This window comes from Carassius carassius, chromosome 26 (assembly GCF_963082965.1).
Source record: "Carassius carassius chromosome 26, fCarCar2.1, whole genome shotgun sequence".
Lineage (NCBI taxonomy): Eukaryota > Metazoa > Chordata > Actinopteri > Cypriniformes > Cyprinidae > Carassius > Carassius carassius.
In genome coordinates this window covers 6,048,425-6,192,603 of record NC_081780.1, presented here as the reverse complement: position 1 = coordinate 6,192,603, position 144,179 = coordinate 6,048,425, and the positions used below count along the sequence as shown (strand labels likewise).

At 37.2% G+C, this 144,179-nt stretch overlaps 4 protein-coding genes and 1 long non-coding RNA gene across 14 annotated transcripts; all 5 read right to left on the bottom strand.

Moving 5' to 3' along the window:
* Positions 1-44,310: 44,310 nt before the first annotated feature.
* Positions 44,311-49,448, bottom strand: LOC132106257 (uncharacterized). The gene is made up of 3 exons (XR_009424088.1): positions 49,337-49,448; positions 45,299-45,487; positions 44,311-45,190 (listed from the first exon to the last, which is right to left on the bottom strand). It is a non-coding gene; the product is annotated as an uncharacterized LOC132106257 (long non-coding RNA).
* A 5,272-nt stretch (positions 49,449-54,720) lies between these two features.
* On the bottom strand, positions 54,721-104,338 carry LOC132105639 (filamin-C-like). Of its 8 annotated transcripts, XM_059510916.1 has the most exons (49): positions 103,500-104,337; positions 84,382-84,630; positions 81,621-81,718; positions 79,786-79,936; positions 79,549-79,667; positions 78,853-78,930; positions 78,504-78,666; positions 78,218-78,418; positions 77,537-77,659; positions 76,119-76,256; positions 75,901-76,027; positions 75,575-75,711; positions 75,097-75,290; positions 74,893-75,006; positions 74,668-74,811; positions 74,274-74,397; positions 74,008-74,168; positions 73,839-73,929; positions 73,602-73,771; positions 73,368-73,485; positions 73,017-73,279; positions 71,283-71,880; positions 71,023-71,196; positions 70,070-70,232; positions 69,532-69,692; positions 69,136-69,303; positions 68,177-68,300; positions 67,900-68,056; positions 66,530-66,719; positions 66,379-66,402; positions 65,938-66,185; positions 65,112-65,204; positions 64,634-64,733; positions 64,371-64,511; positions 64,110-64,238; positions 63,832-64,005; positions 62,586-62,747; positions 61,843-62,046; positions 61,425-61,577; positions 61,213-61,335; positions 60,465-60,710; positions 59,089-59,358; positions 58,246-58,383; positions 58,035-58,150; positions 57,514-57,646; positions 56,652-56,828; positions 56,346-56,564; positions 55,772-55,978; positions 54,721-55,693 (listed from the first exon to the last, which is right to left on the bottom strand). In XM_059510916.1, the coding sequence occupies exons 1-49, from the start codon at positions 103,876-103,878 to the stop codon at positions 55,506-55,508; spliced, it is 8,322 nt and encodes a 2,773-aa protein (XP_059366899.1). In that variant the 5' UTR covers positions 103,879-104,337; the 3' UTR covers positions 54,721-55,505. The 8 variants fall into 8 exon arrangements, with proteins under 8 accessions (XP_059366899.1, XP_059366903.1, XP_059366900.1 ...); XM_059510920.1 differs by lacking the exon at positions 60,465-60,710 and having other exon boundaries at positions 103,500-104,338; XM_059510917.1 differs by lacking the exon at positions 65,112-65,204.
* A 2,692-nt stretch (positions 104,339-107,030) lies between these two features.
* On the bottom strand, positions 107,031-136,694 carry LOC132105632 (coiled-coil domain-containing protein 136-like). 3 transcript variants are annotated; one of them, XR_009423968.1, is made up of 10 exons: positions 136,537-136,694; positions 136,042-136,271; positions 121,812-122,141; positions 121,530-121,604; positions 119,862-120,173; positions 116,456-116,573; positions 115,126-115,399; positions 114,206-114,340; positions 111,758-111,822; positions 107,031-110,183 (listed from the first exon to the last, which is right to left on the bottom strand). XR_009423968.1 is itself a non-coding variant. In XM_059510902.1 (10 exons), exons 2-9 carry the CDS (start codon positions 136,094-136,096, stop codon positions 111,767-111,769), a joined length of 1,404 nt encoding a protein of 467 aa, XP_059366885.1. In that variant the 5' UTR covers positions 136,097-136,271; positions 136,537-136,694; the 3' UTR covers positions 107,031-110,183; positions 111,758-111,766. The 3 variants fall into 3 exon arrangements, 2 of the variants coding, with proteins under 2 accessions (XP_059366885.1, XP_059366886.1); XM_059510902.1 differs by having other exon boundaries at positions 111,758-111,871; XM_059510903.1 differs by lacking the exon at positions 136,537-136,694 and adding an exon at positions 136,367-136,517 and having other exon boundaries at positions 111,758-111,871.
* A 2,955-nt stretch (positions 136,695-139,649) lies between these two features.
* On the bottom strand, positions 139,650-142,030 carry LOC132106255 (H/ACA ribonucleoprotein complex non-core subunit NAF1-like). Its single transcript, XM_059511892.1, has 7 exons — positions 141,847-142,030; positions 141,591-141,684; positions 141,102-141,184; positions 140,761-140,921; positions 140,592-140,643; positions 140,330-140,420; positions 139,650-140,207 (listed from the first exon to the last, which is right to left on the bottom strand). The coding sequence occupies exons 1-7, from the start codon at positions 141,937-141,939 to the stop codon at positions 139,888-139,890; spliced, it is 894 nt and encodes a 297-aa protein (XP_059367875.1). The 5' UTR covers positions 141,940-142,030; the 3' UTR covers positions 139,650-139,887.
* A 122-nt stretch (positions 142,031-142,152) lies between these two features.
* On the bottom strand, positions 142,153-143,723 carry LOC132106256 (uncharacterized). Its single transcript, XM_059511893.1, has 2 exons — positions 143,565-143,723; positions 142,153-142,749 (listed from the first exon to the last, which is right to left on the bottom strand). Exons 1-2 carry the CDS (start codon positions 143,601-143,603, stop codon positions 142,168-142,170), a joined length of 621 nt encoding a protein of 206 aa, XP_059367876.1. The 5' UTR covers positions 143,604-143,723; the 3' UTR covers positions 142,153-142,167.
* Between the last annotated feature and the right edge of the window lie 456 nt (positions 143,724-144,179).

The window sequence follows — 144,179 nt, the reverse complement described above, 5'->3', positions numbered from 1 at the left end:
GGAGAGGAGCAACACATTTTATTTCAGTAAAAATCTGAACTCTGTTCCATTTGACAGCTTATTGACAAATGACAACAGCAGCAGCATAAATGAAGTCAGTAAATTCTAGAACAATGATAACTGACAAGTTTCTTTTTTACATGTGTTAGTAAAAACCAGAGGTGGAAAGTAACGAATTACATTTACTCGCGTTACTGTAATTGAGTAGCTTTTTTGTGTACTAATACTTTTTAAAGTAATTTTTTAAATCTGTAATTTTACTTTTACTTAAGTATATTTTGTTTGAAGTATTGTACTTCGCTACATTTTAAAACACATTAATTACTGAGTAAAAAAGAAAAAAAAAAATCGCTCCCTAGAAACTACGGCAGTAAATAATGTGCAGGAGGGCAAACTGGCGCTAAAATCACAAGAAAGATGCAGACGGTCAAAACAGGCGTTAGTGGTGCAGACACCGCTGAAAACGAAACCCCGTCATATTCTGTAGTTGAACTCGAAGGAAATGAAGTGAACCCTGGCCATATGTATGCTCTATTATGCAGTGTAAGCTGTACTTGCCTAGGAAGACCAAACTAGCAGCTTATAAAATCTCGACAAGACATCAACCCTTCGCAAGAATGTAGAGGTAAGCTAAATAATTGCATCGTTGCATTGGTGGTTAAAATGAAGCTTTGACATTTTAGCAAGAGGTTTTGCACAAATTAGCTAAAAAGACAGTGGTGAGGAGTGTGCTATTTTTGTTTTAATGATGTGCACGCGCATTTATAGTGCGTTCTTTCACTGTGTGATTCAGTCTCCTAAAATGCATTTAGCATGATCACAAAATTGAAGATATAGGGGCAAAAAATTCACATATTTATATAATTTCATCTATTAAATCAAAATCACACAAAGAATGCCATCTTTTCCTCCAAAAATCATCATGAATATATCCATACATATATATATCAGTTCAGTAGACAAGTTAATTAAGACACTTGCGTTTTAGACACCATATTGCCTTTTTTAGCTCTATTTCTACAACAGAAAATAATTCCAAACACAGCCACCAAACCACAGTTTTGCGTCTCTGAGCAACGTGACAGTGATTCGTTCCTGAATGAATCAACCGTTTAAATGATTCGGTTCAATCGCAATGACTCACTTATTAACAGTGACTTGCTGACACATACTGGCCATTTTAATTTCACATTTAAAGTATCTTTTGATTTTTTTAAATAATTAATTTCTTATCATTTCAAATGATTATTCAACATTTTATGTCGTGTATATCAAAACATTATTCATGCATTTGTAACTGCAGGTTAAATGCATTCTTGTCCTGCACTAAACAGTGTAATACATCTAAATGCCACTTCCAATGAATCTTCTTCATTTCCTCTGCATTAAAAGATGAGTTTGTTGATACTGATTTGCCTGGTAACAGCCCAAATGTTTTATTATTCTAAATTACTGATTCCTTTAATTAAAAACAACTAGTTTGAGATTAATAGACCTATCCCAGGGGTGTCAAACTCAGTTCCTGGAGGGCCGTAGCCCTGCAGAGTTTAGTTCTAACCCTGCTCCAGCACACATATCATGTAGTTTTCAAATAAACCTAAATGATTAGATTAGCTGGATCAGGTGTGTTTAATTAGGGTTATATCTAAAATGTGCAGGACTGTGGCCCTCCAGGAACTGAGTTTGACACCCCTTGGCCTGTCCCAATTTTGACTCCCTTCCACTGTTAAAATGTAACTAAGTAATTTTTACTCTGAGTAAATTTTAAATGAGCTACTTTTTACTTTTACTTGAGTACATTTTTAGACTGGTACTTTTACTTGTACTTAAGTAAAATTTCATTATTGTAATGGTACTTTTACTTGAGTAGAATATTTTTGTACTCTTTCCACCTCTGGTAAAAACTTTTTCAAAAGTTGGCTTTTTTACAGTGCAGTCAAAAAAGAAAAATCCAAAATGACTGACAAGCTTAACAATATATTTTAAAAAATTAATTCAACACTGAAATATAGTGATTAATATAGTTTAGATTAAATAAAGTTGGATTTGTTTGTATTGTACATTATTTGTTTTTAATTCTTGTTACGCCACAGATATGAGGTAAACAGAATTGCAATCCTCTATATGTCCTTTAGGCCTACATATAGTAGAACTGACCAAGTTTGCTTTGACTTTGATAATTTTACGCAGTATTTGTGTGTGCTGTTTATTTTTTATGGAGTATAATGCCAGTAGCTTGGCAACATCCTAACATGTTAACAACTATTGAAATCTTGTCCATAAGTGCTATCTGATGGCACACACATATCAATTAAAAACACAATTTTTATTGCCTAAATTTGTTATCTAGGATAGATCTGCTGCCTGTATTAGCCACTCACAATGCTGTCTTAGAATATAGCTGCCTATGTAGGCAGCTCACTAGGTTTTGAAGCTACTATGGTAAATCTTTAGTGTTAATGATGTGCAGTTTTTGTCAGACAGATTCCCGTTTCTGCCCACTCAGAATCAGAAGGATCTCTTCCTATATTTCTGTTCTTGTCAGAATGCTCCTGCTTTATAAATTCTCTATAAATTATTGAACATTGCATTCAAAAAGAGCTAGCATCAGAGTAAGGGCAGGTACCCTCACGAGCAGTCTTCATCTTTAAAAAAATATAAATGAAAGCTTCAAAGTGTCCACCCCTTTATTATCGGCTCTAGGAGCAGGGTGAACCTTCACAGATGGATTTCGGGTCAGGCCTCATTGTTCATGCAGACATAGAAGGCATGTCTGGCTCTCCTGCTGAGATACTGGCCTATTGAGGTGCTCTAGATGCTGTGGGGTCTCTTATCCAAGACCACATCTTGAACCCTGCAACAGGAGGGACTCATGCTGGGTGTGAAATAGTGCAGAGTGTCAGGGTCGTCCTCATACAATAATTATCAAAATTCTCCCTGATAGCAGCAGCTCAGGGATAAACATGATGATCTGTTTGAAGTACGACTGCAAGTTCTTTTAGGGGTATCATTTGAAGACCAAAACTTAAAGATATATGGATTGGGAGAGAGTGAGGGACAGACAGATGAATCAAATAGATGACCAGCCAGACAAGACAGAAAGATAGATGGATAGACAGACAGACAGACAGTTGGACAGAAAGACAACAGACAGACAGGCAGACAAAACAATACATAGATGGATCGATAAAGAGACGGAGAAACAGGCTAGAGCCCTGCACACACCTAAGGTTTAGGGCCTAGCCCAACCCTGGCCCGTGACACTCAAGCCCTAGCCCAGCCCTTGTCCGACACCTTATCAGAATTACCGGCCCGAGCCCGTCTTTTTTGCATTTTTTTGTTCGTTAAATATAATATTTTTTTTAAAGTAAAGACCAAAGGGGTCAGCAACAGTGAGCGTACTATATGTTTGATCAATTTAGCCTTCTCAAATCATCATGACTTGCCTAAAATAAAATCTATAGATGTAAAATAGTTCAAGCTTATAACAATGTTTAAATGTAAAACCTAGATAAATGTGTGCTATATCCAATTGTTTGTGCGGAGAGGCTTTGCAGGACATGGAGGTGCCAGCACGATCACTTGCATTTTTTTTTTCGGTACATAACTGCAAAAGTAACGGCAAAGGGTCTACTTTTATTTGTGTGCACTCACAATATAAACAAAACGTTGTGCTTTTATAAAATAAAGAAAACAAACAAGATGCACTTTCTACCATCTCGTCTTGAACAGGAGTACAAAAATGAACCGAAACTCAATGAATGCATGCCTCACAGACATGATATATATATATATCTATAGAAAGATTTCAATTACTACTTAACAAAATAAAACAAATCAAAAACAAAAACTCTTTCATTATAATCATAATCCATAAGATACACATCTCTCTAAAGGCTTGGCAACTTCATTCTTGCGACACAGACTCAGAAAACACTAGTTTATTAGTAAATAATTCAAACATCTCCTTACTATTACCCCTGTCACATATATGGTAATTACTTTTGCCAGTGCTTTGCAGGAAGCTTAAGCCTATTATGTGTATTTGAATGCAGAACTGTTCAGCTGCACTGACGGCACGCTACTGCTGCTGCGGGACACTAAACACTGTAGAGCCGCTCTTGACAGTCGCGGTAGCACGGTCTCGTGTTGTTTCCCACAGTGAGGCAATTTTTTTCATCTCTAATTAATGGATGTCTTAAATATAAAAATAAGGAGAAGCCTAAAACGGGCCCGTGAAAATTGTCCCAAAGCCCGGCTCAAGGGGCATAAAAAATCCGGGGCCCTTCGGGCCGGAGCTGAAATGCTGGACTCTAAAACAGGTAACTACAGATGGATAAAAAAATGTATGTTTTCTTGTTGTTTATCCATACAAATAAATAAACAACCAGAAAGACAGACAAAGAAAGAGACAGTCAGATGGACAAACAGACAGATGAATAGAGACACATGCCCATACGGATAGAGACAGATGGATAGACATATATATGGGCAGGAAATATGACATTACAAATTAGCTATTTGCTATTATTCAGAGCTGTAAGAAAGAACTAAAAAAAGCATATACTAGAGGTGTGTGTGTGTGTGTGTGTGAGAGAGAGAGAGAGAGAGAGAGAGAGAGAGAGTGCTCTGCTCGAGAAAAAATACAATGTTGTATACAAATACAATCCTTCTTTCTTTTTTCCACTTTGTCAGATGCAGTTTGGCTGCTATTGAGCCCATGTACAGTCACTGGCAGCCTTGCATATCGATCTCGGAGCGCAACAGCAACCAAAGGGTGCTTATTTAATCTAATCAGCCTGGTAAATATGGCATATCTGTGGCTGTGGATGCTTCCACTGTGCTGTTTTTCAGCATGAATAATGGAGCAGATTGGACCAGAGGAAAGCAAATATCTCAATGGAGCCAGTCTGTGTATATGTATGCACCAGCAAGTGATTGACTCCTATGGTGGTCCAGCGGGGCCAATTACAGCTGTGAATGTGAGAGGTTTTAGGAAGGCAGTGTTTGAGCTAAAGCCCTCAATCACTGTATCCTTTAAGAAACTGAAGCAAAGAGTTTAAATCACAAATGCATTGTACATACACAAATGCGAGAGAAAACTCTCCATTTTGTGTACAGTTGTTAGCTGGCCAAATTTTCATTACCTTTTCCGGATAAAAACATAAAAAAAATAAAATTTGATATGTAACTGCATACTTTACATTGAGGTGTGCCTACATATAGACAGTTTGCATATTGTTGCATTGTATGAGTTTATATATAACTGTAAAGACATTTCAGATTTCCCTCAATAAAATGTACATAATTAATTAATTAATATTAAGATTAATGAATACTAATGAATTAATAAAAATAATTAGAATATTAATAATAAGAAGAAGAATTAAATAAAAAATAGAATTAAAAAAAAGAATAAAAACTGCTATGCAACTTCTGTTGAGGGGAAGTTTGCTGCTGACTGTATTTAATTTCAATAAAAACTAAATAAAAACTATTCAGAAACAACAGTTAAACACATACACACTCTCAAAACTATACCACTGAACTGACCATCCAGTGGTGTGGATCTTTCAGCCATTATGTCATGGACTCCAGAAAGTGTACTGTACATTGTGCATGTTGGCTGTAATGCATCTGAATTTGCCTGACTCGTTACTGTACACCTGAGACACACACCAGTGCAGGATACACTCACAGCCGTAATTAAGTCTGGAGCTGTGAGAGAGAGTAACATGAGCAAGAGAGAGAGATGGAGAGAGAGGTCAAGGTTTCTAAACATAGTCCAGCGTGTCTATAAGAATGGTTGCTCATGCCCACAAGGGACACCGAGTTCTTAATGAGAGTGTGTGTGTGTGTGTGTGTGTGTGTGTGTGTGTGTGTGTGTGTGTGTGTGTGTGTGTGTGTGTGTGTGTGTGTGTGTGTGTGTTAGAGTGCTCTGCTCGAGAAAAAATACAATGTTGAATCCAAGGCTCTCAAACAGGCTTTTACAGGTCTTAGTATTATCAAAAGTATCACTAAGTTTCTCATCAAACCTAGTATTTTAGACCATTGAGATGTCACTGTGGGAAGTGATATTGAGTGCAACGGCAGAAATAGAAACGAATAAAAAGTCCTGTTGCTTATAATGGCTAGTTACGACAAAACCTCCAAAACTAGAAATGGCTTTAGGACACGGTGTAAGAGAGTTGTCATCAGTCAGACATTGATCAAACAATCTAGCACTGTAAACACGCTTCAGTAATGAGAAGCTCTAATGTGCATCCAGTTTCTACATCCCCGCAGCATTATTAGTTTCCATTTTTCAACAGAAACACGAGATAGGAGCCAACAAACAACCGCAGAGATGATTCATGAGGATATATCAAGTGTTTACTGACTCAGAAAAGCAGTTTTCACTTCTTCACAAAGTAATGAGCTGATCCTTAACTGTAATGAGCTTCACTTGATCACTATCATGACAGCGGATCTATAAATACTTGGTGGAATTGGAAAGCACGTGTTGGGGAGCACCTTCTTGGCCGTAATCAGATTGGAAGCCAATCATTGCAGTCTACAGGAATCTGCGCATGTCCTCCATGTTCAAATTATCCTCCAGTCAGAGAGTTTTTTTGTTTAGTTTTTTTAATCTTACAAGTTTGACAAAATGCTTTGGATAATAGTGTCTGCTAAATACACAAATACAATAAAGTTTAGCTTTTTTTCTTCTTCAAACTTCAAATAATGACATTCCAGATGTCAAGCTATTTCATAAGCAAACAAAGAAAGCAAGAAAGAAATCTAAACCAATAATTTAATTTAATAATTTAAAATAAGGCAAGCAAATAACTAAAACAAATCCCAATAAATAAATAGATTAACAAAAGCCAATAATTAAGCAAATAAATAAGCCAATAAATAAATAAAGATAAAAAAATAAAAATAAATAAATAAATAAATGAAATTGGAGCCAATTTAAAAAAGGTTATCATTTAACAAACAAATGCCAATAAATAAATGAAATCCAATAAATATGTCGGTACATAAGCTAAACCAATAAATAAACGAATAAGCCAATAAATAAATCATCCAGTAATTAAGCCAATGAATAAACAAAGAAACAAACAAATAAACAAATTAACTAATAATTTGAGAGGAAATATATGGGGAAAACCTATATGATTTCATTTAAATAAAATACATGGTATGGAGTCCATGTAGTTGAATACAATTAGTCTGCTACTGTCTTTCAGCATATGGTTTAAAATTGCATTGTTTATTAAATCAACTGCTGCAGTATAGCTCTTGTCCTTGTTTTTATACATCGACCAATCAAACGAGTCCATTTGTAATGCTGTCGAATAGCTGCATGCATGAACAGATCAAAAGTGAGAAGAATATAAAGTCATTTTATGACTGAAAAGCAAAGGAACATGATGCAAAGGACATCAGTAATCCGACACAGGAAAGATACAGGGATTGACAGAAAAAAAAGAAATGCAAGGGAAGAGAAAGAGAAGAGAGAGAATGAGTTATGAGACTCCAATTGCATTTGTTTTTTTTTTGTTTGGTTTTTTTTTTTTAGATAAATGAGTGAGTGGAATCAATGAGCAGAGCCCAAGGCCAAAGCAAATCAAACATAAATCCTGCTCACGCACATATGCAGCCAACATCTTAATGAGCATGAATTTCAAGAGAACTGACAGAGGAGGTTTAACATGAATCTGAATGGAGAGATGTAGTTTTTATCGGGGATTACAAGAGCAACACACCTAAAAGCCACTTGTGTCCGACATCTCTCTCTCTCTCTCTCTCTCTCTCTCTCTCTCTCTCTCTCTCAGTCAGTACAGTCATTTCAGTGTCATATTTCATCATTTTATTACATGTTTCATCATTCTGCTGTTTGCAGCAATGTGCTGTTTTCTTGTGTATATTCATCTATTATCCATGCAGTGATAATATGCCCTGGAAAACATGGTATTTACAAAAATAAAAATAAAAAATTGTTAAATTATGTAGCACATATGGAATCATTACTATATCTAGTATGGTAGTTACATGGCTATTTTAATGCTATACCTTGAAGTACCTTGGAGTATCATGGTATAACCATAGTACTATGTCCAAAAAACTATGGTATTAACAGGATATTTGGATGTACAGTATACCACTAAATGATTACCTTATGTACCGTACTATTTCCAAAAATACAAATAAATAAAATAAAATAAATTGAATTAAACTTCAATTAAAAAATGTTTTATGTATATATATAACATTATACAGTAATTTTGAAAGAAAGAAAGAAAGAAAGAAAGAAAGAAAGAAAGAAAGAAAGAAAGAAAGAAAGAAAAAGAAAACTTAACACAGCATTGAAAAATATTCTGGTTTTGGAGTAATACTGGTTTTGATATTTTATTTGATGTGTCTAAAATATTTATTGTAAATAAATAAATTATTATAAATAATAGTAATAAACAAGTCACATTAAATAAATTGTTTAAATAAAATGCATATAAATAAATAATAAAAATTAAAATTAAAACAAACAAAGAAATAATGCAAGCTTAAACAACATTGAACCATGCTGCAGGACTCACATTTTTGTGAGATTCCCTCCAGACCTCATGCTGTGACTGTGACTGTGTCCGGACTGGTCGGCTGAGTTGTATTTGATCAAGTTTTCAAAGTCTATTAAGTTAGAGCCGTGTTCCTGTCACTCATACACAGGCTCTCGTAACGTTAACTTCACCCCAAGGGCATACACACTGGTGTGGGGGCGCAATCTCCAAAACTACAACTCCCATGATCCCCAAAAGTCTTCCAATCGAACAATATAGCTTTGAGCTCTGCACTTAATACGCTCTTTGAACCTGTCATACAAGCTAATACTAATACAATGCAAAAATGTAAAAACATCCAAATGCTCAAACACTTATATTGAACCTGAAAATGAAAATTCAACCTGTCAACATATATTAGATTTATGCAAGCAAATTCATATGTTCAGCTTGTTTTTATGTGACCCAGTTGAGAAGCACTGACGTAAAGTATGTTTCATCATTATTGAAATCTGTGTGTTTGTGGCTAGAGAATAAGTCTCAGAATTAGTATTCACCGTCGGTTCTCTGCTAATGAAACAAACATTGAGTCTGATTCTCAAACTAACCAGACATTTTAGAAAATGTTTGAACTGCACGTCACATATCAGAGGATCTGAAAATTATTAAATGTGTTTTCCGCGTGTAGGTGAGTCGATATTATTTACTTTTCGCACAAAATCATCCTTCCACTTATCTGCAAATGTCTATCATTCTGTCATCTTTCTATTTCCTTTTCTTCCCTCTAACATTTTAGCTGTGTTCAGAATAAATTCTAGTGCTCTATGCTAAATATGCTGAATACTGACAACTGTTGAAAAAAATAATGCGAAAGAGAATGCACTGTGCAATAATAAACATTTCAAACAATAGTACGCTACATGACTGGCACATGACCTCATTATGTTGCATGTTTAAACCAGCAGAGAGGATCCAGCTAATATCTTATACTAAAAGGCAAAATAAGCATTTTTTTTTCATGCAGAAAGGTCTCTTGACAATCCAATCAGATAATGAGCCCAGATAGAGATGTTTATTAAGAAAATGTGTAGAAATTTTGTTATAATTATAAAAAATTTTAATTTACAAAATTACTGCCTGGAGTCAGTTAAATGTTTTTGAAAGAAGTTTCATGCTCACCAAGACTGCATTTATTTGATCAAAAATACAGTAAAAATAATAGTAATACTGTGAAATATTATTACCATTTAAAACAACTATTTTCTGTTTAAATATATTTCAAAATAGAATTTATTCCTGCACTGCAAAGCTGAATTTTCAGCATCATTACTCCAATCTTCAGTGTCACATGATCCTTCAGAAATCATTCTAATGTTTTGTTCAAGAAGCATTTCTTATCAATACTGAAAACAATTGTGATTGTGTGTGTGTGTGTGTGTGTGTGTGTGTGTGTGTGTGTGCGCGCGCCAATTTATCCTATTATCCTGTTCGAGTCTGTTAATGTTTAATTACATTATTTCAATAAATATATTGATGAATAAAAAAAATAAGAAAAAGGAAAAATACACTTTGTGTGGTTAATTATATTAAAACAGCCTTTAAAAAAAAAGTTTATATTCAATTTCTTGAAAAAAATCTGGCTTCCCGTCTTCTTAGAAATAAATAAATAAATTTAAAATATATATATTTCATTAACTTTACTATGAAAATGAGTATGTATTTTTCCATTTAATTTTTTGCTAAATAGCAAAATAGAAGATCAGTTAAAACCAATGTTCAACTTAATCAACCCACATTAAAAACAAATCTAAAACAATTATCATATTGCTGAGAGATAAATTTAAAGTTGAAATCTCTCTCTATAATTTACCCATTCATTAAAGCAAAATGACTCTTAATTGGGTTTCAAGCATTGCCGTTATTCACTCTATAGCCATTGTGATTCTCATCATTGGTGAGGGCAGAACAAACTTGATTTGATGTTGAGGATAGAAAACGCTGACTCACAGCTGTATGACCCCATCCGTGTCTTTAAAGTCTGAATATTTGCCCGTAGCCAAGTTATTTGCATAAATACATTTGATTTGATAAGACTCAAAACGAATACGTGAACCTAAATGGTGCTGCTTCACTTTTGGGTAAGTAGCTTAGCTGAACAGTGGCCAGAAAAGGCTTAAATGTCCTCATTGTGGTCTGAATTTGGCCTGCGGATCACTAATCGACTTCTGACTGCTTCTAAACTCGCCGATGAGTTTTGCACAGAAAGTGCCCTGATGTCCAATGTTTCATCAAAATAATCAAATTCAATGAGGGGCCAGATTTGGCATCTGGGCCACCAGTCGCAGAGCCGCCTGTAATTTCTTCCCAGCACATACTGCAGAAATAATAAGATAAGCATGCAAGCATGCAATTCCAAACAAAGCCTCTTTCTCTCGGTACTGACAGTTCATGATGTCTTCAGATTGTCCTTCCTCGCCATCTGGGGAAATTGTCTGGTTGTCTCTAAGCAGCTTATCGTCTGACCAGCACACACAAAAACACAGTCTGAGATCCCTGTCCTCTATCACCCGGGATGGCGTTCACACACACAAAAACATTGATCTTTCTGGACTTTATTGAACAACATCTCACAAGATTGGTATCCAAACATGATAATCAATAACCAGAAACCATAACAGTTCAATTGATATAATCCGCCGTAAAATAATAATAATAATTCCCCAAGTACCTTGTGGCGGTAAAGGTCACGGGGTTGTTAATTTAAAGTTAATGTAGCGTCTAAAGCCTGTATTCCCACGGGGAGTAAACACTTTCGACCTCTATGCCATTAAAATGGAGCTATGCGTGTGTAAATATACTAATCTGCCTCTTTTTTTACAGGCGATAATTACCGTCATTATATGGGAATGTGAAAGCTGTGATTGAGGGAGAACAGCAGCGCTCATTTGGGCAGCGGCATGTTTTCATAATTAAAGCTAAACATTTCCACAAGGCTGTTAAATGCGACGCGTTTCTATTGAGGGCTCTTCCTCCAAATGTCAGAGTCATTTTGAAGGCCATTATGATGTCATAATGGAGGATGGAGCTCCCATTGTTGGCGCGCTAAATAACATAAATAAAGACAAAGGAACCAAATCCACCACATTACGCCAAGGAAAATCCACATTCCCATTTGATGTTCCCTAGCTGACTGATTGGCATGCAGTTGATTGTTTTTATTGATTAGACTGACTAAAAACTAACTAATACCTGGCTTAGAAGTTTGGCAACATGTGAGGACAAAAGGTACTAAAATGTACCATTAATGTGTATTTTTAGAGATAAATAAGGTACAAAAGGTGTACCTTTTTCAAATGAACCACCACAGTGAGAGCTGTACCTGTTTTTTTCACTGAGAGTGTGTTGTATTGTATTGTGGGTTGTTATACTGTATTCTCATCAAACTGTGTTTTTGCTTTTTTTTTTTTTTTTTTTTTGCCACCATAGGGTACAGTATACTAGGTGGTTACCAACTACCTAGAAACTCACAGCAACTTTAATGACCAATTCAAAAACAAAAGCAAACGACTCACCTAATGACTCCAAATGAACCGAGACAGTCACACGATTCACATAACTATATCAAACTCACTTGTTAGCAGTTTGAATCAGACTTCCTGAGTTACTGAATCATTCAGAGTCATCATTCACATTTTTACAAAATATGGCACAAATCACAGGATAATCATCATATTGTAACAATTTTATACATGTACTTAAGACTTAAAATGGCATAGTCTTTATACTAAAACACAGCACACAGCTGGTAAAAACTGAATTAAGATGCTGCTGTATGTACTCAGTGAAGCGCTACTGAACAATCATTGTTAATAAAGCAATTCTGTAATTTGCACCAAATTCATTTAAGATGGTTGATTGCTCACTAGTCTTTTTTTCAAATGAATCTTTTCACTCCTGAGTCATAACTCCCGAGTTAAAGCCCTTTCAACTGCAAGCATTAAAAAAGACTTTGAATGGAAACAATCGATTACCAGACTGACAGAAGAAAATTGCACAAAATTTCAGACAATCCAAAAAACAAAGACGTGCATGTCACAGTACAGTCATGAACAAAGCAGCTGCATTCAACACACAAAATAAACAAGATGCAACAGCACAATACTTCTCCCAATGGAGAAAAAAATTATATTCATTCATTAAATGTGGAACATTCATTCATTCATTCATTCATTCAATGTGGTTCATTAATTAATTAATTCATTCTGCTGTGAATTTATTTATTCATTCATTCATTCATTCATTCATTTAATGTGGTTTATTCTTTCATTTATTCAATGTGGTACATTCATTCATTTTTTAAATTTTTGGCACACAAAAATCTCCTCCACTTATATACAGTATAATGGTATATTATAGGGCTGTAGCTATCGAATATTTTAGTAATCGAGTATTCTACCAAAAATTCCATCGATTAATTGAGTAATCGGATAAAATATGTTTTTGCTTAATTAAAGTGCAATATTAATTATGCAAGAGAAAATAAGACTCCTGGGTCTCTTAAAATGATCAACTAAGTTTCATTTTTTAGAATTTTTTTTTTTTTTTTTTTTAAATGCATAGAATGCAATTCATACATCAAAAATAAACATTTAATTATTACCCATTGTTTCTCTGTCTGTACTTGTACTGTGAACAATGACAATAAAGTTGACAGATGAATTAAGTGCCATTCAGTTGGGGTTTTAAATAAAGCATTTTCTGAGATGCACATTAAACATTAAACATAAACATTAATTTAATTATCTTTTAATTATTGAAAATTAACTTAACTTTTTGGTAAACAAAGGGGATTTACTATTAAAAATAAAACATGGAAGAAATGTTGTGTGATTAAACTTTAAAAAAAAAATATTTGACTTTTTTTTTTTAGTAGGCTATGTACATTCTGCTGAACAATAGTCTTTAACCATTCAACTTTTATTTTGACGGGTTGATGTACCTTTACAGCTCTGTTTATGTGATGTGACGCTTGTTTTACTCAAATCAAACGGTCAAATGATCATGAAGTGACTGTCAGAGCAGTTCTGGAGATGTTGTTCATGTGTTCACATCCTAATTTAGTGAGACAGCAGACGCTGAAATCACCGCGAGCGCCACGAGCGCTTCAGTGTGTGTAAATAAACGGAGACGCGCTTCTGCTCCATTCATTAACACAGACACACAGAACATGCAGGATTCATATTTAAATAGACTGTTCCGGCTTAATATTTACAGATATTAGTCCATATCGTGATTTGATGTAAGTGCAATGACCTATTTTTGATTAATTCATTCAAAATTTAGCAAATTCCGTGCCATTCCGCGTTGAACTGTAAAATCCGTTTTTATGACTGGATTCCGCGATTCCCTCCGCGTTTTCTGCATCGCGGAAATCATAGGGCCCTAGTTGTGGTATGCCAGCTCTATCTTGCAATGGACACACGCCACGACGTTCTCTTTATGTTTTCCCTCAAATCAAAACACTGCTGACTCCTTGCAGTATCAGGCCCTGTCCCAAATCGCGCACTTCATGTGGACTTTCGGTCTCGTGGACTTGAAATGCGCGTGCTCGCCGAGTCTACGAGTCCGTAGGCCGTCCCATTCAGCATTTTAACGCTCCGAAGTGTGCTCAGCAGCGCCCCCTTTGTACCCTTGAAGCGGTCTTCCGCGAAGCCCGCATAGAAGCAGGCTCCACGCACTTCAACTACCCAGGAATCCTTGCAAAAGACCAATCAGACAACAGATGGGAGGATATTTCGCTCACGGACTGTAAACATGGCTGAGAAGAGAATATTTAAGTGTAAAAGTATCAACGTTTTTTATGACATAGGCGTACATTTTACCAGTTGTTACTTACAGTTATACAAACATTATCGACCAGTTGATATCTCAAACATAATAATAGCGCGTTAAATAATACGATCGCATTATGATTCATTACATAAATAGAACCGAATGTCATGGCTTTATGAGTCATATAAACGTAGTATGAATATTGAAACCTATACATTTTTCTTAAACTCATTTTAATTTTGTGTTAAAATTTAACATTATGTATTATTATGTACAAATGTATTTATCATTTAAATAACCATGACATCTATTCTAATGCCCAGGTGGCATTTACAATTATAGAACTGTAAAAGCAGGCTGTGTATTTCACATGGACATATTATTTGGGAAATTAAAATTAATCCTGTTCTCTATGCTAAAGACTGTAATTTGTTTAATGATATTTGTGATATTTTTCTAATAAAGGGACTGATGAGATGACCTTTAAGTTTATTCAGCTTATTCAGCTCCGTATGGAGAGGGATAAGTCAACCAGACCTTCTTCCTGTTTCCGGCGTGACGATCGAGTCTGTCCCAAAATACCTCTCAATGCACCCTCGCGGACTCGCGCTAAGGGCCCTATAGGTCTGCACTACATGACGTCACCGAAGTGTGGACTCTGAGGAAGTCCACAAGTCCGGAGTGTGCCATTTGGGACAGGGCCTCAGACTCAGCGCTTGTGTCTCCTTCCGCTTTGTGAGTGACGTAAACGCGTTGTCACATTTAAAAAAATCATTGCGAAAGAACCTGACGTGAGATTTAAAATAAATTAAAAGAGGCTTCGAGGCAGAGGAATTTGCCTCGATCATTTTTTGTAATCCAGTTACTCGAGTTACTCCAGGAATTGTTTCAGCCCTAGTATAGGCTATTATAAAAAGGCCTGTAACTTAAGTACTCTGGTGCATGATGGGATATCCACAGGTTCTAACCTTCTTTCATGACAATCTGAGCCCCGGGTTGAGTCTATGCATGTCGTTTAATCAAAATCGCCAGCCACACAGGTTTTATTAAAGAAAATCAATTCCCAAACTCCTTTCTCCACTCCTTTGTGGAGACGTTTCCGCATCACTCCACTGCAGGGTTTGTTGGGAGACTGAGCGGGTGTGACGGAATCCGATTTAAGGGCCCACAGGACCGAAGTGGAACCTGAATTCCCGTCTGTCATCTTCCCTCTCCCTCATCTTAAAGAAGTAAACCTCATCCATAATTCAGCCCGACACACGCAATTATGTGACTGTAGTAATGTAATGAAAAATGAATTGCAGAGCCAGTCACTGTGATGGCGGTTTAATAATTCAAGCAAACTGGATTAAAAAAAAAGCCTCCTTTTCTCCAGTGTGACTGGTAATGGCAAAAGGAACCAAAGATAAAATTCAATAAGATTCTTTACTGTCCACCAAAGCGCTTTTATAGCAGTTCATGGGTATGGATTCTTCCCTGGGACGTTGTGCTAACTGCACTATTCATTGGGGGAATTGAAGCCTGTTGGTTTATCTCAGTCTCTTCGACCGTGGACTCACTAAGGGCTGCGTGCCTTTAAGAGAAATCACTACAGATAGACTCAGGTTTTCAAATGGAGTGTAGGGTGATAGCAGCAATACTGAGCAAACCTGACTGTCAAGTAATTCTAATTGGAAAGCTGGCAGTGTGTCAGCATCTGAAGGCTTAACACTTTACAGAGTTAGAACTGAGCTGAGGAACAAAGTGGAGAGAAGTAAAACTCAGAGGACTCAATGCTGGTCAGAGCAGAGAGAGAAGTCAGTGTTGGGAGTCTTAGAGGGAAACGCAAAGAGACAAAAAAAAAAAAAGCTCTACGATAGATTTTGGATAAAGCAGCAGCTTATCTGGTGCTTAATTTCTAGATTAGTCTAAAAAGTACAACAACAAAAAAACAGCAGACAGAGCAATAAGTCAAAATTATAAATTAGACTAAACAACACTTCCATAAAACAAAAGAACCAGACTGCAGTAGGACAGATCGGAGTTTAAAAAAGACAAACCAAACCAAAGAAAACAACAAAACAAAAAGTGTATTAGTAGTACTAGTAGTAGTAGTGTTGATCAAAAATAAATACAATAAAGTTATCAAAAAAAACACTTTACCAAAGTTGAAATAATTGATATGAAAAAAATCAAGTTTAAAACCCTATTTGACTTGCTTTCAGGAAAAAAAAAAAAAAAATATATATATATATATATATATATATATATATATATATATATATATATATCAGTAATTTCTACTGATAATAAATATATTGTATAAGGGTTTCAAATGTTATTTGGTTTCAATAATTTAAAAAAGGAGGGAGGCAGACCAAAGTGTTTCATAATCATTTCAAATACCACATATAGTCCATATATCATTACAAAGACACGCAGTGTACCTCGGTAAGAGGGTTGGTTATTACTAAAATGAGGGCAGTGTATCTGGCAGCAGCTGAAGGTTACTGTCAATTTGCGCGAACAGCAAGACTCTGCTCTCTCTCCACTTCGCATGAAGAAAATAATTCTAGAATGGTGGGCATCATTACTACTTTGATCAGATTCAACAAACCAGAGTGTTGATACAAAAAAAAATGGACTGAAGATGCTCTACTTCTCAGATGAAGACATGGTTCACACATGCTAAGTGAGAATAAAATGTCTTGATGAGACGATTCTTGATTATAATAAGTTAGAGGAGCATCTTATATATATATATATATATATATATATATATATATATATATATATATATATATATATATATATATATATATATATATATATATATATATATATATAAACAGGGATTGCACACAGTGTTAATTCCAAATACACAGCCACATATTCACACTGTAAACACCTTTCTCAACTATTGAAGTGACAAATAATTTACATTAGTAGTAGGCAATTTAGTAAAACACAGCTCATGACCTTTTACCTTCATAAGAGTGGACTAATAGTTCTAGTTTTAACCAGACTCACAAAGCGAAAAAAGCTCTCTGATGGATGTATCTCTCATGAGAAAGGAACAACTGTTTCCCCTGTAATGGGAGTTTCCTCTCTCTCCTCCCCACAGGCCCTGCGAAATTATGCCCGCTGAGAGAGTCGAGTAATTTGTTACTGCTCGAATAAAAAACACAGCTCTCAGAGAGGAGAATATGATGGTGGACAGGGGGAAAACATTGGGAAAAATATGAGTGCTGCGTTCCTGCGCAAAACACATCACAATGCCAGGGTGTTATGAGTGATTGCCAGAGCATTGCTATTAGGTTACTAAGACACTCTGAATATTTTGTAGCAGAATATTTGTTTGTCCCACAAATAGTGAGGGAGAAGTTATGGAACAAAGTTTAATACTTGAGATTTTGAGTTTGTTTGTTCAGATACATAACTCCATGTATGAACACTAATAATGGCAAACACCACTAATAATTGAGCTTTTAGGTGTACAAGAAGCCTAAGACTTACATTTTCATCTGGCATGTGGATTTCAAGCAGCCATAGCCTACAAAGAAGAAAAAAACTAAATGAGGGGAACTCTACTCATGCACTTGGATTAGGTTGATAGATAGCAACAAGATTAGGTCAGGCCTTATTAATGGCATACCTGGACAAGAGATTATTAACATGACAAAAACACCGGCATTTACTGTCACCCAATCATTCACTGCTACTGTGGAGGAAATGCACAATCTATCACGTACAACTAGAGTGGATATTCAACACAGTCAGCACTTTTACACCCTACTGCATCAGCGAGGGAGGAGGGAAGAGAGAGAATGAGAATGGGAAAGATAAGAGGAGACACAGGGCCTTAATCAATCATAGTGACAAATTCCTTCATTATGACACTATTTTGAATGACTGCGATTTCTGATTTTGTCTACTAATGTCAAGACAAGGGCATTTCTGTTCCACAGTAGTGAAAATATGAAACCTCAGTCATATTACCTTGGGGTACAAAACACCATTTATTTTGTGTCAACAAACGCTTTTACAAAAGTTGAAAGAATTTTTGTAGAATCTAAATATTTGAATAGTTTACAACCAATTCTAACTTTATCACTCACAATTGTAAGTTTAATCAGAGACTTTAGAACTCGCAACTGTGAGTATATCGCGCAATTCTGAGAGGTGTCTTTAGAATTATGAAATGTAAACACTCAACAGGGAGAAAAAAAAAAGTCAAAATTGTGAGAGGGAGAAAGAAAAAAAAAAATCGCAATTAGATTTTTTATTCAGTTGCATAAATGGGCTTCCAGAACAAAAAAAAAAAAAAAAAAAAAAAAAAAAAAAGTTTATTTCTTTCTTGCATACACAATAATCTTTTTTTATTCAGTAGGTTGGCTGGGTTGGGTTGGGTTGGGCTGGGCTGGAATGGAAAATAAATAATTTCTTTCATGCATAGGAACTACCAGGCCACATTTAGAGTAAAATGCCTCCTACATAGAATGAAAATACACAGCATATTCAAGAATAATCATTATGCTATGAATGTTATCAGAATGACACCACTTAACACAAATGTTCATGGGTCCGTAACACTCCCATCTGTCTCTTACCGCCAGTTTACCTGAAAGATTTGGCAGGCCCCTAGGTGGAGAATCAGATTATGGCCTCTCTCATCCCACCAAAGCCAAAGAAAAACAGGAGCACTGGTCTAATGTTAAATCGCCGCTGGCTCGGCATGAGATCTCCATTCATCTCTCATGTCCCAATGGCCTGGTGGTCTTTTGCCAGTGGGGGGTTAGGGGGCAGGACCCTGGTGTCTTTGAAGCCCCTTACTATGAGGTACAGCAAGCTGTGATGTCCACGATGAAGTCTATTAATGATTAATGATATGCCGGCCGCACAGAGACAACCACAGCTATTAAAATAAATAGCTTCAGGAAGCTTAAGATGATAAGTTGGAATGTAAAGTAGCATACTGAAGATCCGCCTACCCTCATGAAAAAGGGATATATCTTCAAAGGAAATGGATGTAAAGTGCAACTAAATATGCTAGATGTATGAAACGTGCGATACGATTATTGAATTCTGCCCAGCAGGTGTTATGCTATAGGAGGTGGTATGAATATCCATTACCAATGCAAAACTGTGATTTTGTCATTTAATGGCTAAATTGCAAAGCAAATTACTTTCAGGAGAAACACAGTAAGATCTTAAAACGTACATTTAATAACTCAACAAATTTCATGGTGACTTGAGTGTCCTAATTAATTATTAAGAACTGAACAAAAGTGAAAATAGCAAATAGAAAAAGAATCACACAAACAACGAAAAACTGAGTGAGAAAGCCCAGTGAATTGTGGCAGACATTTAAAATGAGGCCATAAAGTCTCTGCATATGGGTTTACGTTGTCTGATTTAAATTCGTATTTAAATTTCTTTTCTTTTTCTTTTTTTTGGGGGGGTCAAAGGCTTGTTAAACAATTTTTTTTCCTTTACACTTTCTTTATATTATCAGTTATTACAGAAAAAAATACAAAATAAAAGTACTGTTCCAGAACAATGCATTAAATAACATGTTGTGTAGCATTGTTTTATTATTAAAAAGACATTTAAAAAATATTTTTACATTAGCGTTGTGGGGGCCTGAAAAAGCGAACATTTAAAAACTGGTTTTAAAGTGTACGTTTTTGAAAACTATACCATAATTATCTTCATGTAAACTATAAAAACACAAATTTGGGGAAACTGTGAGACTGTGAAATGTCATGCACATGCGTATTACATTGTCACATAGTGTTTATTTACAAAGTGGCATCGCCAGCTACTGGCCTGGCATGCATAATACAGTGTTTTAAGTCATTTTCACAAATTATTTTGACAATTTGTCTCCTCCTTTTTCTCGTGTCTTTAACCATTCTCCTCTAAAATATAAAACGACATAATAACAATAATAATTCATTTTTGGGTGGACTATGCCTTTAAGATTTATCTAAATTATAGAAATGAGACAAAAACCTCATCTGCCAATGTTGTTGCATTTTGTCATTATTCAGACCCATATAATCTGCCTTTCTTATTATTGGTTGTGTTTTCTTTACCATACCGCTGTTAACTATCTAAATCTTTGAGTTGGCACTACATCCCTTGCCATCTCTGAGAAAACGCCTGTGGTAAATACAGATAAAGCCAGAAAGATGAACAGATGAAAGGGCACAGATAGAGAAGAACACCAGCAGTATTTACTGATCTCTTCTTAAGGTGGAATAGTAAGATGTGTGTTTGTCAGAAACTTAACTGTGGTTGTTTACCACCTTATGTGCCGCCAGAGCAGCATACCTGACTGAATAAAATAAAATGTGAAAAGAATGGCAAAAAAGCCATTGAGAGAGAGAAAAGCAGATGTTGAAATAAACTAAGAGCAGTGCTTCAGCAAAAGATGAACATCATCCTTTTACAATAATAAAAACGATGTATCTTTGCCCCTAGAAATCCATCACGACACATAATAATGTGAGAGGCACTCACATTCAAGGGTTTCAGAACCCATCAACATCTATTCAGAGCTGGATGAAATGCTCAATAACTCTGGTTCTATTGCAGATGTTGTCTGTGTATGGTGTTTGAAAGCCTTTTTGAAATATCTTCATGTCCATCGGGTGCAATAATTAGCAGTGTTCTCTATTGTTTGAACAAATCCCAAACTATAAAGTATGCCATTTGGCATGTAACCCATCACACACCGTTGTGCTACAGATATGAATGATACCTCAAATTGCAACTCAAGAAGAAGTGTACTTTTCTAAATCATTATACTTGCAATTTTCACCTTACAAAAGATACAAAGGTAGGGTAATAACTTTGACTTATGGTAGCACATATGAAGCCACGATTTGAACTAATCTGTCAAATATGTATATAAAGTACAGCATAAATAACATTAATATATAGAAATCTGACAACCATTGATTTTTTTATGACAAAGATCATCTTGTCCTTTTCTAAAAATCGGATTAAATAGCAACTGAATACAGAGAGCAGTTAAGCGCAGCTCCTCGACCGCCCTGTGCCTTCCCATCCCACCCCGCAGCGTAAAGAGACTGCACTAGCACTGCTTTGTCAGCCGTGACCTTGTTGTGCCAGTGATAAACGCCCAGGCGAATTGGGTCAGCTCCCCCTGAGAGAAGCCATCAGCGCTGCTGATCTGAGAAAATCGGCAGGTCGCCTCTTCTCTCTCTTTCCACCCGCAGAGGAGTGTCTGATGTGTTCTGATGCACCTCCTCCTCACCCCTTCAAGGTAAATGATGATGATGATGGTGGCGGGAGAGTGATGAAGGGTGCGCTCACTCTCCATCTCCGCCAGGCTGAGCAACACAGGATGAAAGATGATCAGAGTTGATTCCTCCAGCCGTCAAATTACGCACACGTCATTATAAATGGGGAGGGTGTTATTCGTTATGGTTGCCACGGAGACCTTCCCACCTCACAGGCTGTGAGTGTGTGTGAAGTAAAGTAGTGAAGTAGATGTGTGAAGCTGCACATTGCCTAGGACTGCACAAAATGGGCATCAGTGTAACACAAGGTGTCAAACTATTGGGATTAAATCTGCAGCATTTTGGCATTGTTTTAGAATGACGGATTTTCTAATAAACTGCATCATAGTCCGGCATGCATTAAATGTGTAACATAGCAAATGTGGGAATACTAACTCTTATCTATAAAATACTTTTAATTTTTTTTATTTTTTAAAGAATATATATACTAACTGAATATAATTCTGATTCTATGCTGTTTCTAGGTCACTTATCTAATCAAATTAGTACGTTTGTGACACTAATCATATGCACTTCTTGTTTATATTAATCAAATATATTATAACACATTATATTGTGTTATTATTCAGATTATGCGCCTTTTTAGGTCACTAATTATGCAAGTGTGTGACGCTGATCATACAATCATGTCTATGTTAATAAAATATATATTATAAAATACAAATTTAGATTTATATTTGATAGTTTTATTATATATATATATATATATATATATATATATATATATATATATATATATATATATATGTATGAAGAGTTCAGATGCAAAAGCCTCTAAATGCCATCTGAAATTTTCATCTAAAATTTTTATTTTTATCAAGCTCCTATGCTTAGGTTGAGACATTTTATTTTAATGGCAATGTGCAGGTCCTTTTCCAGGCTATTAAAGTGAAATAACTGAACATAAATATAGGAGCCTGATAAAAATCCTAATTTTAGATGAAAATTTAAGATGGCATTTAGAGGCTTTTGCATCTGAACTCTTCATATATATATATATATATATATATATATATATATATATTCTGCATTCACATTTACATTACTTCACATTACATTAATTCTGCATGTCACTAACCAAATTAACAGATTAACTCCTTGTATATTAATAAAATGTTACAATACATTTAACTTCTGCAGCATTTCTAGGTCAATAATCAAATTTTGGGAAACTGATAGGAACTTTTATATAGAAGAGAAGAGAAGAGAAGAGAAGAGAAGAGAAGAGAAGAGAAGAGAAGAGAAGAGAAGAGAAGAGAAGAGAAGAGAAGAGAATAATGCATTTCAAAGTCATAAAACACTATTTAGGATTAAACAGACACAGATGAATGGTCCAATAACCCAGCATCCAAAGCTCAATGTGTCTAATAATGTTTGAACATTTAAAAATGCATTTGATACCCATATCATCTCTCTCTCTCTGCACCTTGAGTTAATGGCAGTGGTGGAAATGCCAGACAGATGGTTCGAATCAGATGTGCAGTCCAAAACAACCCATAGAGGTTGCGAAAGCCAGTTCTTAATTTTACTCCCATACAGACAGCTATTTGGTCTGTAACACATTGTGTGATCAGTCATATGGATGATAAGAACTTTAAATGAACATTAAAAAGGCCCTGTTCCTTTCATTCGCTTAAAAGTATGCCCTAGAAGTGCATTGAAGTTACAACAAATGAATATAATCATCATAATCACTCTCTTTACTACCAAGGGACTGAACTCATACTCAAATAATGTTATTTTACAGGTTAAGCAAGTGAGATCTGCAAGTAGTAATTTTCAAACATGTTTCCCATGCCCTCCTCATTTCTGCTATTGATTAGTCAAACAGCCTTGCACCCAAACTCATGCCATCCGCTGCACATTTTAAGAGTAAAAAAAAAATTTTTGATTTCTTCAAAGGAAAACAACATTTCCCAACACATTTTATGTCTTTTGCTATCTAGATTCTGCCCTCAGAGACCTTAGAGGTTGAAATATCAAATAAACAGTGACCCCCAACAGAACCTCTCCCCTTCACTGACATCTTTTAACTGTTGCTCTCCTCTCCCCTTCTTCAACCTCTTGCAGCTGTGTTATCATTTCTTCTCCTGACTGCTAATAAAAAACAGATTTTCACCTTGCCGCAGGCTGCTGGAATATGATAGAATATCTGATGGTGCTCATATCAACGGCAGTGGGGTGTCATATAGAGCAGAATGCCGCCCACATAAGGATGACTGACCTTGCTACTCTCAGCCCTTGAGGGTAACAACTCTGAGCCAATGAGCGGCTTAATAGAAGTGTATGTGTGAAAAAAAATGTCAACAAATTCTGACTAATAACCAAAAAGTTTGAAAACAAAATGATGCATCTTGATGCAATCAAGAAAAAGAATAATATTCATGTGTTGAGTGGGAAGTTTTATTCAATCCAGTGCTTCAATTCTTTAGAACATGTTCACCAAACAGATTCATTCAGATTCTTTTACTGATTCAGATTCGTTTACAACAGCATGTTCACCCTCCTGCCCACCTTGAGGACTATGACCCCACAGCCACAAGATGAAGACAGGACAGTCAGCCAATGATGCCTTGAGCCGTAGAGGAGTCCCAAAGGCATGGTCCATTCGATATCAGTCTCCGAAGGTCTCAGAGTCCCAATCAATCACCATCCACCTACCATTACGAAGTCATTACAGTTGACTAACACCCACAGCACCAATAAGGTCAGATATGTCTTTCTCTAGAGGGAATTATAGCTCATACCTACCTCAAAGCAGATTATTGATGAAAGAGATTGCTCTGACGATCTGCCTACCAACTAGGAAAAAGTGCTGGGGAGCTCTTAAAAAGGCATGTGCTGGTAGATTCCCTGGGTAAGATGTTCATTGAGTTTTAGGCAATGAAAGAGAAATTAAGTCAGCGTGACTCTATTCCTGCTAGTTCTGATCTAAATGAACCGATCCCAGCTACTACATTACCTGCAGATTAATTCCATCATTCACTGAGTACAGGATGCAGAGCAGTCATTTAAACCTATTAGTGCTGCTCACCTGCCTCACCCTTACAACACTTTTGAACCAATGAGACCCAGGTATCCGACGTCTATGACCATCAACCTTCCAGGTGGCAGAGAGAGCACCTACCAAGCCCACCATTCCAGACTTCATCACAGGGGACCCTAGTGAGTTCACCAGGGTAAAGATTGTTCTAGAGAACCTTTTACCTCCTGATGCTACCAGCATCCCCCACTAACAAATACTGATTGATCATACAAGATAAACTCAAACTTGGTAGCCTATTCCTTTCTTAACTCACTGTTCGCTAGTCTTTCAGCAAACAGCTAAATCAGCTAAACAGACAAATCGCCACTGCTAGCATGCATGCCAAGTGTGCCCTTTGAAAGCCATGTAGTATCTCTAAAGGCCACCAGTAACAGGTCCTCCACAAGTTTGACATCTGGCAGTGAGCTAATAATGTGTCAAAAGCTGTCGTCACTTACCTCCAGTAGCCAGGTAAACTGAGCTGGAGTTGTGGCTCTCTCAGGACAAAACTGACCCCCTAGAATCTACATTAGGCATGGGCTGGCACTGCAAGCTGGGTTCAAACACAAACAATCACAGACAATACTTTGATGACGTGAAGCATCTCTCGGGTGCTGGCGAGTCAGTACAAACTTCTTCAGGGTCATACTTCCTGATACTACCTGAGCCAAGGTGGTTGTGTAGAAGCTCTGGGCAAACCACAGGGACTAGGACAATCCACAACTCCCCGCTGAGTTCCAGCAAGCATGGATATCTTAGGAAGATGAGCTGCAATATCTACCACAGGTCCCTATATACTACAACCCCTCCTATATGGATCATTCACATGTGCATTGGGATTCATTCATATCTTCATTGATGCCTCTGATAAAACATATGGTGCCATTGCTTACCTGCATTCAGAAGGCCACCAAGAGGAATTATACCTTGCTCTACTTTTAGCCTGATCGAGGGTGGTTTCATGAAACTAATAGTCCATACCCAGGTTCAAGCTCTGTGATGCTTTGACAGGAGCACAGTTGGCAAAGTTGCTTCCAACCAACCTCACTCTGAAGTTGGACAAGGTCTCCTGCTGTGACTAAATAATAATCTTCCACTGGCTCCTTTTTGAGTCCTGCCATTACTTGTAACAGCAGCCCTGTTTAAGCCTGGATTCTATTTGGCAGGAATTAACTTTTTTGAAAAAGAAACAGAGTCCCCTGTTCCAATATCTCACTGCCTTTGCTGTACACTTTGAAGTACTAACCTTTGATGCTTTCCTGATGGCACTGAGTAGGTTTGAGAGTCGATGTGGCCAGCTTGCATAACTATACTCTGAGCTCGGTTTCTCCATCTTGGGAGTTTCTGCTCCTTCAACCAACTCAGTGATGACCTGCAGCAGTTGTTAACTAGACAACAGATCAGTTTCCACTTTAATCCTAAGCACTTTGGAGGTGTATGAGAGAGGGGATTTCAGTCAATAAAAGCTGTCCTTCATTCAACTGGGCTTAGAACCAGTGCCCAAAGAAGTGTTTCAGAAAGTCCTGACTGATATCGAAGCCATCCTAAATTCTAAGCTAATGTTTTGGTGAAAGAAATAGAGATGAAGGCACTCACAGGAATTAGCCAAAAGATTATGGGCTGCTTTCATAAAGCAATACCTACCGGTAATGCAGATAAGAATCAAGTGGCAAAGACCATCACTTAACAGTATAAGTATTTCCAGCCCACTAAAGCAGTCAAATGCTTGACTAGAATCCAGTGGCTTCAGAAGGAAGACACTTTAGTGAACAAGAAAAAGGAAGTGTATGAAAGTGTATGAAAGGCTATAATAATCCACTTAAATAATTTGCTCAAAAATACTCATTTATTAATGAAACACTACAAATGTATATTTCTCAAAGATATACTACATAAGATTGTATAAGTACATAACACAGTGGATTTAAAGCCATGCAAATAAAAGGAACAATTTGCAAAATATCTTTAGCTTTTTTTTTTTTTTTTATCATGGCAACTTGGTTGCAAAAGCCTGCTTTTATTCCAAATTCATTGCAGAAAATCGATATTGTACTCACTGGAGAAGCCAAAGGCTGTAAACAGAACAGATGATTGAAAGCAAGACACAGATGGACCAACTAGCCAAATACAAGTAAGAGAATGGTAACACACTGTGCCAAACATCTCTTCTGCTCTCGTCTCTGCAGGCCTCATGTGTCTGAATGTGTGTGTGCTTGAGTTTGATTGGGGTGAGTTGAGCATCTCAGATACCCCAAAATCCCTGCAGCTCACCCCAGGCCAGCTGAATTGTGAAATATAATGGAAGCCTGCCAGCGGTCTGGTATAAACAGAAGGAGTGATGAGAGAAACACGAGCGTAAAAAAAAATGTGATGGCAGTCGTAGTAAAGTAACAAACAGAGGCTGAGAGTGCAGCCCTCAGAAACTCCCAGAGCTCAATACAGGCCTGCTTCTATCTGACTGCAGGGAGACAAAATCTCTACATACATTTCAGCAGTAACTAAGTGATGCACAAAATGATGGTAATAATTGTGGTGATGTAGTACATATACAGGTCTCTATGAGAAGAATTATGAGTGACAAGCCACCTCTTCCAAATCCCCAAGAGTAATTACAAAAAAAGTGATCCATAATTAAGAAAAAAACACTTAAGGACCTTCTGTTAAAAACAATGCGCCATTTTCAATAGTAAAATCTATAGGGTTCTATGTTTCAAGAAGCTAGATAGAGATTATTCCCACAATCGATATGTCCCAGTTGAGACTTCTTCTTCCCAAACCATAGCTGCTGAATCTTCAGTTTCATGGTAAAAGGAATCCAATTTTATAAATATGTTATGGATGTGAAAGTTTATGAATATGTTATGAATGCAAGTTTCCATTTGCAATTTTATATCGAATGTGATGCAATAAAAATGCTGTGTACAACTAAATAGTGACAAGAAATGTGTTTGTCTACATACAACGCTACCAATGTAGTCTCATTCACAAACAAAAAACTTCTCTTTTTAGAGAATGAAAAACCTGACCACCGTTCCTTCTAGGCAAGTGAATCAGAATCAGAGTTTAAAGTTGAAAGCAAAGTCATGCAAATCATTTAATCAAATCAAAAACATATCAATTACGGAAGCCCTACCTGTGGAGACAAACTTGTGGATAATAACAACCTGTGAATAACTCAAGCAATACAACTCTTTGTAATTCTTTCAGACAAATTTTCAGATCATCCTTGGCAAGAATTTCAGTTCTGGGGTGTCCTCTGGACCACTGACAGACTCGTGGGAGGGTAGTTTCTTCCCCTACCGTCATGCAAACATATTAAAGCATCTTTGCCCCTAAACAATGCCTGTGTCTATCCTCATGCTACCTTGTCTCAGAGTGCAGGCAGATGGTCATACGGCTTTGTAGAGGGCAATGCAAGGTAAAAGTCCACTTGATCAGTTCACCACGACTTACCTCTGAGAATCATGGATCACTGCAAAAAAAAACAAAAAAAAACAGACATGTTCCTAAGCAATGGACACCACAAGAAAAATTCATGTTCACAGGCATCTAGCTTGTATTTGCAGTATTTGGTGGTGGATTGATTAGAAAAACACACGTTTTATCTGTCAGGACCACAAAGCATTAAATCACAAACAAACTAAATTTAAAATTGAAAAATAAGTAAATCTCCCAGACAACAACATCCAACAAAAACAATGCTAAAATAAAAATAAAATAACAGTATAATATAAAATAAAACAATAAAAAAAACTATAATAATAATCTGAAAAGCTTTCAGCCAATAAATAATAAAACAAACAAACAAACAAAAGAAATCATAAAATGTACTAGCTATCAATCAATCATAAATAAATAAATCTGTAAGTGTCTAAATCTTACAGCCAAAAAATAATAAATCAAAAAACAAAAATTACAAAATCTCCTGGCCAACAGTAAGTAAAACTTATCAACCAACCAATCAATCGATCAAATAAATCTGTAAGTTGCTAAATTTTACATACAATAAATGAATAAAAAACTAAGTGAAATTCTCCCTGACAATAATAATATTAATAATACATTTTAAAAGACAATATAAATCGGAATTTATTAATTAATCAAAACCTTCCCACAGTGCAAGTATTTAGGGAAGTTATTTAAATTGAATGGAAACAGGCTGAATACTTTGTATAGAGTAATAAGGAACACAGGCATTATATGCTGAGATGCTGAAGATGGCGTATGTGTGTCTCAGTTAAATACAAACGTGTCGAGAAGCTGGCGATTAGGTGTGCAGAACCAACGTCACAGACACAGACACACAAACAGTGTGTTTCAGCATAATCGCTACCTCGGTGTCCCCTCATGAGTGAGGAAGATTAATTGCATAGTTAAAAGTCAGATCTGTTGACTGGGAATAATTAACCTTTTATATATGCAGGGTGAAAAAAAAAGATCCAAAAACACATTTTCCAGAGGAGTATTTAAAGACGTACCATCTGAATACATTTGCAAATGGATGACGGCTGTGCTTGAGAAAATCATTATCGAATTGCAACCATATTTTATTTTTGGTGGCCAACCGAGTGGATATTTCTATACCTTAATTCCTGACAACCGAGGCTTTAACCTTTGAGGAAAACAAATGGTACACATTTTGCAGTGCGAAATTACATCAGCCACTCTCTGAAAAACATGATGTGACTGTCATAACTGAGTGAAGGATGCGTCATCCAGCGGCTCATCTGGCATATGTGAGAAAAGTCTCAAAATGCCTCTCATTAGGTAAACGTACTTTACCAGACAGGAGATCAGTAAATAACATAAGCGTCGTTGTGATGTATATCTCCATCTCTGTCATATCGCTCTTGTAAATGACTGGAGAGGAGCATGTGCGAACATTACTCAAGCACCGGTGTCGCTCTGATGAATGCACTTTTATCAGCATGGGGCTTTCCAGACAAATGGTTTTTAAAACAAGTTGCAGCCCCCACAAATCCATCAGATGTCTAAACTGACCTCATGGTGAACCCTGGGTCCCATAAAGACCCATAATGGATCCAATCAAGACTGAAGTAGGGAGAGGTCTGCCATTCCCTGTCATATCTAACACCCTCTACCCTATCATACACACTGTATTTCTCCAAAGAGTTGTAATGAACGGGGACTGGAGCTTCAAAACAGACTATTGGTCTATGTAACTCACACCCTATATTCAACAAACTAAAATATTAATATACAAGAAAGAAAGAAAGAAAGAAAGAAAGCATTCTTCAAATAGATGAAATCCCAGTTTGGAACAACAGTAGTAAATGGCAGATTTTTATGTTTTTAGGTGCACTGTCTCTTTAAAATGACATAATACACATATTGGCTTTAGGAGGGCAAATAAATGAGGTATTTAATTTCACCATATTGTCATTCCTCTTCCTTTATCTCTCTCTCTTGATCTCTTTTTCCATAAATCTAACTCCCTCTCTCTCACACACACACACTCACTTTCTGTCTAATAACATTCGGGCTGTTAGATAAGATGAGGGGTTTGGAGGGACAGGAGAAATGAGAGCCAGCTGGAATTCTCATCGGAGCCTTAATCCATCTTACATCAGCTAGGGTTCAGTCTAAACACACACACACTGACACTGTGGCCAGTGGCCAACAGAATTACACAGTACTGTGTGACCCTCTGTGAAAGCACTCTGACCGTAGGTTCCTTCCATCCATTGCAACATCATATTCCATTATTCCAACTTTAAATGAGGTGAAAGTTCACCAAATTGGGGTGTCTGCTGCTGGGATTTTCTGGATTTTGTTTTAGAAACGGATGACCAAATTCCTAGAAATGTTGGTGCTGGTTTGGTGAAGTCACATCAGTTGGGCAAATACGTTCACCGAGACAAACACTCACAGAATACATAATGCTTCTATTTAATCAGCTGATATTTTTAGCATCCTACATAATCATCAGCTCAGCATAAATATCTATTCAAATGACAATCAGGTCTAATGACTTTTTGACCCTTTAAATCCCTCTTTGCCCATCACTGTTATTTGGATTTCATGAAAATCTTCAGCAGTTTCAGTAATGCTGAAGATGGTAGTGTACATAATATGCATGTGGCTAGAGCAAAAAATTATATTTTTATTCAAACACAGTTGTGATAAACCTGTGTGATTGCTGTCTCAACCAGGTTTAATATAGAAAACCCCCTTAGCTGTTATAAATTCACTGTAAACCACAGCTTCACAGGGCTTATTGCTTTTATAAAACAGTTATTCCATATGCGTAGTAAGGTTTCACAAATATAAAATATATGATATTAATTAAAAAAAAAGTTTTCTTCCACCAAACAATGTAGTTCCTAAAAAATCTGTTGTGGTTAAGACTAAATGGTTGCCAAGCAACACGCAAAGAAAGGTGTATGTTTGTAGAGTAATTTACAACAGCTTTGAACATGGCTCAGCCAATCAGAATCAAGGACCGGAACTATCCGTTTTATAATAATTATTATTTTGCCTATCACGTTTTTATTAAGTTTTAGTTTATTTCGTTTTAGTTATTTTAGTCAAAATAAACTGATCTAACTGAAACTCATCTAACTGAAATAAAATATTATTATTATTATTTCAGTTCAGATAATTCATTTTAATAACCCTCATGTTATCTTCCTCCATCACAAACACTTCTATACCAGACAGACACATTACCTTACCTTACTACAATACCAGAATATCACATGAAATAAAATTCAACCGAAGATAAGAGTCTTCACGAAATCTTTTGAAACAAAGTCCAAAGATTACCAAGACTTCACAAAATCCTGTCAAACAAGGTTAAAATGCCCTCAGCGCAACACTTTACAACATCTCTTGCGAGACTTGCGCTGCCATATCAGTCGAGATGCTGTCGCATATACGGTGTCATCCGCGCTGATGGCATGACAGCGGTGGCTTTGACCCGTTCTCTTCCTAACCTTCACTTCTAACCCCTCTCTCTTATGTAGCATGCTTTTTTCCCAGCACCTATCACCCTTTCATCTCCCTCACATCTTGAGATCACATGTTCAAATACGACCTTGCAGATAATGAGTGACATTTGGGGCTGTGAAGAGGACCGATTAAACAGACAAAGAGTACGTGTTCTAAAAATGCGCCTCTATCTTCAGCAGCCTCGGTGACGTTTGAGTAAAAGAGCAGGTTGACATATCACCTGTATCACTTTTTTGCTTTTCTATGTTTTTCTGCTATATATGCAAATGATTGTATCTAAAGACAAGACTTATTCAAAATGATCAAAGCATAGCTGGAAGCACATCAGAGTGCATAGCTAAATGTGTACATGTGTGGACTATAGAGTTGGTGACATCTTTGCTGGGGTTTGACAGCAGCTGTAGTTGGTTGAAGGTAAATGGAGGTAAAAGGAAAGACGTAATGGGGCATGCTGCACTGGATTCTGGCCCCTAAAGGCACACAGCTGCACAAAAAAATACATTATGGTACTGTCCAACAGACACCGAACCATGAGACTATGCCTGTATGTAGGCTTCATTTCATATTAGTGTGATTTTTGTAACCTTAGTTTACTGATTCCAATTGATACAGTGGTGTAACACAAAGTTCACATGAACTTTTGGAAGAAAACTGAAAGGAATTCATCCTCCACTGCTGATGTATAATTTGCACCTTTGCATGTCCTTGGTCACAGTTATGTATATTTAAGTATATTTCAGGGGGGTTCATGCAAATATAGAGATATAATTCATTTTTAGACCCACCACAAATAATTTCCCTTGTACTATTACAATAGCAATACCTACTTAATGTCATTGCATTACCAAAAAAGACTTGGCTTTAGCTACAAAATATTCGGTATTATTCATTAATTGAAGCTTCGTGTTCGCTTACTGAAACTTTATTTCGAGTAGATATTAGGCTGCAAAAAAAAAGAAGCTGTTGAATCAGTAGCTGCCCCAAAATAATGCAATAATATAGAAGTGAATCAGTCTATGTAGAAATTATGCTGCAAATAACAGCTGCTGAATACACAGTAGAATACTCTGACAGATTCAGTTCTATGTTAATGCATCATTTACATGGAAACATTTGACTGCAAAAAGCTGTTGAATTTTTAAAATGTGTTGAATCAGTAGCCATTTTGACAGATTCAGTTCCATGCTAATGCATCGCTATTTCAGTGTAGAAATTAGACTGCAAAAGCTGTTAAATCAGTGAAATGTGTTGGAATTGAATCTGTCAGAACAGCTACTGGTTCACATTAATGCATCATACATCATTTTTTTAAGAAGATATTAGGCTGCAAATAAAAGTAAAAGTAAAATGTAAGTAAAATGTTTTGGAACTGAATCTGTCAGAGCAGTTTCTGATTCATGTTAATGTAACATTAATGTAGTAATTAGACTTCATATAAAATCTGCTGAATCAGTACAATGTGTCGAATCAGTAGCTGCTCTGACAGATTCAGTGCCATTTTAATGAATCATTATTTCAATATAGACATGCAAAATAGCTGTTGAATCAGTAGCCATTCCGACAATATCAGTTCAATGTTAATGCATAATTTCAATTATATGATACAAAGAATCATTTATAATAGTCATTTTCTTGTGAATTAGACTAGACAGATTGATTGCATTATAAATCTGAGAGAAACTATAATGTTCGGATCAAGCAATCAAAGCAGCATCAGTTACACTAGGGAATCTTTGCGGAGACGCTCACCAAGTCTCTCAGAAATTACGCAAATTCTTCTGCTGTTCTGTGTTATCGTTGTATTTGTCAGTGGAACGGGGATGATCTAAATACTGTGTAATTTAGAGGAAGAGAGCAGGCTGTTTTTCACAGAACAGGCTAATTATGGGTAGAGGGTGCAATGCCAGGCCCTGCTGTCTATAACTCCCACTTGTTGCTTTTTTTGGTTGAGTGATGCCATGTAGACAATAGAAAGCATGGCTCCCACTGACAGCGTCCCCACAGCTGTGCCCACTATTACCATCACTAAATATCCAAAAGGAGAACAATGCGCTCAAAGATGAACACGCAGCACACATGCAAAAGCACACAATTATTAACTGTCATTCACATAAATGTCATTTCAGTGCTTGATTTGAAAGGAGTTGAACAAATCAACTTCAACTGAACAGCAGAACATGATAAAACATGGCTCTTTTTTTTACTGATTTAAATCCAAATGTAAACGTAACATATAAAAATATATATACATACATTCAGTACATACACACTATTATATATATATATATATATATATATTATATTATATATATTATTATTATTATTATTATTATACTATCACAAACATGATATTTTTATTAATATATTGAAAAATAAAAGAATTTCTTCAAACCACTGACAAACTTTTTTAATTAGGCATGAAGTATCACTTAAAAATGATTTATAAAATATATAACGTGTAAGTGAATCCAAGAGGTCACAGTTAGAGCTCAGAACGAAGCTGAAACACACAGTGTCAATTATGTACTTACAGAACCCCAGAAAGGCTCAATATGACTGTCGTCATGGTTACTGCTAGTATGAACTTGAAACAATGGGACGGTGACCTTGAGTGGGACGGCACGGTCACATTCACTCACATCTGAATGCTATACTTCTACCTCACGCAGTCCCTTTACACAAAACGCTCATATGCATGAAATCATCCCAGCCAAAACTGATTACACCACTGAGATTTTAATCAACACTTTCTGATTGAACTAAACCATGTTAAATGGCTTATGTAATTAAGGGCTTAACCTGCGGGCAATGAGACAGGGATTTCAAATTAGATACATAAGACAAGATATTTCACACACAAAAAAATATTTAAAGGTATCACCATGGTTTTGCACCGGCCAGATTAAGTCGTCGGATTTCCTTCCTCCAATTAAAATGTACTGAAACAATTGTTAGCGAACACTACAGCGCTGTGGCCAAACCTCCAACATCCACCGCTTCAGTTCACAAACCAGCATAGAGGATCAAAGATCAGCCCTCGCCCAAGGCAGTGGAAAATCTCAGTCTCATGAAAATGGAAATATGTAAATCCTGATTAGGAGAAATCGCAAGCCTCGCTGCTCCAGTCATATCAGCTGTGTTAAAATGCCAGGCGTTGGCTCGGGCCCAACACTGGATGTTGATTGGATGGAGGCATTTTGACACTGACCTCTGAACTCCAAAAGTGGAGAGGCTGAGAGCAACAGGCCCTTTTTCACATTTTATATGCTTTTTGTTGCAAGGGTAATAGTTTATCTTCAGCATAAGAAGCTTTAGCCTGGCTGCTGATACCAATATCTCACTATACACATTTTATGGAAAAGTGATTGAGAAACCACTTAAAAATAAGGGATTTCTACTGAAAGGATTTTGGAAGATCCAAAGTAAACGTGAGCCAAAACATTATTAGATTTCAATAAAATACTGTCTAAAATATTTTATCTATCTATCTATCTATCTATCTATCTATCTATCTATCTATCTATCTATCTATCTATCTATCTATCTATCTCACAAACAATTTTGTACATTTTTATATTTTGTTTTGAATAATAATTTCAGACATAAGCCATGCACAATGCATAGTAACATTTAAAAACGTAAAATGACACAAAAAATCAATAGTAAAAAAATGCTATTCACAAAAGTTGCTCACTCATTCTGTTTGTTTCTCAGCTCTGAATGTCCATTCTATTTGTGATGGCTTTTTACATGACTTGGAATAGAAATGATGATGAAATCACCACTTTCTTTTCCTCCTTCATTTATAATCAAAATCAACCTGTGATCTGGGAGGACAGGGTCTAGTTTAGGTCATTAAACTAAAAAGGTATTTTCTCAAAGCTAATAACAAAAAAACAGCATCTCATTCCCAGTTCCCTTTTGTTATGAATAAGAGCAAACTCCAGTGAAGGAAACCTCATGCCCCGGGCTGATCATAGTATCCAATTTGTACAACAATTTGGAGGACTCCCTTAAAGAGATTGTCTCAAGGCAGCAGTCGATGCAGCGCTTGGATGGGACGGGGCGGAAGACAGTTCGGGGAGGGAGTGAACGACACAGACGAGTGGAAAACCATTTATAAATGAAAAACAGCCCAAGGAGTCGCACGAGGATGACGGGTCATTAACAGACTCAATGGTACGAAACAAAGCATTTGCCCTTAAAGTGTTTACAAGTTATGTAGGCGAAAGCACTGGTTTCTCAACTCCCTTCCTCTTCATTATCGGTCTCTTAAAGGAACGTTTCAGAAACATCCTTTCGTTTGACCCTTCAGGAGTTTTGACCAATTACAGCAGCAACAGATGCAGCATTAGAGCCACAATTCTACACTTCAAAGGCTTTGGATGCGTCAAGATTCTGTATCTGCATTCCGTCCCTGACGACTGCTGTCTGGGCCTGGCATGTAACCATGGCAACCGAAACTGCTTCTAGACGTGGCATGTTCAGTTCTCAGATAGCTGCAAAGGCCAAACAATTCAATTTCCCCGCATTTTATTTCTGCTCTTTTAAAGGTTTGACTTCCTCGGAATGCTGTGAAACATGCTTCACAAAGGCCTGATAACTAAACTCAAACTTTTTGAGTCGTGTTCAGAGGTGAAAGACATTTTTATATAAATAATTCAGCCCAAAATGAAAACTGTTATCACTTACTCACCCTCCTTTCTTTTTTCCCCTTTATACAAATTTGCCAAAACATCTACTGCAAAATTATGTTTTCCTTGGCAAAAAAAAAAGCTATTGTTATTCTCTTCGACTATGTTGCTCCTAATCTTTATTTAGAATATAAAAATATAAAAAAGTAAAATGCAATAAAAATTATGAATAAAAAAAAAAACATTAAAATATGTTGATATCATAATCAATAATAATAAGTACTAGTAGTAGCAGTAGTAATTGTTGTTGAAGTAACAAACATTAAACAAACATATGTAATAAATGTGTATTAGAGGTTTTTTTATTCATAATACAACATAAGGAATACTAAAAATTGTTTAAAAAATGCAGAACAAATAAGCACAGCTATAATAATAATAATAATAATAATAACAACAACAACAACAACAACATTTGTTGTTTTTAAATTATAATAATAATAATAGTTCTGCATATTTAAGTTAGTCAAACAAATAATATAATATAACACATATAATATAAACACACACACACACACATATATATATATAAATGCATGCAATGAAAAATTATAAAGTATAAAAAACAAAATCTATACAGTATCTATCTATCTATCTATCTATCTATACGGTATCTATCTATCTATCTATCACACAAACAAGTTTTTGTAAATGTTGTTATTATGTTTAGTATAATCATTTCAGACATAAGCAATGTAAATTGCAGCTATGCTATTTTAAATGCACAATAACAATTAAAAACATAAAATAACAAAATCAAGCTTAAAACAATAATCTATATATATATATATATATATATATATTATTATTATTATTATTATTATTTATTTTATTTTTTTATCTAGATATTTCATTCTTCCTCACTCGTTCTGTTTGCGCCTTTATTCTAAATGTCCATTCTATTTAGATGACTTTTTACATGGCTTACAATAAAAAATAAAAAATAAACAGCTACAATAACCATCATGTTCATTTTCTGGCACCTTAATCATAAATATATTGTTTTCTTTCCTTTTTGCCACTACTTTTGATTTGGCAATAAAGTACTCTGAAAAAGCTAACTGGACCAAACCTGCAAAATCTTGACCCCTTGGACTGCTGAGGTTTGGTTAAACTCCACTATAGCGGGTGGAGAAACAGGAAGCATGTGTAATTGAGTAAGATTAACTACCTCCACCTAGGACGTGAAACTGTCCGTCTTTTCTCCTCCTCCTCTTCCTCTTCCTCTCTTCCCTCCTGTTCTGTTGTCCATCTCGTTTTGGTGAATGATTGAAGTGGAGAGCTTGGCTCAGAGAGAGCAGGGAGAAGTGTACTCTACATTCAGCCCTGATAAAAGAGCTTGTCAGGGGAAGTGCAAGTCCTGCGACTGAAGAGTCTGACCAGTTGACAGAAAGAGAAAGAGACAGAAAGAGCACGAGACAGCCTGACAGATGGACCATCAAGAGCCAAAGGCCTCCGTCAGGGCCTGTAGATGCCAATACTGTGAAAGAGGGGCGTAACTGCGTGTCCAACCCTACTAGCACGCTTAAAAGTGACCTTCAGACACCTGCTGCACCAAACGCATGCGCTCATGCATGTACGGACATTATATGCCCATTGAACTGTAAGCGGCCCCAACATCCTCAGCAGCAGCAGGAGGAGAGGCCGTTCACCACCCAAGGACGCGCACACAAACAACCAGCCATCCATTAACGGCCCGATGCTGCCCTCCATGAGTCAGTGTCACCCAGGAAAGGACGAGCAGACCTCCGTCTAATTACACAGCAACACTCATACCATTACTCCTCATAACCCTCCCGTAGAGAGGCTGCTGGGACAGAGAGCGGGATTGTGTGGTGGGGAAAAAGTCTGAAAAAATTGAGCAACTGCTATGACCTACAACTAATTTTAGTTTGGATATATGTGTATATTTAGGGCTGCTGATGAATATTTACAAAAGAAAATGTGTACTAAATGTGTACTGACAGCACACAGGTTGCTACAAATAAGCAAGAATTAAATCAATGACCGTGCTTAGTGAGCTTATTTTTACTAGTGTAAAAAACATGTGTAAATAATAACAAAATAAGTAATAATATTAACTGTAGACATAATAGTTGTAGTATTAGTCATAATATCTAATCAAAATAATAATTATATTAATTATATAAATAATGTTTTTTTCTTATTCTGGATATAAATTGCTCACGTGCAAAATAATTTTTAAACAAAAGAAAAATAGCTTTTAAAAAAAATTTTTTAAACGTAATATTTAAAATTTGCAACAATTAAATAATAAAGTGTAAAAAGCATGTGTATATAATAAAAATAATAGTAATAATAATAATAATACCAGCTCATATTTCAGTTTTCCCATTTAATAATTAACTAATGGCTTATGCCAGAAACAAAATCATTTAAAAATTAGCTTTTAAAAAACACAAATTACATATACATGCATATATTTATATTTACATATACGTATATAAACAAGGTTGCCCCAAATATGCAATTATTAAATGGAACATTTTCCCACAATTGAATAACTTGCTCTTACAAGAATACAAATCAGCTCATGTTTATTTTTTTCTTATTTAGTAATTCTCAATATAATTTTTTTTTATTCCCAAAATATATATAAAAAATAATGCACTTAATGCACCAATTTATTCAAAAAATATCATCTTTATGTTTGTTTGTTTGTTTGTTTGTTTGTTTATTAAGGCTTGCTTTTGGGGGATATTATGGGTGATCTTTCCAACTTGAGCTTCAATGATAATTAAATATGCCGGAAGCGATATATATATATATATATATATATATATATATATATATATATATATATAAATTGTTTGAATACCAACTTAAAACTTGACAGATTTCACTGAAATGTGTGTCGTAGGAAATCCCACCTGTCTCTAGTACAGTCCAAAACTCTGTAGACAGCCAAAAAGAATCTATGAGAAGCTCTGCCTGTCAATCATTTTGCACATTTGGTTGAAGAGAACAGAATGAAACCATTCTAATATCTAAATGAATACTGTGACAATTAATTGCAGGCGTTAAATTTGACAGCCCTGATTTCCAAAAGTGTGTGTGCAAGCTCCGAATTTTGGGACACATTTGGCACCATGGGACGGCCGGTCCAAAGCACTTAAAAAAATAGTCAGGTAATGGGGCAAACGTCCATCATGCACACCTGCAACATGCCTCATCAGCTACAGACTAGAGGAGAATTGGGGTTAAAATTCCAATTTGCTCCCGCAAGCCTGTCAATCCAACCTAACTAAAGCCCCTAGAGCCAACAGCGGTGAGATCATCAGTGATATCACTGGCTCCTACATCAGCACATGTACCAGGCAACCATCTGGCATTATGGGCAGAGGCTGGCTCTGGAGTTTGTTGGCGGTGAGGTTAGCGGGGAATGGTGAGTGTTTTTCCAGTGCCAGGCTCTGTGTCTGTGGCGTGTCCACTTGAGAACAGCATGGCAACATAACTATGGTGCCCATTTTGAGGAGTGTGATAGCAGCTCGCCATTAGAGAGAGAGGAGTGGATGCGATGCAATCAGATGCCATCTGTAGAAATAGGATAGATGTGAGCAAGGACAAGAGAGACAAAGAACAGGAGAGAAGCAAGGTACACACACAGAACAGGCTGGAGAGAGCAGTGACTGCTGGGTTTGGTCAGCTAAACCCATATGGCTAAATAATCATCTACTTCTAGTATTCATCTCAGTGGTATTACATCTGGGCAATGACATTTCATGAAATATATTCATGATGGCAAAGTGAAGTTATCAGCATCATTATTCCAGTCTTCAGTGTCACATGATCCTTCAGAAATCATTCTAATATGCTGATTTAGAGCTCAGAAACATTGATCAAGTCGGTTCACAATATTTTTGTTGCTGTGACATTACATTTTTAGGATACTTTGAACAAAGAATGCATTTATTAAAAAAAAAAAAAATTATAATCTTTATCATCATAATTATACATGTATTCACTATCGTTTGTGATTATTGTAGTGTTTTTCATTCATATTAATTATAATAATATTAATCAATGAATTCAATAATACAAAAAAAATCTTAAAAATCAGATGTGGATTATAATAATAAAATAAAATAAAACAAGTGTTTACTATCATTTTATAATTCTTTTTAATGTTTTAGTTTTTTCTTAATATTAATTATACATTAATTTAGTAATATAATACAATCTTAAATATTAGATGTGGATTATACTTAAAATAATAATGAATATTAAAATACAGAAAAAAACTACGCATTTAACTTATGTATTATAAAAATGACAGGCAGAAATTAAAATATATAAATATATATAAAAATTGAAATGGTAATTAAATCGAATTTAACATACTTGCATAATGTATATACAATATTAAACAGACTCTGGTAAAAACTAATTTACATATAAAATAATAATAGTTATACATTTGCGTTTATTATTTAATATTATAGATTATGTTTATATTTTTATTTAATAATTCTGAACATTAAATAATTATTAAACAAGAAAAATCTAAATATGATTATTATTGTTGTTATAAACTCGCTTTAACACTTGTAAGAACCATCAAGTTTTGATTTTATATTTTTATTTTAATAATATTATAGTTAATATATTTTTAATGAGGATTATTTTGAAAATCAGTTTGTAGACATGTTTTTTTTAACTACATTGTGCTTTTTACTACACTTAGGAACATGCGAATGCAATCATTAATAATGTAAATGCAGCATTAATTTATACATAATTTACATTGGCCATTAGCCATATTTTCACTACATTGGCACTGAACCAACACACAGAAATGGCAAAGAAATCACTGGAAAATGCATCAATAATGCAAATGATTATCAGATACACATGACGGACTGTCATGATGATAGAGTCCACTACATTATTCATTTCCACAGAATCAAATCTACACCTCAGTCACCTCTGATACTAGCAGGTGGAGTGTACTGAAGCCTCTTTGTATTATACAGTATGTAGAGCCACCTGAAGCCCAGTTTCATCAGTGTAGATGCCAGAAAATCAAACTCTGTCCTCCAAGTGGCTGTAATTGGCCATCTGAGGAGTTATTCTTTTTCCAAGCCACCAGTAATGAACTTTACAGGCTACTCTTAACCTGTAACCCCTCTCTCATCCCTACAGAAAAGAGCATCATGACATTGAGCCGATAGACAGACCATCAAACGATGAGATGAGACACCGAGAGAGAGGGTGAGTGAGAATGACATGTTTCTAATGTGATGTCAGTTGAGACTGGATTCTTCATTAGGCCAATTACGGGCCACTGGAGGGGGACAGCGCTGCGGTTTGGGACCAGGAGGTGGCGAGACCCTCACCTGATTAAACAGAGAAATGACTGAAGAATTACAGCAATTTACTCAGCCGAGACACAACCTGAGCAAGACGCTGGAGTAATTAACAATTACTGCAAATTCGCTGCTTAGCACAGAAGTTAATTAAAAACGCTATTCTACTCCAGAAGAAGTGACTGATGATTCAGATGGACCAACAGATACTGTACTTTACTCTGATCCTGCATCTGACGCCAGCATGCATGAGCTAAGAGCCTACAAAAAGCAATGACAGATGTACAGAGTCCAAAAATAAAAAGTCTTTTAAGAAAGACCAGATGCACAAAACCAATGGTTTTCAATCATTTGGGGGCCACAAACTACGGATAGTTTATTTCATTTTTTTATTATTTATATTATTTTAAATGTTTTCTTTGAATCAATTAAAGGGATACTCCACCCCAAAGGAAAATTTGTGTCATTAAACACTTACCCCCATGTCGTTCCTGACCCATAAAAGTCCAGAAAAGTAAGTCATATTTTCATTTGTTTAAATTAAAATAAAGATTAAATGTATGCATTTACCAGACGCTTTTATCCAAAGCGACTAACACTGCATTCAGGCTATCAATTTTTACCTATATTTATTTGCTTTTGTGTTACACAATTTCTTAACTTTTTCATGGAGTCAAACTTGCATTCCCTGCATTTAACAGACACTTAATTTTAAAATACAATACAAACACACACACACACACACATTTGTCTGTGCCTCAGCGTGCACAGTAGACTAGTATAGTTCCTCTGTCAGTTGTATGAGAAGAGAAAGGGGTTTTATTTCCCAGTTTAGCAGACTAGGTGTTTGTGTATGGTTATGAGGCTGTGGCTGGCGCTCCAGTCATTTGAATAATGCATGCTGGGTAGTTTATGCATAAAGGACAAACATTTTGAGGTGCTGTGCAGTGGCTGAGAAGCCTCACGGGGACAAAAAATACTGAAGCCTCTTACACTTACGGCAGGACTGGGAAATATATTGAATATGCACGGAAACTTAGCAATGAATCTGCAGCTGTTATAAAATGTAGCATTACTGTAAATATTGTTATGATTTCAGTATGCTTTGGGCAGACTATTATGGTTTGTAAACAGAGTGTCATTATGGCCGCTTGGGGTTAAAACGAGAAATGGCCATGAACCAGTTCTGTCCGTTTCAACGAATCGATTCAAAACACTGAATCAATCATTAATTTACAATGTCACTCAAATGTTCACGGACGGCATTTTTCATAGTTCTTGCATTAGCGTTCACAAACAGAATTATTTATTGTTTACATTTTTTCAGTGTCCTACTTCTCGTCAAAAATCATTACTAAAGTCTACAAGCACTATATAAGGCCACTATTTTACTACACAAATCTTACAGCAAAGGTAGATTCTTTATTTATGTTATGATCTCTGCAAAATAAATTGGAAATCATACCTGGGACCTGTTTCATAAAAAAGGTTTACCAAACAAGCCAGGTTTATTTCAACTGGTCTGACTTACTGTCAGTTGATTTGGCTCAAAATAAGTCAGACTAACTGAAATAAGCCTGGCTTTATTGGTAAACTTGTTTTATGGAACAGGCCCCAGTATCATGAAATAAGCCACAAACAAATTTAGTAATAAACAGACAACATCCATTTGGACTATTTGTGCATAGTGTTCACGTTTGGAGAATACTGATGGATTGATGTTTAGTTTGCATTTATTTAAAGGCATTTACATTTTAAGTTTCCAATGAATTATATTGTCATATCAGCATTCAAAATTAAAATATTATAAGTGAAGGCCAGAGTGCGCTGTGGGCCAGAGATATGATGTCATATGCGGATATGATGTCTCAAGCACCCATTTCCATTTATGGACAGAACCATGTTTAGAATTATTAGAAACATTATGACAGATGAAACATGGAGATAATAAATATAGTAGCAAAAATATTATGCCTTGCATAGAGCACACATAGGATAAAATAGAAATCACTAGGTTCTATACTACTTTTCACACTACATTGTGAGATGATATGAAGAGAAAAATAGGAAAAGTTGAAGTGTAATCTGTAAATCTATAGCACTTATACCAAGTTATCATGCTAAATGGCCAAGACAGGCACATGTTGTTCTTTGTTATTGTATATTATGATGGATTTATTAATTTTTTTTGGTAAGAAAGACGTTGTTATTACAGATGGGTGATTATGTACCTGTAAGATGTTTGTCATCAAATAAATGTAACACACAGGTAAGGACAGGTGTCAAATGTGCAGAATAATAACAAAATAATATTTATAGCTCCACCAGCAAAAGGGTGGGAAATGTTTGCAATGTGCAGACAGACACATGAATGGGGAGGTTTGCAGCATATCAGGCATGAGATAAAAGAGTGAATGAGTGTGGAAAATGTACGTTTTTTTATTTATTTTTGTAGCTTAATGAAAAGAAATCAACATGACTTGACGGAAATCATGCTTCATCTGTGAGTTATAAACTAAAGGCTTTTGGCTGCTTTTAAAAGGTACAGGCCCTTCATTACATCCCACCCCTACATCACGTTTCTCCATCAACAGAGAAAATAAAACTGCATTTGTCAAGCCATTTTATTGCATGCATGCACAGACACAAATAAAAGCACAGAATGGCCCTCACATTTTATGTTGCATGCATTACGACACACAATTCCAAGTATGAATAGATGAATGGGACACCACTGAGATGTACTGTATGGCGCAAAATGAAAAATACACACACACACAGTCCTGCCTGCACTACTGGCCCACTTCCCCCAAGGTTTCTACTTTTGTCCAGAACAACTGGGTTAGCAGATAAGAGACCGAAAAGTATAATAATGAGGGAGAGGGAGAGACAGTTAAAATATATCAGCAGAGGAAGACTGGTGTAAGTTTATTAGGAACAGACATTTGCATGTTTATGTTTAATTTCTTTCTGCAGAAAAGTGTGAAATCTACTCATGCATTTCATCTCTGAGGTGTGAACGCTTCAAAGTGACTGCCACTGATCTTATAAAAGAACAAAAAGAATAGAAGATGAGATATAAGAAAAAGGGAAAAAAAGTGATGCTTGGATCCTCTGGTCTGTTAATGGGTTGGACCGATACGTCATTCCTCCTGGATTAGAATTCCGGCTCTTATAAATAGGAGGAGTATTTTTATCCCTCGGTCTTCTCCTCCACCTCCTCTTTCCTTCCTACTCTGAATAGTATTAATTGCAAATCATCCGTTCAGCCTAATAATACACATAATAAAAGCAACAAATGCAAGAGCGTGAATGCCATCAGAAGCCATTTATGGTTTTGATGAAGGCTCTGCAATCTTATAGCTCACTGAGTTTAGAAAAAAAAACAGGTCTTGAAATCAAGTCAAGATGATCAGAGAGGGCAAAATGGCAGCAGAGAGATTGTTAGTGTGCTGGCTGCAGTGGTCTATTTAGCTGCTGCCCAGATGGTCTGAGGGAGGAAAAAAACTAAGCGTTAATCACCATCGCTAACCCGCATCATGAAAACGTGCTATCAGAAATATTTATGGCTAATTTTAAAAACTTTTTATCCTCAAACCTTTCATGTGATGCAATGAATCTATCAACTAATCTAAGGTGACGTGATCTTGTTGGAGAGGAAGGTTGGCAGTTCTTTCTTGGCATCTATGGTTCCATGAAGAAGCTTTAAAATGATAGTTCGCCCAAAATTACCATTCCGTCATCATTGTTAATTCCCCTTCGAGTTGTTCCAAACCTGTATGAATATCTGAAATTCAGTGGGGAACAGGGAACAAAATCTCTTATCATACAGGTAAATGACAGAATTTTCATTTTTGGGTAAACTATTCCTTGATAGACCCATTCACACAAATGACAATAACTATAACATTAATAATTAAGACTAAATGTAATAGAATAGCAGAGTCCACACCTAAACTGTAATGCTAACAGCACAGAGTTGGTTAGTTGGTTTTTTTTCCACCAACTAATGAACGATAAAAAAAATTGACAGCTAATCATAATCCATCCTGCTTTAAAGAGCACAATCGCACAAAACGCAGCAGACATCATAAATACACCGTTAGCTAATAATAATCAGAATGTTATCATGTGATAGTATCTAATATAGTTATTGTTATAGTTCATCGTGTGAATGGGCCTCAACACTTCAAACTCACTAACCATTTGTGGAACAGCTTCTGTTTTCTGTCTCAATCTGATCAATCAGATAAATATTACTGGTCTAACATAATTTATATGATTTTCACGTTCAATTATTGTTCACATAGTGTCTGCTGCCACCAAGTGGACAGATGACTCAAACATACACTCATCTACTAAAACGAGATATTCCATAAATACACAAACGTGCATTGTGTGCACATATATAAGGTCCTCTGTCTGTACGCCCAGAAACACATTTACACACAGAGAGCTCAATACATTGGCATGCTGTATCACAGCACCTTAATAATTTACCTCTCCTCCTGCTGCTGCCACAGAATTGCATTGCTCTCAGAGTATCAATTGAAACTCCTATTCATGATTCATGAGGGGAAAAAATTGAAGACAGTGTATTTTTTACATTAGCATGGATTAGGATTTAGCATGCTGGGGGTTCAACAGCACAGACCGTGAACATCACATGTACGTATTTTCATACATGGCTGCATGACACATATGAATTAATCAGTGTTGCCGAAGGGTGTTTATACTTGGAAGTGTGCTCGCTTTCAAATTTAGATGTGTGCTTAGTTGTAAGTGAAAAAGCAGGTGATGGAAATTTCCCATCATGCCCACAATCTGTCCTCTCCCCCAGTAAACTCAGCAGATTGCATTTTCTGATAAGACAACCAACCCCTTCCATTAAACAGCGTTGCCATGACGCCTGAGGAATAGTGAGGAAACACTCCAGCATCCACCTCGACACCTACCATCACCATAAGAAGCGTTGTCTTACGGCACACGAGGACTGAAATATTCGAACTGTTAATGGTTCCTGAAATCCGTCATGGTGCTTTCTGCTGTTATGAACACTTATGTTGGCTTGACAAATACTCAGGGTCAGCGGGGTTTCTAAAAGTGCAATGTCTTTCCTAACCAGTCAAACTTACACTTTTCCAGAAGCAGATGGTTAAAAATAAAACAACAAAAACTCTTTAAATGTCCTGTTTAAATGTTATAGTGGAGAATTCAAGCAACATCCAGAATGTTCATAAAATGAAATGCCAACTGTCAACGCTTTTAAGCAAAGCATCTTAAAACAGAAGCTGTGTCTCATTTCGAAGACGGCTGCCGACAAATTAAATGCAGCAAATTAGTTCAGATACTCAAATTTGATTGGCTGAGAAACAAGTCGTAACGATCCAAAAGCGCAGAGACTTTTCACTGTTTTCATATCAATTTCCATAGTCTTTTTTTTTTCGTTTAAAACAACTTTCGTGAACAATGATAACTTTAATCAATAAAACATTTGAGTTCAGAGTTGTTTTTGATACATTTGCCAACCATGGACTGTATTACTAGAGAGGTTCTTCAATGACTCAGTTGGCAACCAGTAAATGTCTGTATGAGTGAGTCAGTGAATCATTCACTCAAACAATTTATTCATAAATGATTCATTCTGAAACAAAACAAGTGACTGGTTGCATCTGAAATCCAAAACGTAGGCACTTCTGAATAAGAAGTGACAAGTGAAGTGACAACCTGACAAGTGACTGATTTGTTTAATTTATTTTCACATGCACAATGTTATTTCTGAATAGGAATCACCACAATCAGTAATTTCGAGTGAGGATGAACAATTTTTCCATACAGCTGGTTGATTTGACATTGACGTCTGTGTGACCTTTAAACAAAGAACATTTTTTAACTTCTTAACTTTAGCTAATGTGAGCCATATCTTTACTAAATATTAACTTATTGCTAATTATTATTGATCCATTTTCTAAAAAAAAAATAACACATTTACCTTTTTCCTCTTTTTAAATTTAAAACGACTCATAAAATCTGTCAACCTTTAAAACACACAGAAATGGCGTTTGTTCTGGTTGACTCTTCTCAGTTTGCGTCACAATCCACAGGAGATTAAGGCCACTTAATCAAACACTGTCAAAGGAAGGACAGTACGCCCCGCTATACCTCCATATACCTCCAGCCACAGGTGCAAGGTCATTTACGTTGCTAAGCGGTTTTCCCACACACACAACCAGGCGTTTAAATTCTCTCTCTTTCCATGCCTTAAAATGGCTTTTCCCCTTTCCCTGTCCTTTTTTTCTCTATAACGAGAAATCCGTTTGAACAACTCCACTGTGACTCGGTGTTAGAAATATGCAGCTTTAATTCTGAGCCCCAGAGCCTTTATTGCCATTTACATCCTCATTACAAATGACCAGGAATCCATTAGGTTCCTGTCATCCCCCGTATCTCATTAAGATGGGTTCTGTCTAGCCCACTCCTGGAGGCCCAGCCCAGGGACAAAAAGAAAGTAGAGATCAAGCACCTTTCAGGAGGATGTTCACATACTGATGAGGTGACGGGGTGCAGCCACTAGGCATCTCTCTATCTTTATTTGCAGAAAGAGAGTTCTTGGGATATATGGATAGTGCGGTGGCTGAGAGCATAAGATAAAATGCATATGAAGGGATCAGGTTGACCTGTGGGCCTAGAAGGGGCCAGTTACTTAAGTCAGTCTTTAACTCCCATAATGCTCTTTGAATATCATGCATGATTTCATAGATAACCTATTGAATTCAGCCTATTTGAACTCTTGCCTCTACAGAGAATAATCATACTGAGATTATAATTAAAGAGAGTAAAGGGCCCTCCGCAAGGAAGACACCTATTATAATAACTAAAACAGTTAAGTTTTGATAACTCTATGAGTATAGTGAAGTCTACACATAAGGTGTTTATTTTGTGATAATAAATGGCTGTGCATTATCCTAATTATTATATGGTTATATGGTGAATACACAATGGGTGCTTTTGAAAAACTGCTTCTTGAAGCTTCAAAACCTTTGCAAATAAATTTTTTCGAACCAGTGATTTGGAGTGTTTATCAAATTGTCACTTAATTCAGTATACAAAATCTCAATGGGTTTTAGGCTACATGTCCCCAAAATAATTTTTGTATAATATTTTAATTGTATTTTTTTATTCATGTTCGGCCCAAGTTTTCGTTGCTTATACACGATTCTGACCAGCAGACGGCACCAGCGTGAAAGCGTGAAAAATCATTTTGCGAATCAATTGGTTCAGTTGATACAAAGGTTCGAAAATTTTCATTTCCCCCAAAACTAGATCTATACCTGTAGCCTATATTATCTTAAAGGGATAGTTCACTTTCAAAATAAATTTTGATATGTTTTAGCTTACCTCAAGGGCATCCAAGATGTAAGTTTCTTTGTTTCCGCAGTATTTCCCATTTGGATATTTTAGGTCAAACCGTTCTTGTCTGTGACTCATATAATGGAGGTCTATGGTCACCACCTCAAAGAGCATGCACAGAGGAGTCTAAATTAAACAATTCCCCATCGTAAGTACACATTGATGACCTAAGACACGAAACGAGCGGTTTGTGTAAGAAAACGAACAGTATTTATATCATTTTTACCTCTTGTACACAACCATGTCCAAGTGATCTGAGGGCACGCGTGCTTCCTGTTGTGTGACTTGTGCGTGCGCTCTGGCTTAGTCTGTGCAAGCTCGGAAAGCGCCGGAAGTGATCTCTCGCGCGTGTATGTCACTCATTGTTTACACTTACTGTCTATGGTTTACACAGAGATTTCGTAAGTGTTACTTTTCACTGTTAAGATTTAAACATATTTATACGTACAGGAAATTGCAATGGAAGATGAATTCAATATATCAACAGACAACGTTGAATTTGACACAACCAGAATACACAGATCAAGTACTCAGAGCGATGGAGGAAGCATCCACTGCAGCAGTACGTCTTCAAGCCTCAGAGAGACAGAGATCTCTTCAAAATTGGTGGTGTTTTAAGTAGCAAGTGTTGTGAGATGCCAACAGAAGTGGAAAGCATACGTTGTCACGAATGGAACATAGCAAAGCCACAACTACAAGACGACGACGAGGACATTGACAGGATCGCATCACACACCTGCCTGACTGAAGATCCTGAGTTCCTTTCATAGGTCACTTCAATGCTGCGGTGACGTCACCGTATGGAAACACCTCTCGGTGGGACGAATGTCTGAAGCCCTATACCATCCCGCCAATCCTATTGGCCAAATAGCGCTTGGCACCGCCCTACGCATGCGTACGCATCGTATACCTGAGTGGCGCGCGCTATTTCGCTCAGATTTCATTTCCTTCAGGAAAGCGAATTATTTGTGCCCTAAGGAAACCATCTCGCATTCTCAGCGTTTTTTTCTTCGAGCAGTGTTCAACTCCTCTTCGGGACACGATGAGTCAACGAAAGGTAAGAGCCGTATAATGGGTTTATCACGGGGAGGCACTACATGTTCTCTCCGTAATAGCCTGCGGCTACAGTTCTGCGCTCTGGAGTGTATTTTCTATAGGTCGCCTCGCGTCTAACCCCCACCGTTATGCTTCTGCGGTCGCCGAGGCGCCGCACGAGGTGGTGGTTTGGGGCGATGTGTGTGGCTTGGACTATGAATACAGTGATGCGCTAGAGTTTTTTCCACTTTGCTCTCTCCCCACTCGAGTGTGTTAATCAGCAGATTTGCTTTTACAAACTATGTTTGTCCAAAGCGGCTTCGGACTCAGAGTAGGCTCTGGCCGGCACATGCGGTTCTCTCCCTCTGAGTGGACAGGAGAAACCCGCCTCCCCTTCCTCAGTGAGCTGTTGAATGTGGTTACCTGCGTGGTGGATAAACTATCCCCCCGTGAGCCGCTACCCTTCTTCATGGACCTCCACCAAGAGGTTTCGAGGTCCTGGAAGCAGCCTTAATCAGCACACGTCACGAACGCCGTGGGTTTCGCCACCATTGCTGACAACTCTCTAGCCAAACGGATCACGCCGAACTCGGCCGCGGCCTAAAGTCTCGTCGAAGGCGTGTCGAGTCGTGTCTAATCTCGGCAAATTTACTTCACTTTATGGCGGTTCTTAACGAGAAAGATATTACAACCGGAGGCTGTGAAAAAGCATCTCATTCCCTATTCAGGGAACCGTGGTTACATACGTAACCGAGATGTTTTCTCCGCTGTTGAGCGTTTTGCACATTGTGTTTAGTTTGCCACGTATAAACTGGAGACGACGTCCAATGCCAGAGGGACCCAATGACACGCTGTCAATAGAGTGAGTAATGTGTTGTATTTTTATTATATTCGCAACGATTATAGAAATTATTAAACAAATTAATTAATTACAATTACTGATCAAACGTTGCTGGCGGTTGGTAGCGTATCGTGTGGTAAACAGTAAACATTGAGGGGGGCGGATTTAAAAGCGCATTTAAGAAAAATCATTATAGCAATAAGATTGAATCGCCCTGATATAACAGTGAGTAAAGAGCCGATAATTACAACATTATGATAATCGTTACGGTGAGAAAGGAGAAGTGAATATATCTTTGAAACCGCTTTCAGATTTATTTGATATTTTTATTTATTTAAATTTTTATTTTATTTATTTATTTGAATTTTTTTTTTTTTTTTTTGGATGAACGATGAAGACAGCCAATCAAAATCCACCTGGATTTGCAAAACTGCATTGCACGATTGACGTTTGTGTTCAGGGTTCGAAATGACTTAGGACTCTTGGGGGGTCCCCTAAAATTTAATTATTAAAGGTTCTGAAGACTACCTTGCTAAACGATACACTGTAGGCAAAATTATATGGACCAGTGTTGAAGGTGGGATAATGGTCTTGGGCTGTTTTTCCCTTGCCCCGCTGCAAATACCTAGATACTTACATTGCCACCAACCCCTGCCATCCCACCCCTATAGGCACATAGACTAAAATGAAATTCTGAAAAATTAGCACTTCTTCTTGCTTTACTACTCCTTCCTCTTCTTCCTGAAAACAATTTCACCTGATGATTTGAGTAGCTCTTTTTGTAAAGTTCTAGGATGATTGGGGTAATTTTGTAGGGTAGGCCTAGTGCCTCTGCATAGAAAATAATAAACAAAGTACAAGCATATATAAATGCAATAGAACAAAAATACATGTGAAATAAAGCAGTGCTTTTGGTTTCTCAGGTAAATTAACTGCATTAAGTTACAGACATTGAATAATCAAATGTAAAATAACACTGCCTTCACTGTATACATTAAATATGGTTCATACAATTAAAGCTGCAGTCGGTAACTTTTGACGCTCTAGCGATTAATAAACAGAACTGCTTGCGTGTTGTGGAAGGACATTGTAGCCGGAGCTACTTCTCTCTGTTTATGTCTATGAAGAATCACAAAGGTACTGGGTTACTCCGCCGCGGTACCCCTGAAGCAATCTAAAATAGTCCGAATATAAACACTTATTATAGGTGTAAAAAAAAAAGTTATGGACTGCAGCTCTGATTGGTTGTTTCTTACCGCTCCCGGTAAAGAAACAACCAATCAGAGCTGCGGTCCATAACTTTTTTTGTGTTCAAAGTATACAAAATGTATATAATAAGCGAGTACACCATGAATCCATTTTCCAAACTGTGTTTTTAGCCTGTCCTGGATCACTAGGGTACACCTATAATAAGTGTTTATATTCGGACTATTTTAGATTGCTTCAGGGGTACCGCGGCGGAGTAACCCAGTACCTTTGTGATTCTTCATAGACATAAACAGAGAGAAGTAGCTCCGGCTACAATGTCCTTCCGCAACACGCAAGCAGTTCTGTTTATTAACCGCTAGAGCGTCAAAAGTTACAGACTGCAGCTTTAATACAGTTTACCTTTAGCTACAAAAATGTTTTTTCTCTTTCTCTTTTGTTTTTTGATTAACTTTGGTGACAAAAAGCTGCAGGTATATTGGGTTGCTGCCCCTTTAAGACGAATGCATGTATCTAATGACACGCATCTGTTTTCTTTCTCTGACTGCCTTTACGGGGAAACTCGTTGAAACGGACACTTTGACTTATTTTTTCGAGCACATCGTTATTTTTTTTTTTTTTCGTTCAAACACAAATTTATAAGAAAGACAAGGGAATTCGGTATTCACGAACTTCACGTGCTGTCTGCGACTGCCTGGACCTGCGCGCCGACAGACAGACTAGTCTACATAACCTACTGATACAGCAAAGACAACGTAGGCAGTTTTGACGCCAAAATAGGCTACAGCATATTTCGTTCTGTATTGACAGGGAGTTTTTTAAGCAGAATTTGATGAGAATTTGATGCAGTTGCAGATACCATAGAGAGTAAAAGAAACAATAGGCGGGAGGCGCCGAAAAGCGCGCTGTTTTTGCATCCCTGATATCTACAATTTCCCACAACAGCCATGTTATCACATAAGCACAATTTACCCTTGAAAAAAAGTCGGTGATCTTTCTTTTTCCTCTTTTTCTTTCCATGTGCAGGATTCCAAATTAAGAAAAATAATATTAGCTTCTTTACCAAGCTCTCATGTACATTCATGCTAAAATCACATTCACTTTAATCAACTCACAGACTTGAATTAAGTCCTGGTTATCTTTCGTAATCACTGACTGGACAAGTAGATTGTTAAGCTAGCTTTGAATAACTAGTCTAGCTGCTCGTTCTGCTGTTAGCTGGCAGATCATTTGGCTTCATACACATAAGTTACAGCTAGCAAGACACTTTGACAAACGTACTCTTCTAATCATTACACTGGGTATCTAGTTAATGCAACTCTTGATATAGGAACTCGAACTCCTAATATTTTACTATAAGCAATTATGGAGATAAACACAATCGAAGCACTTACAGGATTTTCATTCAGGATTTCACTCTTTGTGATGTCTCGTTTTGCCGTGTTCATCTAGTACGTGTCTGCGGGAGCACCACAACAACAATCTGTGATGCTGAACTCACATTTAGCTAATAGCTGCCCTGATTGCTGCCTCGCGCTAGGAAATAAATTAATTACTGTTATAAATACAAAACGTCACTAAAACCTATAATTTTCACAATAATTTTTAATGTTAAAATATATTTGTTGGGGACCCCCCAAAATCCAAAAATGAATTCTTATGCGGGGTCCCTATTGATTTATGGAGGGTCCGAGACCCCACCCCCCAGACCCCCCTCATTTCGAACCCTGTTTGTATTTAACGAGAGAATGACGCCCTGTGATGCGAGAAATACAAAAGGTATGATCTTTAAAGTATTAGGAAACACCTGGCCACAGGATACCAAGAATGGCCAATCAGAATCAGGTTTTCTAGAACCCTAGAACGTGCCATGGTTAAAGAAAAGCAATAGATCTTCCTCAACCAATTTGTCCAAAGAAAGCAGATGGTGGTTCTGCGAGCCTCTTCACCCTCCTCCTCCTCACTGCATCCGATTCCTGCACCTGTGGTCATCGATCACTATGAAAGCCCAAACCGAGCAATGTGGAACTCTATAGAACTGAAGTGAGTGACCGAAATATTCCAGCTTTTTCATATTTATTAGGACTCGGACATGATGATAGATGAGCAGAATATTGATGTCTGTAGCAAAATAGCACGCTTGTCTGAACCGATGGGTTCATATAACTGAGAATTTTAAATGACTTCCATTGATTTATCTGGGATAAATTGGGGTAGTACTGCTATTTTAAATGGCAATCAATGGTATAATTCAAACACTGACCTGAAGGACCTTTTCTCCTGGCCAATGCAGCTTCCATTGATTGAGTTTGTAACTAATACCTCATTAACTGCACCTGGTATTCACTAGTGAGAGAGCGCCCTCTAGTGGCTGCAAATGCAACAAACAAATGGCAAGAAAGCAAAACATGCATAAATATACTCATGTTTTTACATTTGTCGTGTTGGATGGCTAATAATTATTATTATTATGTATTTATGAAAAAATGTTGATATGATATGAAAAAAAGGCTTCAATAAACGTCACGTTAGCAATTAAAACTTTAATATGCCAGCACAGTTTTACCAAACAGTAGATTAAAATATCAAACAATTAGTGTTTCTCCATACATTTCTATTTTAAATTCATACATATAAAATCACTATAAAATGTTGCTCTTTAACATCCTCGCTGTAAAAACTGTGGGATTTCAAACATTCACATGCTGAACGGTTTTTGCTACACCGCTTGGTACAAAAAAAAAAACATCTAACCAATCACGCAACCCAGTCTGCAGGGGTGCTGGGCCACTCGGGACCGGTTTAGACCCAGTGTGAGTCTGAACCTGGTCCACTAGGACTTAAATATCAGGCTTTCTCCATTCAATCTAAACCCTTGATTAGGACTGGCTTCAAACCTAGTCCAGACTAAATCGTGTTATTTCAACAACAACAAAAAATAAGACCAGTTTTAGCATTAGATTTAAAACAAAACAAAAATTGATTAAATAATTCAGCTGTTAAATTATGTCTGTAAATGGTCCGGACAGTAACTTCACTGGTTACAAGATGGATGTGATTTAGCACGAAGCGTTTTCAAATGAGCATTTCACCATTCAAACATTCTCTAGTCTCACAACATCTAAAATAACAGAGTACAACACAAATAGCAGTGTGAAATGAGCACATAATGGACTTTGGATAAAGAGTATGCAGATATAGAAGAGGTTTTCTTGATTAATATGTCATGAAAAGGCATTGTCGGTGAATCCCGTCTCTTTCCCAGGACGATCAGTAGAGTCTTTGCATAGAGGAGAGGGGCTTAAGACAGTCTTTAAGGCACGGTGACGTGGAAAGGGCTTCCGGGCACCATTTCTTCACCCCATTTGACTATCAGGATGTAGTCGCCTTTCTCCTTCACTGTGTATGTGACATTGTACATTCTGTTGCCCATGTGTTTGACGTACACTTCCTCACAGGGAGTCTTTGGCCCGTGCACTCCTACCATCAACATATTTGTCCCTGACAAAACAAAATAAAAACTGTTTAGTCATCTGCATGGGTAAAATACAAAAACATGTCTTGTCCAGAAAGCTGTACCTGCTTTACTGCAGTCCACTGTGAAGGTGTTCTTCTGGCCAATGAAGGCTTTGGAGAGTCCGGCCCCCCTGGAGATCACCTTACTGGCGTCGGACGAGAACTTTGGCAGAGTAGAGAAAGATCCGGCCACTGAGGACGATTTCATGACCGTTTCCACCAGAACCGATGACGTTTCGTGTAGAGAGTGTCCTCCAGACAGACGTGTACCTGGAAGAGAGGATTTCCTCTTATTATTCTGCTTCTTTATGAAAGTTGAGTTAAGGTGGAAAGATGTTGGCTGTCATTTGTCTCGATATCAAGTCACACATTTTTATAGTTGCCACAAGCTTGTGTAGTTTCAAATTCACTCCCTCATGTTGTATGACAATCCTGCCTGATCATATGTATTTGTCCTGTTTTTTATCATAATTTTATATATATTAATAATATTGTGATTTTGTGTTTTGTTTTTTGGGTGGACTACAGATAAAGTCCCCTTTGGCTAACTGTGTGTTAGCCGTCTCTGTGTCTGTCCGAGCATATGTAAAGAGCAGAAAAGGCCTTGTGTAATGTACTGTAGTGTGTGCTGTCTCACCAGAGACTTTGGCTTTGAAGGGGCTGCCCACGATATGCTGCGGCCCTCCGTATTTAATGGAGATGAGGTAGCTACCGGGAGCCATGGGTGTGTAGGTGACCTTGTATCCTTCTGGACACTCCTGACAATCCATCTTCACCTTCGATGGGCCGTCGATGGTGACCGACAGAGCTCCTGAGCCAGCGTTACACGTGTTTACAATGAAATCTGAAGGTACACCTGTGACGGATGAGATGAAGACAGTTAGTTTCTGTGTGTTTGTGTTTTAACACTCCTGACTGGCTGCTCATTGGTGTTGTACTGTACCTGTAGTTCCTCCCTCCAGTCCGGCCCCAAAAGCCGTCACCATTCCTGGATCTCCTGCCTGGCCGGGTTCCCCTACACGGATCTTGAAGGGACTGCCAGGGATGTGACTCCCGTTAAAACGGACATCGATGGAGTGGACGCCGTTCTCCCGTGGAATAAACCGTATGGCGTGTTTATCTGCACAAAAACAGGCATGCAGTGTTGAATAAGTTCAAATGCACCCTCTATCTAATTAATATGCGTTTTTTAATTTTACTGTGATCATATAGTAGATTTGGGTTCTCCGATAAATATTAATATATAACCTAAAATAATGTGATAGATAGATAGATAGATAGATAGATAGATAGATAGATAGATAGATAAAAAATTCATATTAATATAAATAAGATTAATAAAATATATTATAATAAAATATATAATGACTACATATCAAGTTGGATAATATAAATTATAATAATATATAACGTAAAATAAATATATAACATAAATAGTAATTCAAAATAATTAAATATTCTAAATTGTTTAAAGTAATGTATTGCATAATGAATAATACATAAAACTAATTTATTTAAAAAATAATAATTTTGTATAAATATAAATATATTTAAAGAAAACATAAATAAAAAAATATAAAATTATGAAAATAGAATACAAGTGGTATAATACAAAAACATACTAAATAATACAGACTCGTGATTTTTTTTATTATATTTGAAAAATACTACACTATATAAAATAATATAAAAAAATAGAGTATAATTATTTTTTTTATAAAACTAGATATGAATATTAATAATAATACATATAAATCATACAGTTTATTACAGACAAATAATTCCCCATGTGACTATATGCTCACCATTGTCTAGCTCGGTGATGTAACACTCCTCCACTGCTCCAGATGGTGTGTGAACCTTAGCATCAATCGCCCCTCGTGCTCCGTTCAGCTGCACGGCAAACGAGGCTTCTTGATTCACCTTCAGACCCATCTCCTGCACACACAGACACAGCCACACAGACTTCGAGTTTGAACAGTTTATGAATATCATCTAATCTTCAGAAGTTTAAAACTGAATATGTAAAGATGTGCCTTTCTCACTAAGCATATTCACAATGGCCAACATCAAAATGCTCTGCTACTTCGTCATGCTCATTTGTCTTTCTTGGGAAACTCCTTCTTCACTCTTTATGAAGGGAACTGCAAATACACTTGTCTCGCCTCATGATAAGCTGTCCTGTGCTCTCCATCAAGTGCTCTTATAGGAGGTGTGTTGATAAAGGAGCTGCCATCCGCTCTGGAGAGTCCCTGAATCACCCCCGTCCCGCTGCTACAGAGAAGAACGACTCGTGCTTGAGTGTGTCTGATCTGGAATCACTCACCTGCAGACTGGTGACGGTAAGCAGGCGGCCGTCATCTGACACTGATGCAATAGGAACGATAAAAGGGCTGTCTGGGATATGCTCGTCGTTAAATTTGATTGAAACTTCATAGTCCCCTGAAATTAAATAAATGAGAAAAAGAAGACAGAGTGTAATTTAAAATTATTCAAGGGGAAATGTCACTACTAAAGCAAACACTAGCTTGTAGTACCAGGTTCCTGCACTACATAGGCCACCCCACAGGAACCATCCTTCCTGTCCTCAAAAGAAATTTCGGCTTTGCTGGGCCCCTCAACAGCTATGGACAAACCGCCAGCGCCGGCCTCACGGGTCCAGATACTGAACTCAGCTAAAAAACACATAAAAAATAATGTTTTAATGTTCACAATATCCCAGAACAAAATAAAGAGTCAGTCTTGGTGTACTATTTTATTGTATACTATTACAATATTTATTAGTAGCCTATTTTAAATTAGCTTTTATATTTCCATTTTTATTACATTTTTTATTTTTATTTAGCTTTATTGTTTTTATTTCAGTTGTAGTTTCTAGTGGTTTAATTTCAGTAGTTCATCCTATTTTTATTATACTGTAGTTAGCAGCCAAACAAGGTTATAATACATAACTAAAATTAAAACCATAAAAAAACATATTTAACAAAAAATTTATTTTTGTTAAATAAATTAGGTTCAATTTGTTTTCGTTTTCTTTGAACAAAATAAAAGTTAATTAAAATAAACTAAAATTTAAACTTATTTCAGCTAGGTCAGCAAGTCAAAATTTCACATTTTCATTTAGTTTAACATTTATTTTTGAAATACCTAAAACTGAAATAAAAATGCTTTAAAAATAGACTAATCAAAATGTCTAAAACTTTAAATAAATTAAAATGAAAACATAAAAGGTAAATATAAAAAACGATTTCAAAATATTCAAACCTATAATAGCATCTCGATACTACAATAACAATATTGCCAATTTTTTTTTACATTTTAAATACATATTTTTCCATCAACTATTTTACTAAACAAGAACACAGCTTCTTGTCTCTTACCTGGAACTCCAGCCACGCCTCTGTCCAAACCAGTGCCACCAGCCCGAACCTTATGGGCCCCTCCCTCTCCCAAGGGCCCCACAGTGAACTGGAAGGGGCTTCCGGGGACATGCTGTCCCCTGTATTTGACATTGACAGTGTGGGGGCCCATCTCCTGAGGCACAAAACGCACACTATAGGTGCTGTCCTCTCCCTCTATGATCTCAGCGTCCTCTGTGTTGCCGCTGGGACTCGTCACCTGTGCAGTCATTTCCTGTGTACCTGATTCACCTGAGAGAGAGGAAGGGATTAGAGAATGAAAACACGAATGAGACATTTCAAATAACATTTCAGGCATTTCATCTATAAAAGAGGATGTTTTGGCTGGGCTGCCCACAGAGTTGAAGGCTGCTCAGATTTTCCAGCTCAGTTCTCCTGTCATAAATGTCTGCAGTGGAAAGTATGAGCTCATTCCCGCCGAAAACCCCATAAAAACACACATACCATGACATCACACGCACATACACAGCAACACGAAAAGAAACTTGTAATAGCTGCAAAACTTAAAGGGATAACATTCTGGTATCAATAATTCAGTTCAAATCAAAATTTTTGGGCAAGATAATAGAAAAAAAAATGTAGTTCCTAAATTATCTCTTTAAAGGGTAAGTTCACCGAAAAATGAAAATCAGCCCATGTTTTACTCACCCTCAAGGCATCTTAAGGTGTATATGACTTTCTTCCTTGAGACGAATCCATGAATCCTTGCTCTTCCAAGCATTATAATGGCACTGGACGGGTGTTTGTTTTTTTCAAAAGTCTAAAATTAGTCAAATAAAGTGCATCCATCCATAATAAATCATGCCTAACATGGCTCAATGGGGTCAATAAAGGCCTCCTGTAGTAAATCTATGCATTTTTGTAAGAAAAATCTTAAATATATCCATATTGTATCTATATTCAAAACATTATAAGCACTTTTCTTTAACTTTCGCAAACTGTCGTACATGGAAGCGGTTTCGAAACAAAACGTTGGTCATGAATTAGTAGTACAAAATGAGGATTTGTGAAGAAAAATGTCAGAGGATTTGGATATAATCCAAGAAGAGACTGGTTTTCCTTTGTTAAGGTAAGAAAACGTTGCTTCCTTTGCTCCTGTAAACAAACTCATACTCAGATGCGCACACTTTATTTGACTACTTTTGGACTGATGAAAAAAAAAAACACGTACTGCCATTATAACGCTTGGAAGAGCAAGGACAATTTTTTATATAACTCCAATTGAATTTGTCCTAAAGAAGAAAGTCATATACACCTAAGATGCCTTGAGTAAAACATGGGCTAATTTTAATTTTTAGTTGAACTAACCCTTTAACCAGTGATTAACACACACACACCCTCTGATTGTCGGCCCTGGGCGCTGCTGAAGGTTCCCCGGCTCTCCCTGCCCCGGAATCCACCGAAAACGTCCCTAAAGGGGTCGCCCCCCACCTGGGTGCTCTCTTCCACCCGCACTTCCCGTTTGGTCTCGCCTGCACGGGTCTTGCTGATCTCGGTGCGTTCTGTTCGTGTGTAGGTGTGGCTGCTGCGGGTGAAGGTACGCGTGTGCCGCTCTTGGGCCGACACCATCTGAAACCAGTTCCCTACAGACGTGGAACCCGAAAGACAGAGGAAGAAGGAAAAAGAAGGAAGAAAGGAAGCCATGAAAAAGGAGAAACAGAAAATGCATGCTTACGAGCAGAATGGAAACAAAATTCTGTATTCTTTTTTTTTAAATCAAAACAACTTAAATTGTATACAGTTTCATACAGAACCAATCTGATTAAGGAGACAGGAAGTGACACGTGTGACAGTGGCAAACAGGTGGAAAAAGAAACAAGCTTTATGTCTGAATATGCCTATAGAAGTAATAGGCGAAAAATTAGTAGTACAGTATATCAACAATAGGCGAAAGTACCCTACTGTGGGCGAGATTCTTAAGGGCACATAAAAATTATCCCATGAGGCCACAGCAGAGTAGTTGTGAATACTACAGAATGCTTCTGTAGTTTGACAGTTCCAACATGGTGAATGTAGTAAATGCAGTATCTACTAGACAGCATGTGATTGTGTAAAGGCTGGACACCTCATTCATTCTCTCCTCACCTGGAATCTTGAGGTTGAGGTCGCAAGTGCTGCCCACCGAGGCAATAGAGGGTGCCTGCCTCTTTCTGGTGATGCTCTCCTTCATTCTTCCTTCGCCCAGAACCTTCACTGTAAATGGACTTCCTGTGAAACAACAAGATGCATTTAAAAGAGTCACCCACCTCAGAAGGAAAGCATGTTAAAAAAACTTCAGTTTGAGGGTTATGCTGTACCTGGCACATGTTGGTCTGCAAATTTGATATTGATGATGTAAGTTCCGGGTTCGGTTGGGCAGTAGGTCACTTTGCAGGTTCCATCTTCCACATCCGAACAATTAATGTCAACTTTGCTGGGCCCCTCAATGGACAGACCGAGACCTCCATAACCTGTAACATATTGACAAGAACCAATGGGTTTTATGATTAAATACAGTTTGCAAAAGAAGCATGACTGTTAAGTGAATCTAACCTTCATAAATCCCAATTTGTACACACATGCTAGTTTATGCATTCAGTGAGCATGACAAATTTTACACATCCAGTCAGATAACGCTAAACATTTGTGTCAAAAGTGCTTAAGGTGCACATAGTGTAGTAAGTCTACACCTTAAGTGCATTATGAAACCCACAAATGTCCTAAAATACCATTTACCTGCAGTTCTGGTGTCCACAATGAACTCAGCCACTTCAAAGGTGTGTCCTTCAATCAGTCCTTTCCCAAACACCTTCACCTTACTGGCGTCTCCTATCTCAGACTGGCCCACCATGATCTTGAATGGGCTGTTGGTCACGTGTTTTCCATTCTTCTTCACGCTGACCACATGCTCACCCACCTCTTTAGGAGTGAAGGATATTCCTGAAGGCAAAGAGCAATGGGAATGAGTTCTTTGTTCAGGTTTACCGAGTATTTTATGGTAGCACGGTCATATCCAACAAAAAAGATAGGCCTCAGGGTTTGGCTTTACATCAAAAGCCTTTTCTGAGCTTATAACTGGTTCTCTTTGAAATCCCAGGAAGGAGCTCTTAGTCTCAAATCGGGTTTTTTGAGGCAAACACTACAGGCGTGAACTCATCAGAGTTTGTTTGCTGACATCTTGTTATGAAAAACCACATAGGTTCATCTAGTTTCTAAAAGTGTTAACATTACACTTGCAGTCTCACTATCTTGTGGGAAAACGTACATAAATATTGGCGACTTCTCTTGTTTTCAGGGGTGTACACAAACTTCAATAAGTCCAACCTGAACTTCCTGTTGGAAATTCAAAATCTGGTGTCTTTAAAATATCTTGGTAACTGAATCTATTCACAAATAATATGATCTGGCTTATGAATATTCTGCTTTATCAGTTCAGTCGTGATGCAGGTAGGTGCTGGCAGGCTTGACGTGTGACTTACCGATGTGTCGGTTTGGCAGTCTCTTCAGCAGGCAGGGCTCCTCGTTGCCAGATGGGGCTCTGATGCTTGCGGTCAGGGAGCTAAGGTCTGTCTCTGTGATCTTCAGTGACACGTCTGTGGATGTGCCAACGTTCAGCTCAGACGTCCTCATGGAATCATCGCCTTCATCAAGAATAAGACAGAAAATAATTAAAAATAACCATTTATGTTATGTTATGTTATGTTATGTATTGTTAAGCTGAATTTTCAGCATCATTACCCTGACCTTCAGCGTGACATGATTCTACAGAAATTAATCTAATATGCTGATTTATAATCAATGTTAGAAACAGATGTGCTGCTTAATAATTTTTAAAACCTGTGATAATTTTTTCAGGATTATTTGATAAATAAAATAAAAAAACAGAGTGTATTAAAAATATATATTTTGTATTATCTTATATAAAATGCTATTCAAAATGTATTTTAAAAGAAATTAATACTTTTTATTCAGCAAGGATGTGTTAAATAGATTTTTCTTAAAGTGATAGAAAAGATTTTTTGTTATTTTTTTAAGTTTTTAATTTTTTTTAAAACCATTTTCAAATTGTTTGAAAAGATTTATATTTTGAATAAATGCTGTTCTTTTTTACTTTTTATTCATAAAAAAATAATAATAATAATAATATCACAGGTTCCAAAATAATAAGCAGCACAACAGTTTCAACACTGATAATAAATTAGTATATTAGAATGATTTCTGAAGGATCATGTGACACTGAAGCCTGGAGTAATGGCTGATGAAAATTCAGCTCTACATCACAGAAATATATTACATTTTAAAGTATATTAAACTAGGAAACCAGTATCAAAAATTGCATATATATATAACACATATGATCCAGTTATTAAAAATAAATCACATATAATCCAGTTATTAAAAATAAACATTTACTGTGCGGGTGCAACCCCAGTTCCGTTGTGGAGAGCAGTGTTGTGAGGGGCAAAGTGAGAGTGAGACTGAAGGAGGGGGGAAACAGCTGTTTCCTGTTTCTAAAAACTCTTAGGAAGTGGCTCCTACTTTTAGAAGCACTTTACATGTGGTTAAATTCTCCAGGTGTAAAGGCACACGCACACACATAAACACACACAGCATCTAATTTAGTGCTTCACAGACATTATGGAGAGACATAACTTTGCCCTCTCTTGTTCATCCTCTCTCTCTCTCTCTCTCTCATACCCATATTTGGGCACATATACCCCCTACCTGTGATCTTGGCTGTAAAGGGGCTTCCAGCGATGTGCTTGTCATCAAACTTGACGATTATATTATAGTCTCCTGGGGCCGTTGGCAGGTAGGACACAGTGCAAGTGCCATCTTTATTATCTTTACAGCTGATCTCTGCTTTAGAAGGGCCTTCCACTGCCAAAGACAGACCACCTTAGAGAAGATGAGAGAGCAATGTGGGAAGTCAGAAGTCTGGCAATGTGAGACTAATGCAGTGTGACTGTGAGGCTGCCAGGCTTGGTGTATTTGGGTATTACCTTCTCCAGCATCCTTTGTGACGATAGTGAAGGTGGCGGGTTTGTTGACCATGCCATGACTCAGACCAGGACCGTATGCATTCACATGCCCGCTGTTAATAGTATCCACATAGAACTGCAGCGGACTTCCTGTAAGTGAGATATTGAAAGAGTGAGATTTCATGTTAAAAGATGAACACAGAAATGATTTAACAGACCAAATATAGCACAATTATTACATCTCCAGATTTTAGAGCAGCAAACCTCTAATTGTTTTGATACCTGGTATGTGGTTGCCATCATATTTGATGTCCATCTCATGTAGGCCCTTCTCAGTGGGGGCATATTTGACCGTCACAGTCCCGTCCTTGTTATCAGTGATGTGTGGACGGGCAGTTTTACCAGAGGGCATGCGTACCTCACCTTAAAAAAAAAAAAACCATCTTTGCAAAATACTGAATTCCACAGGCCTTTGTGAAAAGATGCATGCTTCCTAGCACCTCTGATAATATTTTTTTCATATATTTTTTTATAAGTGTTAATACCTGTAATCTCCCCCTTTTGCACAGTAAATGGAATGACCAGATTGAATGGGCGGAGCATTGGCTCCATGGCATCCACTGCAGTGACTGGTTCCTCTGTGGCCTTAAAGAGAAAGCGATTTTAGCATCACTGCACTGCTAACTAAGTACAGTGAGAAGATCTAAGTGCATGCAAAGGGTTAATGGCTGGAAAACAAAAAAATAGAAAAGGGCATAGGCTGGTTGGGCAGAAGTAGATGAAAATTTCATAAAAGCAGCTACAAAGAACCTTGTGCAAAACAACAGCTTTACCATAGGAGATCAACAACCTTTTCATTAACTCTACGAATGCATGATCAGCCCACTAGCTGTTTAATAAGCAGTCAGTAGTAAAGAACATGGGAGCTTAAGCAAAGATGGAAGAAATGAAAAGGTGTAATGATAAAGGCGGAGGAGCAGAGAGCGTTTAGGATGTTATCTGATGACTAGGGGTGGTGTGTACCCAGTGAGGGGTGTAGCCCTGGTAGGGGGTGTAGGGCTGCTGTAACTGTAGTTTATCACATGGTTCCTCGATTATAGGGATGGTATCAGATGCCTGGAGAAGGAGGTGGTCACATGTTTAGGGCTTCACACGACACACGTTTACATGCAGCTAATTCAATTCGACCCACTAAAGTGGAATTGAATCGCTAAGTTTAACATAATCTCAATGAATGAGGCACAAACCTGTTTTTATTTGGGAGAATAACTGTTTTGTTAAAACACACCATGCACTGGTAGACATATTTGAATCTGTTTATGATCATTTGAATAAAACAATACAAATATAACAAACACTACTTTTCAAAAGTCTGGGGACACTCATTTTTTTTAAGAAATTTATATTTTGCACCAGCGAGGATGCATCAAATTGATCAAAAGTAACAATGAAGACATTTAAATTGTTACAAAAATGTTTTGCGTAAAATAAATTTGCTGTCATTTTGAACGTTTATTCATGAGGAGTCCTGAAAAATAAATATTGTTTTCTAAAAAAAAAAAAAACATTAGGCAGCAGAACTGTTTTTAACGTTGATAATAAGAAATATTTATTGAGAATCAAATCAGGATATTAGATTGATTTCTGAAGGATCGTGTGACTCTGAAGATGCTGAAAATTCAGCTTTGCATCACAGGAATAAATTATATTTTAAAATATATGAAAAATAGAAAACAGTTATTTTAAATTGTAATAATATTTCACAATATTACTGAAACTATATTTTTTAATTTAAATAAATGCAGGCTTGGTGAGCATAAGAGGCTTCTCTCAAAAAGAAAGTGCTCACCACCACATGGAAGGGGCTGTTGGGAATGTGCTCTCCTCCAAAGCGAATGGTTATGACATATTTCCCAGGCTCTGGAGCAGTATAATAGATATCAAATGTCCCGTCTGCGTTCTCCACCACATCCACGTCTAGCTCTGCCCCGTCTGGAGTTGACACTTTGCAGGTGACTTTACCCTTCCCAGCAGCCTTTGCATCCACAGTGATAACGGTCTCCTCGCCAATTTGAATAGTGGGTCCGAGCCCAGAGCCTGTTCATGACACAGCAATCACAATAAAGCTATTTTACTACACCATTCAGAGAGTTATAGTGTGAATTCATGGGTCACTTTTTGATGTTCACCATAATGAGAAAAAAGGCCTAAACTGATCCTACATAAAAAGACTTGCGAAATTCAATATAGGTGTAATATAATATAACTGATGTTTAAAAAAAAAACTCACCCAATCCATGTCCCCCAATTGACACTACAAATCAACAAAACAAGCTGTTAGAATTCATGAGCATAAGATGCTGTTTCAAAACATAAACTAGATTGCTAAGATAACACTTTAAAAAAGCAATATGTCGGATAGACTTGGACATACAACTGACCTGTTACAAGGCATTTGCTGGCATCTCCACTGGGCAGCGCATGTATGCGATAGGGTGAGTATGGGATCTCATCTCCACCATATTTGATTGTAATAGTGTAGCGTCCTGTCGTATCTGGGACGTAGGACACGGTGTATGTTCCATCTCTGTTATCTCGAATGTTGGCTTTCTTTGGTTTTCCTTCTGGGTCCTGTAAAATGATATGAGTTGTTAAACACTGTTCATGGGAATGTGTATGTGTCTATATATTCGTAGGCTCTTTTGAGCCTTCATATAAAAATCTTATTTCTCATTTGAATTAGTGCAGAAATAAATATATACAGTAGCAGGCACGTCTGACTGTTAGTCATGTAGTGGAAAACCACATGTAGGGATTAAACCTAAATCTAATGGCAGGTCAGTCCACAGAGACCACTGTAGGGCAACATTAAGGGTATCAAGTCCCCTTGACCAGTACAAAATGATCGAGTATGGCTGCTTTGGAGAAAGGTTCACTCTTACGTTCAAAAATGGCACTTTTGTGCAAGACAGATTATGTTTCTGGATGCTTTTGCATTTGTGCAATTTGGTTTTGGTTTGAGTGAAGTTTTCTCCCTTCCTTTTCAGAATGGAAAGTAGCATGATTATTTAAAAAAAAAATCAAGGATCACCCTCAAGAAACTACAATTCCTAAGTCTCTTCAGGCACTTCATTGTCAAAGGAATATGGTGTATATAAAACAAGAGGACACAAAGACAGACAGACAGACAGATAGATAGATAGATAGATAGATAGATAGACAGACAGACAGACAGACAGACAGACAGACAGACAGACAGACAGACAGACAGACAGACAGACAGATAGATAGATAGATAGATAGATAGATAGATAGATAGATAGATAGATAGATAGATAGATAGATAGATAGATAGGGAATAACTAAGGCAAAACTAGGAAACAATTAAGGAGAAAAGCAGCCAAAGGAGCAGGGAAACTGGGGTAGAGGGTACAGTAGCAAGGGGACAGTCCATGAGCACTTAAGGGCTCAAGGCTAATGGGAGGAACGCCAGACATGGTGAGTTGTAACAACAAGAGGAGGCCGAAAGGAGGGGCCGCCTTACACATCCTTTCCTAAGAATATGGAAGGGGATGGTGCCCTTTACAATGTGGTTTTCCCACACCCTCCTACCCCAGTCCTCCACAAACACAGAGGCCTCCTGCCTGCACCCATCCGGACCCTACAGCGACAGCAGGGAAGGGGTCAGAGGTCAGGGCAGAGGGAAGCGGAGGGGGGACAGTGGCCGTTAAAGCACATGTGATCATCAAGGGAAACCTCTGTCTTAAAACATGTCAAAAAACAGGCCTGAGCAATTGCTGTTGTCACTTACCAGTATCTGTACGGTGAGAAGCCCCTCGCCTGCATCACGGGCATCGATGGTGAACTCCACCGGCAGGCTGGCGGGAACACCGGAAGCGTTCAGTCCCGGACCGCTGGCACGAACTTTACTGGCATCATGAGCAGGCAACACCTTGATCTTAAACGGACTGAAAAAGGAGAAAGAGAATCACATACATCTCATTTCTAAAATCAGCTTTGAAGATTTGATCAGTCTATTCGCTTCATTAATATTAAGACTTTATTAATACTTAAAGCAGCCAGCTCACCTGCGTGGCACTTCTTGGTCTGCATATTTGACACACACAGTGTAAGGTCCATCTTTAGCAGGAGTGTAGGTCACCGTGTGTGTGCCATCACCGTTGTCTGTGATATTCACTGGCTCTGTCATCCCTAGAATATCAATACAGTTGATCTCTCTGCATGCCTGTCATCTACTCTAGACAACTGTAAAACACTGTTGATGAATGTGTCTGCAGGCTTCAGATTGACATGACTGAATGCAAATCCAGGACTTTCTCCAGCACCCACTGTCATTTTCAAGGTCATCACAACCTTACACATAAATGTGGAACTAAAGCTATGGTCCTCATGTCCAGTCATTTATAAACTAAGTTGCATTTTTTTATATACACAACTGTTAAAAAATGTGGGTTCATATTTTTGTGGAAACCTTGATACCTGTACATTTATTTTTTTCAGGATTCTTTTTTTTTTAAGAAATTTCAAAAGAACAGCATTTGAATTTGAAGTCTTTCATTACTTTATAAATGTTTTTACTAGAACTTATGACCAATTAAAAAAAAACATCTTGTGTACAATACTAAAAGTTTATTGGACAAAATACTGTACATGCCCCTCATTTGTAAAATTTATTAATTATTAAATAAAAAAAACTTGCAGTTGCATTTAACTACAACTACAAAGTTGTAGTTTAAAATTTATAGAATGTCTTAAAAATGGCAAAATTGAATCCTGAGAGGGGAACACTGCTAAATTATTTATGTTTTATAGATATTTTAATAGAATTTATATAGACAATTTATAGATATAAAGTATCAAAATGCATAGAAACCACTTCCTCATGTTCGCTAAACACATACATGCATTCATACGTCAGTCTTCCCAGTATTCTAGTGTTTACATTTGTAAAAGATTGCAGAGATTCTAGATTGCATTTATACATGTCAAGGAATATGTCCAAACTCTCTGTGCAATCTATTTTTACCTGTGGGTCCATACAGAAGCACCTCTAGCAGGGCGAGTCCAGCTTTGCTGCAGTCCATGGTGAAGGTTTGAGGAACGTGGGCTCTTACTCCGCTTCCCAAACCAGGACCAGAACACTTCACCTTACTTGGATCCACTAGCTCCCTCACAGGCACCCTGAATGGGCTACCTTAAAAACCCACAGAAATTGTACAGTTACCATCTTTTTTCTTCAGAAAATTTTAAAACAGACCCTGAGGTATGAAATATTCAAGCATTAAATCAAACTGTCATAAAACGCCTTACCACTCTCATATACTCAAACTGCTGAAATTCAATGTCAATGCATAATTAGCTTGTGGAGTTCAATTAGAAACAAACCACGGAATGATTTGGACAGAAGGAAATTGCATCATACCTGGGATAGGCAGACCTCCGAAAGTAATGTTGACGTCATATTCTCCAGGAGTGAAAGGAATATACTCCACGCTACAGCTGCCATCTTTGTTATCTTTACAAGACATCTTAGCTTCTGATGGACCCTCGATGGCCAATCCAAGACCACCTGTGCCAGCACCCCTGAAAGAGAGGAAAATACAGACATGGAAGAAAATCTAAAAATAGTTATGTAATTACAGTATATCCAGCCCTGTTCACATCCAGTCCAAAGCATGCAAACAGCAAAGTTTAAACCAGTAAACCAGATTTTTTTTTTTACACCAGAACTATTCATTTAGGGGTTACTGCTTAATTTTCATCACTCCCAGTGAATGGCATTGAATAGTTGGTGAGTGTTTTTTTTTTTCATGCAAGCTATTTAAAAAGCATCTGTGATTGCATGAAACAATGGCTCATAGATAGTACTTCAGACTTATTGTGTTTGACTCGATGTTTCAAAATGAGCCCATTCCAGAACATGTTCATATTCAACAACAGGTTTTCGTAGAAATATGTACCTGGTCTCCACAGTGAAGCGGTTGGGTTTGTTGACCAGACCCTCTTCCAGACCAGGACCATAGGCACGTACACGGCTGGGATCACAACCTTCGGTTACCGCCACCCTAAACGGGCTCTTAGGCACAGGTACATCATCATACAGCACCTCTATCAGATGCACACCTGCACAAAGACAAAAATAACAGCACTCTTTCACCTTTAAATATGATGCTGGAAAGTACTTTCTCATTCTGGCAAGCTCCAATCTGATTGGCTGACTTTAATGGTGCCTCATTGCATCTTATCCTGTCTGAGAACTGTCTTTTTTGATAGAAAGAGTCTGTGTGGCTATACAGAGAGGGACTGTTTTTTTTTTCTCTCTCTCTCTCAGTCTCAATCGATAGTTGTGATGGAATATTATCAAGGCATCATGGGAAAACAGACATCAGCAGTTTCTGCTCAAAACACAATGAACAATGAATGAATTTCCATCTCGCAACACTGACCTCCACACGGAACAATCAATACAGCAGCCGTGCTCAGAATAAAAGACAGCTCTGAGTATATGTGTGTGTGTCCCATGATTCACAGGGAGGAAAGGGAGGTTCAGTTCAGAAGAAATACCAACATGGCCTGTTAAATTAATGAAGACTAGGGTTGGAAGCACAGGCCGGCTTCAGTCAGGATGAAGCAAGAAAATGACAGACTTTACACAAACTATATAAGCTTTAGTTATTGCTTGTCAAACCAATGTGCATGGATAACTTTTTTTCTGACAGAGAGAAAGAAAGTTTTTATTTAGTTTTTATTGATAATTTGATTATTGTAATATAGTAATTTTTGATTCATTAAAATTTTCATTTAATTTAATCACTAATAATGTTCTTAAAATTTGTGCATGATTCATCTAAATGAAAAATCAGTTCAGCAAACAAAAATATAAAAAAAAAATTCTATGTACTGGATATCTTACCATCCTCAAATGCTGTATACTCCACTCTATAAGTGCCATCTCCTTTGTCAGTGATGTACGAATCAGTTTTGGCACCTGATGGGTTAACAATACGAACTTTGACGTGGTTTCCACCCATCTTGCTGTGAACCCGAGTGTCAATGACAAAATGTGTAGTGACCTCTCGAAGCACCCCTGTCAAAATACAGGGGTTTTGAAGCACATTGCTAGACACAATGGTACTAAACACAAGCACATTTAGATGGGCCATTTTACTGTACCTCTGGGTTCCACTCCTGGACCGTAGACCTTGATTCCACTTGTATCGAGAGCAGGATCCACCTGAACCCTCGCAGGGAACTTCGGCACTGCATGTCCTCCATATTTAATCGTGATGGTGTACATTCCATGGAAAGGAGGGATGTAGGTGATAGAATATGTTCCATCACTGTTATTCTGGACATGAACCTCAGCCTGCGCTCCTGAATCTGAAATAATCTCAATGGTCAACTCCGCCTCGCCTGCTTTAGAGCAGTCCACTGTGAACGAAGCCGCTTCATTGACCTTTCCTCTCTCCAGCCCTGGTCCGCTAGCTGTGACCTTGCTGGGGTCAAAGACAGACTGCACCATGGCTTTGAAGGGAGAACCAGGGATGTGAGCATCAGCAAAAAGGATGTTGATGGAATACTCTCCAGGCTCAGTGGGCAGATAGGATACCGAGCAAGATCCATCTCCATTGTCCTGGCACTCAATCTTGGCTTCACATGGACCCTCCACAGTCAGCCCGAGACCCCCTGTACCTGCACCTTTGGTGTCGATGGCAAATGGAGCGGGTTTACCCACAATACCTCCCTTTAGGCCAGGGCCATAGGCTCGTACCTTGAAGTAAAAGTTAGACAAAACTGTTGTCAAGATTGTGTTTCAATAACATATTAAAACAGAATTCTTATCAGAAATAATCAAAAAAGTCATTCAACCTGAAAAAGAACCAGTTAATATAATACTTTAATGTAATTAAATTATACATGTGGTACATGTGATAAGCAGAATAATAGATTCCAGAACTCTAGAGTATTAAAAATTAATGCACATCTAAGGTGAAATGGCCACTCTGGGTATGCACTGGATTTTCAAAAATTCAACAGTCCAACGTGCTTTAAGAGTACTAGAGGACAGTCCAATATTTTTCAAAGCTGAACAGCCTTCATCATCTGTATCCATTTATGGTCAGAGATCTGTATCTGTTTCGATATTGTACAGACCAACCATCTAATGATTCTCAGTGAGACATCGGCCCAGTGACAGAGTATGGTGCAGTCATTCCACATGTGGATGAAGTACCTTGTTTGGCACACCTTTTCACCTTTCCCTGACAGATTAATTAAGCACAGCTGTTCTGTAATAATTTCCCACAATGGCTAAATGGCCTTTTGTGTTTGTTTTAGGCTTCTTCACTGATATACAAAATAGAGCATCTGGCTCAAGGAGAAGAAAAACCCTCACTGGAACAATCCAGTCCTGTAGATAACAGGCAACAAACAAAAATTAAATTAAATTAAATGGGTTGTCTTTGTAACCAGCATTCCTGAAGTAAACCTCTACAAACAGAAAATTTCCTTGCACTGAGGATCAAGAAATGTTGTTCTACAAAATCTGGTTGTAGTTAAATTTAAACATTCTGACTTCAGTTAGTGGTTCATAAACTCTCTGAAGGTCTTTCTGATTTGTGAGGTAAGAATTGCACGGTACAGTCCAATTTCTCTGGTTACTCCTAAAATGCATTCCATGTTTCTCCTCTTATGGAGAGTTTTATCTAATTCCGGCCAGCTCATAGTATATTTGTAGCCATAAGTTTAAGGAAGTGTCCATGAATGACTTGAAATGTCAAGTTTGTATCTCTAATGAGATAATTTGGGTAACAAATGTTACCAATTAAAAGGATTTGCAGAAATCATGAAAATTCAGACAATGACGAGTAAACAAATGAATCGCATTCTCCTATTTGTGACTCCTACCTTTGAGGGATCTGGAGGCATCTCTCCCTCTACCGTGAAAGGACTTCCAGGCACAGGGTTTCCATCATAGTTGATGTCCACTTTGTAGGGCCCCTCTTCCGGGGGAATGTATTTAACAGTGTACACCTCATTGGATGTTCCAGATTCAACCTTGCACGGGATTGGCCGGCGAGAAGGTGATGTAATCTTGACGTCCACCTTTCCTTGACCTCCCGCACCACGTGTGTTAATGGTAAACTCCTCATCTTTCCCTACATCGACTTCTAAACAGATAAGCACAAAAAATATGTACAATTAATACAGTCAATATAGCTAGAATTACATTTCACACATAAGCTGCTGTGGACTTACTGTTGTTGAGTCCTTGAACTTTGACCTTGTTGAGATCCAAAGGAGGAGCAACAGTGATGGTAAAAGGGCTTTTGGGGATGGGGTCACCACCATGGCACACAGATATGCTCATGTTACCCTGGTTCACAAAACAAACAGGATAGAGCAAGATAGAATTTATAATATTATAATTATATAATATAACCACTTGGTGTCCATTTACATGAACAGCAACCCAGTGTTGGAGTGCCTCACCTGCTGTAACGCAGTGTAACGCACAGTGAAAGAATAGTCATGGTTATCGATGATCTCAAAGTCACTGACGGCTTCTCCTTTCCCAGCTGTGGTAAAGTGAACCTCAGGTGTTGCCTTGCCTGCTCCTTTAGTGTAGATCGTGAAGTGGGTCGGCTTGCCCACTTCCACACCTGTGGCAAAGACACATTAAATGAAGTTGAGATAAGCTATCTTTACCTAATATTTAATCAAACTGACCTGTCTTGTTGAGTCCGGGACCCTCTGCTTTCACTTTATTGGCATCATGGGATGGATCAACTTTGATACGGAAGGGGCTGATTGGAATTTCCTGTTAATTCGTTACAAAATGCATTTATAGATCTCAAATTGCATTGAGAATAATTTGGTATTATTGACTGAGACTCACTTGATCAGCAAATAGCACCATGATGGTGTACCGTCCTGCTCCAGGGGGCGTATACTTCACTGTGAATGTGTCATTGTCATTTTTAATGATATCAAAATCAATATCTGCTTCGGCAGGTCCCACCACGCCAGGAGCACATTTAATCCCAATGCTGACATCTCCTAAGGAGAACAGAACAGATGGGAGAAGAAGAAAATAATTTGTGATCAAATTCTGTCAAATGTGACCATAATAAGTATTACGGAAGCAATGATGTTGGCTCTGACCTTGTCCGGCCTCACTGCAATCCACAGTAAAGTATGTGGGTTCACTGGCCTTCAAGCCAGTCTTCTCTACTCCAGGTCCATGAACCTTCACGTTCTCTGGATGACTGCCTTCTCCAATGGCCACCTGAGAAATGTAGAAAGACCAGAGTACTGTAAAACTAGAAATTTAAAGCTTCTGGAGGACAGTGGTTCTTGTAAAATTATGATCCAATATGGAATCTATGATCACGTAAATGGGAAAGTTTGAAATCTAACACTGGAAAAATTTAGTCATGGACTTTCATTGAAAGACTGAACTTGTTGGAGATCCAGTTTATGAAAGTTCTTGACAAACAGCAACATAAAAATGTCATCAGCTGGCTGAAGTCTGCCTATGTTGACAGTGAGCTCTCACCCTGAATGGACTGTTGGGAACGTTGACCTCTCCCCAGGTGATGACGATAGTGTGTTTGATGGGCTTGGTGGGTATGTAGATGCAGAAATATCTGCTGTCACCATTATCTGTGATCTGGATGTTGATTGGGAAGCCTTCTGAGTCCTTGAATAAAAGATAGACAAAAACATTTTTTCTACCAATAAAGTGAGGCACGAGGCATCTGGGACATGAATGAAAATTAACCTGAGCGTAAATCTGTAGATGTCCTCTTCCAGCTCCACGGGCGTCAATTGTAAATTCAGCAGGTTTGTTTACAATGCACCCGGTTGGTTCTAGCCCAGGGCCGTAGCACTTAATCTGCAGAAAAGCATGAATTAGTTTAGTTACGGCTGTCATTTAATATTCCCAAGTAATGTGCAATCTTTACTGCCAATTGTCAGGACAGACCTTTTCAGGAAAGACGTCATTGGCTGCAGGGAGGATGTGGGCCATGAATGGGCTGTCTTTGATATCTTCATCATCACAGATGACATGGACCGCATAGTCACCAGGCTCAGTGGGCCAGTACAAAACATCACAAGATCCATCTCCCTTATCATCACACTCTATCTTAGCCTGTGAGGGGCCTTCAATGGAGAAACCTGTGCATGGAAAGTGTTTTAACAATTTCTCTGGCATCTTATCACACCATAAACCAGGGGTTGATAGCTCTAGCCCTCGAGGTTCACTTTTCTCCAGAACTTAGCTCCAACCTTGATCAAACTCACCTGCCTGTACTTTCTAGTAAGCTTGTTCAGGCGTGTTTGATTCGAGTTGGAGCTAAACTCTGCAGGAAAGTGGACCTTGAGCACCAGAGTTGAGAAGATCTGCATAAACACCAGATCCCTGAGTACAGTGGCTGAAAAATGTAAAAGAAGATACTTACCCAGAGTTCCAACCTCAGTGCCAATGGCCTCGACCACAAAGTCAGCTGATTTGCCAACCATGCCTGTCTCCAAGCCTGGACCCCAAGCCCTCACCTTCTGAGGGCCTGCATCTTCACTTATGACCACCTCAAATGGGCTACACACATATACACATTTTGATCAGAAGAGAGATGGATGTTCATGATAATCAGCAGATTATCTTTCTGAAAAAACATTTCCATATCCTGTATATTCCTTTTAATATGGTCAACAGATTTGAATATTTTTTGGAAGCAGGAATGGGACTTCACCACAGTAAACTGGTGGAGGATTAAAAGCATCCTACCTGCGGGGAATGGCGTGGCCACCCCAAGTAATGGTGATAATGTATTTTCCAGTGAAAATGGGGTAGTAATCACATTCATACACACCGTCACCCAGCTCTTGCACCTTCACAGGCTCATCGCCACCTCCTGCAAACGTAAAAATTTAATTCAGCTAACTAACTTTATGATGCAAAGTTGACAACAATCGTTGTTGCAGTCAAGGCAGTTGCATACATACTTGGCCCTTTGACTTGAACACGCAGTTCTCCACTGCCTGCTCCCTTCGTGTACACCTTAAAGTCGGCCACCTCCTTCACACGCACACCCTTGGGCTGCAGGCCGCGCCCGATGGCCCGACAGGCATTGGGGTTGCTTGCTAAAAAGAGGAAAGAGTAGTTATTCTTGATCTCACAAGGTAATAAGTACAAAAGCGGAAGAAAAGTTTAATGAAACATACACACATGAATGGAGATGAAGTTGTCAATATTAGTTATGCATATGGATCCAGCCAAAGGTATGAGCAATGAAGAACAAGAAAAACAAAAAAGAATGTTTCCTTTAAAAGCCTATGACAAAGCAATTAGCAATCTCAAAAAGACCCTAAATTCTTTTTAATATGTGGCTTACTGTTAAGGTTTGGTGCTTAACACAAAGTTCATTGATGAGCTTTTTTAGAGCAATAAAATGGCTATTAAAACAATCTGGCTCAGTCCTGAGTGCTTTTTTCAGAACTGATCAAACAATTTCTTCTTCCAGTATCATCTTCTTTAAGTGCTGGATAAAAAGGCAGACTAAAGTCTACAAAGTAATGTTAATTGAATAATTAATGAGTTAAAGTTACTTAATTATATACTTTGGTTAGGAAAATAATGTTAAGACAGATAATTAAAGCATTCCCATTCTCTGAGTTAGTATTCATAGAGCGACACGGCCAAATCAAGCAACTGCCAAGTTGATGACGATGATCACGATGACAATGTTGGGATGTGGATGATTATCTCTAAAGTGAAGATGACTATATTACACACCCAGACGTCACAGATGTCAGTTCAGGTTAAAGTAAATAGTTTAAACAAGGGCTGTTATATTAACACATTAAATACAAAATAAAATAAAATAAAATCAGTTGATTGATTAACATCTTTAGCCCTAATTTAAACCAATTTGTTACTATTGTTAATTTATTTCATAACTTTTCTTTAAATAATGAATAATTATAGCATTGGGTTAAATTTGTTAAATTCTGAATTACTATTACTAAATTATAAATATTAGCAGAATCCAATCAAAAGTGGTCCCGGTGTGCCGAGCGTCTGTTACGTGATCGTCCAGTATCACCACTGAATGGTGGCTCTTTTTCTGCATCGGTTAAAACAAGACCAGCAGCAGCATTCGCAACACTTGTCTAATCTTCTTCTTACTTTCATTCACACTCTCACTTTTACTCACACTCACTTTCATCCCATCACTTCCTGTATCTAATTAAGCTTCCTGTTGATTTTAGCTGCCCCAGAGGGCAAAGCGCCAGCGCATGCCAACGAGTCAGAGGTGGCGTGCCCGAGAGAGGACACAGGGTGAGGGGAGGAGAGGAGACAGGAGGGAGGGGACCAAGCTTGAGCAGGCATTTGCCACGCCCCCCGGGTGGCCCATACTAACTTGGTCGCCTGGGTTTGGGTGGTGTTGGGGGAGGCATTTTCTTGGCCTTTTCTGAGGGCGGCGTGCGTAAAGACTGAGGGATTATGTGAACCGGGGAGCCGATCTGCCGGCCACTCGGAGGAGCTAGAACAACACACACAGGCGAAAGAGGAGAGAGGAAACACAATAAAGCGTTTCGTCATCATCAGGAGGGTAGTGGACCCCTGGAGCAGTGAGCAAATGGAGCTCAAAACCAAACAACCTGGTCTTAGTCAAGGCCAAAGAAAGCAGGTCTCTCTGGGACTTGTCCAGTACTAGCATGCTGTCAATCAATCAACTTTGAACTCATTACAAGGGGGAAATAAGCTCTTTAGGTGCCACAACTGAAAAGACCAGCATACTAAAACATGTGCTCTTCAACAGTAAGCCAATCAGATTCATCAGAAAAAGCCTAAGCTTTAGTCTAAGCTGGTCTTTTCAGCAGGTGCATAACACATTTAAGAAAGAATGTGGCATGCTTTTAATGCAGCAAAAAACAACAAGTCGAAGGCTCAGGCAAAAAAAGAAAAGCACATGTTGTTTTCTTGGTGCATTAACAGCTTTGGTGTTAAACAATAATGTGATCATAAAGTAGACTCTGCAGGACGTCTAACTTATTTTTTTCTAGGAATTAAGATCACAAAGTGAAGAAATGGGTCTCACCCTCTGAGATGTGGACAGTGAAAGGGCTTCTGGGTATCTGCTGGCCAGCGAATGTCACATATATAGTGTGAGGGCCCTCCAAAATGGGGCCGTATGTGCAGCGGAAAACACTGTCCCCCTTGTTTTCCAGAATGATCTCCACTGTGTCTCTGCAGCCCTGAGAGTCTACAATGATCACACCGACATCGCCTGCTCCTGCACCTGAGGAGTCACAAATACATGAGTTACAAATACATTTAACTAATTCTGAGTTTCACAGCAAGCAGCATCATTTCACTGTCATTACCTGCTGTGTAGATGTCAAAATATGTGGGTTTACTGGCCACATTGCCCACCGGTTCCAAACCTGGCCCACGGGCCTGGACCTTGTTTGGATCACCCAGTGCTTTAGACACATTTACTAGGAAAGGGCTTCTTTCAATGTCCTGTCCAGCAAACAACACCTTCACCTGAAGGAAGAAAGAAATATCCCTCAGATACAATGACTCTATTTCATCTGTCACGTATAAAGCTCAGTTTTTGTTAAACATTACAAAGCTGCTGTCTGCCATCAACTCCTACAAAGAATTCATAGATCCTGAAAATATGACAGCAAAATGACAACAGACACCACTGTGCATTGCTTAATATTATACCTTATGCAGGCCCTCCACTTTCGGGACATAGACCACAGAGTAACTCCTGTTCCTGTCATTCTTGGGAATTACCCTGGCCTGTGAAAAAATACATTTTAGTAAGACATTCACCAGTTAGTTGTTAAAACTGCTTTTTTATTATTATTGTGTATCCCTGCACTCCTATTAATAAGGAACCTTATCTTCGTTCAATAAAAAAACTGAATTGTGTTACTATTAAATCACATTACAACAATGAGCATTTAATTTTTTATAATTACATTTTTATTTTACTTTTTAATTTAATTTTCCATTTTAAACACTATGATTTAAAAAAATAATGAAATAATCAACACATTTAAATATATGTTAATTTTAATGAATGTATTTTGAATGAATGTATTTTATTCTATATTTTACTTAGTGAATATTTAGACAGGTATGGATTTAAACTGAAATAATGAGAATAAAATCATTAATTATTATTATTATTTTAATAAACTTAACCAAACCGGAATTATTATTATTATTATTATTCATATTTTTTCGTAATTGATTGTGTGTGTGTGTGTGTTGTTTTTTTGTTTTGTTTTTCTTGAATAAAAGAAAATCTAAATCTTGCCAATACCACCAGGAACCTGCATGGTTTATAAATAGCCCTGGCTGAGAGATTCTGGATTGTTTTGAGATTAAAAAAAGTTTGATATAAAAGATGACCTCTTCTGTGTGGCCTTCTGGATCCTCGACGTACACCAACACCTCTCCAAGCCCGGCCTCCACGGTCTCCACCACAAACTCAGCTGGCCTCAACACAACATTACCTCTGGGCTCAATCCCTATAGAGAGATGTAAAAATACAGAGGATCAAGTCGAGGAAGAGTAGGCTAAATGTTCTCATCTCCTAATCACTGTCTGGCATTCAGAAGTGTTAACATCATCATCTGTCAGTCTCACCTGGACCATAGGCCTTGGCTCTCTTGGGGTGCAGGGTTTTAGATCGCAGTGGGGCACCAGGCTTGAGTTTGGCTTTGGGGAACTGAGACAGGTAGGTCATCACTGAGTGCTCGTCCACATTAGGATCCACGATCTCCTCAGGTGCAATCACCTGGATGGACAAAATGCAAAATTATAGGTAAGAAGTTACTTGCTACAAAGTGGTTGTTTTCTGATTTTAATCCTGGAAGCTATTCAAGCTATATTTCTCAATCCAGCTCCTGGGGCAACCAGTGTACCATATTTTAGAAGTCTTTCTCATCAGAAACACCTGATACAACTTATTATACATCATACAACCAGTAGTAGAGGTTACATTGACCTGCAAGGCCGAATCAGATAGCTAAACACCTCAAATGTACATTGCTGTAGCCCTCAAGAACAGGACAGAGATGAAGAAACACATCTCACTGACTTCGTTTGCCATTTTATTTAAGCACCGTCATTGCCAGAATCGATCGTCAGATATGAACACAGCTCTATTCTGTCATGGTCTAAGGCACAAAACTGATGAAGTACACAATGTTTTTGAAGCTGTGGAAAATATTTTCGGTCTCTCCTCTCCTCTCAGTCCCGTCTTTCATGTCCTACTGGTTAAGTGTCCTGCTATATTTAACACTAGACTGAAAGGATAAGAACTAACTGCAAATAGCTCTAAATGGTATTTAACACAGCAGAAAGACAGAAGTGGAGATTGAACAAGAGACCAACAGGGACAGGAAAAGAAATATGCACCTTGTTATTAAAACCCATATTTTATCTGTTGTTGACAGTGCAGTAAATATTATATAAGCACAACCTTCAGATGTTGAGGGTCTGTAAGAAACTACATTTATTCAATCAAAAACACGTAGAGCATTGCATTAGCAGCGCAAAAGGTTGTGGGTTCAATTACCAGGGATCACACATACTGGTAAAAAAAAAAATAATGTATAGCCTGAATGCACTGTAAGTCGCTTTGGCTAAAAGTGTCTGCTAAGAATGTAAATGCAAAGACATATTTTGAAATATAATTTAATTCTGTAATGTTAAAATAGAATTTTCAGCATATGATACTTCAGTAATCATTCTAATGTGCTAATATACATTCTATGCTAATATACAGTATATATTATAAACTCTGTATAAACTCAAAAAATGTATTTGGTGCTCAAAAATTATTATTCTTTTATTATCTATGTTGAAAACAGTTGTGCTGTTTAATATTTTGGTGACAACTGTAATATATATATATATATATATATATATATATATATATATATATATATATATATATATATATATACATATAGGAATATTTAAGATTCTTGGATGAATAAAAAGAACATCATCCATGTGAAATGTATTTTTTAACATTATTAAAGTCTTTACTGCTGCTTTTGATCAATTTAAGGCATCTTCGCTGAATAAAATTATGAATTTCTCATGTATAGACACTACTGTGTATTATGATGTTGAGAAGTGAGCATCTGAAGATGAATTAAAACATGATTTTGATAAGATTTCATGTTTTCATGAAAATGTTTTGCTCTTCAGACTACAAAAAACAGTTAAGTGTTTAACATGCCAAAAAATCGAACAGTCTGTGTGAACAACGCCCCAGATTCCTTTACACTCTCTGACTCACACACACTCACACAAGGATCATAATCATGAGGTCATAATATAATTTCAGTAGCTAAAAGCTACTTCTTAAAGTCAACACTGGCCTACAAACCAGCCAGTCTTGCTCAGCTAAAGAAGAAAGCAGACTCAAATCATGCTAATAAATATAAGCAACTGCTTCTTAATCTTACCTGAGGCACACCGAGCCAGTCGTCAGCTTGTTGCATGGCTTCTCTTGCATTCTCCACTGGCTGACTCGGGTCCCATGTCTCCCAGTCCGGACACAGGCCTTAGATGAAGACACAAACAGAGTTTGGTGTAAGCAGTAAGTCAACTCTTGATAAAACCATGAGAAACATTTTCTAACTCAGAACTGCTACTGTATAGGTCTAAAATGCTCTTGCATATTGCTTTATACACGTAAATGAATACAAAAGAGCCAGAACTGAGCTTTATCTTGGGCTGCAGACCCACTGTTCCACAGCGTGGATCTATTAATCCATGTTCTTTAGTTCAACTTGACCTTAAATGCTCTCAAATGAGCGATTTCCCGTCAGTTCACCCTTTTTTCCAACTTTTAATAAGTGCGGTCAGGCCCATAGCACCGAGCGCTTCCCTGAAGCAAATATACCAGTGCTGTCTGGAGAAAAACTGTTATTATATGCTGGATTACACTCAAAGATCAAGAGGTGTTTAGTTCAAATGGAACCAGAGAGCCTTGAAACCACAAGACTCCTCAACGACTGCCAAAACGTTAATATCAGATCTAGGATTGTTTTCCAAGATTCTCCAGCACAGTGGCCCCATACTTGGATTGGACAGTGAGTATCTGTAACAGGCCCCATAATACTGCTAACACTGATAAACCTTTAATTTTAAGTTTTTAATGAATTCAGAATTGCCCAGAGTGGTATTTACAGTTCCCAGAAGATCCAAGATGGTGGTAAGAGAGTAACATAACCCCCATTAATAGTGGAAAACAAATTAGATAGAGGAAACGACAGGGGAGGTAAACAAAGTGTGAATGGGGCACAGTCTGTATGCAGTTATATTTTTTAGGAAAATCATAGTTTAAAAAGTTTGAGACTGCTCAAGTACAGTACACTTTCCATTAATAACTCATTAAAATGTAAATCAATTGAGAAAAATGTATCATACAATATGAAATCGATCACAAATTATTCACAACTTTTGCAAATATTACAATAAAAATATAACTGATGTTTAGATTTAAACAAGTCAATGAGAGATTTTAAAAAACAAAGTTTTTCTATTCAAATAAAATGTGAATAAAGAGAAATATAAGGGGTTTTAATATATTGTAATAAACACACAGGCACTGAAATACTGGAATAAATACTTCCATCTAACTTTTCTGGCTTCACTCCTGCTAAGAGATGCTTTTCCACACATGCACACGGGGGAAAATAAATTAAAGGGCATGTTGGAAGGAAATGCATAAAGCAGCATGTGTTTTCACTTAAGCATGTTTGCTGTCTTAGCTTCTGACACTTTCCACTCAGTTACAGCACAGACCAGGGGCTCATTAGCAGCCTGCAGAGCCAACAAACTCACGCACGCCTAAAACATGCAAAGATATTGCATCTTTCACCTCTCACAATGCTTCTCAGTGTCAAAATGTAAACCCGGCATTTTTAATTTGAAGACAGTGGTTGTATTTTATGGCAGTGCCCTTCAGTTTCTCAGCATTAGAGGAAAAATACAGCAGTGAAGCCATCTGGGAAGTGCTATTGTTTTACCCAGTAGTTTTTTTTTCCATGTATAACACCTTGCTGGACTCGACCCAACTACCTTCTAGCTCTAGTTAGCATCCCTTTCAGTCAGTACCTAAACCACTTCCACTGATGAATCATTTTTAAATATCTCAATATTACAAGCTGTCTTTGACACCAGTCAAATCCCAGTCCTGCACTTGAATTAAGATTTAATGTTAAAGCAGTTCATCTAGTTGTGGCCCAATGTGTGTGCGTGTGAAATGAACCCTAAAATTAGACAGGGCCTTCCACCCAGCGCCATATTTTCACCTGTCTCTTTACTAAAGTCGACAAAAGGACAATGAAACTGCAGTTTGTGTTTGTCAAAACTCTTTTAAGCACATCTCTAAATGACTTGGAAGATAGAAACATTTCAACATAAGCTAATGTAATTCTTAAATGTTTAAACGAAAGACAAATCGAAGCATTTAGTACTAATTCTATTTTCTATTGTGAATGATTTATTCAAGTTTAATCACATCAAAACACGTAAGTAAAAGTAGAACATATTCCTGGATCAATTCCATCTTGTTCATATCTAAAAGCTTACTGCTAACCATTAGTTATCCCTAATATTAGAAGAAAATTATTGTTGCTCAAGCTTAGCGCTAACTCTAAGTTCTGATTATTTAATTTGAAATGTTGTAACAAGTTTGTTGATCCAAGAGCATGTTCTAGGAAACTCTCCTACTAATTTCCCAAAGGATTTATGGCCAAGTCCTGAGTCCTGAGAACATTCACAATGCCAGAATGGCAGCTTTGATTAGAGAGTTGACAAGGATGGACATGCACACTTTCGAAAAGGACTTGACCTGTTCATTAAACCCTCTCTTGAACTGCACGGGTTCTGGATTTTCCACTAGTGTAATTCCAAACATATCTAGAAGTATTCGATTCATGAATCATGTTTTGGAAAGCAGTGATCACTTGTTTTGAGGTCACCAATTGTTCTCTTTTTTTCTATTGGCTCTGGTCTTTCCACAGTGAGATCATATGCTGTAATTATCAAACTGGCTTCCCATCTCCTAAGGCAAAGCAGGTTCTGCATGACTCTTGACATCTCCATGATGAGTATTACTGGTCCTTCAATCTACTTAATGAAGATAGCTTTTCATGTAAGCCCACACGTGATTAATGTACCAAGCCAAGTGTTCATAAACCACAGATGTCCGCTCACCAGGTGCGCAATTATCCACCAGTGCACCGAGGGCTTTGCCATCTCTCCAGTCCCTGTGGAAGTTGTTGATGGGCAGCTGGGGGACCTTGTTCTGGATCCAGCCCAGAAGGCGCTGTTTGGGCGTCAGCTTCCGGGCGTCTTCATCGTCCTCATCCTCCCACATGGGCATGGAAATAGAGTAGTGCAGAATAAGGGTCCATATCAGCCCCAGGATCAGTTTTAGGTTGCCGTCCACTATAGCTTTACTATCTGTAATGAGAAAGAGAAAGATTAAAATGTATTATTCCACACATGAGCGCTGAAACACCTTTTGTGGAGATACTGGGAATCATAAAAAAGACAACGAGCAGAAAACCATATTGTTTTCAAGACTATTTAAGATCTGAGAGTTTCAATGCTTGGTGTAGGAAACCATTAAACATTCTGAGGTTGGTTTTTATTACTCCTGTGGTGCTACTGTGAACACATATTAGTTTAGGGTGAAGATCAGAAGCTCAGGGTGAACTGAAGGGGGATCGGTCATGTCAACACACACTAGAAAAAAAAACAGAAATAATGACAACACCTGTGTTTATTTTTCAGATGTCCTCCCTAGCATTGCGTATTGTTTTTGAGCCACGATCATAGAGAGATTCGCAGCGCATGCACTGTTTGTTCTTCTCGCCTGCTGTGTTGATAGCTTTCACAGGTTTAGATGGGCAAAATAAAACAGCAAGGACAAACTCTCTCAACATGGATCTTATGGCTTACTAATGCACACATAAACGTTGACTAAGATCCATGTAGTATACTTGAATTCACTCAAAGCATACTTTCACATCGAGTACATATTTGTGTTCCAATAACAATGCAGTAAAGACACAAATCCCATGTTCTTCAGAGAGACAGCTTATAAAGGTTATGCATCTAAAACAATACTAAAATAGCATGTAAAAAAAACTGAAATAATTAAATAAATAATAATACAATAAACTGATCATTTAATTATATTAATTAAATCTATTATTAATTGCAAATAATAACTATTGACAAAAAATAACACAAATTGAGGTATTAAACTGTGTTTAGAAATATACTATTTTGTCCAAATGTGATGGTGCAAACCTAATATATATAACAAAAAAATAACCCTTTGTTATAACCAGTTATTCATAGAAAGTGTTTTTACTCATTACCTTTAGCTAAATCTTTCCTTACACTGCTCTGCTACAGTCAGAAGACTCTGGACTACAGTGTGGAATATGAATTAAGATGGACACTACTAAGCCACTGACCGAATGCCAAAGGCTGATGTCATTTAACCCTGGATCTGTGGAATGAGGTCAGTTTAAATAAAACACACACACAGATGAAACTTAATCGGGACACTGGCTGAATCTGACTACACTTTGCTTCAACCCCCAGCGGAGCTGTCTGCACTAAACGCTGCAGTGTGCGCAATCCAATATCTAATAATACTGCCAGTTTCTGTTTTTCTCTCTCATTCTTGCCTTGCTGTAATCAAACAAGATCCAGATCAAATTCTTCATTGCTTTTTGATATATTGCTTTTGAGATTTTCTCATGTGTTTGGCGAGGACTGCGTGTTACGCTCACTGTGGCCCCCTCTCAAGAAACAGGGTTTAGTGTTTTGGGGTTCCGAGGCACTCAAGATGGTTAGAGAGGAATGCATCCAGACATTTATGTGCACTCTGCATCAATGCCAAGCCCAACAGAAACAGACAAGGAGAAAGTATTTGGAAATGTTCTTGATATGCGCCGTTAAGAAAGTATAGAAAGAGAGAATGAGAGTACGATAAAGAGAAAAGAAAAGTACAATATTACTATTTCTATTTTTTATTAATGCATAATATTTGGTGTACATATTCTGAAGGGCAGTACTAGATGAATGAAAATGATATTTAAACAAAAGAAGAAAAACTTGCACATCTCCAAAATGTTCATAAGTTTTCACCCCCACCCCGCCTTTTAATGCACTGTGTTTCCTTCTTACGTTTCAGTAACTGTTTGAATATTTTTTAATAATTGCGTTTAAGTCCCTCAGTTGTCGTTACTTTTAAAAAATGGATCTCAGAATAATACAGCCTCTGCAAGAAAGGTTTAAACATGCAAAAGATGCTGGAAAACCAAATAATTTATGGGACCTGGATGATTTTTTTGGAAGAACAGTGGGTTCTTTAACTTTCCAGGACAAACAAGAGATCCGTGAACAACCATTAATTAAAAAAAGAAAGAAAATTTTGTAGATCATGTAGGTAAACAACACAGTATTAAGAATCAAGCTTATCTAAACTTCTGAATGGTCATTTTTTTTTAATTCAGCTATTATTTTGAATGTGGACTATATGTAAATATCTTATTTAGGACAGTTCTAAATAAAAATAAGTAACATGCATTTTGTATGTGTATCTCAGGCTATTTTCCTCATTTTATGTACATTGCAGTGTTTTTAAGAATATTTTTCTTTGTAATGTAGAATTATTAACCATGCCAAAAAAGCTGTAAATAGAGGAAGAAAAAGAAGAGAGCGATAAGTCAAGAGAGCGATAAGTGAGTGTATGTATCTGGAAATTATCAGGTACAGAAAGATATCAGACAGCAAGCACACAAAAACACATTTCAGCTGTTCAACACTCACATCAACACTATCAAATATCAATAAACAGGTGTGTGTCGGCTGCTATTGTTTGCCTCAGGGGATCTAGATCCTCATCTGACAATATACATACAAATAAAAGCTCTGAGTATAAATATCAAATATGACAAATTAGGTGCACGCAAACATTAAGCAAGCGCAAACAGCTATTTGGTCTACTTTTCCTAAAAAGCTCCTTATAAGACAAAGAATTTTCAGATTTGCACCTAAGCGAGTGCAGTGGTTTTTATTCTCAATGCATTCTTCAAACCACCGTGAGAAAACCCTGCAATGTGCATCCTGACAAAACACAAACTTCTGAAGATAAAACACATTGCCCAACACATAGAACCATCGAAACGCCTGGATTCAAACACACTTAATAAAAGACATCAGAACTAAGTATTTCCTTCCAACAAAATAAAGTGCCGAGGCTGCAAATGAAGCCTTTTTGAGGAACGGTTGATGACATTGGCCAGGAATTCAAGCCCGCTAGGGTACAGCACTACCACATAATGGGCAGGAAAACAAATATGGGATCAGAGCCTGGGAAAAGACCATTTAGGACAGTGAGAAAGGAAAGGATAGCTTATGGAGAGTGGGGGTAATTCAGAGAACAAGTAAAAGTGTTTTCTCATTTGTCTCACTCCAAAATGAGGTGACAGGTTGTTGGCCCATTCCATGTCTCTCCACATTTTGTGAATTAATAATCACAATACTGTATATGGCTATGAAGGGAAAATGTCACCAAAATGTCTAAAAAAATTTAGATCACTTTTAATAAACTTTTATAAATAATACAAAAATAACTACATAACTACAAATATTTGCATTATCTTCTTAAAAAATTATGAAATAATAAATTACGCTTGCCCTAGCATGTGTCATAATAAGTATGAGGAACAGCAGTAGTGCTTCAAAAGCTCGATCTGTTGAGTGAATGCAGCATATCTCTGGCTCTGTGAGTAATGAGACACTTTCCTAACCCTGATTAAAGCCAGTCTGGATCATTCTCATCCTCCCTCCGCTCAATCACACCAACAAGATGAGATAAAAATAAAGAAACAGATGCTGGAAACATTTTATAAGCCACTGTTGGCAAAAGCTATAGGAGAAAACACATGTAATGGTGTTATTGCAGCGAGTACAGATGCATTCAGCTTGAATCCAGCTGTTGGTGATTGCTGCCCTTTTCAGCTAAAAGCAATTGCTTTATTTCACTGATGAACAGCATATTGTCATTGTTTGGAAGTTCTTCAAAGGAGGGAATTTACTAAGAATGGACTACGCTGGCTGATAGGGCTGTTGGCATGCAGTGCTTGTGTTGTTTTAGCAACCAATTCAGTAAAGGAACAAAATTGTGCTGAATCCGATTTTCATGACGTGATTTCCCATCCTGCAGGTTCATTTTGAGTGCAAAGATATGCTGTTTGCAGCAGACAGTTTGCTAATATTGTGCCTGGCACACTGTGACGACTTTTGTGAATAAGAAAAATTCTATAATAAGCCTAATTTACATTAAAATATGCAAGTTTGCACTTTATTCTGAAATTATGGCTAAGAATATGAATTAAAGCTTTACAAATTAAAAATGAAAGTTTGCACTTAAAATGACAATACAGCAATACACCAGCACAATTAATTGTTAAATTGTATATTATTATTAATTGAGTGACTGTTTAGTGAATTTGCCCCATATGGTTTTAAAAAAATACTTATTCTTTCATTACTTGCAAATGGCAAAATAGATCCATAAAGCAGATCCTCTTTATTAAATTGAACTTTTCTGATATTTTTTCCAAAAACTGCAGTTTGTTTTGTACTGATTGTGTTTGCACTGATTCAGTCGTACCATCTTTGTTATCCAATTTGTTTATATCATTTGTTTATACATATTTATAGTTTCTAATAAGATCTTCCAATAAGAATTTCTAATAGGGTCATTCTGTGTTGCCCTTTGAATTATTTGAACATCGGCCAGTGACGCCATCAGAAATTTGTACAGCTTAGATGCATCAGGTGATTGACGGCTGTTGCTTGGGGTTACCAAACAAACATCGCAGTCTCCCTGGAGGAGAGGACAGAAAAGACAGAGACAATGGCCTCAGTGTGGAAGAGACATTCTGCCTCAGGACATATGCAGCCTACACCCACACACACACATCACTTCAAGAGAGAATGTATAATAAATGAGGACCTTTTGTTTCACAAACTGTAAAAGATAAACTAATCAATCAAAATAGAATTAACAAGAGAAAGGACAATTGAAAGCGAGCTGTATAAATAAATGGAAAAACAATATGCATGCACGGAGCAAATGGTAATTAAAGGTTCAAAGGCAAAATATGCAGTCATAATTTTCCTATTATTCCCTTAAAGCCATAAAACACAATGCAGCATGGCTGTACAATACAGTAAAATAAAACACTGTTTCAACACACACATACACATAGTCACAAGGTGAAAGTCCTGGAGGACTTGAAAAGACAGACAATGCAACAAAGCACATGACATCAATATCAAAGTTGAGATCTCAGTTATAAACACTACTCATAGGAGCCTGACAGACATAGAGCACATCAATAATAATCTCTATTATTAATAATCCAATAATCTTAGAGGATCCATTGGTGAGCAAACGATAGATCTTGGATGACCTGAAGGTAAACTTTTTGGATGAACTATTCCTTTAAAAACTAAAAAAGTGAATTCATATAAACTGGAACCTCTTGACGTCAAAAAAAAAAAAAAGTATATCTTGTTTAAAGACCACCTTGTTGAGCTAAAGCTGACAATTGCGCAAACATACATTAAATTGTGTCTTGACACAAAAGGCTTGGCTCTAAATTCACAGGGTTTCATTTCAGTTTCTATTTTCTACTCAGCTGCCGTTTTCATATGCAGAGGTCTGTTTAAAGCGAGATAGAGAGAGAGAGAGAGAGAGCAGGGATTCCCCCAGTAGCTGAGGAAAGACAACATTCCTGTTATCTGACTTTCTCCAAGAGTCGCACACAAAACACAGAGCAGCCTGAAGTCACATCCTGAAACTGTGGACACTCCAAATATTCAGATGACTTTCTGTTAGCGTGTGTCCATTGTCAAAGAGGTCAAGTTCATGGTCCTGTGGACAGGCCGGAAAATATAATTCCATTACTGTGTCTCTCCAAGAGGGAAAGATAGGAAAGGGGGTGGGATGAAGACATCATGGACACATGCCATCAACACTCACTTTTCCACAGGATCTTCAAAGAACAATGGAAGAGTTTTAGAGAAACTGCAGAAAACACACACACACATCAAGCAGCTAACATTTGATTTGAATGACAAGCCCAAAGGCAAAGTACCAAGACTGACTTTCAGCACATGTACAGCAAATTAACTTCTCACATGGAGAAAAAACTGTCAATCATGCTCTCGAAAAAAGCATATTGAGACACTAATCAGCGGTCAAAAAGCATCACTAAGGGATTCAAGGTTTTTGGATTGGCTACTATATTTTATGTGAATGTACAAAATGTGTGTTTTTTTTTGTGAACTAATGTTTATGCCAGAGTTAATATGGCTACTGTCTTTGTCAGAGTGACATTCAAAAATAATCTGATCACTATATATTATAATTTAGGTATTATAAAAATGTAAAATAATATTACTATTTTAGTATATTTTAAAATGTAGTTTATTCCTACTAGGGATGGGCGTTTTCCACAAATATCACATTCGAATATTTGAGCTCACAAAAAACGAATATTCGAATATTCGTTTATTTAAATTAAGTTTAATGAGTAAGACGTTATTTTTCAGCAACATTTGTTTTCGTCATTTTGAACAAGCTTACAATAAGCTTGAACATTACACATCGTGTTTTGTAGCTGAAAACTTTTAACAATGCGTGCAAACAAACAAAAGTACAGATTAAAAGCAAAAAAAAAAAAAAAAAAGTGAACAAAGAAAAAACGTAAAGCAGCCTGCAGCAATTAGGCTATTGTACAGAATGTAGCTTACACTTAACTTTTAAACTGTCAGCAAATCTTTTTTGCTTTTTTTTCTATTGTTTCAAATGTTCTTGTTAAGAAATACGGGCATGTAAACATGATTGGGGGAAAGTCGGCTCCTTAGTCTGTTAACAATAAGGCCGGCCGAGGAGAAAACGCGCTCTGACGACACAGACGTTGGCGGGACTCACAAAGTACGGTCTGCTAAGCGAATACGTTTTGTGAAGCGCTTCGTGTTTTCGTTTCACCACTGAATGGGATCCTCATCTGGTGGAATACATGGCTCCAGCAAGAACTGTTCCCACTCGTCTCTGCTGGACTCTCTGTAATCATCGCTGGAGAAGAGGAGTTTTCACTGCATTCTCCAAGTTAGCGGTGTTTATTCGTTGCTTGAGAGATGCTGCAACAATGTTCTTGAATCACTTTCTGTGATTCTCCACGGCATATTTGAAGTACTGTAGAAGACCGCAGTTCTTTTAGGGGGCGTTCACATATCGCGTCTTTTGCGCGCTCAAGTTCATTTTTTCCAATGTAGGCGCGTGGTATGCGTGCTCATAATGGAAGCGACGCGGTCGCGATGCGCACTCGGTGCGATGCGGTCCCGTTTTTTCCAGGCGCGTCCGCACAGCATCGAGTTAAAAACATCTCAACTTTCAGAATGCCACAAGCGCACCGCAGGTCATGTGACAAGAACTAAACATTCAGCTTCATCCTTTCCTGTAACAACGTTGAAAGCTCAGCCAAGATGAAGGAACAGTTGATCATAGCTGTATATGGATTGCCATTTTGAAATAAATTTAGTAGCAGAGCTACTGAAAGCGATTTTTTTTGTGCTGCAAATCCATTTATCCTTTGCTGAAATTTCCGCATCTTCATGGAGAGAACGCGTCGCCTCAGGAGCGCTTCTGCCCGAGCGCGCATAGCCTTTTCCACGCCTTATTAGGCGCGATATGTGATGGCCCCTTAATCATTCATTAATTATTTTTTGCTTGCATACACCTTCAAATATGCCGTGGAGAATCACAGAAAGTGACCAAATGAGGTTTTATTGTGAACTTTTTTTTTTTTTTTTTCGAAATTCGAATATCATTTTTATTTATCGAATAATTAGAGCAGAACGAATATTCGAATGTTCGACTATCCGTGCACATCCCTAATTCCTACGATTGTAACGCTTATTTTTTTAGGATCATTACTCCAGTCTTCAGTGTCACATGATCCCTCAGAAATCATTTTTATATGTTGAGCTGGTGAAAGTGGAATCATTTCAAAATATAAAAGTTTCAAAAAGTTATAGAAGTTTAAAATTTACTTAAAAAAATGCACAGTACCAATTTTAATATTTTATATAAAAGAAATGTCTGACAAAATATTTTTGAATCTAAAATTGATACAGAACTAAAGCCTTGTGTCTAAATAAGTTATGTTCCAAATTTGAAGTTGATATAAAAAAAATTGAGGTTCTTGTGAGATTTTATTTAGGGTGTTATACCACACATAGCCACCAAGTGCCATCCAAACTCCAATTCATTTTTTTATACATTATTTCTGTAATAAATGCCTATATTTCTCTGTCAATATTAGTTCTATCACATTATATCCACCAAATATGAAATCTTGAGACTCAGACAAAATGTAAATGTTTGAAGATTATAAACAGTTTTGATTCTAAAAAAGCATAATACATTTTGTAATATATGACTCTTGAATCCACCCACTACGCTAAAAGATAGTGAAGTCCCATTTCCATGCTAATGCAATGTCCAATTTCAAAATAGTTTTCACAGGATGAATTTTAAGGTTTTAAGCTTTCCAAAGATAAATATGTGATAAAGACAATGAAGAAAAAGCACCAAGTGGCCCACAGGTGAGCAGGTGACACTTATGGGGTTTAAAAGAAAAAACTTACTGTTTTATACATTAAAATATAACATTACATAGCAGCACTCATGGGATGTAGTGCCAAAATGTACACATGACTAACATTGATGTATTTGTTCAGTTTACTTCAGGATTTGCTGTCTTTGTGGTCACACGTTACATCAGAAATACAACTGCTGCCAGTGATGACAGGAAACATCTTTTTCTAAGCCAATAAGTGCCACTTAGACATGAGCATCCATGTCACTGCATTACATTTATTCCTGAAACAAGAACAAGCTGTTACTGCTTACAGGCACATGTCAAACCATACAACAGTCTAATGGATTCTGACCTAACTTTATGGAAAACGTGATACTTTAATTGACAGTCATGTCTCTATTAATTTATTTCAGAGTACAGAAAGAAATGTGTGGTGGCCCAAGTTGCCAAATGCTGCAAATCGGCAGCCGTTGGGAGCATTTTCATGGCAGCAACTGACTTCACTCTCCAGAACGCATGAGGTCAAAAAGAAATAAACGCTGAAACCCAACAGAAACAGCGAGTCTGGACAATGACAGAGCAGTTCATTTATCAACGTCCTTTCCACATAAACAAATTTTTTACACACTAATACATCATCATGGATATGGAAACTGTGAAAACAGGCATGGCGCCTACGTGTTTACCAGAATGCTTTACTAAATACACAGCTCTCCGTGAAGCAGATCAAAAAGTGATCCAGGAGAACTTCTGCCTGAAGAAAGACAAGAGAAAATAAAGATCTTCCCACATACACACACCATCTTGAGATATGGCACATGTGTTGTGGCAGGTGGTGTGTCTTCAAAAGTCCAAAAAAGGCCATCGGTGACCGGTGGCCATCGGAGCATTCTGTTGTTTTGCCACATGGTCCTGTCTAACCTGTTGAAGACCATGGACAATAGAAACAACACTTACACAGCTGACCTCACGTATCCCACAGACGTGAGAACAGCTGGATATACTGTGAGGGTGTAATTAAACAAAATGGCACCAGTAGACCTTTAAAACAACTCTTTGATGTCAAAACTTGATCAAAGCAATAAAACTTTCTGGAACAGAGACACATACACCTCTACATTGCAAATGCAAAATATATCCATAACCTGAATCCCCTCAGCTAAAGTGATGGACCAATCCATTTTTTTGAACCAATTCCACCAATAGCTCTGTCGATTTCACTAGAATTTGACATTTGTGTCACATAACTTTCATTTAAAGGGACGGCTCACCCAAAAAATCATTCATTAGACCCATAATTCATCTTCGGAACACAAATGAATATATTTTGATGAAATCCGAGAGCTTTCTGACCTTGAATAGAGAGCAACGCAACTAAATGTTTTATGACCCAGAAAGGTAATTAAGACATCATTAAACATCAGTGGTTCAACCGTCATGTTTTGAAGCTATGAGAATACCCTACTTTTTGCAAAAAATACAGGCTATATTCACGCCACCATTCACAAGAGTACCATGAAGATGATGATCCGAAGATGAACGAAGGTCTCACAGGTTTGCAACAACATGAGGGTGAGTAATTAATGACAGAATTTGCATTGATGGGTGAACTAACCCTTTAAATCCATTCTGTGGAATTGTTGCTAATCGGTGCAAAAGTTATGTAGTTTTTCCAGTCTCAAGTACATATAAAGAAAACAATGTGGGGTTAATTTTCATGCAATGTTTCATAAGAGGCATTCATTCCTGGCCTTGTATGTTTAACTCTCAGTTATTCCTCTTCTTCAAGTCAAATGAGCAGAAAAAAAGCCTGTCTCCAATGTAAACCAGTAATAAAACACTGTAATAAGTCTGTCATTGCTAAGGCATTTCCCACTCCAAACCCAAACTCCAGTGGAGGTATTTCACACAGTGAAAAAGAAACAATGGTAACTTCCACCAACAAGGGAAAACAAAATACAAAATCTTTCCTTTTTTGCCCCCTTGTTCTTTTTTTCCTCAACGTTTAGGTCCGTGGTTCTCAACCTGCGGCCCGTCACGAATTCAAATGCGGCCCGCCATATGCTGAATAAAAAATAAATAAATAAAAAAACTTTCAGTTTTACAATTAATTTTTTTTTTTAATTAATTAAAAAAATTAGGCTACTAATGAATATAGGCTATATCCTAATGTTTTTATGTGAAATTATTTTGTTTTTCATATATTATTTTCAGACATGAGCAGACTCACATAACATTACGCATTTAACGAACACATACAAGCGCGCACTTTGGCAGAATTCAATTCAAATAGTCATCAACAGCCATTAGTTAAGGTAAAATTGAACATCAGAATGGACAAATTTGTTTTTAAGGGAGAAAAAAAGAAATGTGAAAAATGCCAGCGAATGAACACGTATAAACAAGAATAGTCGCAGTATCAGTAGTGAAGGAGAAGTACTGGATTTTCGGTTTGCCCTGCAACTCACTTCAAGAAGTTCAGGCAAATATCACCATATACTACGTAGCAATCCTTAATTGAAGAAATGTGGCAAAACATCTCTGGAGAGAACCTCATATTATTAAATTCGAAAGTGCTTTCCATATTTGGATCAACATAGGCTACATTTGTGAACGCACATTTTCTGCAATGTTGCGCGTCAGGTTCATGCTCCCGTGCACATCTTACAGACTGCCTCCTGCTTTCTGCGTCCGCGAGTCCGCTATGGACCGCTAGGTAGGCATGACGTAAAAATCGGCATCGAAGAGTGTATGCCGAGCAATGATCTACAGTATATAGATCAGTGGTGCCGAGGCTCTGAGCATACGACCGCACGGACAGGTGTGCGTGGTCAGTAGGCTTCAAAAGCACAATTGCACATGTGTGCAGGCAGTGTGAAGAAGCTCATTGCTACTCGAACCTGTGCAATCCGTCAATAAATGAATATAAAGACAGCGATGTGCAATAATTCTGGGCAACTGTTTGTTTGTTGCAGAGCGAACCATCAGCCTGCGCATTCAGAAGTATTGAGAGTGAGGAGTCACGTGCCTGTTTGGGTTGATCTGAAGGTTGGTTTGTATTGGTGACGTAATATGTAAATTATATGCGTGCGGCCCGCGAGACTTGCACTGGACAATAGTGCGGCACACTGGGAAAAAAAAGGTTGAGAACCACTGGTTTAGGTGATAACATGCATAAAACATTTCAAAACAAGAAAAGCAATGTTGGACTCATTTAGAGAAGGGGAATGTGACTTTTTGAGAAAGACGGTGGTTTTGTTTATAGTAAGTACAACAATCAGGCAATCTCCTCTCCTGAGTGAACCCAGTCAGCTGCCGTCACAGCTGCTAACAGGCATCCTAAAGCAACAACTGATGTGCTCAGAGATCTGCCCTCCCCCTCATGGGCCTAATGCACACACACACACACACACATTCTAACTGTCTGTTGCAGCATGCATTCACCCCCTCCCCTCGATCCTTCAACAAAGCTTCAGAGTTGAAGTTCCATCCAGAACAGGCACATAGGAGCCTTTGTCCCAGTCTCCCTCCAGTGTGCCTGAGTTAAGACAGACTCCGGCACCTCAGGGATCAGGAAAGGACATCTGAAGCAGTTACTGAGAAAAGTATGACTAAAAGACGGTACAAATGTTGTAAATAAGCACACATGCACTATGGATGATTAAAGGATAAATGTTTACATGAGGACTTTACTACAGTAAAGTAAATATAAATATGATATAAATAATAATGATTACAAATAAATAAAATTATAGAAAATAATTATATAAATAATACTGATTATAATTATATATTAAATTGTAGAAAATAATATTTAAAAACAAATTAATAATCATTTGAAGACAACTTTGCCGATCCTCAAAATTTGTAAGCCAAAATTTGTAGGATGACACAAAATGCTGACTTTTACTAACAAATAAACAGAAATATCTGGAAGCAGATAATTTATGTATACCACCAACATTTTAATGATTCAAAGCTGGGTAATATAATAAAAAATAATACACATTTTTATAGAAAATAATATAAAAAAAAAATACAAAAATATTGATTATAATTACATTTAAAACTATATAACATTATGTAAAACTATTATAAAAACAAATAATAATTTGAAAATTTAACTGGAAAAATACATCTAAAATATTTTAAAAATTAAACTCAAAAGAGCCATACAAATATGTTGTCTTCATTATTTTAAGAACGTCTAATTGTTTGCAGTGCTGAGAGAAAGAATGAGTTAAAAAGCACGTAGAGTCAATCCTGTCTGCACTTTAGATCACATTTCTATAAACACAGACAGACACTTGAGACACAGACACAATCCTTTATGTTCTTTCAAGAACTAGCTCTCTGTAACAAGCCTATAGGTCATTAGCTGTGCATGTCTCAGCCATTTCTATGCTGACGTCCAACAAGAACACATCAAGACGCAGTCCAGGCTCGGGATGTTGTCATCGATTGTTAGTCAGAAGGGATTTTTACTGCCTTGTTAAGCTTAGTTTTGAAAAATGCTCTGAATGACGCCTGTTTCTCTTCCTGGAATCCACTAAAAGTCTCCCCCTCATTAGAAAAGAGAAGGTAAAGGTCTTTCCAGAGTTATGAGGGTGAAAGTTCAAATGGTGAAGACTTCTTCCACAATCAAATGGATGGAAAATATCAGTGGCATTTGCTAAGGCTATCATCACTATTACTATTACATTACTTAAACTATTAATTCTAGGGAAATACCTTTACATCATGATATTAGTCATTTGTCTATTTATAAAGCTCGGTTCAGTCCTCAGGGTTTACTCAGTCTATGTCTGGAGAAAATGAGCGAGGCGAAGACATTTGACCCTGTGGACAATGAGGGATTTTCTTGTCTGAGTCAATCTGGCAACTCAGGGTCAGGCAGCTGATGACATCATCACGCCTCTGACAGCCCTCTGTGCCTGACACTGCTGACACCAAACACCCCGGAGTGCACTTGGGCAGTCGGGTTCCCAGCCTTACAGATAACACAATACAGAAGAACTGCTTTATGTCTACCAAAGACTTTAGACTGCAAAAAACACATGAAGAGCTGACAGATTGAATAATATGTTTAAAAAAGGAGAGATTTCAGAGGGCACTGGATTCATAACTGTTGTTAAACACCTGCTAGATATTTTCATGGCTGTCAAATCAGCAAACCAGTCATGATCTTGACCTCTGACCTCACCTCTAACCCCGACAGCCGCTCCATTACTGCAGAGATAGAGTGACATTCCAACAACAGACACATGCACGTCTCTGTCACTCCTGTATATGATCACAGGTTTCTATACATTTTATCCTAGTTAATTTGGTACCCTTAATTGTTATTCTAGTCATATTCTATCACAAAATTGTTGTTCTATCTGTAATTCAAATAATTCCAAATAATTTCATAATAAAATTGTATTTATATAATTGTTTAAAAATACATGTATTATATGTACTGTATTTATATAAACAGATCATACTTACAGTACACTACTATTCAGAAGTTTGGGGTCAGTGAGATATTTCTAAACAAATTAAATTAAATGTAAAATAAAATGTAAAAAATATATAAAATTAAAATTAAATATATTTATATTGTGAAATATTACCACAATTTAAAAAAACTATTTTTATTTAAATAGATTTTTTACTCCAGTAATTTAGTGTCATATGATCCATCAGAAATCATACTGATTTGCTGCTCAAGAAACATTTCGGACTATTATCAATGTTGAAAACAGTTTTGCTACTTAACAATTTTGTGGAAACCATAGAATATATATTTTTTCCAGAATTATTTGATGAATACAGATATTAAACATTTTTATGTAATGTAGAAATGTTTTGTAAAATTATAAATGTATTTTTGGTGACTTTTTAAATATAATGCATCCTTGCTGGATAAAAAGATTCATTTATTTTTGAAAGCCCGAACATCTAAATAACACATTAAAGGAATAGTTCACCTACACATATAAAACGTTTGTCATCATTCACTCAACCATGTGTTATTCCAAACCTCTTTTTATTTGAAGATATTTCCAAATACTGTTTTTGTCCAAACTAAAATTTTCACAATATTCTTTTGTGTTCCACAGAAGAACAGTTCAAATTAAATTCTGTCATTGTTTACTCATCTCTATGTGTATTTATATAAACTTTTTGGTGAAATAAAGTCATACAGCTTTAGAACAACATTTGATGAATCATTAAAGCATGACAGAATTTTTGGTCAAACTACCTCTTTAAGTTGAGCAACCAGTCGATTCTGAATCTCAGACGTGCATTAAAACAAAAGTTCCTGTTCTACAATGTGTAACTCTATCCAAACAGCACCGAAAGCAGCTGAAAACATCGGAGAGGTTCAAATATCACTTACAGCACAGATGAAGCCCCAGTCAGCCTTCCAGCACCCCATTCATAATCAAAAGCGACTCGCCCTTTTTTCCCTCGTCTGCTTTCCATCATTTTCGGATCTCCTACATGGTCCTGGAGTTTGAGGATGGGGTTGGATTTATAGAGTAACAGAAGATTCCACAGCGGGTGTCAAAAGATATCCTAAATAAACCCTTCTGATATTGTGAGGCCTTTTGCTTTCATGAACTTAAACTGAATACTATAAACCTTTAAAATAATTCTCTAATAGTTTGCGTATGACCTCAAAGTGTCTTTTTGTAATTTAGAGTGATTAATAATCCAAATACAATATATTAGAAATAAATACAACGGCTGTGTTTTACATCACATGTTGAGTTTCCCACATTCAGACAAAGGAACTAAGAGCTGTTGCACAACCGTTCGTCACAAACACCTGATATCCGCCTACCCAGGATGCACCTGGGCCATCTGCAGCCTTGATATGCAACATTTTGCAATAAAGCAACACCACACTTTAGGCTTTCTTTACTAGAGATATTAATAAACCTAGTGGGACAAATTGAGGAAAGCACTACAGCGGTTCATGTCAAATCTCTGGAGGGAGTCTGTGTGTGTGTGTGTGTGTGTGTGCTTGAACATTCCAGCGGACTGACTAGCCCTTGACACATGGTAACAATTAAAGACGCTGGAGGACACGAGAGAGAAAGAGGGAGACCATGTTTGCAAGAAAGACTGCTTGTTGTTCTTCAGAAAAAGAAAGCCTGACTTTTGGATACTCTGCATTGGAAATCCTTTTCGTGGCCAAAGATTACATAGAGCTGAGTCCGGAGATAAACTCTGGGAGCCGACCAAAAAATATAACACGCAACGTTCACCAGAAACAATGTCAGAGGTGAACTAGAGGGTTGAATCAATAAAATCACTGCTACTTCTCAGTGTAGAGCAGATGAGGATAAATCTGGTTAATGGGCCAGGAAAGTGTTACATGCAGAGAAACAGAGCATGACTTGGTAGAGATAAGTCACTGTGCTGATAAGCCACCAAAGCACTTCAGGAAAACATGCTATGACTTCAATTTAAATCCAATGAAAATTATCCTCTGGGATACAACACCTCAACAGAGACTACCTTTCACATTGGCAACAGGGACATTCACTTCAGAGAGAAACACAGAGACAGCCCAAGTCCTAAACTATCACTACATCTTAGATCCGCTGATCATGTGCATGTAATTTAAGTCTTGCAAATATAAACATTTAGTTTCGTGGTAAATTTAACATTGCCTTTGCTGTTCAATCTCTCACAAGTCTGTTTATTTTCAAATGTCAAGGTGGAAAACAACATTTTGCTGAAACTGCAGACTAACAATAATTATACCATGGTATAAATTCAATTTAATACAAATATAAAATAAGTCCAACAAATGACATAATAATAAACAAACAAAATATTAAATACTAAAAATAAAAAGTGTGTTTATTTACAAATGTAATTTTTGTTCTATTTGAAGTCATATCTAATATGAATAAAACAATTCTAAAGATAACACAATACAGTTAATTATATTTCATATATTGACCCGCAAATAAATATTGTATTATCTATTTTACAGCACATATAATGTAGCAGAAATATTACTGTAATTGACTGACAGCCTTTAAAAAAGATAGATGTTGCTAAAATTAACCATTAATCACATTTATGGCAGAGCCAGTAAAAATCTCAACTGCTGAAATAGAAAAAAAACACCCTCAAGAAAAGGAAAGAAAATGATGTGAATCATGTGCTTATCATCTCTATCCCATGACTCACTCTTTCTCTCTCTTACAATCCAAAAGAGCTCCAGCAACCCCCTCTGTCCCGGCTCTCTGGGTCGGTAAGACTATTTAAAGCACCTGTTACTAGATGGACCCCAGAGCGCAGCTGTCTATCTATCAATCACTCACTCAGGGGCTAAACGCTGAAGATCCCTGTCCCAGAGCCATCATCACTTACACCCAAAACTCAAGGGTTTTCTGCTCCTATTTTTCCACAAACAGCTTGTTCACTTCTTAATACACAAAAAAACTATCAGCATTATTTTATGCACTCTGGCGACTATATTATATTTTGTATTTAAAAATGAAAAAATCACTGATCCTGGTAAAACTATATTTTACAGTGCCCCTAAAGTGACATATTTCAAAACTTTCGCATTCACTCACAAAACTTTTGCATTCTCTCGCAAACCATTGTGCTCCCCTGAAAATTCGCTCGCAAAAGTACTGAAATATAGTTTTTCCATCTCATATTATTTCCATCACAAAAGTTTCTCAGGTGAACGTTTTGTATTTATGTACACATGATTTTTGTCTTGCAAACATAACATTTTAGTTTTGTGGCAAATTGAGTATTGTTATTGCTGTTCAGTGTATCATTAATTATTTACAAATGTTAAGATTACAGATGTTTTTTTCAAAGATTACATTTTGTTGAAATTGCAAGAGTAAAAATTTCAATATAATAATAACTATAACAAAACTACTACTTATTTTAAAAAAATCTAAACACAAATAAGCAAAACAAATGAATAAATTACAAAAGAAGATTTATTGTGCAAAACGTTTGTTCGCTTGCAAAACTATACTGCATTTCCTAAAAAACTTTGCATTCTCTCACAAAACTATTGTAATCTTCCAAGGAACATTGTGTTTTCATGCAAAACAAAACTAACGCACAGTTTTGTAAATGCTAAATTTCTAAGGGGGACACAGTAGAGTCACAAGCAAATAACAAAGTTTTGCGAGAAAACACAAAAGCATGGAAATCCCCCCCCCCCCCCATTTCATACTGTTTTACCATCACCATGTCCATTTAGGAGTTCTGTATTATTTTCATGTATGCATGTAAATGCATCAAATTCTATTTTCACACTTTCAGGTACATCTGCATGAGCGACTGAGTGTGTAGTGATAAAATAAATGAGGTGAGTGGTATTTCCTGTAGCGGCAGCAGGCCAGCCCCCATGTCACACAGTTCACACACACACACACACACACACACACACACACACACACACACAGGGTTTCTTGAACTAGGGTGCAAGAGCTTTTCCTGCACCTCTGTCACCCTACACTCTTGCGTTAGGGGAGTTCTGAGAGGCAGGTGCCCTTCTGGAAAGATCCGTCTCACTGCCAACAACAGCCGGGCTCAAAGCACTGCGGTCATGTGCCAGCGTGTGAGACGGTTGACTCCTTCCCCCAAACCCAGTAGGAGGCTCACATCTGCAGTCAAAGTCCAATCAAATAATCATTCAGTGTCTATCAATGGCTAAAAGCCAGTCTTTATTATAAACATACCAGCCCCACAACAGTAATAGGAATGAACGTTGCCCTTTTTCTGTTGTTTTGAAAGAATGCCATGCTACCAACTCCTGACACCCACCACTGAGCTCTCAGAACAATATAAGGCTTTTGCCACTGCAAAAAAAATTTAAAAATAAAATGGCACTGACCCTTAAACAGATCCAAGAGTCATTTTAAAGAAGCCAAGATGACCCAGAACCAGCCATTGTACTTTTTTGACATATGTCAAATATGTCTTACATATGTCATATGTAAAATTGCTTTCTGACATATAATGATCTCTAATCAATATTTATTTCATGCCTACATGCCCTTTGAGGTGGAATCCACAAATCCATAATGACATTGATCTAGAGCTGAATTTGGGACCGTGTCCCAAAGCCTAAGGGTACAAAATGCATCCCAAAATGTAAACTACTGTCCCAGGATCTCTTTTTGTTTTATATAATATTGAATATGATCATATCAACAGGAGCAGCTGATGTCAAACGACAATCAAAATTTGATCTATAATTTAAGCAATAAACAGCCAATATTGGGTCACTTTGAGATTATCTGCATCGGATGATTTCTAGCATCTACGGTGTCAACATAAAAAGCACATATATTTAATTTGCATTCAAACAAACATCATGAAACTTTGATTTTTATTTGAAGGCAAATATCATTCACATTTTTTAATAGATAGTATGAGCTCCAGCTGTACATTCAAAGAAGAAAAATGAGTGTTCGCAAACTAAAATAATATTTTAGAGCTTCCAACACAGAATTACAACAAATGAGAATCAATATTTAGTGTTAAAATGGAAAACAGACCCATTATGAGTAGTCTGCATGGTCTGACCCTAATTAAGGCTTGATCCCACCACAGAACGTATTTACGCAATGAAACAGCACTTACCTATAGAAACCAGTTTGATGTGTTCCCTTTCAAGAAACTCTAGCGCGACGGACACGTTCTCCAGCTTCATCTGCCTGAAATTGGGTCTGGCGTGGTACTTTCTGTACATTTTCTTCTGGCTGAGAACTTCCAGGAGCCCGATGAGCTTGAGCCCGTCGCTCAGGTCCTTCTGCAGGTCGTTGATCTTCTTGTTGAGGCATTTCAGATGCTCGTTGCACCACCTGGTGAAGGTGTTCTGCTGGATCTTCTTCCAGGGCGCATCCTCCGCCAGGTCCTTCTCCGTGGCCGGCATCTCCTCGTCTCCGTCCTCTCCGTTGTCGGTGCCCTGGTAATACTGCGGCGGCAGCTGCTGGTCGAAGTATGTATTATTGCTCATCATGGTTTTTTTTTCCCCCCCGATGTTCTCGTGCCCCCCTTTTTATACGACAATCAGCGAGTTTTTACAGCGCGAGGGGGAGTGGGACAAGCGCGCACACGCTACTCTGAAGGGGGAAAAAAAGAAGGAAAGAAAACGAAAGAAAGTTTAAGAGCGTGAGAAGTATTTCTTTAGAACCAAACCAGCTTTGAACTAGTTGTAAAGAAAGAACGGTTGCAGCGCGAATGTTTTGCGTTCACTTTTTAATTCCTCCAGCCGTCACTTTTCAGAACGCCGTTTGAAAAAAGTTCGTTCCTGCTTTATTCGTGTTCGAAATTAAAGGAAAGACGGGGAAAGCGACGCGACTTCATATACTTGAATGGTTAAATGAAGCATGAGGCGCTTTAAAACTCTTGAGACCCCTCCGGCAGGGCTCACACGTCAGTCTGCTGGATCTCCTGGTATGCTGCTGTCATCATGACCATATAGAACTGCGCGATGGATGGGGGATTCTCTAATCTGACCGAGATAGTGATACCGGCGCCCGATTGGGCGAAGCGCACAGCGGGGAAGGGGATTGGACAGACCCCGAGCGCCACGACAGTTGTGACTGTCATTTTTATTTTTAGAAACTCCAAATTGGGCACGTGGGGGCTGGAGTTGAGCTTGTTGTAAAACTTGGGCTCTTTTTTTAAAACAAATGGGGATGGAAAAAGCAAATGACAGCATAATTATGTCAGTGAGCCATTTTAACACAGTATGCTAAATACACATCAAAGCATACTAAGGAGAAGGGATGACAGGCTGTTTATTAAAAACGTATAAATAGTTTGACAGTTTATTAATGAACAATATTATGGCTGCAGTTGACAAAACCTCTATTCCAGTCAATGAAGTCATACACTGTAAAACTTTGTTAAATAGCTGTGAGTCATTTTGTTACCTGTATGTTACAGTTCTTAACTACGTCATTAAACTAGCTGTTACTCTAAAATGCACTTTGGATGAAAATAAATGTCAAATGCATAAAAATATGAATGTAAATAAATAAATATCTAGTAGTCATGTCACAACACATGGAGCACATCAGTGCTTAAAGGGTTAGTTCACCCAGAACTAACGGATTTCGGAGGTGCCGGATCCGGATCCGGCTTGTTCCGGCACAAATTAAGCCCTGGAGCACATAAAATAACACTTTTTACATAAAATTCGAGTGCTAAAGTTTGTTAACGGTGTGTATTGTTTATAACAAAGACTTTCAGAGCATTTTTTTACAAGTTATTCAATGTGTTACTTTCTGTTTCCTTGTAATCAACTAGCATCCTCTGAGTAAAAATTATTTATTTTGCTACAAAATTGTCACATTTTTCAGTGTATCAAGGTAATATGGACAATACGTTTTACGTAACTTTTTTTCAATTAAATGTCTAACATTTTTACAGTGGTCATTAACCTGCACTTTAAAAAAATTGGGGTCAGACATGGACATACCCAACCAATGTGTTAAATTTTTTAATTCAGTTTTTAAACAAAACGGTCTAAACATTGGTTACAACCTTGCCCCCTTTTTTTTCTTTTTTTCTTTTTTTTGAGTGTGTGCAGGGTTTCTAAATGTATTCTTTCATCTTATAAATCAGTTCAAATGTACAGTTGATGAAACACATAAAATATGTATTATTTTGCAGTTAGATGCTGCATGGAGTTACAAAGTTAAAAAATGACCTTCAATGAAAAGCACAGGCCTGAATGTTAAAAAGCACCATGGAGAACTATTTTACATTTTATGCATGATCAGGGTTTTAATTTAGCTTTGATTAATTTTGCACTAAAATATGATTACTGATTGTATTAAATGAGTTTAACAGCATATTGTACCTAGAGGCTATGGATTATTTGATTATAATAACCTACATAAGGCAGACTAGTTTAGTGTTTGTGCCATAAGACTTTAGACTCAAAACCTTATTGTTACAGAGATGTGGCCATATCATGTAAACAATGATGGCATTATTTCAACTTGTTTACAAACCCGTTTCTGACCTCAGGTCACAGTGCTGTAAAATGTCACAACCTGGAAGCTTGTATCATTTGACATGTTATACATACTTTCTGTATGTGGTTTAAATATTTTATGAAAATATTACAAACATCTAAAGTTAGGCAATAGAATAGTCATAAGACTGAACTCATTACAACAACACACTGTGAGATATTATGGGTCTGTACGGAAATGTATATACAAGTAAAAGTGTAAGACAGAACGAGTTCTTGTAATTCAGTGTTTTCTCCTGTGGTGAACTGTGACTAAACCATATACATGCATATGGTTCAGTATTACTGGAAAAATAAGACCCCCATGGACACCCTGTTTTATGTGTCATACACAAAAAACATAAATTCTAAAGAAATGAAACCTCTGACATGCAAAACCCCAAAATAGAAGAGGTTCATATACTTACAATGAAGTCACAGGCATGACTCAGAACCTCAGCACACTTCGATGTGAACTGACAAATAAAACAGATGTAAATATCAGAAGAAAGACTAGATAGATGAAGGGGGACATCTGTTCATCATTTAGTGAAAGCCATGGATATCAACTCACCTTATGATTCAACAACAGCCTGAAACAAAATCAAGCTAAAAGCAGTTCACTGACCTGACAGAAATAAACAAGCACATATATTGAATCATGATGCTCCGGATAAACTACTTTATTAGTTGCTGTTCATTTACAAAATATACATGGTTACCAAAATACTTCAAATTACATTATTTTTTTAAATAACTAAAGACAACATATAACAACATATAAACATATAAACATGTCAAAGACACTGTACAGAACAGTTACAATTACACAACCACATACAGACACACAGCAGCATCGCCACAATGCCACATATTACCAACATCTCCATACATCTACCACCTTCCGGCATCCAGTAAAGCGCCATTTACAAATGCATTTCTAATGAATTTGTTAGTCTGTACAATTTGCAATTACCAAAAACCAAAAGACTTTAATAACAAGATAAACAGAACAGAAGAGAGAACCGGAGTGGAGAATGGACTTTAAGGAACAGTTCACCTAAAAATGCTGTGGATGTGTTTGTTTTTTCATCGGAAAAGATTTGGAGAAATTTAGCACTACATTACTTGCTCACCATTGGATCCTCTGCAGTGAATGGATGGAGTCCAAACAGCTGATGAACAAGACCATAATTGATCCACTCCTGTCACACTTTTGGATTATTATCATATTTTTATCAGCTGTTTGGACTCTAATTCTGATGGCACCCATTCACTGCAGATTATCAATTGGTGAGCAAGTGATGTAATGTTACATTTCTCCAAATCTGAATAAACAAACTCTACATTAGGATAGCCTGAGCCCTGATAGTGAATAAATATTTGGGGGAACTATTCCTTTAAATTAAAGACAACACGACATTCAAAATTCATTGATAAAGTGAATCATTTTATGTAATGGTTCATAATAAGGTCCACTTGGAGAAAGCCTGGGCTTTCCAAAAGTTGATTGCTCTGATTGCATATTTGGAAATATTCTGGACAGTTTCAAATCATAATGGTGTCATCCACAGCAAAAGTGTACAGATAAATCAAATTAAAAGAGGACATAAATGGCATTGTTCTTCATCTTCAACACAAAACAAAAGCAAACAGTTTAAAAACTTGGTTAATTTGGATTTAAACAAATCGTGCAAACTCTAATCGTACGAAATCGTCACAAGAGCTAAAATCTACCACTGGTTTCTATCACTCAGCATGCAGAATCTACTTCCACAGACATGCAAATACACGATCTGTACATATTACATCATTTACAAGTGCTGAGTGGAACAGTAAAATAAATTCACCTCTTTAGATGTGAAAATGTTCATATTCAATCTCATCCAAGTAACAAACCTTCTAATGCAGTGCAGGACAAATAGCACTTTTTTAATTTTTTGACAAATCACTGTGTAGCATGCAGTGTTTCATAGAAAGTCAGCTGACCATTGAAACATTGAACATTCAGTTGTGCTACCACTGAGTTTTGAGTCTATAAACAGGAGCAGAAAACAGCACTGGAACAACTTTGGGATACGGCAGATATTCCCAAACACTCAACAACAACTAATGCCAGGTCTTAAAACCACACTACAAAGATCACTGCCACAGCGCTAGTCAGCCGTCTACAAGCACATATGTCTACTATGATTAAGTCACTTTGATAAGAAGTCTACTTTGTGCGGTTCGTTGAAAATGACACCAAAAGACATCAGGTGAAGACAACTTGTGTGTATACCAGAAATGATTATATAGCAATAAATACTGTAAATATAAAGTCAAAGATTTTGTTCATAACAATAGTACCTCAAGGCTTAACGCATGTATTTACTAGAACCATTACATGGATATGAGTTCAGTGACACTATTATTAATCTTCATAAATGAAGGTACAGCTGTTGTAATCCCAAATCCACACAAAGAACTCAAATTTGTAACCTCTGATGTAAAAAGCTACATATAAGTACACATTTCTCAGTTTTAAATGTCTTTAGTGAAATATACATAATTTAAGACACGTTTCTTACCATTATAACTTTTTTTGTGAAAGGCAGTATGGAAGTTTCTGCTTCTAGCATTATTATTAACTAGATAATCAATTCATGCTATTTATTTATGCTACAGATTTAAATTGCTTTGTAAGAAACATCTTTGTTATGGTTTTTCTGTAAGGGTTTATGACAGTAGTTCTCAACTGGTTTGACATCAAGTGAAAACCAAATACACTATAAAAAAAAATGTTGTTTTAAAAATAATGTCAAAAATGTATATTAGCGTGAACTGCATAGGTCCAGTGATATGCATGAAATGATTTGGGAAGATTTACTGACTACAAAAAGATATGCATTTCAGGTCATTATTTATAAGCTTTTTCATTTTGCTACAGTATTTTAACTTTATTTAAAAATTGTTTATCCTGAAATAAATGACCTGCGATTTATTTTTGGGTCCCGGCACCAGTTGAGAACTACCAGTTCATGCCATTTTGTTCTTTCTGTAAAAATGTTCCAACTCTGTCAGATTCCTTGCAGAGAAGAGATTGTATAGACATAGAAGTCATCTGTGTTTTGTCATTGCAAACATGCAAAAAAATGAAATAAAAACAACAACAGCAAATAATCATCAATGCATCGTGGAATTACAGTAGATCTGTGCTTGTTCATTACACTCCTTTCAGAATTTTTTAGTGTTCTTTTAGCTTGTACATTATTCAGTCTTTGTATAAAAATATCTATCACTCTTAAGCATCATTTATCAATCTTCACACACAAAATCAATCTACAAATTTCATGTCTTGGAATAAACAATTCAGCTACAAAAATATCTGTAAGTTTAAAATAAGCATGGTTACCTGCTGTAATAACCTTAAACCACCTGGAGTCTTCAAAATCTGGATTTTTTTTTTCAGCAAAATTAATGTAAAAATGACAAATAGTATGCATCACATGAGTATTCTCCTTTGCTAGCATATAGAGAAGTACTGTACAGTTAACTACAAAGCTTTTGAGTTAGAAACCAAAGAGAACATGCCATGGTCTAAAGTGAAGGAAGTTCTCGGTTATTGAACCTAAACACAAACAATTCTGACAGTATTAAGACTTCGGTACGTAATTATTTTAAATGGGAAGATCCAGGAAGATTAAATAAGTACTGCATGCTCCTACCTAATCGAAAAGCAATGAAGCACAAAGCAATGTTGATGAAGAATTTTGTCCTCTTCAGTCCCCAAGAGATCAGGAATCTGTTTATAGAGGTAAAATGTGCAAATGTTCTAGCGTAAAGTGATAAGGCGAATAGTTTTGGGAAAGAAAAAACAACTGAAGAAATGGAAATCGAGGAGTCAGACCAATTAGAAGCACTTGGAGTCGTCCTCTGTTCTGGCCATTTAAAAACCCACAGCATGGCATCAGTGACTGTAGCACTGCTGGTTGAAATAGATATGATTGTCTACAAAAGCAGAGGAAAGCAGTTGAAACAGCAAACAACCAGCATCATAATGCACACCAAGAAGCCATGAAGTTTGGAAGCCATTTGTTATAGTGTTCCCGTATGTCCCAGGCGAGTGATGGTTTTCAGTTCCCATTGGTGGTTAAGTGTGGTCGGGTGATAGAATTGTGTACCATGGGCAGAGTGGGATGATGAGGTCACTTCCTGTCCAGCACTCAGGCCAGAGCTCTAGTGAAACTGGGAATGAGAAGAACTGCTGCTGCTACCACCGCAACAACCATCACCAGGTTCCAGTCTCCCTCACTCTCCTGAGGTCAATGAGAGGAAGAGAATGACATCAGAGGGCAAAGGTCAAGAGAAGAAATATTTACATCTTTTATATTTTTCCTCTTTATTCTTTGTTAATATTATAATTATAGAATAGATCTTTGAACAGTTACTTGCTATATACATTTACTTTATATATATATATATATATATATATATTAATGAAAAAAATTATTAGATAGACAGATGTATGTCTTCTGAAATATTGGTCGGTAAGTGTTCTAAAGCACTGCCACGTGAAAACTAGACATAAAATAAAATAAAAAATAAAATAAAAGATAGATAGATCAAATCTGTGTATTTTTTTCTAACAAAGAGGTTCTGATGTTCATATTTCATCTTGGCATTCACCAAACTGAAACAGGTACAAACTCACAAATTTCAATGAAACTGAAACACAAATGGTTGCATAAACATTTTAGACTGGTTTTAAAAAGTTACCTATTTTCTTTTTTTCCAAGACTGGTCATAACTTTTTTAATTCAGTTATTAAAAGGTAGAGTGTTCTTATTTGTATTGGAAAAGTAAGACTGATTACCCCTTGGCAACTGCTAGTTGGTCAAACTTGTTCTTAAGACACAGTCATGGTGGCTAAATTTACGCAACTGGCCACAGAGTTTCACAATTTTTCTCTGGCAAGAAGACAGTGAATGAAGCTACAGAGCTGAGGTGGTTTTAATTGAACCTTCTGAGGTCTTGTTGTTTATTTCCAGTCATCTTCTGTAACAGCACCGGACTTGAGAGCTATATATACCCATCCAGAAATGTGGAGGGATACAAAGCCAAGAGCAATGACCCAGTAAAAACTCCAATCACTGTCGCACACGTTCTCTTTTACATACTCTATTACTCTCTCTCCATCTGGTGTTGTGAGACTGGCAGTGGAAACCGCATGACTGTCCAGCAGAATCAAAGAACTGTGTAAGTGTGTGCGTGTGGCTTCAGTCGGCCCCGCTGGGCAGCAGAACTGTTGAAATCAGAGCTGTGTCATGCATTTGGCTGGGATAATAACGTTCTGAATTCTCAAAGGATTTCTCAATATGACTTGATTTTTGATGGTGCCAAACTGAAGAACATAAGAAATGTCTATGATGCAGAAATTCTGCTGTCCAAACTACAAAAGCACAATTTCTTTGGCAATGTTCTAAAAACAAGTCAACCCCCTTTGGGAACGGGATGTTTTTTATGCTTTTTCTGTATACAGGCTTACTTTTACTCAAAGAATTGACCCATTTTTAACGTACTCCATCCTGAATGAGGGTTTCTGTTTTGTTTAGGAAGGTTTTAAACCTCTGAAATGACAGGAATAAATACAACTATATGGTTTTTCAGAGTAGTTAATTGCAAAACTATGTTTGTGAAACAATGTGCACATCCATAAAAGGCCCTCGTAAGGAATCAGGCAATATGTCCATTGGGCAAACAGGTTTGTATGACCATTCATTATTGCTTATAAAAAGTGACATTTTGACCATGATAAAGATGAGTTTCACAATACAGGAGGGACAAAATGCTCATCTCTGGACTCTTACAGAAAGAAAAGGCAAAGCCATACCTTTCCCCTTTAGGACAAGAGCTCCTTCCAGCAGCACCATATCAGGCCCATTATTACAACCATTCCTATGAAGGGTATGGAGAGAATAGGGCACTCAGACGAAGGAGTGGAGCTCTGAGGAAAAACACAGGGGGGTGCAGGGATGGAGAGAGGAAGAGGAGAAAGAGGTGGTGAGAGGAAAAAAAAAGAAAAAATGACAGACACTCAAAATAAGATCATGATCACACATGGGAGGTTTGTGCACATGTGGAAATACAAGTAAAGAAAACATGGAAAATAATAAAAAAGTTATAGAGAGAAAGAATGAAGAGTGTGAGGATGAAAGGGAGAGAACACAACCAGATAGATAGATAGATAGATAGATAGATAGATAGATAGATAGATAGATAGATAGATAGATAGATAGATAGATAGATAGATAGATAGATAGATAGATAGATAGATAGATAGATAGATATGCCAGCAGTTTATCAGGAATCATCAAATTTGTTTGGAATTTGATATAGTTCAGTGTGCGTCGTGAGCATGTGGGTGTTTATGGTATGTTTATGTAGGTGTTCAGTGGTTAGAAAGCAACAGAACAAAGCAATGAAAGACCACGGGGGAGCAGGGAGACAGGAAAATACACCGAGATTAGATACACAGCAAAGATGGTTAAACACAAAATGGAAACCTTGTGCTGATAAACACAGAGCTAAGGTCGCCATCTTGGCATTTAAAGATCCTTGCCCACACTGCACAGCCAGCCCACTGTATTAAACCAATGTACCGGGTTAAATCTGTAGACAGTATCTGGGACAAGTTGCTGAATGCCACAGAAAAAAATTCAGATTCATCCTTCAGTTTGTATAAACAAACAAACCAAACATGTTGAGAGAGAGCATTGTGTCTTTCCCTTATCTGTTTGCACTGTAAGCCCATCTATCAACTATCTATGTGTTTTTACAAAGTGAAGGACAAGTCAAAAAAGAGCACAACCATGGTATATGAAAATTGGGAAAAACAAAAGGTGCAAGAATATGTACTTCAAGTCATTCAGAAGTAATAAACTAACCTTCCCATAAATCATCATGAATGATAAACAAATCATTAGAATATATAACACAGAATTTATATATATATATATATATATATATATATATATATATATATATATTATTATTTAATTTAATTTAATTTAATTTAATTTAATTTAATTTAATTTAATTTAATTTAATTTAATTTAATTTAATTTAATTTAATTTAATTTAATTTAATTTAATTTAATTTAATTTAATTTAATTTTACCAAAATGGAAATTACATTTTTCATTTTGCTGAATATTTTTGGTTGTTGAAATTTCAGTGCATAGCTATACAAAACTACTGACTAATAGTATAAAAACAACATTATATATTGCAAAATATACAATCAAAAATCATTTATAGCAAAACCAACATGCAAAAATATTCAAAAATGTATAATGTATGCAAAAGTTTAAGTAGAGTGTAGGGAGAGTCCTATCCTTTATGGCAAAAACACTTTACATAGCAAAGCGACTTCTCTGATTGGTGGATCTTTGTTTTTCTTTTATAGGTAGTACAGTTCATAAATTAATGTTGCAGTTAATTAAACATATATATTTAAACAAAGTGACTTTTCACTAAACATTTTTTAGCATATTACAGATTCTGTCTATAGAGCTCCATTTGTATTTAACCCAGAACATTCCTTTAAGGAATCATGGGAGTTGTAGGCGGCAGAACGGTGTGAGTGAGGGGTTAACCACACAATTAAAGTACAACTATGAAGGACGGATGATTGACATGGGACAGGGTACTCAGACTGGAAAGACTCTTTGATAAGAAAAAACCTTGAGAAGTTGGAAAAACTTATTCTAAGAGCTTGTTGATAGACAGAACAGGGGTTAGAAAGACCTCTATGTCAGTGCACATTGTACACACACAAAAACTGGATCAAGAAAACTAGCTAGACACATTAGCTGCTAAAGGTTTGACAAACACAAGATGTGAAAACACACACACACACACAGCCCAGAATCAATGTGTGTGACAGGGCAAAAAGCAACCCAAAGTGAAACATACACACTCGACCGAAAATGGCGGAGTGGTTTAGTAAGACAGGATGCGCTTTGAAAGACAGGTTCTGCTGTTGGACAGATGGTGGTTGCCCACATGCAAACCGTTAGTCATGTACAGAGCATTTTCAAATGCTGACAAACATGTAGTTCGATGGAGTCATTGTGTCATTCTGTTGATAACATTTCGCCCCACTTGCTGTGTGAGTAATGTCTGTTTGTTTTCAGCATGTGAACAGTATGGTGATTTATTGGAGTTCGCATTTTTACCCCAAGGAAGTTCACACGTTCACTGTCTGAAGTTCTAGATTGATGGCTCTTGTGGATTTGGAAGAAAGCAGTACGCCATGAACCCTCTTTATGACCCTCACCTGAGCCTTCCTCCCAGCCAGCCGATCAAGCTCCGCCCTACAGTGCTGAAGCTCCGCCTCTAAATCCGCCCTCTCCCTCTGGCTGCTCTCATACAGCCCCTGCAGTTCCATAAGCTCGCCTTTTAGTCCCTCACACTAAAAGAAGGGAGAGATATGAACAAATGATAGAGGACAACTGATTAGATTCACTGAGTCACAGGGAGAGTTTTAGCATATGTTGCAGAAAGAAGTTGACTAAAAATCTTTGTTTAATCATTTCATTATTCAATAGAGAACAGAGGAATTTGATTTTCTTTGTTGTCACACTGTCAAGGTTTTTCAACGCTATTTCCCACAAGGTCATTCTGTTGAACAACTAAAGGCAAAATTATCAGATATTCTGCTAGCATCAAGTATTTGGCTCACACTTTTTGTCAATACCATGACAGATGGTTTTGTTTGACACCCAATGTGACTCAATTTACCCTATACTGAGAGTGGAGAATGTTTTTAATTAGTATTTGTGTTAGAATTTTTAAAATATGAAAAAAATGCAATTATCAGACATTATCATCACACATAAAAGTATACATACATATATTTAAATAAACACATCATAAATTGTATTAAATATATCAAAATTTACACAGTGTCTGTTGCTGGACAAATCTCTTGTATAAATGTTGATCTATGAGACAGTAAAGTTAAAATGAACCACAATTCTTGATTTATTTCATTTGAACCAAGTAATTGATTGGAGTTGATTGGATTTTATTCGAACTGACTGAGAAATAATAAAAAATTCAGGTGGCTATTTCGTACCAAAAATGATCCAAAAACATTTAAAATTGAAAATGCACTCAACTTAAGTTGAAACATCTGTTATTTGGCCAAGTGGGCAACTAATTTTACCACTAGTGTAAATACTGGACATGCCGTACCTCACTCTGGACCTGTGATGCTTTCTCCTCGGCCTGTTTCAGCTGGTCTCTGAGGGAGAACACCTCTGAGAACCCTCCACTCACGCTCGTCGGGGTGATGGGTTTGCCCTCAAACGAGATGTTCTTTTGGGTATAACCGTCCACCCATTCCCCACCTCCTACTTCCAACGTGCTGACGAATCCCTCGGCCATCACCTCCTTCTCTACATCTTTTCCTGTGTCATTTTCTCCATCATTCTGCTCTACTTTCAGTGCCAGGAATGAATCAGCTGAGCTGTCAGGATAAAGGCAGGAAATATACAGTAAATTTATTATAGATAGATGTACATGTTGTGGTGCATTTTTAGTGTATTGCAAATTTACTTGAACTTGTGAGCTCTTGCTGCACTCTTAGTAGATTAGCTTCTTTTAGACGTGTGTGTGTGTGTGTGTGTGTGTGTGTGTGTGTGTGTGTGTGTGTGTGTGTGTGTGTGTGTGTGTGTGTGACAGCCGCACTGCAGTACTCATTACTGATTCATTCTCATAATAATTTATTAAAAATCTCAAACTCTTTGGTTTCTCTCCTTCATTCACTCTCTTAGTCTCTCACAGTGCTCAAAAAAGCCTTTACAGTAAACACATAAATGTCATAGAAAATTAAACTACATAAAATAAAATAAAAAAAAACTTAAGGTATTCAAATTTAAAAATAAAAAATAAATGCACCTGACAAACCCCATTAACTAGAGAAGAGAATTATTCTAGTAAATTTTTTATTTTTAATTTTTTTGAAGAGGTGCTAAAATGTGTGTTTTTGGGCAGATTTACAGCTTAAATCAAACAATTTATTGAGAGATGCATCAGAATATCAAATTGTGCCTATGTAAAATGACATATTGATCAACTTCAGCACATTTTCTACATTTTAGACTGTTTAAAATCATCTGTTCTCACTTCCGAGAAGAGTTATTCTTTTGAGCTGAAACATTTAGCACTAGTTTAAAAAAAAACATAATGGTGTGCTTACAGAAGCATTCATTTTAAATAGAGATTGAATTAGAATAACAAAGTCAAAGAAACCTTGATGTCTTAAAATAGCTGTAAGGCAACTGCGGCTCGTCTCGCTGCCAAAATATTTGGATAAGATGAAATACACAGTAATTAATGTTTCATGTTGCTGTGAAACACCTTCATAGCTGCTAAATAGTTTTAGCGAGAGTGTCCATTGAGACAGATTATGGCTGAATGCTTCAGCGGTCATGCCGGCCTTATTAACAGAGACAGAATTTGCAAAGCTCAGCGGCTGAGTTATCTTGTTTGTGTGTGATTGACAGGCCATGTGGCCAATCACCTGGCTCGCTGCTGCTCCAGCATCTCCAGTTTCTCAGAGAGCTGCTTGTTGTCGTTCTTTAGAGTCTGACACACGTCTTTCAAGGAGCGACACTCCTCCATCAGCTGGTCCATGTCACCTGTCCGATCACAAAATAAGAACAGATGAATAGCAACTTGTCTGCTGTTCTAAATGTATGTCCGTTCCAAATGGAATACTACCATATTACATGTACTACTTTTTGCAGTATGCAGTATGTATAGTGTTCACATTATGTAATTGTTATGCAAGAAAAGTATGCTATTCCAAATGTAGTCACATTTTCTGAACAAAAATTCTAGCATACCAAAGTTGCAAAAATTGGCACTTGAATAATAATACACTATCATTCAAAAGTTTAGGTTCGGTGAGATATTTGATTGTTTTTGAACTCATATGCTCACCAAGGTGGCATTTATTTGAAAAAGAAAAAAGTGAAATTGTGAAATATTCTAAAAGGTTTTAAAATGTAATTTATTCCTGCGAATGAAAAGCTGAAATTTCAGCATCATTGCTCTAGTTTTCCTGTGTCACATGATCCTTCAGAAAACATACATACTATATGCTTATTTGCTGCTCAAGAAACATTTATTATTGCTTAATACTTTTGTGGAAACATGATATCTTTTTTCCAGGATGCTTTGTATTTGAGACAGTTTAAAAGAACAACACTTATTTTAAATAGAAGTCTCCTGTATCATTATGAATGTCTTTACAGTCACTTTTGATAAATTGGATGCATCCTTGCTGAATAAAAGTTTTAATTTATTAAAAAATAATAATAATTAACAAAAAAACTAGTATATATATATATATATATATATATATATATATATATATATATATATATATATATATATATAATGATAACTGATTCAGAGTCATATACTACATTGTAGTCACATGACCTTCATCTACTTAAGTGATCATGTATTTATTTTTCATCAAATTATGCACAAATACATCGACATTTTTTAGCAGTACGATCAAAAAAATACATAATACATAAAAAAAATTCTAGTATGAATATAGTAGTGTGCCACTTGGAACATAAAGGCCAAATTGCACCCAAATAGATTTGTTTCAGACTGTGAAATAAACGATACAGTTGCTACACATCCACTGCAGAAAAATATTGAACATTTGTCCAGGGTGCTGTAAATACAAACCATCCCTGCAACTAGTCTCCATGGAAACAACCCATTCTGCTCTCTTCCCGCTGCAGCAGTCTGACCTGTCAATCAAGAGTCATGTTTGCCTTGCACGTTCCCCATGGTGCAACGTTAAACCCCCGATAGCATAGGCCCTAATCTAGAAAGAATCTCACTAGCAAACAACTCTGCACTCCGTCTCTGCCAGGCCTGAATGTGTATGGGGTGTAGATAACCATCAGACGCATCTGACTCCAGATCAGAGGAAACATGCATGCATCAATCAGAGGCTCTGATGTGTTTGTGTTCAACACTGCTTAGTGATCAGCACATCTGACCACACGACCCCACCAGCAGTAATCACTGGTATTCTGTTTTTACTGCAGATCTTAATATAGTAAAGTTCTACCGGCATTAAGGGAGCAGAAAACAGCCCCAGCACCCTTTCAACACCAGACAAATGGGGCTCCGCAGAGGTCCTGCACTCTGTCAGAATGTCAAACAGACACTCAGACACTGAGAGAACCTGTAATACACTCGCATTTGTCAGTGACAATGCATTCTGGGTAATATCAGAGTACTATGTCGTATCAGGCAATTGCTGGAGAAATCTCAGCTGGCTAATGTACAGAAACACAGACGAGGTCTGGAAAAATTGACTCCACTGAGCATGTAACTTTTCATGTGTGTGGAATTGATTGATTATACCCCAAAATTATAGATAAGAAGACCCACAAAAATGCAATGCACAATGATTTTCTATCATTGTGAACCATATTTAACTAATAAGTATATAAACCTTTTTTTTATATTGATAATATTTTGTAATTATATTAGCATAGTATCACTTAACTCACATAAGCATTTTTATAAACATTTTCATTAAAGCATTATTTAGTATGTTTTTTAAGCATAATGTTATGTATTTGTATATTCTAGTTAAAATTTTTGTATTTGTATTGAACATTTTTATATTTTCAGTTTTCTTTTTAATTTAAGTTTTGTGTTTTAAGTAGTTTCTGTTGTATAAAAATTTTTATTAGCTCTGATTTTTTTTTTTGCATTTTAACAAACTAATTTTACTTATTTAACTTTAACTTATTTTCAGCAACATATTATTTTTATATTTATTTATTTTTTATTTTTATTTTTTTTACGTTTAGGTTTTTCCATATAAAATGTATACTTTCATTTCAGATTTATATTCTTTATTACAGCTTTATTTCAATTACAGAAACCAGTTTTTAATAGTTTTTATTTTAGTTAATAACAATAACTCTGATTAAGCAATTTTTCCTTAATGATGAATGTTGTCAAATTGTCAGATTTTCCTTGAAAAAATGTTGTCCACAATACGCAAAAACCACACACTGACACTAACACACAAATATACACACACACACATAATATGTCTTTCTCTTAATTAGTTACTTGTGTATGTAATTCTTAAATATAGAAAACTGAAATAGACATTGGATTCACATTATTTCACACTTCTTAGCTTATGCATTTGAGCACATCCAAAAAAAAACATTGGAGCAAGATTGTGCCAAAGCACACAAAGCCAACAAATCTCACACACACACCCTCATGGAAAATGGGCCCATCCTGCCAATTGCAGAAAGTTGTTTTGGAGGGGTGTGACTGTGTGCTGTATTATTTCCTCGTTGCACCATCTCACCGCTCATTAGAGGTCATTTATTCCCATATTCCCACAGTTTTTAAGAGTGTGTTGAGTTCATTGTGGAGCACATTATGCTGGTGTCCCTAACTAACAGGACATCCTTGACCAACCAGTCTCATTAGAAAGATCAAGCTGGACAACAAGGCTTCACTAATGTCTAGCAAACAGCATAGCTATGTTGATCCACCAGCAAGACCAGCACTAGCCAGTATAACCTACGCTTCAAGCTGATATCTGATAAGACGTGGCCTAGTTGTTAGAGAGTTTGACTCCTAACCCTAGGGTTGTGGGTTTGAGTCTTGGGCCGGCAATACCATGACTGAAGTGAGCAAGGCACCGAACACCCAACTCCTCCCGGGCGCCGCAGCATAAATGGCTGCCCACTGCTCCGGGTGTGTGTTCACTGCTGTGTGTGTGGACTATGGATGGGTTAAATGAAGAGTACGAATTCTGACTATGGGTCACCATACTTGGCTATATGTCACGTCATATAAACTGGTCTTTTTATCTGGGATATCTCCATTGGGAGCCTGTAGTGTGGTGGGACTCAGACCTTCTTCTCCTGCTTTCTCCTGCTCTTCTCTGCGCTGGTTCTTCATGCTGATTTCGGCCCGCAGTGTGGTGAGCTCCAGCTCGTACTCCTGCGTGGTGCCACGCAGACGCTCCAGTTCGGCACGCAGACGGCACAGTTCCTCCTGCAGCAGAGCGATGTCATTCTCCCGCTCGGCTGCGGCCTCCTCCGCCGCCTGCTGCAGCTCCTGCACCTCCTCCTGTGCCACACGCAGCTCCTCCTGCGCCTCCCACAGCTCGCTGGCCTTCTCCTCCTCAAGACTGTCCAGCTCCTCTTGCACCGAACGCAGCTGAGCTGTGGGTCAGAAACAGCAACACAACAATATTTTCAACTAAAAACTGAGTAACAAAAAAGTACTGAAGTACAGTGATGGGATAATATGGTATTACTATGTAATTTTTTCAGTGTTTCCTTTTTAATACATTTGCAAAGTTGTGATAAATCCAGTTTTTTTGTCATTATGGTGAGTGTGGTGTAGATTTTAAGAAAAGTAATTTTAAGCAGTTTAACATAACTAAATGTGAAAAACATGAAGGGGTATACAGGCCTTCGGTTCATGTCTCATTACAGCATTCACTCAGCACGTCCAGCTGTCAAGTAGCAAAAAAAAACTAACCACATGAAGTATGAATTTTAGTCTGCAGGGGCTTCTGGAAAACTATAATCAGTCTCCTTGTAAGGCGGGAAAACGGATGGTAGAAAAAACGCTTCGGCACAGGCTGTGATTAAACCGAAGAGCCGTTTCTTCAGCGTGTAAATCTGATTCTGCCTGTGGTTGGTTGTGTTATTCACATCTGTGATGCCATTACTCATGATGGTACCTCGGCACAGTCCATGCACTTCTGCAAACGCTGGTTTACTCTGCCTCCTCACAGTTCATTTCATTTAATTACAGCACAGCCGCCGAGAGAGTGAAAGTGAGTCACTGGGGAAGTGAACAACAATTCCATCATCTCCCCTTTTCCCATTTCTCACACAGGCCCTCTTGCACTCGACCAAACTAATGGAAACGAGATGTTCAGGGTTGAAGGATTAAGATAATCTCCATCATAATACAATCACAGATAACATTGAGTTTGAATACAAGAAGACCTTGCAGGAGTGTTTGAACAGAGAGTAATTCAATAAGTTGATATTATCAATTTTAATGTATTCATAAAGAGAATAAAGCTGTATTGGAACAAATGTATTTGCATAGTATATAGTGCATACTGAAAAAAGTACCCAGTGCATTGTACAATAACATATATTGCACATTGTGACAAATGTTATCTGGGTAGTAGTATAAGAGTATATTCAGTAACACCATGTGTAGTATAAAATGTCCAACTATAGCAAATGTTTTCTATTATTAATCCTGCACAAAGATATGAATATGCAAATAGCCTCTTCAAATCATCTGTGGTCTGTGTTGAAATCATTCAACAGCTTGATATATCAAGAATGTTTATTCAATAGTGTTGGACACAGCTGTTATTCAGTATGCTAAATGTAAGAGGATATTTTTGCTGCTTGATGACTGAGTATAATAATTTGCATCCGTCATATTTAAAGACTAAAGTTAAGTTTATTTATTTTATCATTGACGGCAGTTATTAGAGTTGGGATGTGTTCACATCTGCTTCTGTTTCTAATTGTGTTTCTGTTCACCTTGAAGTCTCTGGATCTGTCTCGTAAAACTCTCGGCCTGGTGGGCGCTTGCCAGCCGCTCTTCCTCCAAAAGACCTACAAAGCAAAACAATGACATTAAACGGCGGCTGGAGGGACGTGAGTAATTAGTAACTTATCACTGGCATCCCACAATATTAACAAGCCAGGAATGTTTGTGTGAGGAACAGGTGGTTTGGCGGTCAGTGGCAGCTGAGCATGCTCAGAGGGAACTCCTCGTTGATGATGTCACACCCTAAAAACAGACCCCAAAAGCATACGCACCCTGAAGCTCGTTGTAGCTCTCCTCCTGTCGTTGTGACACCTCTCTGGTCTCCTCCAGCTCCAGGAGCAGCTGCACCACCTGCGACCTCAGAACCTCCAGCTCATCTTCATCATCCACTCCTCTCTGCTCCTCTCTGTCCCCCTCCTTCTCCTCCTCCACCGTCTCCTCCTTCACCTCTTTCTTCTCCCGCTCATCCTCCTGCCCCTTCTCTCCGTTTCCGACCTCCACCTCCTCCTGGTCTCTCTCCTCGTTGTCCTCTAACGAGCCTCGCTCTTTGGTCATTTCACTGCCTATACCTGGCCGCTCCGCTTTCAAGTCACACACATCATCTGAGACAAGAAAAAAAAAAAGAGACAAATATAAATTAATCAGTCAATTATATGTAATACTTGATTCTACATTTTTTAGGATGCCAGATATACTGTATATAAAATAGTTTCTACGCACACATTAAAATAATGTTAACTGACGTTATAGTTCACAGAAAACCATGTTATATTTCACAGATAAATGCAAATAAAAATAACACTATATCTATATATCTATCTATCTATCTATATATATATATATATATATATATTTTTTTTTTTTTTTATAAAGAAATACTGTGAAGCGAGCTTAACTTGTACTGAACCTACAATATTCCTTCAGCCAATTCTTTCCTGCTCTAATTAACATTAGCTCATGCCACAAAATGGCATTTAAAAGTTGTCTAGTTGTCATCCCCACATTCTCTGTTTGGAAAGGAGTTGTGCAGTTATGCATGTCCCCCACCCGCACCCCCACCCCCATCCTCCATCCTCCATCTGTCGTCTCTAGTGAGAATCTACTACTGTAGATCCATTCAGTCCAACACCTTCATCTGAGGAAAGTCTTCATCACCTGCTGGCCTCCGGCTCTCATCGCTCTCTGCTACCAACAGACCCCCTCAAGCAATCAAAACACCCACCCAGGGCCACCAGTGCCCCAGTGCTAGAGGAATACGTGCTATTTTAAGGATTTAGGCCATGAATCGCCCCTCTGCCTTCACCTGTTGTTTGTTCACAAACACATACACACACACACACACACACACACACACATAGTCCAGACAAGAAATCACAGCCAGCAGTAGCCCTTTCAAACTGTAAGAGATCCATAGAGTCCTCTAGTGGCAAGAGTGGGTGTAGACATATATATATATATATATATATATATATATATACATTTTTTACATATATCATATGTTTATATAAAGTATATACATATATATATATATATATATATATATATGTGTGTGTGTGTGTGTGTCTGTGTAGTGTAAATATATGCAATCACTCTCTCTCTCTCTCTCTATCTCTCTCTCTCTATATATATATATATATATATATATATATATATATAAAATATATTTAAAAAAAATAAGATACAACACATTAAACAGATCACATTTGCTATTTTTACATATGCTGAATGAAAAGAGGCAAACAAACTGAATGAAAGAGCATGTAATGTGAGCAGCTGATCTCCTGCTGTCGTTCTCCTCTCTGGGGTATGCTAATCACCCACCAAAGTAAGGAGCCAACTGGTTAAAAATAGCCTATTTCAACACCCTCCTTCCCTTCTATCCCTTTCTTAATTTCTTTTCCTCACACCCTTATTTCTTGTACTATTCACATCACCTCTTTTTCATTCTTGTTTTCCAAATGATCCACCTGTTCTTTCCCGGGCCCGTCCATCTTTCCAACAGTCACCTGTTTCTCTCTTCTTAAATTTACCACCACGTTTTTAACACCCTCTCTTCTCCTCATCTTCCCTCCAGCCTGATCCATAACTCTAGTGTTAACAGGTGCTGCCCCCTGACCTCTGAACTCATAGGACCAGGCCATTCAGTTGGTCAGCCAATTACACACTTAATCTCTTCTACAATCTCACTTTCTAGATCTCTTTAGAGAGATAATTCATCCAAAAATGAAAATTACCTCATGATTTAATCCCCTTCAAACTATCCTAGGTGTATATGACTTTATTCTTTCTCCACGTGGTTCTGAGGGGTTAATAAAGACCTTCTGAAGTGAATTGATGCAGTTGTGCAAGAAAAATATCCATATTTAAAACTTTATAAACCATATTCTCTAGCTTCCGCTAACTTTCGTACACAAGCATGGAGCCATGTCAAGCACTTTTTATTAAAGATGGATGCACTTTATTGGACTTCAAAAAAATCAATATAAAATCAAAAATTAATATAACTGATTGTATTTGTCTGAAAGAAGAAATACATATACACCTAGGATGGCTTGAGGGTAAGTAAATCATTGAGTAATTTTCGTTTTGGGGTGAACTATCCCTTTAACGATAGAAGGATTGTGTGTGAGAGTATAATTATATAAATATAAATCATTACTACTACTATTTTTAACATTAATGATTATTCATTAATTATTTTATACGTGTATATGTGTATATGAATAGATAAATAATTACAACAGTGGCTTATAGAATTTAGCTGAATCAGTGATACATGTCTATAATTTCACATATGTCACATATGTCAGCAATGCCAGACCTGACTAGACGATTCACCTCTCTGATTCTCTTAGATCAGATGCCTGCGTGGGATTAACAGAATCTGTCAGTGCGGAAAATGAATTGTCTCGCCAGCAACTCCTCCCCCTCCATTCCTACATCTTTCATTCTCTCATTCACCCCCTCTTTCTCTTTTGCCCTTGTTTGTTTTCTCTCACTTCCCTCTCTCTTCCTGAATGATATATATTCTCCTGTAATGAGTCCTGTGCTGTATTATTGATAATGCTTTGCAGATTAAAGTCTTTCAAACATCTATTAAATACTAATGAACCAGTGGGGAAACACACACACATCCAGGCAGAAGCAGCAGAACAGGCAGGGTCTTGAGCTTTAAAGGATTATAGGCAGCTTTGATAGCACCCAATCAGCTTTATCCAGCATATCTGAGCTATGAATTATTCTGTGGGGACAGAGAATTATTTTTACACACAGACAGACATCTGGATCAATCACTGGATATGCAACGCACATCGCAATCATGTGCCATCCCTCAGGACGAATAAGGCAAAGCAGTTACACAACAGCAGCTTCAGTGGTTTTCTGAAAAATTAGTACTCAGTCTATGAACGTTGATAAAAACAAACGTATAGTTCTGCGTACTTTTATACATAACGTTTTAAAAATTAAAGAAACAGTTCACCCAAAAATGAAAATGTGCTGAAAATGTACTCACCCTCAGGCCATCCAAGATGTAGATGAGATTATTTGTTCATCAGAAGAGATTTGGAGAAATTTAGCATTACATAACCTGCTCACCAAAAGATCCTCTGCAGTGAATGGGTGCCGTCAGAATGAGAGTCCAAACAGCTGATAAAAACATCACCATAATTCACAAGTAATTAAAGAGCTGTGTAAAGCTGTGTATTTACAAGAAACAAAGCCATTATTAAGGCATTTTAACTTTAAAGTGTCACTTCTAATGGCACCCATTCACTACAGAGGATTCATTGGTGACAAAGTGATGTAATGCTACATTTCTCCAAATCTTTTCTGATGAACAAATAATCTCATCTATATCTTGGATGGCTTGAGTGTAAGTAAATTAAAATTTTTGGGGAACTATTCTTTTAAAGGGGTTATATCATAAACAATCTCATCTCGTTAAAGTTAGAAGGGTCTTGAAAACAACAAAAAAGAACTGCTTTTGTGCTAGAAAACTTGACTTCATAAATAATATATTAGAATCATTTTTAATAATATTTAAGACTACATTTTTTAAATATACTATAAAAAAAATTCATTTAAAATATGCATATACTCCTTTAATGGTTACAGTGAGTCTCCAGCTGTACTCTATACTTCATCAAAAAGTACATGCAGCTCACAATCTAACACAGCACAGATTTTTTTTCTCTTGCAATAACATAATGCACCATATGACATAACAGATGCCTCACTTCCTGTTGAACTCAGATTCTTGTGATTTTCTTATGTATGACGATTCCTCATAAAAACAGCCCAAGAATAGGCATCTTTGTTTAACAGACATAGCTCAGGAGAATGTGAGAGTCTGTTCCATAATTTGTGCAATTTTGCCTGATTACAACTCCATGATGGTATCTGCAGCTGCATAAAAAAATAATGAGAAATGTGTTATGTGGAATATAAACCCAACTCTGAAATCAGAACATTCATTTACAAAACGACTGACACAATTAATTTGCAAATGAGCACTTTGGAGGTAATAATCAAATGAAACCATTTCAGACCATGTCCAGAGGCTCTTAATATCACGAGTGGCAGTAAATGTTGATGTGCAAAGAGTCCCATCACAAAAACAGACAAATATAGATCTCGTCTGGTTCTCAGAGTTCCCATGAGCTCAGAAAATTAATGTCATTCTGGTCACAAGCGTGGCTTTGGGATCAGCCAGAAATTTGTTCTTGGTCTGAAAGACCCCTATTATACACTAACTTTACGTACATATGCACTTTCTGTCCATGATCAGCCCGTGTCTGGCTACAATCCAGACTGTGACATCAGTTTCCTGTTTATAGCGCTATTCTCACTCCCAATGCTAGCCAAGGGTAACATTACACTGACCTCAACCTTAACCTTAACACACACATACATCCTTCAACACACCTTTCAGCTTCAAAGTCTCAAGCTATACATCAAATCCAAAAATAATATTTAAACACTTAATTTAATGCAGCCTGTCGCCGCCATATGAACTGCACTGAAAATAAGAGCCTAAACATCATTAATATACTCTGCACGGTGCTGGAAAGAAGAAAGATGATGGACACAGTCACAATGGCTTCCTGGTAAATCAAGAAGCAAACACCTTCAGCACACGTACATTCACAAAACACAAAGATTAACCTAAAAAAATAGACTCTTGCACATACACTTAAGGCATTTTCTACTTAAGTTGCATTCCTCCTCATTATTAAAGCATGACTGCAATGCAGCAAGTCATTTTTGCATGTTTTTTCATGGTAAACTCGTGCCAGAAACAAGCACTACAGCTGCAGTGTTGTGCAGAGGTTAAAGTGCTTCAAAACGGATCTTCAGTAATGGGTCAAAAGTTGCACTTGACAATGTTAAACAGCTGCTCATGAAGTCAAGCGGTCTCCTAGAGCGTTAGCTGCACGGTTCTGACTAAGGGAAGTGATGCGGTCGGTGTTTGGTGTTGTATAAGCCTGCAGTAAACCACAGGGTAAGTATAGACTGCAAAGTCTCTGCGAAGAGGACCCAGACTGAGCTGGCTAAATGGTGACTGTCAGTTAATAAACTGACAACTCTGCTGAAAAACAGATGCATGGGAAAGTGGTCTGAAACTGTCACCTACAGGGACCTTCAAGTGAATGCACACACACACAAAATAAATCCTAATAAAGGGTGCTGTGGTGTTTTTGGGGACAGTTTCCCCAAAAAATTTAATTTCTTTCATGATTTTCTCACATTTATGTTCCAGCGTCCAAACCAGTATGACTTACTTTCTTCTGTGGAACACAAAAGAATACATTTTGCAGAATGTTCATGCTGCTCTATTCCATTCAGTAAATGTAAATGGTAACAGGGTTTTTTCTCCTTATATCCAACTTCATCAGCATACATATGGCCTATTAGGGGTGTAACGGTACGCAAAAATCACGGTTCGGTACGTACCTCGGTTTTAAAGTCACAGTTCGGTTCATTTTCGGTACAGTAAGGGAAATAAATGCAAACATTAAACTGCAGGTTGTTTATTACTATACACTTTTTTAAAATACTTTTTAATAAAATATATTTAAAATAAAAAAAGAATAAGAAATAAAATACTGCTGCAAAGTTCTCCACTAAATAAAATACTCTGTCTCAAACCAATATCATATAATAAAATATAATGAAAAATATAAATAAATAACTATGATTACAGTGCAGCATTACCAATCCCAGCTTGTAGGCCTGCTTCACCAGAACCGTGCCGTGCCTGCTGCTGTAGGTGACAGGGAGACCGCCGACAGACCAGGCTCTTGTCTTCATGACAACAATATCTATACTTCATGTTGAGCATAAATATAAAGCCTACTGATAAAGGACACCGTCAACAGTATTTTCGACAAAATAGACTATGTTTGACAGGTGCAATATTTGAAAATTTATTTTTTAAATTACATTTATATCTGAATTTATGTCAACATATAGACTTTCAAACATCAAAGTGTCATTAATTTATATGTATTTGTGTACAAAATTACATATAAACATATTTTCCTATTCTATTTTGCCTGGAAACGCTTCTAACACGCTTGCCTGTCGCGTAAAAAATAGGCGTCGGTTCTATTTCTATCATGCACGCGTTTTCCGCGCGGCTCGAGCCGCGCCTGAGATGCGCTTCTCACACAGGCAGTCTGCAAGCTCTAACCTGTTAACATGGGAGCCGAATTCAAAACGGACACGCCAGGCAGCTGAGACGCTTGCGTCTCACTTATGTTCTGGTACTTATGTTCCGCGCACAAAATATTTCATTCGGTCATTCGGTACACACATGCACCGTACCGAAAGCCCTGTACCGAAACGGTCCGGTACGAATACACGTACCGTTACACCCCTATGGCCTATACTACATATGGCCTATACTATACAGCAAATTTCAACTGCTAGATTGTTCATATAGTTGAAAAATCTAAACAATATTATTACCCATCACTAATTTGTTAAATATAATGGTAAAGCATGAAGATATTATAATCATGACTATTTTGTAAAGCTGCTTTGACACACACAAAAATAAATACCATCATAAAAGTAGTCGACAAAACCCTTCTAAGCCATAATGGTAGTCAAAGTATCCAATAATAAAATTTGCACTTCTGCATATTCAAAATTGACATAGTTGCAAGACATATGATAACTAACTGCAATTTGGCATCACTGACGTCAAGCCTGGCAGAACGTCCCATTTGGAATCTATGCAAATGCGAAATAAAATCTGATCGTAAGTGCAGAGGGGAAAAATATAGGAAAATCTCATAAAATACTTTTATGGTGCCCTTTTTGTCAATTTGAGAGCTCCACAAGTCCACATGACATTCTGTGAAACACCTCCTTTTCTGATTCAAATTGAAAATGAAGTAATATGGGATTGGAAAGTCATGAAAGTTCCTCAGTAATTAACAAAGTTCCCTATTTCTCTAAAATGTTCTTATAAGAAACAGCACTAATTGGAATAATAAACATAATCTTTCATATAGCCTTGTAGTGACAGGAAAAGGAGTCATTTCAGAGATGCAAAAAGTTTTGATTGAATATCATAAAAGGTTATTCTCCATTACAACAATGTGCCCTGATGAATTATGCACAATTAGGACATTTTTAAGCATGAATACGGGGTAAATTTTGGTCTAATATTGCATTTACACATTGCAGAGAGCAAAGGAGGGTGTTGAGTGACATATTCTACATTGCGATCCATCAAAAAATATGTATTACATAAAGCTTGTATAGCCCTAAAAAACTCATATGTAAACGAACACTAACACAATGTAAATCGGCATCCGCTTGTATGAATAGACCTGTGTTTCAGGAATATTAATGAGGCCTAACAGGTGGGGGAGGATTACGCATTATCAAAACACCCCAATTATTGAAACTGTTAATTAGTTTTCATTAAGTGATGACAAGTTAGACATCGCCACAGCAGCAGAAAGCATTGATACAAGGGAAATGAGTAAGTAATAATAATAATAATTATTTAAGATATAGTGTGAAAAGCTTTATACCAGTCTAAATTCAATTTAATCTGATATGTTCTTGTTTAAAGACCACTTTTCAGTGTTTCCAGCATGCAAAAATGAAGGGTTGTGACAATGTGGGTTGTAACGTTTGATTCATGGAAAAATGATACTGGTCACCCTGTTCTTTTAAATGAATCATTCAAAATGATTCACAAAAGAGTCTTAAACTCACTTGTGATTTAGTGGTTTGAATCAAATTCACTCAGTAAATATGAGAAAGAGTTACTGTCTGTAAATCGTTCAGAAAAGTTACAGAATCCACCTCACTTCACTGAACCACAAGCAGTGATTTTTTTAGTATTACTTAAATATTATTAATTTATATTATTTACTACATATGTATTAATATGTATTATACATTAGTTTTATTTTTATGTTTCTAGTTTCATTTTAATTTAAAGTTTTGCTTTGTTTAATTTAAATTTTTTTCTATTTCTATGTAGCTTTAATTTATTTCTATTTCAGACAATGTGTTTTAAAATACTTATTCGCAACATAGTTTTACTGCAATTAAATATAAACATGAAAAAAAACAGTGCTCTAGTAAGAAACTGTGAACTCAACTAAATAAAACACCTCCGAACAACCATGTTTAACAAACAATTCTGTATTGTATTTGGTTGTTTGTTCCTAAATGTTTCATTTTAATAGCCAGTGGCTTCCTAGTCCTGAAAAAATCACTTAAAAGATTTAGAACAAACCGCAAATATCTCTGTTGGTCCTGTTAGCAAGATATCTGAGCTTTTACAAAGAAGTCACTCTGACTCTGTCTTTCCAAATCGGATTAATTCTCGGAGAGAAACATTTAAACCAATCGCTTTTTCTTAAAGAACAAAACAATAAACCAAAATGTCATAACACCATGTACCATAGCTGGAATAAAAGATTTGTATAGGAGACTGCAGAAATGTGGCATAAAAGGGTGAGAGAGTTGTGTTTAAGTGAGATATCACCGTGTCCCAGAAGCATTAGAGTGCTATAAATGTGTGTGTGTGTGTGTGTGTGTGTGTGTGTGTGTGTGTGTGTGTGTGTGTGTGTGTGTGTGTGTGTGTGTGTGTGTGTGTGTGTGTGTGTGTGTGTGTGTGTCACATTTCTAGTGCAGTGAGGAGAGGCATGAATTATTCACGTCGAATCCATCCTGGCATGGAAGGAGGAAAGGTAGAATGAGAGGAGAGAAAGAGAAAGACAGAGAAAGAGAAAGAAAAGAGAAAGAGAGAGAAGTATAAGGAGAAAGAGAGAAAGGGTGGAGGGGTGGAAGTGGGAAGCAGGAAAAAGGGCGACGGAGAGGAGAAAGCAGCACTGGAAAACAAGTCTGTTGTTTTCTCACTCTAGACGCAAAAGGAGGAGCTTCATGACGTTCAAGTTTGCAGGAGTTCACATGCTCTCGTCTTGTTGTCATGGTTACAACCCCCTGCCCAAGCCCCAATATTTCCTACATAAACAACATCGTCATCCGAGTTATATAATTAAAAAAAAACACCAAACCACTCTTTCAGTGAATAGTAAACGCTATACATTAGAACAATGGTGAACAATTATAATACTTTTACTTGGTGTAATGGTAATTGCAATGCAATAAATGTGCTGTATGGAATTTTTTTTTTGACTGGACTAAAGCATATTTAGGAAACATTATTAGACCTGTTTCTTTAAAAAAAACAATGCTAAAGCCAGTAGTCCTACTTTGAAATTTGTGTTTGGCGTTGGAATGTCTGTTTTTGACTGCCAATTTACCAAATACCTGGGTTGCCAGTTGGTAGTAAATGCAGCATACTGCAGCCATTTCAAGCCAGTAAACAAACTGGATCACAGATCGCAGATTTCACCCAACCAAAAAAGCCTCTGCATCCATCTAAAAATGTCTATGACTAGAGGCATATTAAAGTGGTCATAAATCAACTCATCAACTTACAGAGTAAGACTCGTCACCTTCCATTCTCAATTGCGTGCTTTGTGTCTTTGATCTGCCAACCCGTGTGATCATCGAGTCTGAGGAGGAGGGCCAGGAAAAACAACTCTCTCCAATATTTAGAATTTAGACAGCAGTACCTAATTCAACCCCTAGTTGTCAATATTACACACTGCACTTTTATGCACATGAATGCAAAGTTGACATGGAACAGTCAGAAACCACTTGAAAACAGCATAGTAGCTACACAGCAACATTAAAAACCACTCAGATCACCTTAACAACCACATAGAAATGTCCTGCCAACTTCCCACAACACTCCAGCGTAATGTCAGTTTTTTGTCAAAATCTAGAGGGGTAATAATACCCCCCCCCCCCCCCCCCCCATCTACACAATCTGGGTTACATCTTCAGAAAAGTAATTTCAGATGTGGAGAAACTTTTGATGAAAGATTATGAAGAAGAGCCTTTTATTTCCTTTAAAATAATGATGAATTAGAGAGGTAAAATGGGTCATGTTCGGATTTAATCTTTTGAGAAAAAGCACACACAAAAAAAATTACACACAGCAAAAAAAGTGAGTTAGATCTCTCAAACTCTCAACGCTGGAGCTCTCTGTGGACTCCTTGAGCTCATGCTCATGAGAAAGATTTTTTTTCTGTGTGGGCCCTCACTTACCAGCGTGGTGCGTACACACTATCTCTCTCTGCATGTAACTTCTCTTGCTAACCGAGCATGATCTCAAATGAACTGCCCTTGAGATTCCTGCCGTCAGCTCCTCTGGAACGTTAAAAGAGCCACTCCTCACATCCGAGATGGGGTCAGCGAGCGACAGAAGAGGAAACCCGCAGGAAGAAGGAGAGGAAGATTTGGAGGAAGGAAAACTGCAGTATGCCTTGTTTGTGTCACTCAGAGTTCAGATGTAAACAAGAACGAAGAAATGTTCTGCGTTCAAAATAAGTTTTTGTGGCATGCTGTCATTTAAATAACTTCAGTAAATCCTTCAGATTGTAAAAATAAACTAAAAGTGTATAGTAAAAGCATACTTGAGAAAAAATATTTGACGCAAAGCATTTCTAAAATGCTTTCGAGCTGCAATGTTGTCCAAAATCTTATTTTAAATGATAGATTATATGTAAACAGTAACTTTCTGGTATCTTCCTGAGTTTTATGTGAAAGTAATAGATTAAAGGAATAGTTCAGCAAAAAAATTGTATTTGCTGAAAATGGATTCACTCTTAGGCCATGCAGGATGTGAATGAGTTTGTTTCTTCATCAGAAATTTACCTCATCAACAGATCCTCTGCAGTGAATGGGTGCCGGCAGAACAAGAGTCCAAAAAGCTGATAAATATTTTTTAGAACTTTTTAGAACTGTTTTTGCTTTTAACTGTGCTTAATCTGTGCATATTTCTCTCCTGTACTTGACAAGACGTCTTATTTTACTAGAGAAAGCCAAAAGCAACAGTTTAAAGTTATAAACATCTTAATGATGGAATTGTTTCCAACAAACATTAAGATTTTCGTTTCACAAGCCGTTAACTGATGAACTGGAGTTGTGTGGATTATTGTGATGTTTTTATCAGCTGTTTGGACTCTCATTCTGACGGCACCCATTCAGGATCCATTGGTGAGCAAGTGATGCAATGCTCAATTCCTACACATCTGTTCGAATGAAGAAACAAACTCATTTACATCTTGGATGTGCTGAAGGTCAGAAAATCTTAATAACTTCATGGTCATGACAAGAGCTGAAAATTTAAATAAACTTTGCACAGACAAGGTTAATAAGCATAAACTCAAACATTATATATTTATGACTAGCATGATCCAACTCCACTTGTCTCATTCTGAGATGATGGATAATGTAGGTCTTGTTATACTTTCACAATAGTGTGTCTTGTATTTTAACATTTTCCTGTTGCAATGCATCACTGATTTTTATTGGGAGTGCAGATTTCACTAACTGAGAGACGAGTCGAAAAAGAAATTCTCTATCAGAGCGACAGAAAAAAAAAACAGACTGCATAGAAATTCCTGACATCGATCTCATGACGTTAATATTCAGTGAAGTTTATATTCAATGTGGTTGAACACAGCTCACATGAACAAAGATTCAAACAGGCATGAACTGAGAAAAGGCCTCTATATGTAAATGAGCTCAAAAAGTTTTGGGGTTTGACTGGACCTAAACTTTGTAAATGCTATGGCACCAAGAATGTAGGCGGTGAGAGAAAGAACGTGTGTTTTCATCATCCGGGGGTGGACAGGGAATTCAAGTGGCACTCGAATAATGTGGAACACGTGGGTGTCTGGTGGATGGAGGAGAGGTAGGCAGCACCATCACTGCTGGCTAAATCAGCAGGGCATTTAGAAGGAATTGTCACGGAAGCACTGCAAATAAGGAGTGTGATATGGAAGTGATGTGTTAAAATGATACTCTATTGCTCCCCAAACACCACAAGAGCTTTTAAACCTCCTTCAATCTATCTCTCCATCTCAGGTCCACCTACAGAAGCATATGTCCCAATTTACTGTGGTAATACCATGTAAGATCAAGTGAAACAATCCTTGTGCGTCTTGTGACAGGATGCGAGGTTCTCTGGGAAAGGAGCAATGGAGATAGAAAAGGTGGGACTGAAGCTTTGAAGATCACATATGGCACTGCTTTTGATCAGATGCAAAATTTAAAACAATCCCCCTAGTACTCAGACATCAGCTATTTAAGACATAAAAGCCCTTCCAAGGAGAAATCTGCAGCATTGCAGTGTGCCTATAAGTGTATGCACCCAAACACTGAAAACATGATAGTTTCATAACAACACCCCAGTGAGCATGAAACATATCTGAAAGTCAGTATTTGGTTTCCCATCATCCTTCGCTGCACATCTTCAAAGCGTTCCCATCTATGGTAACAAAGCGACTCCATTTACTTGCAAATATACAGCATGTGAAAACAAAACAGGCTTAATTTACAAGCAGACACACACGAGCAGACCACAGTACACCAAACTTGGTTGGTTGATAAGATTGGTTATGAGAAGCATGAGAATCAATGGTGTCAAAATTCTTATTCTTATCATATTCTTATTATTATTGCAATTCCATTCTTAAGTTGATAAAAATAAGAATAATACACATGGATAGATTAATAATAATAATAATAACAATAATAATAACGGCATTGAGGCATTACAAAAATTATTATTATTTATTGTTGTTGTTGTTGCTAAAATTAGTTTTTTTTTTAAAACAATCCTAATCCATGTTTTTTTTTCAACAAAACAAAAATAAATAAATAAAACACCTAAATAAATTGTCAAAAAAAGATAATTAAAACATGCTAAGAATTTTGTTTCTCTTGGTTTATTTTTTACCCTATTAGCAAATTATTATTTTTATTATTATTGAATAATAGTGAAATAAGCATAAAAAGTAACTACATTTTATTCGTTTTAAAAAAGATGAAATGCCAATGACTTAAAGACACAATATGTAATTATTCACCTCTAGAGGGCGCATATTCAAAATAAACAAAGACCAGGAAGAATAGTTTGATGATGCTGTGACTGAGTGTGGAATCATGGGAGTTGTGGTTTTCATCCCCACAGCTAATTCAATCCTACGGGACACTGGCAGAAATCATGTTCATGGATGAGCTAATGATTTATGAACGTAGTAGAATGAAGCAGTGTGAGGCTGAAAGCAGTCGAAGCAAAAAGAGGTCGCTGAACGAGTGTGACACATGGCTCGAAAGCAGCAGAGCTTTTATTATACCACAGTCGACTGCTTCAGCTCCTTCCAGTCGTGCGTATGTGGGGAAAAAAGCAGTGCCGTTTTATCATACTAGATACGTTTGAAAGTTCTGTTATAATGCTACTCTGTGCGGTCATCATTTGGTGTTTCCATATGTTTATGTCATCACCGGTCTATTAAAACACACAACATATTAAACCGTCTTTGGTGTTTCCATATGTTTTCTTCAAAACAAAATCAGAAAATCATCGAAATCACCAAAAATCGGTCTGTATCACTAGTTAAAATTGCTTATTTCTCTGGATTTAAACATTCTGCAAAACATCTGGGATAATACAAGTACACAAGTCAGAAAAAACGTACATATTGTGCCTTTGAGAAAAATAAGTTTTAACTCAAAACATATTATCTGAAAATAAATCTTAATATCGAACGCAATTTTACTAGCAGTTGCACTAGATGACGTGTAAGCAGAAAACCACCATCACATAATGACATCATTGTCTGAGGTGAGGTTGGTTGTTTACCTACACATATCTTGTCTTCCCCAAGATACACACATAACCTTTCCTTTGACTGACACTGACACTGCTCTCTGTCTCTATTTAACAACAGACAAAGACAGCAAGACCGTCTCATCCTTCCAAAAAACCTTCTGCCTCATGACAGACCAGATAACAATGCAGATGCAGGTAAAGGGAGAGAAAACAAGAATTATTTCCATGCACAAATGAACACCTGTAGATGCATCACACACAACACACACACACACCTGCAGGTTCCAAGACCTCCTCAATGACGGGCGGCAGACGCAATCCGCAGTCCATGGTTGTCGTGGCGACAGACCTCAGGAAGTGGGGGGGTGGGGGGTTAGATGTCCAAACACGCTCGCCAATGAAGCAGGCGCAGTGATAATGGTCAGAAAACAGAAGGGACAATCACACACAGCCCTGCGAGGAATGTCAGGCTCCACACACACTGTGCTGCGACGGTCGATACATCCTGAAACACACACACACACACACAAACACAAATACACACAGATCAGTTCGATATCCTTCTAAACGACTGCGGAAATCACCGTCTAAACTGCTTACAGTTGATTTATTGCTCTTCCTGAACAACTGTGCAGTTCTCACACTCTCTCCTCTGCTCTCTGTTTCTTATCGCCTCCTCTGTACAAAACAAAGCTTGAAACCCTGCACAGCATCAAGGGTATTTCAGCAACATGATCATTCAAACATACAGAAAGCATTGCTCTGCTTACCTTTAATGAGATCTGTGTGCAGCTCAGGACTCTGACAGCTTACGTTCCCCTTACTCGCTGTGCATTATGTGTCGTTTACTGCGCGTCCTCCTCTCGCCTCTCCTCCCTCCTTCCTTCCCCCTCGCTCTCTCTCTCGCTCGCTCACCCGCTTAGGCTCTCTTGCTCCCCCATTTATCTTTAACCTCAGTTTGCTCTTCACTCATCTGTTAACTGTGCAATTGCTTTGTGTGGGCCATTGTCTCACAGATTTAACTCAGCTGGCATTTTGAGAACATCTTGATGCTTTTTGCACTGATATACATTTTGGGTCCATGATAACTGCAAAGTAACAAATTAAAAACCAGAAGTAAGTTTGGTATAAGACATTTGATGTAAGATATTTCTAGTAATATATTTCATTCAATTTGACTCTTTTTATTATTTTAATTATTCATTTTATGTTATTTTTACTAATTATTTAAGTTAATTCTTAATCAGTTTTATTAAAAGTTATCAGATACTATTATTTTAAGCCTTCATTCTATGCAAGTCTGGAAAAAAAAATAAAAATAATTTGTTTTATTAAATATTATCAAGGATTATTATTTTATTATTTTAAGCCTTCATTCTATGCAGCTCTGGAAAATAATAATAATGACAATAATAAACGTTTTTGTTGTATTATATAAACTAGAGAAATTACATTTCTCACTAACTCCACACAAAAATATTATTTATTTATTTGTAGAAAATGACAACTCAGAATAATAAAAAATATGCCATGTTTTAGACCTCAAATAATGTCACATTAAAGCTGTGCCTGGAGTTAGTGCACCAAATATTTATTTCTTAAGTCAAGTTAAAACATTAGTAGTTTTTTTTTATATAAATATGAACTTGTTTTTTTGCCATTATTCAAGGTCTGAAAGCAGCATTGATATTTTGACCATTTCTTTTTTTGCTGAATATAACAAAAATGTTCAATTTACTCAAACACATAGCCTACCTATAAATATTAAATACAGAGGAACTGGTCATTTTGTAGAGGTCTCCGTTTTTAATGCTAGTACTTAGGTTTATTAACAGATAGTAACAAATATACAAATAGACATTAACAAATATAAATAAATAGCAAATAGTAAAATTTGTTGAGTAGTGTTATTGTAATTATTAGCTTAGTAAAAAGTAGCAAGTATGCTATTCTAACAGCTATAAACAAACATAATAATGCTAGAACTGCCAGGAGGGATCGTGTATTTATAAATACACTCGTGAGGAGACAAGAACACTCTTATTTGTGTCTCCCATCTTGGTCAGATTAGCCTTCTCACGCGTGTATCTCGATTTACAATGACCTGTAGGAGATGCAATGTGCAGCAGATGTTGCGCTTACCAATTGCCACAGTTAGGGAAGGAACTTTACTTCATTAAGAAACTACAGCTGCCTGAGAAACATTTTGTCATTCGCAGAAGCTCTGCCTGCAAAACCATTCAGACTGTGTGTCAACGAGCGAGAGAGAAAAAACGCGACGAGCTGCAACTTAATCTCAGCTGAAACGAGGCCCAAAATCTTCCCGTTAAATGAAGAAAGTCGTCGGGAACGGGTCCTGTGTAAAGTGTAAACTGAAAGTTTAACCACATACTTACACGGATACTCCTGCTTAAGGTTACGTGTTGTTTATTTGGGAGTCCGTTAACAAGTTTAGTGTCGGTCCTTTTCTTTCCGTTTCACATAAACACACTAAAATAGCTCAAAGGGAATCAGTTTTAAGCTCAAAGCTAACAAACTGACCAAAACTCCTTTGTAACTGCAGAAACAAACGATTTACCACAGCAAAGGATCGATATGTTAGCCTACAATTTAGACTAGGCCTTCTTGTCCATTTTTCCCTACCAATTTTCTTCCAGTAAGTCATAGCAAAACCCTTTGTTCTGACCAGCTGAGGAAAAAAGTATTACATTAAATCGCTGATTTATTCTAAAGATGATTAGCTCAAATCAAACCGTGCAAATGATTATTATTGTTGTACTTTTTCCTTAAATTATTCATGTAAACAACATCATCATTGTGTGACTATGAGTAATAGAAAATGTATTAAGAGTATTAGTCTAGAAAATGTCACGTGGTTGGCCAGACAAGGCCTACCTTTGAAATTATAAGTCAAAATGGTGAAATTGTCAACTATGTTAATTGTCAACTAGTTACTTACTAGATATGATCATATGAACTAACAATGTGTGTAGTTAATGTTTCTGGTCAACTGCAAAGTATTTTATTTTTTTTTTACATTTTAATTAACTAACTGCTTCTCATTTATTCATACAGTACATTTTATATCCACACAGTTAGTTGATCGTCTTAACATCTCTTCAAATTCTTTAAGGCAGATTTATGAAAAAAAAAAAAAAAGATTAATAATGTAAATACATGCCCAGTTATTAAATAAAGCATGTCACGGTGTAATAACATTTTCTTCCTGTTTCAGAGCTTCAACATGGTTGAGATAGCAATCGCAGTTCACACTTTCCATCCAGGTGCTCCATATTGCACTGAAGTGAATGAAACTGCCAGTTCCCAGATGGATTGCGTTGCCCTGAGCACTGCCAATCTGCTGGAAACACACTGCGACCTTGAGTCACAACGCTCGGGTTCCTGAGCTCAGAATTGCTATTTCTAAACAACAGAAAGATAAGAGCATCCCGGGACATAAATAATATAAGTAGGAAAAGGGATATGGGATCATGGGATAGGGCATGAAACTGATGCTATTTTGAACATAATTTTCAAACAGGCCCAAATAAGACTTAGGCTTAAATAAATAAAGATGTACAACATTAAACCAGCATGCGATTTCTGAGTTTATTTATCTTTATTAAAATCATCTTAGACAGGAGGGCCTTTGAATATTGTATTTTTTGTTTTAACGTTTTAAATTAACCCAAAGGAAGATCATAGGAACTACTCATTTCATTCACCAAATGCCTTTACAAAACTGGCAATTAAATATTGTCAGTAATAACAACATGGTCTAGAAAAAGAGAAATGCACAGTTCTTGGCTGGAAAACATTTGTTGTAATAATGAACATTAAAAACAAAATAAGGCTGTGTAATAATAATAGCTGTGCTATGAAAATCAGGAACAGTTATCTCATTTTTAGTGTATGCTTGTAATAAACAGAATAAAGCGGTCTCAAAAATAGAGAACAGTGAAAGAGACACACTGAAAATGAGAAATTAATCATTTTTAATACAAAATGAAAAATTGCAGTCTAATAATATACAGTTATGCTTGACTCATACTATACACCGGAAAATAAAAATTGTGATTTCCTTTAAGAGCGCAGGTTGTACAGAGGATTCAGTCACCGCTTTACTGATTATATGGTGGAGGTGGAGGTGGGGGCTGGAACATAAAGCCCTGATGTGGCCCTGGGGGCCAAGGGGCCATTCCCATGTGAAAGGGTGGCGGTCTGGGAAAGGGTTGCATCATTGGGCCCTGGAAGGGAAACATGTGTGGATCTGGAGGGGGGAACATGTAGTCAGGTGGGAAGGGGGGCCGAGCGTGATAGTTGCTATGAATAGCGCCACCTCGATTTTGGTGCTGCCCACGAGGAACGCTGCGGTTCTGTCGAGGCTTCCGCCGGCCGGATTTATGAGGGGGCAGACCTTTATGGGCGTCCGATTCATCCTCTGAAAAGTGAAACAGTGGTTAACAGTGCAGTTAGCACATATGAACATTATTTGTGGTGCTCAAACAGGTGCGAATTCAATACACATCGTTAATAAAAAAAAGAGAGATAAATTTGACTCACCAGAGTCAGAATCGTTTTTTTGCCGTCTCTTATGCTCTTTAAGCTTCTGTTTGGCTAGCCTCTCTTTCTCATCATCACTAAAATCAAGTGCCTACATACACACAGAATAAAAACCAATCAGTTGAGAGGTTAAGCCATCACTTATTAACAGATAATACTGATGACACACTATTAGGGCAGGATATCACTCTATTCCATAGAGTTTTAAGCCTTGGTTGACCTGATTTCCTAAATAATGGTTATAAAATAGATTCACATTTACCTCAAGGGGTGGTTCTTGGTCATTTTTCCAGGATGCATCTGAGCCCTTGGTCCTTGTTTGAGAGGAATAATGTATGTAATGATTTTTGGAGAAAATACCACAGCAGACAAAAAATCTATCACATTTCAGTAAAACACACCCAAGTTTTCTCAAATGATGAGGTACTCACTCTTGGAGAAGCTGTGTAAAGATGTAATCTGTGAAATCTTTAATTTTGGGGGCGAAGTAAACTGTATCTCGAATTTTAAGATCTTTCTGGTCGATGTCGTCATGGGAGTTGAACCTCAAAGCATAGTAGGGCTGACAAACTGGACCGAACACTTCAAAGATCTAAGGAGAAACCAACAATATTTTAGTCCCACAAAAAAAACCTTCTGTTTATTGGACAATATGAAAAGACTTAAACAGGAAGTTAAAGCGTACTACTTATCACCACCTTATAAGACAACAGAGCATTTTATGGATGGTTACAAAAATAAAATAGGCCACAGAAGGATAACTGTTACTTACCTTGCCAATAGAGGTTCTGTTTTTGGTGAATAACACACTGTCTTCATTCAGTGGTGGTGTGTTCTTGTACGACTCCACAATCACTAAATAAAATGAATCACTTTTGTATGAAATGTCCTCTAAATTCAGTTAAGACAAAGCTTACATGGTGCCTCTCAGTGAACATGTAAAAATATGAAAAATTGAGTTAATAAAAATAGTTTTTTTAATGCTAAATCAGCTGATAAATATTTATTTATTCATATAAAAAAGGATCACGTGACAATGAAGACTGGAGTAATGATGCTGAGAATTCAACTTTGCATTACAGGAATAAATTACATTTTAAAATATATTTGAGATAATAAGTACTCTTTACAGTATTTTTACTGTATAAAGATGCATTTTAAAGATGCATTTATCAAATAAATGCATCTTTAAAAAAACATAACCTCAAAATCTTGAATGACAGGAAAAGTTCTGCTTTGAAGCTGGCAGATGCCTGTATACCTAACTGCTCCACAACGCTCGATATTGTGCCAATGGGCTCCATCTCTGTATCTTCTGGAAGGCTGATGTGGAGGTTCTCCACTGCAGGAAGGTCCTACACAACAGAAGACCACTTAAAATTCATTCTCTTTTATGTTTGACATTAAGATTGCTATTAGTTTATTCGATTATAAGTGGAAAGCTGAGGAAACTGAGAAATGCTGCCAACAGAAACAGCAGTTTGGTTTATAGATTGCCGTTTGCCTCTCCCTCTCACCTCGATAAGCAGCTCATTCTGGGTTTTCAGTGGTGTAGGCTTTTTCTCATTGCCCATGGCAACACCTTCATCGTCATCTTCCGCATTGTTCATGACTAAATTAAAAGGCTCAGAGGAGGAAGAGGTTGAGGAGGTTGATGAGGAGGATGTGGAGGACGAAGAGTCACTGAATCACATAAAAATAAGAATTAATCAATAATAATCAATAAGATTAGTTTTTTATATACATTATGTATATGATAAAATTATCATAAATGAGCGTTATATGATGCTGCTAGAGCAATGAAGATATCCAAGCACAGATTTTCATGTCCTCTTATTTTACCTGTCTGAACAATTGTCATCTGAACTGTTTCCTCTGTACTGCATGCTCAGCAGACCCAATGATCCAGTCCCAGAGTGTGGAGTAACCACAATTCCACTCCGGATCTCTTCAGGTCCAGTCTGAATGCTGGAGATCTGATCCCCTGCCAGTCCAGACTGATTGCTGGAAGAAAGTTCTCCTGTTGGCTCAAGCTGATCACTTGAGCTTTGATCTCCAGTTTTATCAGATTGAATGCTGGTGCAGTGGTCTGCTGTCAGTCCAGATGAACCACCAGTGCCCTGATCTCCTGTTTGTTCAGTCTGATCCCTGGTAAAAGGTTCTGCTGTTGGTCCAAGTTCGCTACAGGAGCTCTGATCCCTTTTCAGTCCAGACTGATCACTTGTAAATGATTCCAATGGTGGTTCAAGCTGACCTCTGCTGCACTGATCTCCTAGTTGTTCAGACTGACCACTGGTGCATGGCTCATCTGTTGGTCCAAGTTGAGAATCAAAGTTCTGATCACATGTGGTTTCAGTCTGAAACTGTGTATTATTAATATCCAATTCCATTTTCTCTTTTTCAGATTCTTGATCTGGATTCTGTAAAAGAAACAAGATTGTAACAGTTAAAACACAATACAGATGTTATTGTGATCTAAGATAACAACACAAGACGAACTTCATGGAGTTTGATTACATTTGTAGATTGTGGGTTGCACTTGTTAAATCTACATTTCTGACATATAAATCGATTTAAATGCCTGCCGCGTAGGACTATGTCTTTAAATTGTTACTTTTGTTTATGCTTTTAAAAATGGCTTGAGCACTGACTTGACTTAAAGCACTTTATATAAAAATAATTACGCAAATATATCATTATCGTTGTTTTCGTTATAACGCGGTAAACTACATGACATGGTGACGTGATATAAACACGGGGGCGACCCGCTACATGTAAAATAAAACAGCCTTTTTCTGTAAAGAAAACTTATGTCAGTTCTACATCTAACGTAAGTGTAAATCATTTTAATGATATGTCTCATAAGTGCTGTTCGTTGCTTTATTAGATATATCTTTTTTATTTTTTATTTGGATAAATACCGAGGGCCCCAAGTACTTACGTTAATCAGAATGCAATATTAATGTAACCGAGGAGGGTGACAGTAATGCTGTGACTTACAATCCAACATTTGATATTTCATTTTCTCATTGTGAGCTGCATTATCCACCGCCAGTTCATAATTGTGACTGTACTGTTGTGGTTTGAAGCACATGCTCGTTTATAATCCACGTTTAAAGTAATTTCAAATGTACACTTTTCTAACCGTTAGTAGGAATTCAGTACGTAACGTTACCAAGTCTGCCTAAACTACTGAACGATCAAAACATAGGTAAGGTTATAAAACATCCTTTACCTGGCCATCAGTTACGCTCTCTGTGCTTGAATTCTCCATGTTTAGGTTTCCACGTGAGAGCAGCGTGAAGAAAGCGCTTCAAATACGATTTTACGTCATTGGCGTCACAACAACAGGAACCGTAAAGACCATTCCAAAATAAAGGTCCCAAATGTAAATGCCAAAATAATAATTAAATGTTTAAAAATAAAGTAAACGCGTGTTAATCAACTATATTTAAAGATACATGAATGTTTTGTATTCATATGGAGAACGCTTAGAAACACTTACGAAATAAACGCAAAAAAAAATTATATTCTATTCATTGTTAGCTAAGTTAAATGCAATGTCCGCTAACGTTACTCATGTGGCCGCCTAGGTTACAGAAGCACTAGTATAAACCTGCAATGAAATGATTTAGTGTCTGGACTCTCAGTTAAAGATAAAATTGAAAATGAAATGCTTGATTCACGTCATTATTAATTTCATGTTAAACGTGAATATCAGACCTGAATTTGGCTTGCAAACCATCATATAAACCAAGCTACGGCTCGTGTAATGTTAATACAATACCAGCAGATGGAGCTATGGGTCTCAACATAAATCCATGTACATGTACGTTTAAAATGCAGGGTA

Excerpts from the sequence above, each read along its gene's own strand:
- LOC132105639 (XM_059510916.1), bottom strand. The coding sequence starts at position 103,878 with ATGATGAGCAATAATACATACTTCGACCAGCAGCTGCCGCCGCAGTAT. Across the intron at positions 71,197-71,282 it reads TCCAGGAGTGGAACCCAGAG|GGGTGCTTCGAGAGGTCACT; the intron begins GTACAGTAAAAT and ends GTATTTTGACAG. Across the intron at positions 66,720-67,899 it reads TTCTCACCGTACAGATACTG|GACCCAGAAGGAAAACCAAA; the intron begins GTAAGTGACAAC and ends ATCATTTTACAG.
- LOC132105632 (XM_059510902.1), bottom strand. The coding sequence starts at position 136,096 with ATGGACTGCGGATTGCGTCTGCCGCCCGTCATTGAGGAGGTCTTGGAA. Across the intron at positions 121,605-121,811 it reads GAGCTACAACGAGCTTCAGG|GTCTTTTGGAGGAAGAGCGG; the intron begins GTGCGTATGCTT and ends TTTGCTTTGTAG. Across the intron at positions 111,872-114,205 it reads TGGCTGGGAGGAAGGCTCAG|AGCTCCACTCCTTCGTCTGA; the intron begins GTGAGGGTCATA and ends GTTTTTCCTCAG.
- LOC132106255 (XM_059511892.1), bottom strand. The coding sequence starts at position 141,939 with ATGAACAATGCGGAAGATGACGATGAAGGTGTTGCCATGGGCAATGAG. Across the intron at positions 141,185-141,590 it reads GAGCGTTGTGGAGCAGTTAG|TGATTGTGGAGTCGTACAAG; the intron begins GTATACAGGCAT and ends CATTTTATTTAG. Across the intron at positions 140,421-140,591 it reads ACCAAGAACCACCCCTTGAG|GCACTTGATTTTAGTGATGA; the intron begins GTAAATGTGAAT and ends GTGTGTATGTAG.
- LOC132106256 (XM_059511893.1), bottom strand. The coding sequence starts at position 143,603 with ATGGAGAATTCAAGCACAGAGAGCGTAACTGATGGCCAG. Across the intron at positions 142,750-143,564 it reads AGAGCGTAACTGATGGCCAG|AATCCAGATCAAGAATCTGA; the intron begins GTAAAGGATGTT and ends TTTCTTTTACAG.